The following is a 127146-nucleotide window of genomic DNA, read 5'->3' on the forward strand; positions in this document are numbered from 1 at the left end:
GAAGCCACAACACGTACAACCTTGAGGCGGATGGGCTACAACAGCAGAAGACCCCACCGGGTACCACTCATCTCCACTACAAATAGGAAAAAGAGGCTACAATTTGCACAAGCTCACCAAAATTGGACAGTTGAAGACTGGAAAAATGTTGCCTGGTCTGATGAGTCTCGATTTCTGTTGAGACATTCAGATGGTAGAGTCAGAATTTGGCGTAAACAGAATGAGAACATGGATCCATCATGCCTTGTTACCACTGTGCAGGCTGGTGGTGGTGGTGTAATGGTGGGGGGGATGTTTTCTTGGCACACTTTAGGCCCCTTAGTGCCAATTGGGCATCGTTTAAATGCCACGGCCTACCTGAGCATTGTTTCTGACCATGTCCATCCCTTTATGACCACCATGTACCCATCCTCTGATGGCTACTTCCAGCAGGATAATGCACCATGTCACAAAGGTCGAATCATTTCAAATTGGTTTCTTGAACATGACAATGAGTTCACTGTACTAAACTGGCCCCCACAGTCACCAGATCTCAACCCAATAGAGCATCTTTGGGATGTGGTGGAACGGGAGCTTCGTGCCCTGGATGTGCATCCCACAAATCTCCATCAACTGCAAGATGCTATCCTATCAATATGGGCCAACATTTCTAAAGAATGCTTTCAGCACCTTGTTGAATCAATGCCATGTAGAATTAAGGCAGTTCTGAAGGCGAAAGGGGGTCAAACACAGTATTAGTATGGTGTTCCTAATAATCCTTTAGGTGAGTGTGTGTATATATATATATATATATATATATATATAAAACAAAGAATAGCCTTGACAACATGGAGCATCCCTGTCCTCCAAAGCATATTCACTGAACATCCAGCTTGAAAAAAACAGCAGCAAAAACAAAACCATTTGCATAACGCTGCCTCTGTGTGGAGAAATCTGACACCGCAGTTTACCACAAAATCTTTTAAAAATTGCACCTTTTGTGCAACAGTGGTGGAAGCTCAACCGCTGGCGAATAATAACTAATTTATCATTTTTTAATGTCATAAAGAAGCAACCCCAAAAAAAGGCAGAAACTAAAAATCATCAAAACTGTAAAAAGCACAAGATGCTTTTGTAGAGAAGTTGTCCTGGTTGGAAGTGAAGTACAATCCAAGGCTTACTACTAATAATTCATATAATACCAGAGTGGACAACCAGGTACTTTTCTTCATTCATAGATTACCAAGCCACCAATAAAGTCACAGCCACATTTAGGAATCAGTGTGACCAACTGCATAAAAAAGATGATTCCTGCCAAAACCAAGATCTCTCCAAGTTCTTTTATTTTTGATAAACATAAGACCAGACTGTGGCGCATGAGTATGACCTTCACATTCAGTCGTCAACAACTGCTCTAATGAGCAGATGAGAGAAGACCCACTGTACTGTATAAGGTGATGGCAAAAATGAGTTGGGTCACTTTCTTTTTGGGCAGAATTAAAAAGTTACACACTCTTTAAAAGACAGAACAAGTCTACTACTACCCAAGTGTCTGGTTATCTGTCAGTGACACATTGGACGAAGATAGATGTCTGAAACATGGATTGTTAAGAACTAAGGCACCTAGACAAATGCAGGTATTTGGTAGGACAGGAGTTGGCCCTTTAAACGACCAGATTCTAGCTTTTTTTTATTTTTTTACTACAAAAGCAGAACAGGGTTGATCTTCCAATAATAAATAAAAAAAGTCTTACAATCAGACTCAGAATTTCAAGGAACTGGTAACTTGACTCTGCCATTGCCATTCCTCCTCACCTATCCATCCATCCATCAAATGTACTGTTTCAAAAGACTAGAATTTAGATTTCAAGCAATCACTGGTTTATTCCTCTGCACAAATGGCTTTTCTCCACTTTAAATTGGGTCCTTTTTTCTCACAGCAAAGATGAATCTCATCCAGAGAGCCACTTCAGGTGAAGCAATGCACACAAACTTTTTTCATTTTTTTTCATACAGACACCTGAAGTTGATTCACCGGTTTCTAATAGGGATCTACATTTTTAATTATTTAAATCCTGACAGTTTCACCTTGAACCACCAAAGACTGGCATCCCTCTTAACAGATCACTCAACCTCTAGCCCTAATGGGTTGCTTCTTGACAACACACACTTTTTGCTGATGTTAAAAGGTTCTGTAGGACAGGGATGCATCCACTGGAGCGAGCAAATGAATTACCACACAGTGTAGTTATTCTGGGGTGTAAAACGGGACCTTGAAAAACAAACGGGCAAAACCACTCTCCCTCCAACAAGGCTTTCAAGAGTTGAAAAAGCTTCTGATAACACTTCGATCTTCGAGTGTCTTGTGTTTTGCAAATCGGTACCAGGATGCTGGAATATGTCGTTGAGCAGTTTGCTTTGTGACTGTCAGTCACAACAATCCAACAACACCTGAACATCATGTCACATCCCACAGGCTTCACTTTTGGAGGATATGAGGTGATCAGAGGAGAGAAAAGCTTGGGAAAAAAAACATCCTGCACCTGGAAATGCCTTTTAAACCACACCCAACCATTTCCCACTCTTAGCTGTTTAAAAGCTAAGCACAGCTCTGGAGTAACTTGATGTCAAACATATTTTAATATTAAAACCACAAAAACATCTTATGACTGGGGAAAAGGCCTACACTGACCAAGCTACATCAATGTAAAAGTAATGAAGAAGCCAACAAGGGGAAACTTAAACGTGACTTGAAATCCACTAGACTAATTCTGGCCAAAAGTGTGTGTGTCAGTTTATGGCTACTTTATAAAAAAACGTTTCTAGCTAGTGCTCTGTTCTATTACAGCTGCTGGACAGATGAGTTGTTATTCGGAGAAGGTATTTGTTGTCTGGAGCAGCAGTGTTCTCATAGTTAGTCACTAAGGCATCAAGCTGGTTAAGGGATTGGATCAGAACTGGAAATAGACCCTATTCAAAGCTCAGCTGGTTTTCAACGTCATGATTAAGATTGGCACATCGTCAATGGCAGTGAAGGTTCTTCACGTCCGTAAGGCCGAGTCTCGGCTCTGGGGAACGTTTTACACTCAAAGTCATGGCTCATTCTATGACTCCACCCAACAGCCTTGCTACAAGCAGTCCTTAATGGAGTGGAGTGCTTTAAAGAGCGTGCATAATTCAGTCGTGACTTCATTTTGTTGAATTTGCACCAGTGGCGGTTCTGAGGGGGGGCCAGTGCCCCCATGACAGCAAGTTTGGCCCCTTTAACTGGCACCGCGGACATAACACTGTGAGCACCACCCCCCCGCTAGCATCACGTACAAACCTCCCTCAGCAACCCCCCACCCCAACATCGCGGACAAAACACCCCCCCCTCCTGCATGATGGCTCCCCTAATATTACAACTGGCCCCAGCCATGCCCCCCCAGATGAAAGGGGCTAGAACCGCCACTGATTTGCACAGTCTGAAACAAGACTTTTTACAATAAGGGGTGTTCCTTATGGAAAACAGCTAAATAGACAAAGAGACAAAAGATATACCACACAGCCATTATTTAGAAAAAACAAGGAACTCTTCATTTTTTAAACTTCTCTCAATCTGGACACCGTGCAGAGGTGGAGGCACCTCCTTTAGTCAAATTATATATTAAGGATACCCGACTCACTTTGGGCAATTAAGGTCCTGGACTCAACTCTGTTCTACATTTCAATGCAGTGTAAACAAATTCAATCCTGTAGGCAGAGGGGCAAAAAGTAGATAATTCCATTCAATGTCCTAAGAGGCTAGGATCACAGGCTGTGTGTGGTGTAGTGTGCACAGTGGTGCCACCTAGTGTGCAATGAAAATCTTGGTGGCATGTATATCACAAAGCATGGACTTGATAAACATCCAGGACACAGAAAGTTACGTGCGTGTGAAATGGACTGAGACCAACACGCTTTCATTATATTTGAAGCACAGACTGCACAGATATTCCCTTGACATTCAAATATTCATTTGCAGAATTTGGCTTATATAGACACCTTATTTGGTTTTCCAAGACCTCTGACATTTCCTTTAGCATGTTTTTCCAAATGTTTTTTCTTCAGTTAACTTAAAAATTATTATTCCTATACTACATAGGTGCATGCAATATATTATTTCAATATAATTCCTTCTCTTTTGCCTTCTATAAAACCTTTTTCATATTTTTTTTGTATGGGGAATTAATGCTGGTAGACAAAGATGTCTTTTAAACTGGGTCCACAATTCAGTCTGTGTCATTTGGCACATAATATATATCTATTTTATCAATATGTAGCCATGAACCTTTGTTATTTAAATGAACACACAACCTACTTTCATCGCATGCTGAAAAAGCCTTCCGTTTTCCACAGCGTCTATGCAAAGAAGGCACTTGAGCGAGAGAGAGTTTTTTTCCAATATGGGTACAGGGAAAACGTTGTGAAGTGTGCTTCTTAAACATTCATTTACAAGTTATAAGCAGGGCAGCAAGCAGGGCCTTCACTGGTGTATAAGATCACCCTGATTACACACAGATTGTCTCCAACGGACCGTCAGACCAAACTGATTTGAACGTGTTCCCAGTCCTTCTCTTGAAGGGAACAGTAGGGAGGAGGGGCTAGTGTTGTACAGTTAGGGTGCCAGCCAATCAAGACCCATGTTTTTTTTTAAACACTGCAGTGTGACACTACAAGGTCTGCCTGTGTTTCAGAACTGGAATCTGGAACCTCATGAACAAATAAGAACTTTGACTATAGTTCTAGAATGAAAAATATTTCTGGTAGTTTTACTTTTTTCTTCATTCAATCTATTTAATCCCATCCTGCTAAGGAAGAATGCCTTCAGTTTTCCATCATTAAAAAAAAAAACACTATTTTCTACAATAATGACACCATTGGGATCCATCACCCATACTATAATGGAAATTCTGTTTAAAAGTTTCCACGCTTCCCCCTTATAACATGCAGATGAAATTATTTTATTAAGCACCGCTGCTTAAAGAATGACTGAAGTGTGGCTGAAACTTATAAAAACAGAAAACATAGTTTTTTCTTCTTCTTCTAATATATACAGAGTCCAGTAATTAAATCCACAGGTTAGAAAAACAACTCACCAAAAACAGAAACAAAAAATCAGAACCAAATAAGAACATCCATGGCGTTCAGTCGCAGCATTGCACAAAAAACAAAGTCCGACTTCCCCCTTCACAACCTGCTGATCAGCTTTCAGAGTTTTCTGCATTACCGGGTGGCAAAAAAATCCCCAATATTACTCACTGCACTGAAAAATGTTTTTACGGTGCAGGCTACTCGGAAAGCCAAATTTCCTAAACAAAACCCTGCAGAAGAATTTGTAAGTAAAAAAAAAATCCGGCGTTGATTTACTTTACTTTAAACAACCACCAATACCCCCCTAAAATAAACATTGACCTGATGTGTGTAGCACAACCATTTAATCACACACTTCTTTCTAAAATTGCGCCCAAAAATTACTCGATTCACAGAAGGCCTTGCTCCAAATCCACAAAAAAATGCAGGTTGTGCCAGTCTGTCACGTTTGGGGGGCAATCATGAACGGAATACATTTGCCACATTTACACAGCCCTCCCCCCCTTCAGCTCTCCGGTGTGCTGCTGCAAACGGGCCAGTTTTGTCTGCTTTCCATAGGAATAAAGCAGTTCAATAAAGCCTGCTGGATTGTTCCAAAAGTCAATATAAAATGACTCACCGTAGATGTTTCTGGTAACAGGGACATATTAAGACAAAAGTACTTTTTGAAAGTGGATGAGTGAGGTTTACGGTTCACTACTCATGGCAACGAAAAGAAATACAATTGTCTCACACTGATCCGTTTCCTCGCTACTGGTTGATCTCTCCGCCAGTTCACTCTCAGTCTGTGTCCTCTCCGGTCTTCAAGGAGGATTGTCTCTCTCTCTCTCTCTCTCTCTCTCTCTCCCATCTCCAAGGAGATGTTTCGGTATCACTACTGACCAAACTCGTATGCCAGGATGCCGCTATGTTACAATGATGAACACCTGCTGAAACATCGGGGAATTGAAAGGACTTAGAAGGTCACCAAAGCAATCACTTTGAAACAACGGAGGCGACTATAAACAAAAGAGGGTTACACATCTTGGTCCTCACATGGTCTGTCTCGTGCTTGTGCTTTGCTCTTGTCCTCTTTTTTTCTTTTTTTTCTTTTCCTAGACTGGACAACCCCCTCCCCTCCCCCCCCCCCCCACACACACACACACACACACATACACACATCCACACCCTTCCAGAAGGATTTAGAGCGACACCATTTAAGAAAACGGGATCAGGGCTGTGGCAAGGGATATGACCTCCCCTCACCTATGGAACAGGAGAACTCTGGGACAGGAGGGCCCATGCTCTACTTCACATTGAAGACCATCAAGGGGCGCTCTTCTCGTTTCTGCCAGGGGCTCTTCTTGTTGTCCCCTTGGTCATCTCCCCCTTCCGACTGGTCGTTCATCTCATCTTCGGGACTCGTCATGGAGTCTCGCCGAATCTCGCTGTTGCTGCTCCTGGAGCTGTTTCCCCGGCTGCGTCCCTTTCTGGGGATGGTGGCTCCCCTGTTCTCCAGGCTCTCGTCCAGGAGTGGAGTCAGAGAGTTTTCCTCAGGAGAGCACATGGCTGTCCTGCTTTCGCTGCTGCTCTGCTCTGTGTCATCCATGTAGGCCAGTTTGGAGTAGGCCATGGACCCGTGGCCCAATCTCTCCCGCTCCTCCTTGATCCTCTTGTGGGGCTTGGCCTCGTTGACGTCCACTCCCGAATCCAAGCTGGCGTCGTTGCTCCGGCTCCTCTCGTTGCCCTGCAGGTCGATGTAGGAGTGCCGCACGTGGGAGTTGGAGCGCCCGTCCAGGGAGACGAACCAGGCCCGGGGGTGTGGCTTGACCCCCAGCTCCAGTAGCTTCTTCTCCGTTAAGGCCTGAAGTTCTCCATTCATTTGCGACATGGTGGAGTCATTGAACAGGACAGGGATCCGGACGGGGCCCGTTGATGGATGGGGTCCCCACCCTCGGCCCTCAGGGTCCTCGTTCTGCTGGTTGGCTTGTTGTTGCAGCTGCTGCTGTTGCTGAGGTGTCAGCTGGTGTGGCATGGACAGACTGACCTGGATGCCTTCCATCTCCTGCTGCTGCTGCTGCTGCTCCATGGTCATCCCCACCGCCTGTTCCATGCCAGAGAAGTCAGAGGATAGTCTCATGTAGTGAGCCGGGATGACCAAAGTGGGCATCACATTTCTGTACATATTGTCCTTCATCTGGTCAATGGATCCACAGAAGATGAGCTGGCCTGGCTGGGACAGGGAGGTGGGCCTGGCCAGGTGGTCCACCGACTGGGACATTATGAAGTCGGGAGGCTTATTATCTGGCTTGTGGCCGGGGTAGTGGTCAAAGGGTGGTGGCAGGGGAGGGGGAGAGGGTGGGTCTTGGCTGTAGCCTTTGTTGTCGTTGACGTGGCGACGGTGGCCATCGCCACTCTTGTCCTCCATAGTTTGCTGGGACGCCATGGAGCTGTAGCTTCTTCTGTAGTCATCCAGCAAAGGCGGGTCCAGGTTGTTGGAGACGTCGGTAGAGCGGGCCACCTTCATTTGGAAGCTCTCCATGGGTCCTCCCCGGCGTGTGATGGTGTCCGTGTTGATCTTGGAGTGCCTCAGTTTCTGGGAGGGGATCTGTTTGAAGAACTCCTCCCGGGAGCTCTGAAAGTCCCGCGAGGAGGAGAAGGTAGACTTCATGACAGGGGTGTTGGTGTCCATGTCCCCGTTGGACGAGGCTGTCTCGATGTGGCTGCTGCTGATCAGGTTGATGTGAGACGTCGATGTGCCCTGGTCTTTCTTGGCACTGTCCAGCGTGGAGGAGATGTGCATTTTGCGGTGCTGCTGCCGGGGTTTCAAACACCTCCTCCTGGGAAAAAAAACCACAACACAAATGACGTAGCCCTGAGACTTGGTGTGGTATCTAGAAACGCCAGCCAATGAAAGCGTGGTCCAGTAATGCTACAGCACTACCTACTTTCATAGGACTAGTGTGGACGTGGGTAAAATTTACCCCCCCAAAAAAACATATCAAGCTTTTATCATCTGCTTAGAGGAGTATAATACAATGTCATTTAGTTGTCCTCTCTGGGCAATGCTTGACAACCTCTGTTCCTGGGCAGATTGCTTTCATTGTTTACCTGCAGTAATACAGCAACAGACAGAGTAGAATAAGGACCAGCAGAGCCATGGAGCCCAGGATCGTGAGCAGGAAGATGGTGTGGTAGGTGGTGATATCCCGCAGGCCAGAGGAGTTCAAAGGCATGCCTGCAATCAAGGGAGTTTGTCAGTCATCAGTCTGCACACCCCAGGATCAATCAAGCCATTGATCAAAACCGACGAGTAACGAGAACCGGAAAACAAGATCTCAACTGCAACAAACACAGCTGTAGTACTCCAAGAGACAGAGAGCTGCTGCTTAGACTAAGAAAAGGGGAATGGGAATGGGGAGCAGGCATAAGAAATCACCCTCTCTCACACATTTCTTTCCTTAATTAAGGACATTTTTAGGCAGAGCATCTGTTTGATGTATCTGACTGGGGGTGTTGCTTTTAAAAACTCCCCCATCTCCCCTCCCCACCACCTGTAGCTGTAAAAGATGACTTAAAAGGGTTAATCTCCCACTCCCATCTCTTACCTCCTGTGGTGGAAGGAAAGGCTGCAACCCAATAACCAAGCTGGGGTGCCACGAAGCTCCAGGTAAGCAGAGTCCCTTCCTTCCTTATATATCCTGTTCCATTCCTGATCCAGATCCCTGCAATGCACAAAGTCATCGGACAACACCTTAATGAGGGCTGCAGCTTGTGACAAACGATGCTCAGAACTTGCGCTGTGGACTTCAGGGACCGAGTTCCCACTCTCAGTTTGCATACAATACTTCTTTCGGCCTGTCAAAGCCTGCCAAGGGATGACACTTCCTCCCGAGACAAGAGACGCGGTTTGTGCACAACGAAGCCTATTCACACAGATTCTGGCAAGGTGTATTTTTACCACTGGTTTGTCCCTTCACTGCAGTTTGCAGTTTGCAGGTCCAAGTAAATGACTAGTCCCCTAGATCTTTATTACCATAAACTACTAACAAACCATACCTCCCAATCCATATATTAATCAAATGACAATGCAAAACTAGTAAGATGAGCATTAAAGTCCCTCAAAAAACATTATTTAGTAAGTTTCCGACACACCTACCAAGAGGAGAATGAACCAGGCCCCAGCACTAGATAACAAGGGGTGGGTTTTCTGATTTAAATAAAAAAAATAAAAAACAGTAATCACACTTGAATGTGGCTTCTCAAGAGACAGGACTGAAAGATGCATCTGAACAGAGACTGTTAATAAAACTCGTCACGACGGCGCTCTGGGGTGCAGCGATTCTCTGCGAGACAGACCCTGTGCTGTTTTCCATCCAGTCCTCCAGTGAAAAACAAAATATCACATGGCTGAGGCTGCGCCGCCTCTGTCAGCTGCACATGGCGTTTCAAACGCGATCGTTAAAGCCAGTTTCATCCCTGCAGTGCTGCTCGGCATCACCTACTGACAGCATGCATCTCCTTCCCGACTTCAGACGAGGCCAGACACACACACAATCCTGCCAGTAATACAGGAGGGAAGCAAGAGAAGGACAAGTGTGCATTAAAACTAGGTCTTGACCTGTATTTTTGTTGTTGTTTTAAACTGATGATGTCAGTTCTGTGTAATTTGCCAACACTAAGCCATATCCAAGCAACACTTTTCACAACTTCTGACAACTGTGAATATAACATTTTGTTTGAATTGCCATTAGCCATACCTAGGTAAAGGTGGAAAAAGGCAGGGCCCAGAAAATGCTATTTAAAATGTAACTTAAGCATTTACTGCAGTTTCCATAAAGAAATGGTATCAAAGTAATATAAAATCCCGTATTTACAGATTCCTGGTTATCAGAATGTGGTGATACCAGAGCAATAAGGAAACATGAATGCCTTGGACTCGGGTGTAATCGACACTTCACTGCTGCGACATACACAAGAGTGGTGTCGATCCGCGGGATGTCTTATTGTGGACAAGGCCAAGGAATGGCCTCCCGAGACCGCAGGGGAAATGAGCGCATCCTGCCATCAGTTTCTATTGTTCAGTGAAAACATGAAAAACCATTTAATTGGCAACGATGAGTGCTGCGTCATTAATAAAACGTAGAGAGAGGATAGAAAAAAATTGTGGCCCCAGGCGAGCTGAATGAGTCAGGAAGCTGATCTGGGCTTATATAATTCATTGCGGTTAATTGCTCGGAGTCACAAACCCCTGCTTATCAAAGGGAAAGACAGACCAGCACTTCTTTTCGCCAGTTGCAGAGCTCTTGGAAAAGGTCACCTGATGTACATTGGAGCTTGTTGACTTTTTGACAATGGATGGGAGGGAAAACAAACACAGGAAGTGAAAACTGTATAATGCAACAAACGATATATTCATTTAACTATATTTAAATACATTTAAATCTATAATTGTGGCGATAGGAATATAAACTGCATTTATATTATCTGAAGATAAACTTTACAGAAACATACAGTGGTGCAGTAAGTTACACAGAAATCCTGCCACACTCATTGCCAAGGAGGTGCCAGCTGTTCACTCTCTTTGTAGACGATTACCCACTGCACATTGCACAGTTTTACAGAAGTCTGATTTAGGTAAGAAGCAGAGAATAGGAGTACCCCCCTCCCCCCTTCCTCTTAAAGAACAGAGGAATATAGCCTCCAGTCAAATTATTTGCCTTCTATGTCACCTCTCACTTCGCACGGGGGACTTGGCCGCTTATTTATTCATGAGCGAAATAAACTGACGCCATGACAATGACTCTCCTGGGCCTTTCTCACAGCTGAGGCAGCACTCTCTGTGTCTGGGGCCTCCTGTCGGACACCTTAAACTTAATGGTGACAAAACGATGTAGGAAGAGGGACTGGGTCTCCCCCTGCAGACAACAGTTCTTCAGACGAAACGTATTCTGTGATCCAATTTTGCTAAAGAACTAAGAAGGGTCCTATTTGGTAGCAGGGAGTAGTGGTTTGTACATGACAGTTACCACCTTGGTGGCCAGTTCGCCATACTTGGTGGCTGGCTGCTAAATCCAGTTTAACCAATTCAGGACTGGAATCCTGGAGCGTGCAGGAAGCCACTGTTTTTGCAGTACAAATCCAAAGGCTGGCATTTTAACTGTAATGCTGAACTCACGTTTTTACACCAGGCAATGCTACTCATGTAAACTTTCAACAATTTTAAATCTATCTGCCAATTGCCATCTGACGCAAGATTTTCATTCAGCGCCCGTCATTCATTAAACTGACAGCACCTAAAGTGTCTGTCCATCTTAAACAATATTGGGGTGCAGGGTGCCTTGCCTGGAAGGTCAATATTATTACATGAGATAAAATTCACTCTCACAATTGTCATAAATCACATCTTCCGCCTGGGCTCATGAAATGAAATGTCCCAGGGGGCAATCCGCAAATCAAGTGGGGTCTGCCCACTGCCCAAAACCACGTCAGTCAGCTCTTTAGAAAAAATAGAAAAATATAGACACTTCAGTGATGCAAGGGTTGAAGTCAAGTTCAGTGTAATCTCCGGTCTACTAGCAGAGTAGTAGATGAAATAAAAACCTTCGCAAGCACCCTAACAGTACTGAATTTAAGTGTGTGGGCAGCCAGTCAATGAAATAAATAAATCCACCAATCACAGGCACGATATGCCATGTGGAGATCTCAGTGTTTTTTCATCAATGGGGTGGTTATTGGTTATTTGCAGTCAGCTTTGCCCGACTCCCCTATTTTGTAGTGCACACAAACACGATGTAATCACAGTCTGTTCTCTCCCCGCATGCATCACCGGAGTCTGCAATTAGCGACAACTCCCAAATCTCAGGGCACGATAAGAGATGGAGCCGGATCAACAGGAGGCAGAGACCGGATGCACAAGTGATAAGGCAGCTAATATACGATGTACTCTGTCGTATTAGCAGTCTCTGAACCCCCAATTCTAGGCCCCATTAGAGCAGCTAGATTTGTCATCCCTGACAGTTTAGCTCCCCACTGTATTATAGCCATTACAGTCACTCACCTGTCAGGGGAACTTGGTACAATGTTGCAGCAGCTCTCTGCAAACTAGCTAACAGGGCTGTTGTTTCTCTGACATCCTTTGCTTCTGAAAAAACACCTCATGTTTTGGATTCCAATAAAAAAAATGTTTATTGATTTTGTGGCATGCCTGTCAGGAAGCTGTTGCCGTTCTACAAACCCACCACAGGAGGGAGCTGTGCACCTGCTGAGCACAAGGCCTATTCCCATTGAAAGCCTGGGATTTTCCTACAGTATGGGCCTTATCCAGATGAGTTGTAGCACAGGCTTCAGTTTTAGAGCTCATCTATCTCTTACCTTTTGTATACAATCTGGGCGTGCCAAGAGAAGCCACGCAGATGATTGCAAAGAGAAGCGATCTTAGAAGACTTATTTTGTCAGGTCCTTCAGAGCAAGGGGACTAACTTCACTGAATTTCACTGTCTGGGAAGTGGAACAAAGCAATACACCGTGACCAGTCTCACAAACACAAGCGTCTCTATAGAGATTTCCATCAAACGCCCTCCAGAAGGAATGCAAGCTGAACTTTTCAACTTCTCACTCTCTCTCTACACAAACACCTCCTATCCCTTCACCAAGTCACAGACGCTCCCATCAGTTCACCACTTTGTCTCTCCGGCTAAGTGGCAGAACCATTTTTGTGTTAATTACAGTTTGGACCACCCACGTGGAGTATATTAATTTCCATTTCAAAAAGCTTGTGGCTCTCTGGTGGTACTGCACGATCCCACCCTCACTGGCAACAGGCTGCCTTGCAAACTGCAGAATAAAATGAACTGCGCTATTGAAGGTCGCAAAGTAATAGTTACAAGCGTCAGAAAACACATAAATGGGAGTTTGGGGAGAGAGAAAAAGCAAGGATCCCCTCAAGATGCTCTGAAAGGGAAAATAAAAATCCATTTGAGCTTTTTGAAGCCTACACCGTTATTCTCTCTCCCTTGGGTTGTACTTAACAAATCCTAGCTGCACACAGCCTGCCTGCATATCATTATATGCTTAAATTTCTCCTGTTTCCCCCCCCCCCACACAGTTAACATGGTGATGTTGGAAGCCACAGCAAGCAAACTGTTATACTGCGTTACATGCAGTTATGAAGAAAATGTAGTTTAAGTAGCTCAGGCCTCATTGAGTAGAGAAGAAGCAAGGGGCCCCTAGAGGAATGCATTGGAATGGGAAGACACCCCCAGCCCTTCTCTCCGATTGGAAAATGTAGGTGAATGGCATGTAAAAAGGGACAGCCAGGGGCAGCCACATGCCCCTCCCCGAGATGGACAGCGTCCCAGCCTGCCTGTCATCGTGCTCTTGCCTGCCTATCGTGGCTCCTCTCCGAGTCACAATAATTAGCGCTGCTTGCTGCTGCTGAGGCTGCGGTGGCAGAGCAGATGTCAAATGGCCTCAAAACTGCTCATCCTGTTTTTGAGAATCAGCACGACTGGCACAGCTCACAGACACGCAAGGAAAAAAACAAAAAAACCAACAGGCTGCCAACCCCCTGCCTCCTCAATTCATCACAGCCCCTCTCCCTCTTGCAGAGCACGTTACCATGGCAACAGAGGCCTAGCCAAAGAGCCAGTGCTGTGACAAGGTAGGGAAAAAACCTTTGAACCTAATTAATCACAAAACCAAAGATGGGGCTTCCCTTATCAACATAAACACACTCTAAAACCTGCAATTTCATCATTATAGTCCGAGATGCCTCCTGCTCTAAAACAGGTAGGGATACTTGGAAAAACATAGAAATTGAACTTTCCTTTTTCAATGATTTTTGTAATATACACAAACATATATATACATATATACACACACACACATTATATCTATATAACAGCACCACTGAAAAGAATACTACATAGTATAAGGCCTCTTTGAGTCTCAGTCTTATTTTTTTTACAGTTTGTAAAATCTAATTACACAACATTCCTTTATCCTGTTGCTCAGCAGTATTCGCTGTAAAATGTCTGGTATCTTAGCAGATTATTGTGGATGCTTTTATTTATTTTAACAACAGGATACTGTAATATTGTAAACAACACACAGAACAGAACACCCCCTACAAAGGACAGTGCACCGTGTCTCAGGGGAATCTCAACCTGCTGTGATTCCTGAAGACAGGATTTCTGGAAACAGATGCACACAGATGGGAGTGTGAGAGCCATACCAATGTTCCGTACAAATTGTCTTTCAGTGCAGTCTAATTTAAAGCATAAGCGCCGTTGCATAACGTGGCTTTCAACCTTATAAACACTGCGGGCTCCCTTGAGTTAACCCGTCAGAGCATGGATCAGACGAGAGCAGGAGCCCCTAGCACAGCCGTCTCGTGTATAAGCTCCTATTTTCAAATTTTTTCCATATTTTCCATTGTGATTTACCGCTTGCGCTTTGCTCAGCGCTTTTTAATTTCTTCAATTTTTATTTCCATGTTTTTAATGATCTTCCACATGTCCCTTCAGAAATGCCGTGCAGCACCAAGACACAAGGTTCCCAGCTGTTTCGCCGGGCTTCAAAATTAGAACGCAACACAAAACAAAAACAGCTGCATAAGCGACTGACTGCATTGAAGTGGATCCTCCCTGCACAGGAACAATAAGACTAAATGGTTTGTTTGTTTTATGCTACAAATTAACTAAGACAAGCACATACATTTAAAACCACAGGCCTTCTGAGGATGATCACGTTATCAAGATAAAATAAGTTAATAATAATCAAAAGAAACCAATCAACTTGAATTTGAAAAACAATGACAGTTGATCAAATACCCACTAACGTACCACGATGTACAATAACAATAAAAGTAAAATGCCGTCCACAGCACACATGCGTCTCTGATCACTCGCGTTTTTGAGTGGAAATCATTAAGGTTTGTGGGATGCTCAATGCACGTTTATTTAAACAAGACAGGGAGCTATGCAATCTTTTCCTGCATTTCCCCACCCCCCAAGTGTGATATCACACAATAAGTAAAAGCTGTAATGGGAATAGACCTTCGAGCCTTGACATTAGCTTTTTTCGGCACCCACCTGTCTTGGCATCAAACCTCCACACGGGGATGCTGGTCGCAGCTCTGACCGGGCTGTCTCCGGGAAGGGGGATGGAGATGTGGACGGGGTCAGACACCTGGATGACCGTCCCGTTGTGGGTGAAGAGGTGAGTGCTGACCGCTGCTACGGCCGTCAGCTCGAGCCAGCTGCTGTTCCCCCCTGGACACACAGAAGAGAAGCACACCCCCACCACCCATCTCTGATCAGCGAGGGGCCTTATCAATGAGGCTCAGTGTGGTCATCTCACACTTCTAGCATTATGATCTTCATCTAAAATTGGCAAGAGCCCGAAAACATGATCTGGACCTACAAGACACGTTTCCTCCATCCCCTCAAGGCACATGTTTCAGACTGAGGGGGCTAGAGCCCGCGACATATGTGGTGTGTTCTCTGTGAGTCACTTCATTAAAATGCCCTGAAACGCAGGCGTCTGCATTTTTCAAATTGGTCTAGTGGGGTGGCAGCATGTGGAATGCTCTGAAGGGACGGTGCATGCACACTTGAGGGCGCCACACCATTGGGAGGCCAATTGGAGGCAAGGCAATTGGCATGGGTCTACACACACACACACAAAAAGGTCTTGTGCACATATGCGTAGCACAGTTCAGCCAAGCATTGTTACTTTAATTAAACCAGGCTTAATTAGGACCATATTCTTATTTTATGGATTGCTCTGTTTAAAAACTACAGAGTTGAGCGCCACAGTTAAAAAAAAAAAAAATCTACCCTGGATTTCAGCTTCTGTACGCCTTGGGTCTAGTCCTCCTGGCACCATGCCAGAGACCCTTACCTGAGCTGCTGTTCTCCAGGCCCAGCAGGTAGGGGAAGCCCCCAATCTCATACTGGCTCTTAGCGGAGGTCAGCACTGCGGACAGCTCCGTGTAGGTGGAGTTGAGCGGCAGGCGAACGGCTTTCCTCTGGAACTGCACCCATGGCTGGTGCCTGGCCCCTGTGAGGAGAAAGGGACCTAAATGAAAAGATTGTTCCTTTGTTTCTTTAGTCATTATCAGGCAAAACCAGCAAGGGAGCCTCCTTTCCAGCACTGTTGTGAAGATCCCTTTACAAAAATGAGAACCCCACCCCGCCACACACGCACATAAAAGTTGCTTGGTATTATAGCGTACAGTGGATTGCATAAGTATTCACTCCCCAAGGACTTTTTCACATCTTATGTAATGTTACAATATGGAATGAGAATGGATTTAATTGGTATTCTCTCCCTTTGAGATAACACTACATGCACAACACCTTGAAGGTGCAAAATATATGTTTTAAACAAAATTCATCAAAATTATGTAATACTTGTAGATCAGTGACAGAAATGCCCAAATAAATCCATTTTATTTCCAGATTGTAACACTACAAAATGTTCAAAAGTCATTGAGGGGTGAATATTTATGCAATCCACTGTATATCATTACAAGGTTTCCCATTTGTGTATGGAAGGGTTCTGTACAACACATACATCCTAATACTGTATACATATGTTATTAGAAAGAAAAAGCAAAACTATTGAGATAGATATACAAAACCTTGCATGCAGTTTTATAGAATGCTGTAATCCTATTCCCTTCCACTTGGTATCACCTGGCGAGAGAGATGAGACTAAAAATACATCTATCCCAGCTCACTCCAGTTTGTCCTGACGAATTATCATTTAGTGAACTTGCTTTTGATTTAGAGAGACAGTGCAGCTTCGTGTGCAAGCCAAGTGCAAACTGCAGGAAAGCAATACACAATAGCATTTCTCTCTCTCTCCCTCTCTCTCTCTCTCTCTCTCGCAATACAACATGAGAACAATTCCAGAGCTGCTTGGCATTTGCTATGGAATGCTGCAGCCTCTGTCACTTTATGTCACCACCAGTCCCACCCCCTGACTGTGCCCAGCTGTGTGTGGCCACTGGAATAATTTCTTAAGGATCTTTGGGAGGAGGTGGTGGTGAGGGGGAGAATAAAAAAAGAGCTTAGTCCTGGCCCAAAATATCCCAATCCTTTGAGATTTGGGGAGGATTAAACCACATCTGGGTTGATCTTTGATAAACCTGATACCATAGAAGTGATTACACCATAAAATCACTTGATTAACTCTGGAACGCCATGCATTTGGCAACACCTGGCGGCATCCTCCGTCTGCACTGCTCAAAGGGCATCAAATATCCCAGCTCCCAGCCTGGGCACTGCCCTACCCTGCCCTGCATACCTCCCAGTCTGTGGAATAACACACATTCCTTGACTTTCGGACACTTCCCACTGGGCCTGGGATTCCAACAGTAAAAATGTACAGGGGGGGATATTTAGCTGCTCGATTCCAAACACAACTGAATTCTCCTCACACGGAAGCACGGTGAATCTAAACAGTGATTGTTAGTTTCCTTGTCTATCCATTTCAAACAATCTTTCCAACTGCATTTATTTTACCATCGCACCACTATGTTCAAGGTTGTTCACAATCAGTGATTTACTGAACTTTTAGTGTGGGAGCAACTGCAGACATTCCCTGACATCGTGGCACTGACCCTTGAAGGGGCTCTTCATTTAATCTGTACCGGAAGGCCCGTCTTCTTCAAACTGAAAGCTTCCAACTCATTCACAAGACCCTGGAGGACATGTGGAAAGCAGGTGCTGTTAGTGGCAGTTAGCACTTATGTCTTTTTGGGTAGAGAAAAAACAAATACCCACAGCCACGAAGTGCTTATTAGTATTCCAATCAAGTCTCTTCCAGCTCTCGTTCAATTTCCAAATCCATTTTGTCTACCTCAGGAACAATAATGACGAGCCACTTCATTTTTTTTTTTTTAAACATTTTTAACGAGCCACCCTGGAAATGGTACCCAGCTACAAATGTAATCTCGGTCAGCTGTTGGCCTCTCGCCCTGCGCGGCGAAGCGACCCATGAGGTCCTGCTTTTTGGGCTGCTCTCCATGAGTGCCCCTGAACAAGACCACTTCTGTCCACTGCTGCCGCGGACTGGAGCCCGGCCCAGCGCTGCTCTGTAGAGAGCTGGCACGCCATGTGAAGAAAGGCTGTGGGTAAAAGCAGCAGACAATCGCCGAGGCCTCCATAAACCCATTCACTTCACTGATGGCTCTTTGAAACAGCCAGTAAGCTGAAGGGGCCTGCCTGAAAAGCACAGCACAGTACAATGACGGTGACAGCGCCCAGTACAGTGTGATCCAAGAGACGGAACTCTGAACGCCACGCAATAGCATGCATCACCATGTGGCACCAAAACGGCCTATTGTGCACCACTTGAGGATTATGAATCTCATGGCAACGACAAAAAAAACACATGCAAGGTTTTCAATTTCAAGGTCTAACAATCTTTATAATTTGACAACTGTCACACATTCAAAAACACAACAGCACTAACATACAAGGTGCTATAAAACTATACACTTAAATAAACACATGGTTTGACAAAAAAACTATAATCCCACATTATACGTATTATATGTATTATAGAATACATTCTACTGCTGCCAAAAGCATTCTTTATTCCTTGTTTTTTTTCTTAACCATAATACATTAAAAGCTTAAAACGTGTGAATTTATTCAAGCTTATCATTTGAGGAGGAGTTATTACAGCAACCAAAGAAAGAACTAAGAAAAGAAAAAACCCTCATTGCCCCACAGGCTGCCAACATTGAAATAAACAGAAACAGACGTGCAGAGCCTTGTGCTTCGAACGTGGATTTGAGAAGTTCAGGACACACATTCTCTGTCCCCGCTCATTCAGTCAGCCTCGCACCTTTGTTAAGATATTTAGCAACTCCAGCTCTCGGGCCACAGGTCAAATGTCAAGGCGCTACATCAATCAATGGCACAGTCTGCCTTGAATACTCAAAACCCACCCCAGACCACTCATCCCTATTAATATGCTGAAGGCACAGCTCAGGCTGCCCCCCCCCTCAATGATAGCGATTTATACTTCTCGGTAGGTTCCCTCCCCTCCTCTGGCTCCCTCTCCCTTATCTCTCTTTCTGAAAAGCAGACATCTGCCACCAATCCCCAATGTACCAATCCCCATATTCTCTATAAGTGTGTTATCGTCGCGCTGCATCGGCAAACAGGATAAGCAACACACTCGCCCTCTTCCGCTTTTTAATGGGAATGCGCAAACGTCCACATGACGGAAGAGATCTCGTCTTCTCGTTCCCATCTTCATGCTTATTAATTAAGAGAGGCCCCAGGGTCAGGACTGGAGGAAGGGGGAGGGCCGTTAGGTGTAAACGTGTGGCTCGGATTGGAAAGTCGTTTAATGAGAACGCATGCAATATTAAAACCCTGCAGTACAAACAGTCGGGCCGATGTAATTTGGCTTCTTTTATAAAAAGGTATGAAAAATGCTGAATCTGAGCAAGGGATGCTGATTCACGGTTAGTGATGAAGCACCTTACTAGGAGCCCACAATGAAAATGCTCTGCTGGTACCCTATCAGCAAACGCATGTTACAGTAATGGAAGCATTGTGTTTTCCCAGCAGGAGTCTCTTTGCAGATTGGGTGGAAGTATTTCCACAAGTACTTCCACTTGTTCGATGGTCTTTGCAATAAAAAGGGTCCGGGAAAGGTGAGGGTATTTATGTTAATGAAATTGTATACCTCATGTTAGACTTTCCTCACTTGCATGGAAGTCTAAATTCTCGTCATAAAAAAGTAACAATGGTAACACTGAAATTGAGAGGTGGAACGAGGCATCAACAGCTGCTGCCGGACCATCATTTAAAACATGGCCTCTATTTTACATCTATTCTGAAGGAGTGCTCACAAATATATGTGAAATAGGTACAACTAAATCTAGTAGGCTTTGGTATTAATTTCTATAGTTCTGAGCAGAAGACAAATAAGAGGATTAGAAAAACACCAAGAAAAATCACCCAGAACTGTCAGCTATATGAAAGAAAAGTAAAAATGCTATGAAAGGGTCAGACCTCTGCTTCACACAGCACAGTAATGAACCTCAATGGACTTACGTGCTGCTGAGATTCCTCCACTAGGTGAGAGAAATTGATGGAGCTGTCATAATCCCCACCCCCCATAGGAATCACTTCTCTGTTTAAAATAACATGTCAGCCCCACTGTTTTTAAATCAACGTACTGGAGATATTCATTATTAATTCTCGCTTTTGTTTTAGCAAAGCAATCGGGTCACATGAGACAGAGACTGAAGAGATCGGGCATCATAAATGTCATAGTTCATGTTGGTAGGTTGTAAAATGAGTTTGGTAGGTAATATAATTTTTTGTATTTGTTATAACACATTCAACAGGATGAGCAAGATTTGCTTAAGGACTTTGGGAGCAATAGATTTAAACTTTAATTATGCTGTGTAGCAAGCAGGATTACATATTATTATTATTTGTTAAATCCCCAAGCAATTAATACTGGCACAGACACATGTTCAGAAGGATGTAGCATCATTATTATTACCATGGATTTATCTGAACCAATTCAGAGAATCCACTAGAAGGCTGATATACACCCTCCTCCACACTTTCTCCATTTCCTGACAGTCACCATGGCAACTGCTGCAGCACAGTACATTTCCGAATCAATTTCCATCAATCGCTTTTGTGCCTGCCTTTAGACTTTTACCAGCGCAGACATCGCACCTCTTCGGGGAACGTCAAGGCGAGGGTGACAGGTGCTGAGAAACTGATCTTACCCCTAGAAAAAGTACTAGGTTTAATTTGTGGCCTTGTGCCACTTCAAGGCAAACAAACAGCTTCCCCGAGATCATTGTGCTTCCTGTATCCAAGCGTGGACATTATGATGATGAACGTATTATGGTGCAAAAATTAATCTCTCTTCGATCGGTTAAGGCTCAACGTGACATTTGTAGATGTCACACTTTGACAGGCAGATCTCACATTTTAAGAATGTAGACAATAGGAGGATAAGTGAATCAATGTCAGGGGAGTCTTTAAACAAATTCAGAACATGTAGCTGCAATAATAATGGTAGTGATAGCAGTGAAAATATTATTATTAATAATAATAATAAATAATAATATTATTATTATTATTATTATTATTATTATTATTATTAATAATGGTCTGGCCTTTCTACACTCACCTGAGATGTTTTGACATTAGAAAAACAAACACATCCAATGATAGAGAGAGAGAGAGAGAGGGGGGGGGGATAAATGGAAGAGGCAGAGAGGGATCTGAATTCCTTTTGTATGAAATTGAGAGAAAATGTGTATGCCGAGGTTTGTCATCAAAAGCGATCTGCAGTTTTAGAAATGATACGAATGCCTGGAAGCTCACCCTGGCATCCACCTGTGCCTTGGGAATATCATTCAAAATAAATAAATAAATACAAATATAAATAAATAAAAAAGACTGCTGTGCAATAAAGCAAGTCAGAGGCTTAAAATAAAACTGAATATTAAGTGTTCAACACTAGGCGGGCTGAGATTTTTAATTGAACGTGCACAGACATGGTGTATAATACCAGATCATACCCTTCACTCCCACGTGTGACCGGTGCACTGCCCGAGGCAGAGGGTTAGGGATCATGGTCTGGGCTCGGGGTCAGGGTTGTTATTAAGGCTTGTAAGGGTTGGGTTTATATTTATTCATTCATTAAACGAAAAAAGGGAAGACAACAGTTTTTCTAGTGGAGTATGAATCTTGATAATTGTCTTCGAATGCAGAATGCAGAGGTAAATCTGGGAGTACATTACTGGCCTGAATTATTCACTGGCTGTGCAGGACGGGGGGCACCGCAATCCTCACTCTGCATGTACACCGGTCACCCGTACCGATAAGAAAAGGTTATTGGGATGTATTTCAGCAATTCTGCACACAGCCACATGCTTAAGGTTTACAGCCCCCTCGAGCTGTAGCCATACAAGGCTACACATCCATGGCCATTTAACAAATCAGTACTATTGCACTTTATATTACACTGCTGGACTAGAGAGCTGACTATTATATTTTCAGTCTTCAGTGTTGGTCCTGGCTACTGTTAAGACTTCTAACAGGGTAGGCATCTCTGGTAGGCAGCAGTTCAGAATTAAGATACAGAACACTGTTCAGGCATTAGGAGAAGTTATTAGTATCCCTGTATTAACTGCAAATTTACAGTTAAGAATTGTTTTCCACAGAAAAAGACATTTAAAAGCTGCGACCCATTACTAAAGCTCTCTAGAAAAGAGTTGAGTATTTAAACTGAGGAAAGATTTTTTTTTTAAAAAAGAGCAGAAATAAATAGTATTGTGCAATTACAATACAGCGCAAACACACTAGTCGACAGATAAGACCTTTAAGGTGTTGAGGAGCAGAGCAACATCTGTCTCTCCTGATGCAACTGTTGCCCCTCTCCAGCTGGCAGTTTAAGATGAAATGAACACGTCTCTCCTCATTCCTGGACTGTGGTGGCAGCACGCAGACACAGTCAACATTTAAACCCTGTCTAGACTTGGCCAAGGCCCGATGGCACAGTTATGATCTGTCAAGGACAAATAAATCTGCATCGACTGATCATCTGAAATGCTTCTGCAAGGGCTGCCACAAAAGAGGTCAAATTGACAGAGAACCATAGAAAACTTGAACAACTGAAATTACTACTACATTAATTGATTTGTATCTTGATTTGTCACTTTTTTAGTGTATTTCTCACAAATATGAAATATCAGTCTTCCCTCCTTTTCCAGAATATTTCCCCCATTCTTCTTTTTTCTCCCTTGTTGCTTTAGTGGCAAATTAAAAGTGAAGCAGGAAATGGTTCGTTCTTTCTGATTCTGGATCACCAATTCCTACCTTGCACTAATGCGTTTTGGTTTCTCAGAAAAGGAATCCTCATTTAGAAATGCAATCGCAATCCAGCTTTACAGGCACGCTCAGTTCAGTGTCTCATTGCTGCTGTACCTACCTGGAGATCCTAGCAGAACCTGGACCACGTCGTCATACAGGATGAGTGTGGCTGGTCTCTGGGGCAGTAGGTAGAGGCTGACCGAGGCATACACTGTAACAAAGCACAAAGAAAGACACTGTCAGTATCTGTACTAACCCCAAAACCCCGTTTGTTAACAGAGTCGCTCCAGCCTTTCACTTGTGTGAACAGGAAGACAGTTGCAGTGGCTGTGGAAGTTTAGCTGCTGGACGCCTGAGTGTCAAGGGCCAAGGACATTACATGCACATATCAGCGATCAGGAGCGTATTCAATGGACAACACTCAATGACAACAATCAACTGTGAGGTGTAAATTGACAGGCCTCCTATGGTGAACCACAGGACAGGGATTTGGATCTGTTCATTTAGACAGCAGCTGGCCTTGGAGTACGGCTGGTTGTGGTACCTGCCAGCAAGCAGCTTTGGGAGTACGGTCAGTAACAAAGTAGTGCTGTATGTGAAAACTCCCTCCAAACAGTCTTTCGTCTTCCAGCCTTTACAGCTCAATTTATAAATAAATCCTTTTATTTATTGATTTTGGGTGTCCCTGCTCCCTCAATGCTTTGCAGAAAAACTCAGAGGAAATGCCTGTTCTTTTCCACCCCTGAAGCAAATGAAAGACAAGGGCGCATCTTTTTTTACACAGGTCCCTGTCACTGCAATGCAGCGCCTTCTATTAGCAGCCCGGAAATAATAGATGAGGGACAGCTCAATTAGAGTGTCCTGTGTCCAGTAAACACTCACAGTCTGAGGACAACAACCCAGCACTGTCTGTTCCTTTAATACATACAATCAAACAAAAAACCCATCAGCAGTGTGTGCGGGAGGCTCTACAATCTTGACTCTGGTCTCCAGGTCCCGTGTGCTCCGAATTCCCTTGCCCCAGTGGGTGCTCCTTGAGTGAGGAAGCCTCTATCTGGCTCCAATCCAGGGCCTACATTAGTACACACTGTGCCATTAGTCTCACAGCCCAATTCCATCTGCTCTGAAAATCTGGGTGCAATACCTCCAGGCCCTGGACGCCCGTGTGTTAGCGTGGGAATAGCCAGTCTAAATTCGCCATCTTTGGAGATGAGCGCAGGACTCTGTCATTCATATTGTGCATTATTTGTCATTCCCACACACCACAGGGAGTGATCATTTGGAACAGGCCAGAATGATGCATCTTCTCCACGGTGTTTACCGAAGGCTCCATAAGTGGTGAAAATTACACCATGTGGTAAAAACAGAAACCACAGAAAAGACAAACCAGCAATGCATTTCTGTGATTCATAACAATCACTAGAGAAGCAAGCAAGAAAGCAATCCTAAAGAGTTTTGTGAACCATAACATGCAGGCTAAAATGACAGCTTATCATTCTGTGCTTTAGTTATGATGTGGATACATATACGTTCAGTTCCAGTCCTGTATGGTTCAGATAATGTGCTAGAACCAGCCCACCAAAGACTGAGTCTCCTGGCTAACTTCAAGAGGAAGGTGTCAGGTCCCGAGTCTTTCAAGGGAGCTCATTTCTTCCGTCTCTCATCATCTTTCTCATTAAAAAACTAGCATGTGCTCTCACTATCTGCCTGCGTCTCTCAGGCGATGTGAACAACTGCAGGTTACCACCAGGCGTCCCTTCCTCTGTCATATTCCTCTCAGCGGGGAGAGTGTTTCATACAACGAAAGGTACAACGTTGTGTGCCCAAAGGATGAGAGTGGATTACTTTTTCACAGCACAATAGAAATAAAATAGAAATAGTATAAATTTGACATATGTATTTATAAAAACAAACACTCAAAGCAATCCTTGCATTCTTGTCGAACCCCTCAGGGAGAGTGATTGGGAGTTTAAATAACATCGATCAGTCAGCTCATGTGATTGGTCAGATTCACATTATTCCCCAAAGTGAACAAAAAAAAACCTTCCAAATAGACCAAGGGTTTTGAAAGGATATAATTCCAGGCTTTTTACAAATTTGAATTATTAAAGTTATTGATGTACCACAAGCAACCAAGAATGTAGAGAACTGAAAATCTAAATGCAATATGCTGCTCGGATTCCTGTGCGTTCTGAATATGTAGGTCAAGGTGCCACATTTGATCTTAATTTTCCTTGAAATGTGGAGGTTTCTGATAAGATGCATTTTTTATGTGCATCCATAACATGAAAGTCCTTCAGGATCTGTTGAAGAACAGCATGTGTGAAAACCTCTCTGATTCTTGATGTTTTTGTGGACAGCTGGAGTTTTTCGTAAGGACTTATTTGTTTTGGTCTTCTAAATACTTCATGTCAGGGCCTTGGAAATTATGGCTGAGCATGAATACAAAGCAGGCCATATTTATTTCATTGCAACTATATTTAAATTAAACACAAATGACAGCCTTTTGTGATGCAGTGGAAATAACAGAGGTCGGATTGTCAGGCTTTGCAAGTGAATATTTAATCTACAAAAAATAAAAATAATTGTGTAATAAATAAAATGAAAAACAGCAACTCCATTTTTCAAGATGAACAAGTAATTATCTCTTTCAGTTACATAACAGCAATGTAAATTAGCTTAATGAAGAAACTGGGACATCTTTTCAAAACACCACACAATAGCCCAGGGTTACACTGACTACGGGAGCAGAATAACAAAACAGTCTAGAGAATAGCTCAAATTAAACTAAACTCAGTCATCTCAGAAGCCTAGAGAAAAAATAAAAAAGATAACAAAACAAAAACAAAACACCTATTTTAGGATCTCTAACAAATGGTCAAAGTGAAAAAGAGTTAGTCATCTAGAGATAGTGTCAGCCTCCTGTGCAGGCCTGCAGCTGTGTAAACTTCCTGTCTACGTGTTTGTCTTGTCAGGGATGTTCCTCACTGTTAGGAGACTCCCCTCTAGCAGCAGTTTCTTGCATGAATGTGAACTTTGGGATCTGGGGTTTATGCTCAGAGAGAGGGGGGAAATAAGAGGTAAGAAAGCAAGTCTAACAAATCTCTGGAGACATAAAACACCACTAAACAACAGACCGACCGTCAGGCTGCAATCTTATCATTACAAATTCTAAATTCCTCGTATCTCTGGCTGAAATTGTAGGTTATGGGACTACACATTACCAGACCAGTGGGGTTTGTTAAAGCATGGTATCTTGAGGGAAATAACTTGCCTATGAGGAGATTCCAGTCTCAGTGCCTTCCTTTTGGGATGGTGCAGAAACTCAACTGATCTGTTCTCTGTTATTGACTGGATTCTGAAAGTCTGTGGGGGTCAGAGACCCCATTTTGAGCTTAAAGTCAATCTTTCCCCATCTGTTTCTTCTAATAAATAAAAACAAAAACACCCAAGGGGGCGATTCAAAGGCGAGTTTATTACTTCACACAGGACACAGCTTTTGTGTTGAATTTCTCTCTCAGGAATACGTTTGAAATGGAGATAGCTAGCTTCAAACTCAACTGCATCTTTGTTCATTTTCCCTTTTAAATCATTGCCGTTAAACCCTTTTAGTTTTACATTACTTTTGGTTTGTGTACTGTTTGTGCTCTGCAATATGATTGAATTTAAAACAACTACCAATGTAATCCATCTACCAACTGCCTAAAATACTACAGTAACAGTGCCTGTTCATTTGACCCTTGTCCAAGTCAATTCTAATCCTCCATGTCTGTCTGAACCCTTTAACCTTTGACTGTGGGTAATTTCAAAATATAGCCTAATGTACATAAGATAATGAGAGTGAAATGTGTCAAACTGTGTCCACAGACCCTGTTATCCAGGCAGAGAAGAATTCTTAATGGCCTGGAGTGACCACAGCCAATTTTGAGCAGGAGAGATAAACGGATGAGGGTGGTTTAGATAGAGGTTCATGGAGACAATAAAGCCTAATGAGAACTAGAAAGGCAGCAAGCCGTCATTTGCGAGGGTGCCGCGTCCTAAAAGGTGGCCGCTAAAAGCTCTGCAAATGCAGGTCTCCGAGAAGCTATGAAAATTAAATGTGTGTCGAATCAATTTAGTAGCAAAAGACAAGGCCTGCATTCAGAATTTCATCGACTCAGATGTAGCTGCGTAATTTATGGTGGTCACATGGGACCTGTACAATCCACCAAAGCTACTCCATCCCAAAATGTGAAAGGGAAGCCATAATCATTTTAAGAGGCCTATTTGTCTTTAACTCTTGCTCGGTGCATACTGATGGAGCAACTGGGACACTGCGGGGGGCCCAGCGGTGATGAAATCAAAATGATGGTTCTGTGTTATGAGGGTAGATCTTAAGATAACAGATCTCAGCAGTTTGTACTTTTTTTTTTTCCCCCTCCAGATGTTCATCCAAGACTAGGATCACTGGTTCTAAGTATCACCGAGTATATACTCTGAGTATACTCTGTTCTCATGTCATTTATTCTACAAAATCTGTAAAAACAGGAAGAACATTTATTTTTCTTCTTTTTTGGCAGCCACTGCTTTTTGCCGACAATAGACATCATTCACTATTTGATAAGCACCTATTCATCATATCTCTGATTCACTGCAGAATGACGCAAATGCAAATAAGAAAAAAAGCTAGTGATGTCACTAGAAACTTGCTACATTTAACAGGAGATCAATTGCTGTCCCCTGATACCAAGAAGGAAATGCTGGATTTCTGATAAATATTTTGTATTATATAATCCACCATATATTGCTATACCCATGCAGGTAAGTGTTTTTAAACTTTAAAGTTCTGAGTCTGATGCAACCACACTCAAACGGTCAGCTGGCAGGGAAGTGTCCCTGGGGCTGCTTCCTGTCTGACTTCATTCGCTGCTGCTAAAGATGCCCCTTTCTAAACCACTTCTCCCCTTAGCTGGCAATTCTCAAGCAGATGCAAGAGACTTCAGACAGACAGCAGCCTGGGGGACCCCCCCCTCCCCCAACAAATGTAAGCTGACATCTCTGAAGCGACTGCACTGAGCACACAATTTCAAAGTCACAAAAGAGATCAGTGGGCCAACACTGAAAAGAAAAAATGACTAGGACTTGTAAACGGGTGAAGCGAAGCGTGATGACATAGAACACACTTTTTCTCACCATTTGTTCTTTAAAGCTTATTAGACTGATGACTTCCAAAATTACGTTCTGACTCTTTATTTCTTTATTAATTATTCTGTGAAGGTAAGTCTATCTAGTGTCACTGCTTTTTTTGGTTTAGAATGGATTGGAGAACAGAGATTTTGAGGTTCAACATTGACATCACCCATTCAAAATCGCACCCCAGCTCGCCGTCTCGTTCTCACACTGACAAAAGGGCTGTCACTCGGGGAAAGTACAGCACTCTACATGTAAGTGGCTTCCAGCTGTTACGGGCACAGCTCTTCACGTTCTTGGGCCCAACTAAATTAGTAACATCCGCCACGGATTGCAAGCTTTAGAGCCAGAATAAAAATAAACCAGCAACTGTGGGGATTTGAAATCAGGGGTCTGTGCAATAACAAGAGACGCTGTCAAGCAGATGGATTCTCTGCATGCTGTGGGTGAGGTAGCCAGCACTCCTTCACTCTTGGGGAAAAGAAAGAGCCAGGGCCAATGGCACGCCCGCTCCTTGATTAAACCAACAACAGCAACTGGCAATTCTAAGCACCCCCCACCACCAAGAATTGTGTGGAATTCGAGTGTACATTCATCCCATGCCTTTTTAAACACCAGTCCCTATGCACGTGAAACTTTATATCCCCAGACCTAATGGGAAAAGCTGCTTTCTGGTGGTATACAAGGGGTTTGTGTTGTTGTGAAAAGTGAACCAACAAGAATTGTCCAGCATGGATGGAGTCCTGTGTAGTGATGGCCCTGTGCATTTACCAAGATTATTACAAAGCTGGAAGTGCATGTGAGCAAAAGGAGCACAGCATTGAGAACCTTTCCAAGCCATGAAGACAAACCAGGCGTTTTACTCACAGGGTATCCGTGTGGCGTGCCAAGGCGCGGAGTTGGTGACGAAGCCCTGTTTGGACGCAGTGACGATGACCCAGGTCCCGGGTCGATACTGGAACGTAACCATGAAGACCCCATCGCTGCCCGCCACTCCGGATATCAAAGTGGAATGGTTCCCATAAACCTCCACGGCAGCGTTGGCCAAAGGTGAAAGGTCACTGTTGTCAAAAACCTGAACTCTAATCAACACCTCTGTGGGAAGAAGAAAAAAATAAAGCAACGATTAAGACTTGCTTGTCTGTTGGGAAGGTTCACTAAGTTCAAATTAAGTCACATGGGGTTAGAACTGCAGCATTTGGTTTCATTTCAGCCAATCACTCAATGACTTAAGGGTACATATTCAAGATTGACATGACCTTTACTAACCCATAGACTGAAGGTGAAAGATTGAAGCTCTCCAGCAGAAAGGGAAGTTGCCCACTACCTTGAAAGGTTCCAACACAGGACAACTAAAAACCTGAATATACACCGACCTAAAGAAAGTTCTGAAAAATCTGGTAGGCACGTTGTCTGTTTGTAGCCTGTTTATTGCTTTTAAGCGACTAATTGAGAGCAATATTTCTTGCTCTAGAGAGACTTGAATGAAGCTGGGATGATCTTGGCACAAGAAAGCGTACATCTTAGGTCTCTCTTTAGCTCTGTTTATCTTTGTCTGTGCAGATCAGATGATTCATAACTCGGCGGTAGATTGATTGTTTACAATGAGATTAAAATGCATTTAGCACAGTTTAGTATTACCCAGCCGTGAAAAGATCAGGGTGGAAGCCAGCCGCTTGCTTCCACGGATTTTGTGGGTCCGGCCAAAAAAGCCCCGGAGTCAATGACCTGATTCGGCCATTTTGACTAACTGCCGGTTTCCTTGGCAATGACCTTGCTCATCCCTACAGAGGTCTGCAGAGAGAGGGGGTGCTGTGAAACTGTAAATAAAATGTCTGTGAGCTAGCTTTTAATTCAGCTAGCTTCCAATAGACTCAATCAACCACACTGAACATCTTAATTACATTTAAAGAGTGGGCTAAGAATAAGACCAAATTTCACCTGCATTGGGACAAGTTCTGTGCATTTCCCAAGCCTCACAAATAAAATACAGTTGTGCCTAAATTATGAAAGTCCTTACACATGTATCCTTACAAACTGGAGTACCCCATTACCATAAATGGAGCAATTCATGTTTGCTAATAAATTGACATACTAGATTGTCCTTCAAAGCCTCTTGTTTTTATTTTAAATGGGTCAATGCAGGTTTCCTTGGATACCAGGGGTATATTCTAACTGGGGGAAGGACTTGCTGTTATTTTTTTGGTTGAAATACATATAGCCAGCTCTCTGAATTTGTGGAAAACTTGGTTATAACCATGATTTCAAATTATAACTGAGAATAAGCAGTTCAGTAAGCATTCATTTAACAGGTCTGATCAGAAGCGGTTATCAACTGCAACTGAGCTGCAGACCTCACTGCTGGTCTTAAGAAGTTTTTCTCCATTTTTAGTCACTGAAAATCTCAGAGATCTGTGGCTGCCTGATACAATTCAATAAAGATTTAATGCAATTTTACCTGGTGACCTTAGAGGAGCAGAAAAAGAAAGTAGAAGCAAAAATGCAGAACAAGCCCAAAAGGGGATGAAAGAGCAGTAGCAAAAGGCAGAATATTAAGAATATGAAAGATTGTAATATCACGGTCTCATCTCACAATGGTCTCATTCCTGGCCAGCGAATGCCAGTAGGGGGACTTTTGTGTGGAATTCCCACACACTTAGGTCTGCTTAGTCTGATCTTGTAGACTAAATACGCTTTATATTTAGTGGGAGTGGGAGAGTGCGAGAATGAAACCGCAATACCCTACACAAAACCAGACTGGCTGCAGTATGAAAATAAAAGGGATATCTATCGACAGGGAGGTAGATAAGGCTGGCAGTGGACGCTTAATTGCCATATCTGTCAGCGGTAAGACCAACGGCAAGGCCATTGCCAGTCTGCGGTGGCACACAGGGGAGAAAGGGGAACAAATGCGCAGCTGTGAGAGGGAGAACTATAGGCCTAACCCTTCCACTATAAGGACCTCTCTTGGTTCTTTATCCTTCATCAACCTTTACAAAGGTCAAAGAAAAAAATTGAAAATAAATCAATATTCCCATCTGATCTCATACAATCATATTAAGACTGGATATGAAGCTAGCCATGCATTTAGTACATGCTCAGGAATTGATATTTGTTGTGTAAATCGAGGCACTTGACATGCTGGATACGGGCAAATCCCTTCTCTCAGAGTGCACGGCTGCCGGCCTAGACCTCTGTAAGGCTGCTCAACTCAAACATCAAAGCCAATGGGGGTCGATCCCCTGCTGATGATCTTGGTGACCTTGTTTTAGCCAAAGCTTAGGCAGAAGCTACAGAATTAGAAAAATAAAACATGAATCACAGTTTCTCAGTTTGTATTGTGTTAAGGGGGGAGTGAGGACTGATTTGAAGCGATATCTAGGTCATAACTGTAGTGACCTTGTATACATTATTAATTTGATCTTGAGACCCATCAGAGTTCTATCTTCCACAAGTCTTCACAGGATATGCTTTCTTATCTATCCATCGAACATCATAAAGAGAGATTTTGCTCTACAGTGTGCCATCCATACCGAATAAAGTAAGCAACAATCTTTAGACCCTTTCCCTCACCATGTAATTGAAATTCCGTGCAATAAAAGGTCTTTAACTGGATTACAGTGATGTATATCAGAGTGCAAAACCAATTTGGAGTCCTGTCTGTATCCATCCAGGCTGCAGCTAAAAAGAATGGTGGCCAGTGGATAAAATAAAACATGCATAAGGTTCAGAAGGGAGGGAGGAGGCAAGCTTAGCCGACTCTGGCGTTTGAGCTGATAAGATTAAACAATGTGTTGTAGACAGTGGGGTGGGGGTGAGGGGGAGGGGTTGCTGTCCTATACCAACCCATGGCCTAATCTAAAACACTGCCTGAGAGAGACGCAGAGAGTGTTTGTGAATACAATGCCATGACAGAGGGCAACAGAGTGTTTTAGCTCGAGAGGAAATGTCATTATTGATTCGAAAAGATTTCAGGCGCCTCCACCCCTCCAAAACGTAAAGCCTTACGGTAACTTGGCACCACAATTTGTGTCCATGAATGCCGATATTCTCTGCTGTGAAGGAGAATCTCATGTTTAACCTGCTAAGTGACGGTGCGGTAAATCCCCAGGAGAATGTGGAATTTCTCTGAGCATATCTTCATAGGATAGGAATGCAACCTCTCAGCTCCCCTCACTGGAACAGCCTTGTTGGCTGTAGATGTTTGAGGGAAGGTCACATACCGAACTCAGAAACACCAAGGTACAGTAACGACAGGCCTTCTGGTCACGAAGGTTAACTGTAGCCCAAGAGCTGTCACCACTAGACGAGGCACCCTAATCCATTATCCACCGAGTCCTTGGCTTCATCCCTCTGTTGACTCAGCAGCTGAACTCAGAACTGAAGACTTCAATAATTCAGTCCAGGAGTCAATGTCTTTCTTTTATGGCTTGGCCAGTAAACCTCCCCTCTTGTTTAAAGGTGGCATAGATTGTAAAGTAATGGCTGTTACAAGAGATTTTAATTAAGCAGTACTTAAGACAGAAGAGCTATACTTTTTTTTTTTTTTTTTTTTTTACTCTTCGTCTTTTATGATCACAGGAGCACAGCTGCGGTCCAGGAACTCAGGGGGGTTTGTGCGCAGCCAGATCTCAGTGTTCTGTGCTCAGACCTTCTTCTGCTATTACAGGAAATATCACTTGTAATGGCACAGTCTCCGTCTGCTGAGTGGCTTGAGCCCTTTCACTTTTTTTGGTTTTTAATTTGTCATCGTTGTTGGCTTTACCATAAATTGCACAGATGAAGCAGGAAGGCATACTGTGCCCTCGAAATAAGGTAACAAGCATAAAGCGGTGCTGGCTCATACACAAGAGCCTGAAGCTCATAAAATCTGAAATGACCCTGCCAATGAAAAGAAGCTTTTATAGTGATGGATCAGAGTACAAATCCAGTTAGAGAACCCCAGTACCTAATAACACAATTAGTCCTTTGCAAACTGCTGTTGTGGTGTCAGTGGGTGCCCCGTGTTGACTAAGCGGGCCCACTCCGAGTGGCTCCAGAACCCAGAGCCAATGGAAACACAGCTTCACTACATTAATCTCAATTCTGCTCTGGCTGGAATGTCATCAACCAGGAGCGAAGGCAGATAAGTCAACCACACTGAACGTGCCCTTGTCTACACATACGCATATACTCCGACTGGAAAAATGTAAGCAGGAGTTACTCCTCATCTGAATAAAGCCAGTATCAGAGGTGGTTTGACAAGGACATCTTGGCACCTAACAAATAACATCAGAGGAAGAGAGAAGCCTTGAGAAACGTGGCCTCTGTTGTTTAGCAGACAGAAAAAGAAAGCGAAACATCTGCACTTAAGTAAAACCATAAAAAAGCCAGAGGGCCAGCCCACGCATGGCTCCAAAGACCTGACACTGCAAGCCTGTGGAGTAGAAAATCGATAGAAAACTGCAGATCCAAAGAAATCCTAGGAATTTATGCAGGTTCAAAATTTTGTTTTAATATATATATCACAATACACTAAATGCATAGCAGGCATGTTACATAAAACTCCAACAATGTAGACTACCTGACTGATATAGCACTGAAAATTAAAAAGTCTAGCATGAGCATTTTCTTCACAAAATAATACATTAAAGGTAAAAGGATAGCAATGTACAGTATTATATTCCTGAATCTTTAATAAAGTGAATTTGAACAAGAAAAAGTGATTAACTTCAAAAACAGGAGGAAGCTGACAAAGATCAACCTTCATTCGGTTCTGGAGAACAGACTCCTGCCTTATACACAGAAATACAAAAAGACAATTTGTCATCGGCAGGGTTCATAAAGTCACGAAACACAGCTGTGTTTTACCATCTTTTGGAATCCAGCTTCATTTGCTATATTGATTACAGTTAAATAACCTCTGATAAAGCATTTTAGCTTGCTGGGGCATTTTTACGTGATTGTAAAAACTCCAGAATATCTCCAGAAAGCAAACCTGGCCCGCGACAGAGTCTTACCTGAAAGACTCGAAGGAAGGATTATGTGTGTGTGCCCACAGTAAATGACTCCGATTGTTATTGTCAATAACTGTTTTTCTTTGCGGTCACCAACACCCTTTCACGTTATCCCCTTCTCAATGGGAACTAACTGCCTCCCACGATAAGACGTGCATCTGCAGGTTTTACAGTACAGCAGGTTTGGGAAAACACATGATGTATTCCCTGCACATTGATGATCCATGACATGTGGACAAAGCAGACGCAGAGGCAGAGCGATGTGGATTGGGCAAGACTGGACGAGTAGCGGTTAACAGTCAAGAGAAGTACGGCGGTTAAACCAAACACAGCGGAGCAGCCTTCCTCACCGAGACTGCCTGAGAGTCAAAACAGAATTTGATTTTGTTTTCATACCCTCAAGGAACAACATGTGACCGCCTGGTAAAATACAGGTGGGGAAAAAATGCAAAACCAGTTCACCCAGCTTTCCTTTTCCTACAAATGGACAACAAAAGAAAACCCCAGCAGCCTATTAAAGGTGCCCAAAAAGTAAAACAAAATCCAAATATTTTACAGCATAACAGAAAATGTAAATTTCACATCCAATACTGAGTCACCCCCCTTGTAACCCAATCATACAAAAAAATAAGCAATATATGAAAGTGTTTATTTTTGCTAAGGCTCTTTGTTTCTCCTTGCCATTTCACAGGAAGCATTCACAGTCTTTCTCATTGCTCCCTGATGGCCACATGCAGAGGATTTTAATGTTAAAATGACTTGCCAGGACATCAGCTGTTTTCCAGTGAAACTGCAGACTGACTTGGCTGTGTCCTATTGATGACAAAGGCTTTCCCCCCTCACTGTAACGGTCAGGTTGCCTTCAGCAAGAAGAGTCAGGAAATACTTGGTTGGAAGTTAAGCCAAGATAAAGGAAAGTAATCCAGAACGAAGATTTAAAACACCCTTTCCAAATGATTCCAGCGTGGCAGTGGGGAGATAATGTTAATTAGATCAATGCCACATGTTAATGATATCAATGCCAAATGGTTAGAAGCTGCAGTGTATGCGGCACGATTAAACTTTACCAGCCCTTGTAGCTGTGAGTGAGGCAGGTCCGATGTGTTACAACCCTTACAGTTATGATCAAGGTCAAAATTAGGGATATACCATTACGGCTTTAGAACGAGTTACACTTCAGTTGGTCTGCACAATACCGCAAAAGCCAAGCAAAAAGACCAATATTAGTCTCAGTTAAAGACTGCCTTGAAGGTTAACTGTTAATATTTTGGGGGGGGTTAGCAAATCTACTTCAGTCCCAGTAATTAACTGCCAGCTATTGAGAAACAAGCCTATACAAAGTGGCAACTGAAATTGCTACACTAGCTGACTAATTCAATATCATCTCATTACCACAAACACTGCAGGATGGAAAAATGTCTACTCAGATTTCATACACTTTGATTGCAAGGAATTTTAACTATATGTGAAGGCAGTTAGTGGATGGATACCCTGTGATCAGTTTGACTCAGTGGGTCAACCCCAAAACATGATGGGAGAGAGGAAGACAACATACAATCTTGCCTGTATTTTTTTTTTTTTTTTTTTTTTTTACACACTATTTTCTAAAAACAAGATACAAAAAGTAGAAGCACCGGTAGGACTGGATTCTAAATCAGGAGACTGCACACTGATCCAGGAGAGAGCTGGCTGCTTTGCATGCCGTGTAAACACTGTGCTCTGAGCCATGTGGGTCAGAACCCCACAGGGCGAGGATTCATTTACAAGTAACAGGCATGTAATCTGCTGCCCAAATGTGAAGCCATTAACGTGAGGGACCAGTGTGCACTGATCTGTGGAGAGCCCAGATGTCAACGTCGTCAGCCTAGTCCAGATGTGGCGAGAGCGATTTTTCATAATGGGCCACTCTCTCGCCGCCGATTGACACGCCGAGGTGTCTAGTGCAAATGAGGGTTTATTGCCCCTAAGTGGCCTCTGGTAACTTCCACGCTGAAGGATTTAGAAGCAGTGGGTCACGCATTAACATTACGACTTCTATAAATCAAGATACAGATTATTCTTGCCTCACACCATGACGACCCATTACTAAAACCCTGGCACCCTTCCCTGACTTCATACCGAAACTGTTCATGCAACCACACCAATTTGTCTACAACTCTCTTTACCTATAGGTCTGTAAGCAATAAATAGTTTTTACTGCCCACTAAAAAGATTTATTTAGGAAATTAAAAAAATCTTGTTAAAAAATAACCTTTCGATTTTCTAAAAACAATGAGAAAACCATTAATATTAATTTCTGTTCCCTGTAGGTGTGCTGGATGCTCTTTAAGTAGGCCAACCAACACCATTTTGGACAAAGGCTTTCTGGTATTTGGAGCATCTTAGCACTGACTGTGACTAAAGCCAATTAAACATGATCTGCCCCAGGCAGGTGGATACCAGTTTCTGATTTTCTTTACTCAATTACTCACTGCAGCACAAATCCCTGAAAACCCAAGTGCTCAGCCCAGCGAAAAGCACCCTCCGTCAGCTGGCCCTGAAGCCCTAAACAGAGACTAGCCTACACCCTGGCAGATTATCTCTTTACTGCCAGAGATACAAAGATTCAGACCAAGTATAGGCTTAGTGGCCACAGCCTGGCGATAGAAACAGGCCGACACAGGCAGACCCGGCTGCCCAGAGAGTGGCCGGTGCTGTGGTCACTGTGACACAAGAGGTGGACAGAGATGCACTCTCTCCTGCACCCCACAAAACTCTCCCTAACAAAATAAACAAACTTTGATCAAATTAGCAGGTCACCCCCGTACCTCAAATGACTGAGCCAGACAAACTGTCCATCTTACTGGGGGAGGGACACACAGCCCTCCTACTGGCCCAGTATATAGCTGCCTGCCACAGACTGAGGGAGGTGCCAGTGAGCTCCTTCCATAGGGGCAAAACTGGAGAGAGGACAGCTCCAACAATATCATTGTAAAATTCTATTTTTATTTGTAAATGTTTCACATTTGTTCTGTTTCCGTTGAGAATGTTATGAGATTACTGTAATTTCAAGGATGTATTATAGGCCTACATACATACTTTATATTTCTGCACTTACATGAAATGTCTTCGAAACAAGGGCATTGATTCACAAAATATGCAGGATGATTCTTGGAGAACAACATGTGCAATGTGAAAAATGAATGACATCATCAAACAGCTGTCAGGATGCCCCCCCCTTTTTTTTGTATTGTATTTGTGGTAGCCCACAGTTTCCTGAATAATGGCTTAAGTGTAAATGTTTAAGAAGTGCTGATGTAAGTGTCAGCAATCAGACAGAAACCTGACAATTTACATATTTGTGTTAAATTCATACCTCGGATGGCACTGTATCCACTTATTGAAGCCCATATAGCATATCTAACATTTTTGGTCTGGCATTTTTCACACATTCTATCAAAAAATCTAATCAATCCATTTAATTTCTGAAACATGTATTATAACAAGTGTTAATGGTGCATTCAAAACACTACGGAAAAGCACAAAGAACAGGACACCTCATCAGCAGACTGCTTCTGCCTGATTGAAAGCTAGTTGGAGAAAGAGTCATTTTAAAATTGCCCGCAGGGTGAAACCGAGGCAGGGAGTTCGTTGTGGATTGTGGGCAGGAGACACTAGACTGATGGACAAGGAGCTAACAGCAATTAAATGACTGCAGATTGCACATTCCTGAATGCACGTCTGTGTGCTGGCCCTGTTCAAACTGCTGACCTTTATCCCTCTGAAACAGTCTGCTGTCAGCAGGGATATGAAGCACCTGTTCAAATTCAACTCATGGGCAAAAGGACAACACTACCACCCGGCCAGAATCTGAATTCTAGTGGTCGGGGAGAAATAATCAGGCCCAACTTGCAACCATCCAACAATTAACCTGCATTTGAACCCTCTCGCAAGGGTTGCTCATAATAAGTTCTCAATGTTGTCATTGCACATCGCTGGATTTAAATAAAATCCCCAATTGTAATGATAATAAGAGAGAGAGAGAGAGAGAGAGAGAGAGACAATATAGCCAACAAGAACCCTGTAGGTCTTGACTGTAACACCCTGGGAGCAGGTGTTCGTTCTTGCTGCCTTGAAATGGATATAATGGTCAAGACAACTCACAACCACAGACCACACCAGAATTGAGTTGTTCAACCACAGTGGCAGATGGGAAGGAGACAAGACAGACTGCAGGGTCACTGAGCAGGGCAATAACAATAAACTGCACCATCACACTGTGAAAGTAATACAAATGAAAGACATGCTTATTAGAGATGCGAAACAATGGGTCCCCCCCCCCCTTTCTATCACTTTAGTGCTCTCAATTTTAACATTAACATACATCTCCATGGCTCCCTTTAACCCCCCTTCAAACACTATAGAGATTAATACTGTTTTTGAAAGCATTTCCCAGCTGACCAGCTCCTAGGTCAAAAGTCTAATGCAGTGTCTAAAAGCACTCCTATACAGAGGCCCTTCTGAAGTATACTCAAGTACATCACAGAGCTGCACAATATGACTTATGAATTGTCCATACTTGGCAGCAGTGTACTAGAGCTGTAGGTGTGTTTGGCAGCCCGTTCGTTTGTGTAAACTGTAAGTCGTCCTGGATAAGGGCGTCTGGCAATAAATAAACAATAACAATTCATTTCTTGGGTATGCTATGAAATATAAAGAAAAGGATTGCTGATTCAAGAACACTCAGGGCCAGAAAATCAGGTCACAAGATCACAATTCGAATCCTCGGATTTGCAGGTTTCCAAGAGGTGATTTTGTTTTTGCACAGGGAATCTCACCTCCAAGGAAAAGTGATAGTAACGTTAAAATAATAAGACAAACAAACAAACCACAAAATACAAAAAGACAGGAAGAACTAAGAGCAGCTGCAAAAATTCTTAAAAGCTCTTCGGTTTGCCACTTTCTGCACAGACTGTGAAATTTTGCAAATGCATTTCTGAGCGGTGAACCTAAATATCTGAAGGTAGGCACTGTATGACAACTTTACTCGGCTCACTGGGTACAGATGCCCTGCAGTGGCTGAGAAAGCACATCTCCTGGCAGGCAGAGAATTATTCTCACTAGCTCAGCACTGTTATCAGGAAAGGTCATTACTGAACATGCCATCATAGGGACTTAAAAGCCTAACAAAAAAAAAACAAAAAAATTACATTTAATTTTAAAGCAATTCTGACACCTCTACAAGCTTTTACAGCCATTAAAAAAATAAATATGGCTTCATCGTCTTTACTTAGATATTGTTTTGCATATCATTAAAAATTAGCTTTGAGGCCTATACTCCCTGTAAATTACAGTTAATAAACTTCATTATTAAATAAACTTCACCTACGACAGAAATTCCTACAATTGTTACAAGTGATTTTTCTATTATTTTTTATAGATTCAAAACATTCCTAATCCTCACTTCTAGAAGGACCAACGTATTTCAATAGCAAACCATTAATATTTAAGGTTTTATTGCTAATAGGGTAGAATGCAATTCTATATGTGCAATTGTTCTCATGGGAGGTGAGATAAGAATGCTAAATCTGAGTCTCGCTCTCTCGCTAGGCCTCCCCTGTAAGTTTATTTAAACAATGCATTCTCTCTCTGTTTGTAAATGATTCTCTTGTCATACATGCAACTGCTTAAGGGTAGCAGAATACATACTTTACCCACCTTGTTCTGAAGGCCAAAAAGGAAATAAGAACATAAAAAAAGTTTACAAACGAGAGGAGGCCATTCAACCCATCGTGCTCGTTTAGTGTCCATTAATAACTAAGTGAGTAAGGATCTTAATTAAATGCAGAGTTTGTAATGAAACAAGTTTTTAAAACTCCAACAAATGCACTGAAATTTGTTGCAGAAGGAAGCATTTTAATTCTCCGAAATCAAGTCCAGTATAGAAAATATGGGAGAGAGAAATTTGGAATTTTTAAGTCTATTTATGAAAGCAGATAGAACAGTCCGTCTAATGTCTTGTGAATGATGCCTCTGTCTAAACTGAACAGAAATGAACAACGACACAATACAGGAATTTTGCCGTAGCTATTCGTTTCGGGAGGAAAATTAAAAACATCTCAACGTCTGTTCTTCAAAAACAACAACAGAACAGAAGGAAGTCTAAGCTTTTCCTGCCAACCAGTTCCTCTCTCTTCTCTGGCTCCAAAGGATCTCCCCACATTTTCCCTACTTACGAGGTATTGCACCAGAGAAAGTGTCTCTCTTTAAAATATCTACCTCACACTTCAAAGCTTCCCTCTGCACTTGTGGACATCAATTTCAGGTCAAGGGCTGCAGACAGAGCAGGTAAACCTCCCCACAAGGCTCAGCTGAGAGAGAGGGAAGCTCAAGACTTCAATTAACCAGAAAGCAATTGATCTAAAGCAAATCTGGGCTTTGCATCTTTATATCCCAAAGGAGGGGAAGGGGGTTTGTTTAGTTAGCAAATTAATATAGAACAGGAAAACGGTTACCTATGCTAAAACGTGGGTCAACTTTAGGTCATTAAAGGTGATCACGTTTTTAGTAGAAGTAGCGGTTTTGCATTTTTAAACATTTCACTCGTTAACGTACAAATCCTACAGAGAAACTGAGTAGTAATTAAACTAGGATATGCCTGCAATACACGCACAAATATACTGAGTCTGGGGGGGAGGAGTCTGAGATCTCTCTTTCTCAAGTGACAGGCTGAAAAGGTTTTGAAAAATTAACCACATGCTTAAGAGACAGTAGCCAGTGGTCTAGACTGGGAGGTTGTCGGACCACAGAAATAGACTCTGATCATTAGAGATTCCCCCAAGACTCATCGTGAACTGACAGAGCAAAGCCATGTCCCACAGCAGAGGACAACTGGTGAAACCCAAGCAGCTCATTTCATACACGAAACTAGAGACATAATCTTCGGGAATAATCTTGGATCAGACTGGATATTCTAATGTACTGAATGTTGTTGTTGTTTTTTTTAATCTGGGAAAAATCACTCCTGCTTTGGTTTGGTAAGGAGATAGAATAATAAAACATCTACAAAGCCTTCCAAGCAGATCATAATCCAGTGGCGATGTATTGTGCAGAGGGATGTAAACACCAGCACTGCAGGAACCGAGGCCGGAGCGTGCAGCTCATGGACGCCTCGCCTGTGCTGCCAAGACTTATCGAACAACAGCCGTGTGAAGCAAGTACATCAACCTTACGGATGTTGGAGAAAGTGTTCAAGTGGTGACGTGAGCATTGGCACACTGATATCTGTGGGACCCATGAGCCCACTATCTGGGATGAAAGTGTTAAGTCAGCACCCGCATTTCATTACAGGCTGGAGAAGAGTCTGCCTGGCACTTTAAGATGAGTGAGGGGAAGCCAAATGTGATGTAAGGCAGATAAAGACCTTAAGATAGGCACAGACTTATTTCTTTAGCCAACAAAGCACTCACCCTACAGGATTTCCCTTTATTCCCATTCTCTGGCTTCAATCTTGTGTTGCAGCCCGAAAACCTCTGAATGAGACTGCAGCCAGTCAGCTGAACTTATTGTCAATACAGGAACATCATGTAAATTTCAACCAAACAAGGTGGCCATCAGAGCAGCATTTCCACCAATCTAGCACATTGCATGTAAATCTCCGCAAATCTAAAGGGCAGCCTAATTAGTATTCCTAACTACTAGTGTGCCTCCCTGTGACACAATGCAAATCATATCGAGAAAGTCAAGAGAGACCAGATCGGGGCAGAGAAGTTTGCCAAGCATCAAAACGTGCAAATGTCGCACAAAATGCGTCTTTCGGGAAACCCTAATGTCATGTACTGTACTGTAGTGGAAGTGGAAGCAGAAAGGGAAACTTCCCATCAGAAGCAGGCTGAACCTTGCCAAATTATAATTGCCTGTCAAGTGTTGATGATAGAAACAATTAATGATGGTATGCAAATGAGTGAGGCTACCTCAGCCCCATCCTGCCCGACACGGACGGTGATGATTTCTATATTAAGGGAACTCCTTGCTCTATATGCGCTGTGCGTTCAAAATGATCTAATCGTTCCTGCGAATGAAAATATGATATAGTTGGGAACACATGTCCAAAAAAAATCAATTAATTAATTAATTGAAAAAGAGGCGCACACTTCATTAACGCTCATGCCGGAATGCACGGATTGGTATTCATTTTTATTAACACTTTCCTGAAATCCCCTGCAAATAGCCTTCAATATATCCCATGCATTGTGTAGTAGGTCTATATATACATTATAAAAAAGAAATACACTTTTCTCACTTTCCCACAAAAGCCAAATATGAGATTTACAGCGTACAAAACCTCGTCCCGCTCTGCAGATACATTTTCCTTCCTCCCTTTCTTTCCCCCATCACCGATGCAGAAGCGCCCCTGTGCCGCTTTCTCAGCCCCAAGCATGGTTTCCTCTCCTCTCCCCTCCCCATGTCCAGCTCCCACACGTCCACTGGGGCTTTCCCGTCCACAGATCCTTTGTTTCCACACGGTACAGTGGAACAAATCACACGAACACAGCAAGCCTGCGAACAACCCAGCATCTCGCCTCCATTCGTGAGGGGCAATACGAAAATGCGGCTGTTACATAAGAGGGACCCATCCGCTGAATCCTGTAACACTGGGCACCGGTGGCTCAATTGTGGTACCACTGGCCCGAGCATTTGGATGCGCTGTGCCCACTCCCCCGGCTGCAGCCGAGCCCCACTCACCCAGCGCGCTGAGCTCCGGAATGGATTTGGCCACAGCCCTGCCGACGCCGCCGAGCAAGAGGACGAGCAGCAGCAAACGAGAGATGCGCAAAGGTGGCATTGTTACAGCTACATCACTGTTCCCAGCTAGGGAGCCATTCATCCATGTTGTTTTTTAGGGTGGTATAGAGGGGGCTACTCGGTGAACGCCTCTCGCTTGCCAACTCCCCTACACGCTCTCCCTTCGCATTACGCATCCATTGTCTTCCGAAGGGGAGGAGATGGTGGCAGATTTGGTCTCCGACTGCACCCTCTATCGGGGACAGACGCAATTGCCTTTGCTTTGCGTTTATTTTATTTTTTTTCGAGAGAATTAAATTCTAATTGCAACCCCTTTGCCACGGAGGCTCCAGACTGTTTTGAGTATGAGGCATAATAAACTGAGTTTAAGAGAGAGAGAGAAAAGAAAAGAAACACAACTTTGATCTTGCGCGGGTTGGATTGTGTCTGTGAACCATTAAGTTTAATAAAACAACTGTTTGTAATATAGGTTACCCCCCCCCCCCCCCCCCCACACACACACACACACACACACACACACACACACACACACACACACACACACACTTTTTTTAATCAAGTAGGGACATTTAAAACTCATTTTAAGACCGGAGCTAGTTATATACAGAGTGCATTGTTTTATTGCAAGGCATTTTGGTAACCCCCACCCCCCCACAAAAAAAATTCCTTTTCCTCTCAGACAAAAAAACTTCAGAACTTCAGAATATATGTCATTCATCATTACAGTGTAAACAAACCAGCATCACAAATGCCCACCTCTTTAAATAAATACATCTATCTGTCTTCCACCTTTTCTGTGGCACAGGGATGTCCCCTGCTTGACCCAAGCCATCCAGTTCCACAGCGTTGTGTTGTTTAATAAGAAGTGGCACAGAAGAAAGGGGGCTTTGACTCATGGAAACGCCGGTCCTGAGTGCAAGGCTGCGCCGAAGGCCATTACCTTAAATCTCCCCCTGCTGCTTTTCTCCCCATAACAGGATGTAGGCTGAGTGTAGATTGGGGTTTGGGACAATGGCCCTGCAGGGGAAACGGGCCCTGACTGATGCCACTAAGCAAACAGAAATTTCCTTTCAATGCACAATAATATGAGCCCCTTTCCTTCAACAAACTATTGTTATTGTGAGCAGCGTGAGTTTGAAAATCATGTTGTAATTTCATTAGCTAATTATTATTATTGTTGTTTTTACTTGCATTTAACGACATAATCAAATTATGGAATTTATATTAGTGGCATGAGTTCACATATCAATAAACTGACATTGATAGTTTGCATGTCAATACACCAACACTGAAACAGGAAAAAATATGGGAATTGTGACCTTTTCATCCAGAGACTGGCAGCCCAGGCTGTATATTTCCACATGAAAGTGTGTAAAAGAGTTGCTTGAGAAAGTACCCATTTGAAGTTGAATAAGCCTGTAGGCAGAGCAGAGGGATGTTTACAATAACCAACATATTCAATTTGAACCCTTACTAGAACCTCTGTGAGGATGGTCTCCAGGGATCTGTGATTTTTACACAGATTTATGTAGGAATGTATTATGTATGTATGTATGTATGTATGTATGTATGTATGTTTACTGAACAAAAATATAAACACTGCATGTAAAGTGTTGGTCCCATGTTTCATGAGCTGAAATGAAAGTTTCCAGAAATTGTCCATATGAACAAAAAGCTTATTTCTCTCAAATTTTGTGTATAAATGTGGTCACATCCCTGTTAGTGAGTATTACTCCTTTGCCAAGATAATCCATCCATCCATCCGTAAACAGCATGATCATTACACAAGTGCACCTTGTGCTGGGGACAATAAAAGGCCACTCAATGTGCGGTTTTCTCACACAACACAATGCCACAGATTTTCAAAACAATTCTAAGGTTTTGAGGGAGTGTACAATTGGCCTGCTGACTGCAGGATTGTCCACCAGAGCTGCTGCCACAGAATTGAATCTTCATTTCTCTACCATAAGCCGCCTCCAGAATTTGCCGGGATGTCCTACCGCCCTCACAACTGCACGTGTAACCACACCTGCCCAAGACTTCCACGTCCAGCTTCTTCACCTGCAGGATCGTCTGAGACCAGCCACCCGGACAGCTGATGACACTGTGGGTTTGCACAACTGAAGAATTTCTGCACAAACTGTCAGAAAGCGTCTCAGGAAAGCTCAGGGTCTTGACCTGGCTGCAGCTCCTGCAGTCAACAGGCCAATTGCACGCTCTCTCAAAACTGAAGACTTGAAATCCATAGATTAGGGCCTAACGAATCCATTTCAATTGACTGATTTCCTTATATGAACTGTAATTCTGTAAAATTTTGTTGTATTTATTCTTTTATTCAGTATTTGTATGTATGTATGGACCAGATTAAATAAAACCTTTGACGTGCTGTAAACAGAACAAAGAAGCATCTTTGTGACCAATACTGAATACAGGTTTGCAGTTTTCTGTTAGCATCTGAAAGAAATATTTAATCCCAGCCCATGTATATTTGTGTGATTGTAAATATGTATCTATGACTGTATATATGTATGTCTGCAAGCATTTTCTGAGGCTTGGAGGTTCTCAGAATTTTTTAAATTTTTTCTGTGGTAATAAAAGAAATCAAATAAAGCAGCGGAAGGGCCAAAACCCTCGTCGCTCTTTACTTGCTTGATTAGGAAGCGTTCAACATCACAAAAAACAGCAAACAAACAATTTAGGACTCAAAATCTTTGTCTTTGTCTTTCCTGGCCTTCAAGATTTGCACTCAAAAAGATCATTCCAGGGCTGTTTTTTCACCCCTTCCTTTCCATTTCTGTCAACACAGGATCTTGCAGCTGCTCTCAAGACCACCCCCCTTAGCTAGAGGAACATACACCCCCTATTTCTATTCATCAGAAAGATTAGAAGAGCCCAGTTTAAAGTGTGTTTTTGTTTAGGATCTTTCACTGGTTTTGTTTTATTTTGTTCAGTTTTACATGCCTGGCTGGAGTACATCACTGCGGCTCTGACCTTGGTTGGCGCTGCATACATACTCATCCGCTAGATCAAAACAGACAGCTTCTGTACTTCATTATCTCACCATGAAGCAGGCTCAAGGCACTTCTGAATTCCTTACAAGACAAGCATATAAAAGTCCCCACTACAACTGGGAATGCTCCGTTATGACTTTTTTCTCTCCTTTTAATTGTTTTTCTCTTTAAACTGTGGTCTTTTTGAATGACCCACAGATTATATTAGCATGTGTCCATGGAAAAAAAAAAGATTAGTTTTCGATTCTAAATAGTAAGCTTTTGTCTGACCTGTCTGTGCAGGACTGTGTTGTCTTGGGCGTCTGAAAGCCCTCCACACACCAATCCTTCACTTCCCAGCAGCAAAAGCAGCGTGCAGGTGGCTGAGTGTTCCCATGCCCACTGAAGCAAAAGGCAAGCATGTCATTAAAGAGCATTTTAAGCGTTGAGTTGTGCTGCATAAGCCACAACAAGTGAAAGACCCATTGCTTGTCTCGCGTATTCCTCTAATCTAATCTGAAACAATCACTGATGTTCTTGTGTGGATAGTAAAGGACTCCAGGAATCTCACTGTCCCTCAGAGTTTTTCACTGAACCATAAAATAATGATTAAAAAGCACCCCAAATTAGCTCTGAAATATCAAAGTCAATGTTGAAATACATTACACACATTACACTAGAATGATCTCCATGTTGAAGTAACATAGTAAGAAAAATACATGCACAGGGTTTGAAGTTTGAGCTGGAAGGCAGACACACAGCGAGAGTGGCCCTATTCCGCAGCAGCCTGCATCTCGGCGTACTCGTTCTGCTCCACTGTGCCATCTTGGGAATCGTCCATCGGGGGTCGGGTTCTCTTAAAAAACCCAATCTGAAAACAAAGTGAATTGGATTACAGCACCAGCTCCCCGTGAAAGGAAGAGTGGAGAGAAGAAATCAAAGCCCAGCTAAAACCTGGCTGTTAAACAGACCAGAGTCGGGAGGCAAACAAACTTGTAGCCAAGTGTGAGTTGAAAGGAGTGGTCTGTCTCCAGCAGTGTAACGTTCATTTCTGAAGCAGGGGGGACATTCATTGTGAGTTGTTGAGGGGTTTGCTATAGAGTTGTGGTGGTAAGACTCTTCAAAAGTCATAAGCTCCAACCATACAATAGAGAGTCAATCTCATCTGCTCATCTTTCTACAAACTCAGAGACATACCTTCCAGCATATGAAGTTGAGCAGAGCAAGAAGAATAAGTCCAGCAATGACAGCCACGATAATCCACCACACCGGCACTTCCTTCTCCCCGTCAGGGCTCCTCCACACCACCGCGGTCTGAGTCTGCAGCAAGACAGGCACATCAGCTTAAATGTGTAACTCCCTGTGAACTGCTGCAGTGTACCAGTGGACTGCATCTGATCTTACCTCTGTGTAGCCTCCAGAATACACCCGCGGTGGGATCTTATACGGCATGCTGCGGACCTTGTAACTTGCGGTGGAGTGCAAAACAAAGTCTTCGTAGGGTTTCTAGTGGAGACATCATGTACAACAGCATCACTGTATGACCACTACAACAACACCACCACATGTGAGCCAAGAGTAAACCCAATGGGGAATGTGGCCAGAATGAATTGAATGACTGCAGGCTACGCCAGATTTGTTAAAAGAATATTTTGAGGAGTGAAATAAGTAAAGTAAGTATGTAGAAACAAAATACAAAAACAAAATAAAATACTACTAACAGCCAGGTAGTTTGGGTACATTGTTATCTTGTACATTTTTGTACAAATAACTACTGGTTTAAATACTATTGAACGTCTCCCAAATAAGGACACAGTAAGATGAGAAAAATACACAAATACACCAGTCTGAATAAGCAGACCAATGGCCCAAGCACTGATGCTTCTCACCTTCAGAAAACTATTGACCCACAATCTGGACACCACCCTGACCACAGCAGACTGGCCCCTCTCCAGTCCCACGGCCTCACACCTGAAGGTCACGCATACAGTGTTGCTGCAGTTCTGTCAAGAGGAACGAAAACACAGTGAAAACTAGACTAGATTCATTTTATATAGTCCTTCAAATGAGAGATACACAGTGGTCTGAACTGGACAAACTAGATCAGGTTTAGACCGCACAACCTTTTATTCCGAACTGAGAACAGCGGAGGAGGTGAATTGGTAAATTCAGTTAAATCTTTTGCTAGACAAAAACATCTGAATATCCTTCAGCGCTCCAGAATCAATACAAATCCATGGATAGGGTATATGGATAACTGACTGGATTAGCACTGTCCAGTACCAGGGTTGGGCACTACTGCACTACATTATTAGGAGGCTGTCTCCCTCCAGTGGCACAACTAACATTACAGCATGTGAACACTGCTGTGTTACACCTCCATTTGCACTGTGATAGCTACTGTAGGCTGTATGTTAAGGCCTCCTGAAGCAAATCCTCCCCGAGAGGACAACTCTAGCCTAGGCCTGTGTCTAACTGAATGAAAAGCACACATTGTGGTGCTTAGTGACAAGGAAGACAAGACAAATGGGAGTTCACGACAGTGCAGTACCACGTGGACCGTCTCTTTGCGAAGCGTCTCGGGCGGCTCAGCCTGGCGTTTGTTCACATGGTGGGGGCTATTGGCCCCCCGGGACCGGTTTGCTGATCTGGGAGTCTTCACCAGCTGTGACAAAACCAGAAACACAGAGGTGGAAATGACTGCAAGTCTCACACACAGCCTTAACTGGAGCAAATGATTCTGCCACAGTGACATTGAATCAGCATTTTTTAATTCATTCAAGTTAATTCATAACTGTATTTATTACAAGTCACTGCAACTTAAGCTACAGTGTTGATAGGTAAATTGCCATAAATATATTCCTAGCTTTCCACGTAGTGCCCCCTGCAGCACACTGTCAGACAAAGCTTCTTACTTTGAAAAGATCGATGTCAGGAGAGTCAGTGGAACAGGTCATGGCCTCCTCTGATGCATTGGCAAAAATGTACAAGAGAAACTCTCCCTGGTAGCGACTGGGAAAATCCAGCTCCACCCATGCGTTGACCGTGCCCGGGCCGAGGTTCCGCAACTGGAAGCGGGAAGATGAAAAGGAATAGAAATAAAATGCTACAGTGATGGGGCAGAAATGAGGCTCAAGGGTTTGGGGATTCAAACAAGACAGAAGGAGCAGGTACATGTGGTGACAGACATTATTACAATGTAAACTCAGATCAGCTATGTTTCCCAGCTTGGGCTCACACATCCAGACTGGAATATTAGTCCTGATCTGACAGTTGTGTTAGGGGCGTAAGGTGGAGTTTAGAGGCCTGTTTTGGACAAGTATTTTCCACCGCAATGTCATGGTTTTGTTTTGATGCTTCAGAAGACGTACCGTATAGACATGCTCCACCAGAGGACCGACTTCTTCGATGCTCCGAGGACTGTCCCTGACCTCCCACTGGGGTATGGGTAGGATGCACTCCACAGGAGAAGACCCCCTTGGAAACAAAGCACAAAAAGGAGCAATTTTCTCTCTCTTTCTCTCTCTCTCTCTCTCTCTTGCTCGCATTATCCTAAATGACAGTGTCTCTATACAGTACATGCTTGTTAAATCATGTTATGGGTTGTTATGGGTGTAATAATGTGCATCATATTCCTCTACTCATTAGGGGCCACTCTCTTCAGGGTCTTTTTATAAACCGGGCAGCTTTGCTGTTTCACATGGAAAAAAACTGTCAAGCTGCTGTGACTGGATCACTGACCGTCTCTAGGCTGAGCTGTAACACATAGTTCCTGCTTGACAGGTTAACCGAGATGAATAAATGTTTTTCTGTACATTTCCAATAACTCTTCCCAACTAGACGAGTAGAGACATGTAGCCTAGGCCTCATTTGATTGGCTTCTGCTTCACAGTAAGACACTCCCACCATTTTCAGGTAATCTGCAGCTTTAACAAGCTTACAGATATATACATATACACATTACTATTAGGTGTAAGAGTTGATCTGAAAATAAATGCTCACCCCAGCAGTTCCAGGGTGGCCACTGCGGTGACGGGGATGGTCAGAGGAACCTTGTTGCTGTTGGGATTGTTGCTGTTCTTGCTGTAGAGTCCAATGAGAATGAGATTTAAATTGGTTTTGCTATATATTTGAACTGCTCTACTTTCCACCTGTGCCTTACATGTGAGAGTAAAGTGAAATTCTGCTACTGAAAAGTTTTGAAGGCTAAAACAAAAAAAAATGTGTGTGGTACATCATGGTACAACAGCGACTCAGACATGTTTTGTTGTTAGATGGCCAGATCAGGTTCATTCTCACAACAGTGAAACAACCCTGGCTACAATGACGGAAACAACACAAAAAACCTGCAACGAAGAGAGAAAGATGGTCCAAACAATGCAAAAATGAAAAATGAAAAAAAAAAAACAGAACCAACACAAAGACTGCATTTTAAAAGCTTCTCCTCTAAACACTAACAACGCCTGCTGCAATAATTTATAACACCATGCACGCAACCGACACCTCTCTGATTTAACAAAGAGCGGGCGTTGTGTCGAACGCAGCATGTTGTACACTCTTACTGTTGTGGGGGGCACTTGCCTTTTCATTTGCAATTCGAACAACACGCTGCTCCCGGCCTCCTCCAGCTTGCTCACACTGAAGTATAGACCTGCGAGGATCTGCAGAGTAAAACACACAATTACAACACGGGCCGTTGCGTTTTCTCGCACCAGGCTTTATTCTTTCACTGAGATGTGTGTGTGTGTGTGAGTGTGTGTGTGTGTGCCTCCATATAGAGCAGGGGGAGAGGGTCCTGTTGACTCACCCGGGTCCCCCGTTTCATAGGATTGCCGAGGTCACAGACCACACTCACAGTGTCATTCTCCTTCTTCTGAGTGCATATCAGCCGAGAGAAACCCTGTTAAGACACGGCAAACATTGAACCTCACAGCAAGCAATGTGATGTAATACAGGGGTTATAATGAAAAGTGTCTCTTTTCTGCACTGCAATGCAGCATAAGTTGTATTTAATATATGTAGTATTCAGTTTTATTAAATAATTATTCATTAGGCTAATTAATTGCCATATTTATTAAGTATACTGAGATCTTTCACAAATTTTACAAAGGAAAAAATATTTGACCAAGCTTAGTGTTAATTCAGGATACAGATTAGGTAGGAATGGTCTAATGCAGACATTGTGGTTATTTCGAGAGCATTTTTGTGAGTAATGTACCTAAACAATGCAGTTTAATAAAGTTATTTGTTAAAAGGGATTTAAAATGACAGGTGAAGGGGGGGCAGCAACAGGCACCTGTCTGTGGGTCACTATGCCCTGGAAGTGTGCGTGAGGTGGAGGTCGGACGTGCAATTCTGTCTCGTAAGCTCCCTCCCCGGCGTTCTCCGCCACCATAAGCAGCAGCACTGGGTTATCGTCCCCAATCAGGAGCTGCTCCGCCTCCCTGAAAGGAAGCCAGTGCCAAACAGGAACAGTCAACCCTGTCAGTCGTATCAGGAAAAGTGAAGGAGGTGAAGCAGTCTTTTTATCATATTTCAGGGTTACCTCTTCCAAAACTGATTAATATCATTACTTAGATCTCAGTTTCCTTGATTATGTGTTCTATTTTACTAAGGCACTTTGCTTGGGAGGAATGCTCTGAATGATCTAGAACTGAAATACTGAATTGGATGGGGTCTTCTAATGTCCATGGGTGGTAACTGGTCTGTAGTTATAATCATATTATAACTCGAGGAGATCATACGCACATGTTGGCAGATAGCCTTAGCTCTGGGATGCAGATGTTGTCGCTGCCACAGTCCAGTATGATCCGAGTCTGAAACACACACACACACACACACACACACACAAACAGCAACCTTAGTTTGGTGGTGACTGGGGATTTGTACAGATTTGCAAGCCTTGTTGCTATTGCCCACTTTGTCGCTGGGAGGATCAAAGTGTCTTCTTTAACAGCTGCCCTCTTGTAACACACAGTTCACCTGTATTGTTGCCGCCGTCTGTCCATGTAGAACAGCAACTGGGGAGCTGGACTCATTCGCTGCTGCTGCTTTCAGACTGTAATTCAGACTGATTACAATAGGGCTCAGCTTGTCTTTAATTTCTGATTCATCCTGGAGACAAGGGGACAAAAAACAAACACTAATACAAGTACCATGTTTTACCAATATATAGTCTTTCACATTACAATTAAAGGTGGGGATCTAAGGCATCATAGGTTTGTTTTGAGTGAGCATGAAAATTTAGGACAGCTATAGCTGATGCTGCTGAGATCCTGAATTAGAATATGCCAACTAGCTACCAGCTCAGCCCCAGAAATGATGCACTTGATACTCAAGCCACCACATTCTGACATCAGTGATTATGAACTAGCACTTCAAGCTCAGATGATTCAAGCTGTTCAATCAACGCTTGTTTTGCTGCAGAATGGGGATGGGCTACTCCAGTCGTTGAGGGCTGTAGTGTCCTCTGATATTTGTTCCACCCCCAGATGTTAATTTCTTATTTGAACTAATTGTTAAATCCCCCATGTCCAGGTATTGACCAGCTGCTGAAGGAAAGGTACATTGACAAGCTGCAGGAATCCGGCCCACAAGGACAAGAGTTGTAGAATCCCTCTTGTTGATCTGGGACACATATGTGCCTGTAGGGATTATATCTCGTCTATCAGATGTAATAAAACTATGAAGCAAGAGTATTGCTCATATCTTACCCTGAGATACGCGGTGAAGTTCTTGCATTGCAAGCCAATGCTTCCTTTGACGGTAAGAGGGAACCGGTCCTGTGGCTGGTTGGAGTCAAGGAACAGAGTCCTTCTCATCAGTCTGGGCTTGTTTCGGTCCAGAAACATCTCTGTGTCCAAGACTGTTGGGCCCAGATACAGAAAAGAACAAAAAAAGTGTTTGAATCTGAAGAACTCTGCTGTTCATACACTAATATGGATTTAAATAAACTGTTGCAGTGGAATTCATGTTTAAATTCTGCCAGCTCTGCGGTACTATTTTTTTAAGTCTTAATTCAAGGGAAAATATACAAATTCTGTTTCATTTTGCAAACACTCAGTATTACAGCTACAGTAGGATTAGAAACAAACAAACAAAAAAGGATTCAAATATAAAATGACCTATGAGTTGAGGAATGTTGCGCCCCGACACACTGACACACATCCTGATGGTAAAACTGAAATGAAAGACCAAAAAGAGAAAAGTATTATTGCAGATTTAGGTGATACCATCATTGCACTACATCACAAGAAAGCACAGCCCATTTTGCAATGATTTAAAAAATCACAAAGTTGTTTTCTTCTGTGTATACATTTTAATAATAACAGTCTATTGAGAAAAAATAATATGTGGCAGTGAGAAGGTTAATGAGGCTTCTTACCACAAAACATGGGTCTTGGTCTTGGGCAGGTGGCAATTTCTCAAGTCTGGATTGAGAACATCAGGGTATAGAGAGAGCTGGGCCTTTGCTCGGATAACAGCCAATGATCTGTGCAAACAGCAAAATTCATTTTCAGCACAGGTTTCGATATTTAAGATATTTAACACAAATCCACTTTACAAAGCAGCAGCCACTGTACCAAGCAGGCTAAGACTCGAAAGAGCGTGACATATAGCAGACAAGCCCCCATGGAAAGGAAGACAAAGCCCAGGTTTGTGATGGTGTTCCCTACCTATAAACAGCAACTTTGCTTTCGCCCCACGCTCCAACGATGAGATCTATACCAAGAAAAATAAATATATTTTAAACTAGCACGATCTGTATGCTTGAAAATATCCACCCATACTTTACCTGTTGGCAATGGATCTGTCTATCCCGTATTCTATAAGGTGATTATATTGGTAGAGGACTTTTTTCAGGGGTTAGAAATTGGTACCGCCATTACCAGCAGAGGGCAGCTAGGCCATTCACTTTTCATGATAAAGTTTTATGTCCTAAAACTCGCTGTCACCATCCCAACTCTTCACCTTGAAAGGACAAGCTGAGATAACTGCCCACCAGGGAGAAATCTTTAAAACACCACCTTATCAAGCAAAGAGAAGTCAGATAAAGGCACATAAATCCCACACGTTTTCTGCGATTTATTTATTTTACACTCAGACTCCTCAGTGTGACTTGTCAGTTAACGGGGCATTCTCACAGATGGACACAGAGGAATATTTTGACTTTATTTCAACCTAGACCTGCTGATGTAAATCCCAGGGTCTCTTCTGAAAGTAATACATACCAGAAAAAGGAAACAAGCCACTCATTCCCAGAGTCTGATCGGGTGGTGGCTGATGTATTCTTTTGGACTCCCCGACTACGCTAGCTAGTCTGTTGATTACCAACATCGGATGCTGGCATACACATTTACACTTTCAATTTATACTGGACTAATTTTGCTCGGATCACACAGATCATTATCTCAATATACTTTCTCAATAATGACACCTGGAGAAATGAGGGTGAGTCCCTTACTGTTGCTTTTGAGTGTCCAAGCATGAAGAATAACTAGGTAACCATTTTCCTCACCTGGATAACCATTGGCATCTATGTCTGTGCCCCCTCTCAAGGCGAACCCAAAGGCTGCTGGGGTACCCAGGCCACGGAAGGGGCTCTCTAGGAGCTGTGCATATTGGGCCATCACTCCATCGCTTTGCCCCATGAAGATAAACACACGGCCCTGTCCTCCAGAAAAGGGGGCCCCCACAGCGATATCTAACACACAGCAAGGGAACGGAAAAACAGGAACGTTAGCGATGCCCGTGCAGACAGGGGGACCAAAATATCACTCCTTGAGGGTCTGTGGCCCAGCAGGTTTTAAAACATTGCACATTTTAGAAGCATGTAAATGAGATGCTCAGTTAGAATGGAAATCAGAATGCACTTTGGCCTTTCAGGAATTTAGTTGGCCACCCGTGTTGTATAGTAGTGTACAAGAGCAGGACCCAGGGGCAAGTGGGGTGCATACATAGGCTACTGATCAGCAATGTAAGTATATAATCAGAGGTGTGTAACTTGTTATGTTCTTATGAAATGGAAATTAATGTGTATCGAAATGTTTTGAATGAGTCCAAAACCCACTGTAGTGGAGCTCCCCAGGACCAGGGAAGGAGAGCCCTTGTGTGGGCACTGTAAATAAAAAGCAGGGATACCATTGAACCCATCCTGATTGATGTCTCCCATGGTGGCGATGGCACTCCCGAATCGTCCGTACATGTCTCTGCCCATCAGCGTCTGGTCAGGCTTCCTGGCGAAGGTGGGGGACTCCCTCTGCAGGTACAGGAATACCTGGCCCACCTCATGCAGCTTGTTCTCCAGGCGGCGATCCATGAAGAGAGGGGCCCCTATGAGAATATCGTCTCTCCTGCAAGGGCGAAGGGGAAGGGAAGACAAACATCCCTCACCCTGATTCTCCAGCAGCACAGAACAGGCTGAAGCAGCCAATGAGAAAGGTCATTCACATTGCCTTGAAAGTCGACTCTACACCTATATGTATGTTTCTTTAAGTTAAATTATAATTATTTTCCCATTGTGTTTGGTTTCTGTCTCAGGCTGGTCTATAACCTCTCGGAGGGCAGACTAATCTTTAGTGTATTAAAACAAACAGCGCTGCGAGCCTCACCCATCGTTGTTCACATCGGTTACAGCCACTGTGTGACCAAAACAGGATGCAACCTAAACGCAGAGGAAATATTTCTTATTGTCCTTCCATTGGTACTACAGCACAGTCATAACAAGTCAAGTGTAGTAAAAACATGGTGAGAAACTCCAGGAATTCACATTTCATTTTTTTTTTCTTTACACCTGGGTAACATCACAAAGTAAAAGACATTCACAATTTTCTGTTAAAGGAGATGTTCACAGAATCTTTATGGTGTACAGAAAATTGATTGGTTCTGTATCGTTTCACAACCAAAGAGTACAAATTTCGAAAACATAACGACAGAAATATTTTTTTACAACCAATGGAATGTTAACAAATACTGACAAACTGTTACCTGGGGACCATAGAACGTGTGCATCACATATGCATAGCCTGGTGAATATTCTTTGTAGATTTTGACCTGTAAGGCATCAATACAGTTTCAAGATTGAATGTTCAAAATACTGTAATAACTGGTAAGCATATGCAATACCTTTATGGAGTATAGACTATAGATTCAGTAACGCGTAGTAGAAAGGTGGTAAAACCTTTGAAAAGATGGTAAAATCAAAGGATAAAATGCAGAGGACACGGGGTAAATGTACCATACTGAACTTATATACAGCAGGAACAGATTAAAAGATGCATTTTATTATGAAGCACTTACTGAACCAGATGTGTTCCTGTCATTGGGAGCGCCAACCACATACTCTGCAATCGAATAACCATTTATTCAGTATATTCACAATTAATTCTTAGTATCAACACAGCCCTCTGGCATGTCTAAGTGATCGGTAAATCGTCAGGAAATGACAGTCAAGAAACAGAAAGCAGGAAAAAATTTAGGTCTCACTCAAAAAGATGTGTAACATACTAGAGCTCTCATCTCTCCAGTTTTGCTAGCCTAGAGTCCAGGGGATTTTAATTGCCTTCTGTATCCCTTTACTGCAGACTTTTTGCATAACCTGATCTTCAGCTCAACTGGCCATTTTACACTCTGGCAAACACTTACTCTTCCTTGAATGAGATCTCATGCAGCACTCATGTCAGATACATAAACACTATACAACAGCGCTCTGTAAAAACCCTTCACAGTGACACAGAGAGAACAGGAAATCCTACCAACCCCTTTGCCCTCAATAGATCTTATCCCATTTGAATTACAACACTCCCACAGTTTAATATTACCCTATTGTAAATCTGCACAGCAGTCACTGTAGCTGCTTTATGTGGAGCTTAACACAGTACACAGTAAGTACTTTCTATTTTACTTTACATTTTTGTTAGACCACCCTCCACTAGGCTGCTTTTCACATTTTCTTTGCAAGGTAATCCTGCAATTGTGGGTTTAGGAAGAGGAGTCCTCTTGGTTATATTGAAATTCAAATTCAAATCAAACATATGAATTCTGGCATTAAAAGGTTACCCGGTGTAGAGTCTCCAGTGAATTCTCCTGTTGCCACTGAGTAACCTGCAAGAGAAACGCGACATATTCAAGAACCGCTGTTACTTACTGGGGCCCTGCAGTTTTGTGTCAGATTAAAATGCATGACACAGCAAAATGTGAAAAATGTTCATGGGGGTGTAGACTTTCTATAGCCACTGTATATACTGTTTATACATCAGTATATGCATATGCATCACTGAAATGTAACTGAAATAGTCACAAATAAAGCTTACCATGATATTCATCTTCATTGGATCCTTTAATAATAGTCTCCTCGGGCACATAGTGTATCGGAGTCTGAATGTTATAGGTTTTAAAGATGTTGGATATGCTGGCAGTGATGATCTGGCCTGCGTACCCCACAGAGAGAGAAGGACAGATTAGATGAATATATGATTAATTTATGAATAGTTGAAGACATAGTAGCAAGATTTCTGAAATGCACTAACAGTACCAAGTAGGTGTATGTGTGCATGTGTGTTGGGGTGGTCAAAGCTCTGCAATGACACTCACCGTGGAAATAATAACAGCCAGGGGCTCCCAGCAAGACATTTCCATTCTTTAAAGACAAAGAAGAATGAAAGAAACAGAATAGTAAATCATAATAGGTACACCTGGATTATGAGAGAATACATAATTATTAACAAATAATACAAAACCTTCAGTTTAAGAGAACTGAAGTTGATTAATATTACACTTACAGTGATAACAGATTTTATGTCCTCTTAGACTGTACTTAATTCTGTGCTTCATAAAAGTTTTCAGTACCTTAGTCATATCGCTGCTGAACCCCACTTCACAGAGGCGACCGTCGCTTACTGGAAATATACATTTGATTAATACACTTAGTCTGTAGAAATGATTCGTTAAATGTTAGTTAATTTTAGAGTACATTGCCCTAAATTGCACAGATCAAATAGTTATTAGTGATCAGCAGTTCACTACACCTGACTGGTGGCAGGGCTTCGCAGTTGCAGGAGCTCTGCAAATTCCTTACCCCTGCCCCCTTCACCCACACACACAGGGTCCAGGGAATTACCATTCCAGTTTCCCCAACTAGTTTTTATAAGAAAGGGGTTGGCCGAGAAGTGAAGACTGAACACTTCATGCAGCGCAGATCTTTGCGATTACAGGGGAGTAGCTACAGACCTCTGAGGCGCTGGCGCTGTAGGTGGGCCCAGCGAATCCCGGGAGTTGCAGTCACTTACAGTAAGAATTCCAATTATAGAAAGTCTCGGTTCGGTTGCTCCGGCAGGGGGAGTAGTCGACCACAGAGCCTGACTTCATATCCATTATCTTGCAGTTTCCTACTGGTGTTTTTCCAGACTCGTCCCTGTGATCAATAACGTTCCAGGTGTAGAGAGGCGCACAAGCCTGCCAGAACAGGTTGACAAGACTAACAGTGAACGCCAGAGTTGCTGTAAATCCGATTCAAAATCTTCCTATCCTTCACAGCAGCCATGGCACACACTACCTCTGGAAAAGGTCTGATTTCTTGTGTGTGGTCAAAATAAGGTTGCCAAATTGACAGCCTACAGCCTGCTTTGGGTTGTATACATTAGGCCCTGGTTGATGGATTGTTTGTTTGGTACATAATTCAGTTCATAAGAAAGTTTACAAACGAGAGGAGGCCATCTGACCCACTGTGCTCGTTTGGTGTCCATTAATAACTAAGTGATCCAAGGATACTATCCAGTCTATTTTTAAATGTTTCCAAATTTTCAGCTTCAACCTCATCGCTGGGGAGTTTGTTCCAGATTGTGACAACTCTCTGTGTGAAATGAGAATTGTGGGAACACTTTCAAACTATTAACATACCAGTAAAAATGTAATTTAAAACTTAAAGATTGTCACTTTTTTAATAGATCAACATAATTGTACCTTTGCGAAAAAACAGAGACCAATACTGATAAATAGATAATTCTCTAAACTCATATTAGGACACAACACTTACCAAGATATGATTACCTTCAGATCGTACGGTTGCTCCAAACCATTGGTGAGATTTATATGATCTTAAGACCAGATGACTTAGTGTATAACTTAGATCACCTGCAAAATAATTTTATCAACTTTAGCCAATTCACCACAGGCAATGTGCTTAGTTATACATTTCTCAGCAGTGTATTGTGGGATTCAGTTAATTTGCACACACTGACATTTTCTATTTGGTATACAAATAATAAGCATTCCATGTTCCATCCTGTTTATTAGGCTGCGGTTCCCTGAAAGACTGAAAAACAGCTCTTCGTGGTGCATGCTGGGAGTTACACTTGATACCATCACACAACAGGTGTGAACTTAAACAAGGTGGTCAGTGTATGAAACTTGGAAGTGAGCGTCTGTTCTCAAGAACATCGTTGTCTATTTCTTGGTATGGTGTTAATGTATTATATCTGGCTCACCTGTAGAGTCAAAGTGCATGGCTTGACACGAGCCCTCTCCGCGTGACCAGGGGCAGAGGAACACAGATCCCCCTTCGATCACATCAGATTGGCTGGTGTTGGCCTTGGGGGCTCCGACAACCACATAGACACTATGATTAAAGACAGTTCAGTGGGAAAGAGCAAGGGTTTGTAGTTTCCCTTCCTCTGCTCCTCTGTTCATCTAGAGCACAGCTGTTGGTTCTCCACAGCACGGAGACTTGGACAGTGTTCAAATCCTATACCATCCCATCATGTATAATGCACACTGTAAACCTTTCATCCCTGCATCCAGTTGAGTACTACTACTCACAAACTTCTACTTACTTGAAATATTAAGCCATGTATTAAGACAATTTGAACATAAAATGACCTTAACTGGTTTCAATTAATTGAGAAAAGCTGTAAGGATTTACAATTTAAACTAATCACTGAAACAAAGTGACAAATGTAGAGATGGAGCGACAACGAGAACAACTTTATAGTAAATAACACCTCCTTGAAAGTATTGACCTCTTAATATGTTCTGATGGTATTGGATGATTAAGAAGATGATACTCACACTCCATTATTATTTTGATGAAAGTCAACAGAGAAGCCAAAATAGCTGCCCTGTGGCCCAGGGTAGAGGGTGGGGTTTTGCAGGTCTAGGTTTATGGCACACGTTCGATTGAGAAGACCAAATGTAAATCCAAATACGTTGAAGAGACGAGCGCACAATTGCAGGTGGCCATTCATTCTCCCCATCTTCGACTCTGTGCTGTTCTGCTGTGTTGGTCCTCAATGCACTCCTTTTCCAAGCACATTCAGAACCCTCCACCCCATGGAAGTAGTCTATTTCTGCGACTTGTGGGTTGGCTTATCAGGTATGATTTCCGCCAGGAGTTGAAGAGAATGACAACCTCCACTGGCAAACACGCTGAAGAAATGACACTGTTACACTGCTGGCATGACAAGCCTGGGTGACCACATTCAGCTTGTGGTTACAGTGTTTGAATATACCGTGTGATTAAATACAAATGTTTCCTAATTCTCTTACCAAATAAGGATGTAAACCTCTTTGGGTTACGTCCTGTAAGAAACACAGGAAGAAACACATGTGTGCTAAAGCTGTATGATTATACACTTTGGGAAGATGAAATATTTTCCCTTGTTAAAAACTACAGGATCAGGCGATCTATTTTATTCCATGGTGAATATTTTGGCCATACAAAGCTAAGGGGCAAAGAGACAGTGTTTAGTGCACCAACAACTTACTAAATTTAGAAGCATTTGGCCACTACAGTGTCAGGTTTGCAGAATGATTGCCTTCCTGGATGGACTCATCCAAGAAAATTTCATTTGTGAAAGTTGTCGGCACTAAGAAGAGTTAGACTGTAGCACACTGGATACAGATTTAGTCGAAAATGGATGGTTATATTTTAAGAATATACTACTTGAGGCTCAGGAGAAATTTGTACCACAACTTAGCAAATTGAGGACCAAAAAACATTGACCAAAATGGTTTAATAGAAGTATGTACAAAATATCAAGAGAAAGAAAATGTTGTATAGCGCATACAAAAGGGATGGAGACAAAACAAAATACAAAGAATATGTTGAGCTGTAAAGAGATCTTAAGAAAGTGATCAGGAAAGCAAAGAGGGAAATAGAAAGAAACATAGCTCTTGGAGCTAAAACCAATGCCAAGAGCTTTTTTCAATATTACAACAGCAAGCGGTCAATAAAGGAGGAAGTGAAACAGATAAAGTGCAAAAATGAAAGTATCTTGGTAAACAAACAAGATGTGACAAATGTTCTAAATGAGTGTTTCACTGAGGTTTTAAAAAAAGAAAAAACAGATAACATGCCACACGTTAACAACCAGTCCAGTCAAACCCTAAATGATAAATGAGGAGGAGGTACTAAAGGGACTAGCAGAATTAAAATCAAACAAATCACCTGGGCCAGATGTTATATTTCCAACAGTACTTAAAGAAATGAGGGAAATTATTTTTGGCCGCTAACTCAAATATTCCAAATGACACTTAGAACAGGGGATGTGCCAACTGACTGGAAGACAGCAAATGTCATCCAATCCACAAGAAAGAGGACAAAACTGAGCCAGGAAATTACAGACCAATCAGTCTCACCTGCATCACTTGTAAAATGTTGGAAAAAAATAGACAGAAAATAGAGGAGCATCTTGGAGATAGTCAACATGGGTTTAGACGAGGCAGATTATGTCTTATTAATTTATTCAAATTCTTTGAACATGCAACTGCAGCTGTAGATCACATGAAAGCATATGATATGATATACTTAGATTTTCAAAAAGTTTTTGATAAGGTTCCACACCAACGACTGATCCTCAAATTGGAAGCTGTAGACATTCAGGGTAATGGAAGTAGATGGATTATGAACTGGTTGATGTCTAGGAAACAGAGGGTGTCGATTAGAGGAGTTGCTTCTAACTGGAGTGAGTGGGGGGGCGGGGGACACAGCCCAATCAGGCATCCTTAAATAGCACTTAGGGCTCGTGAGAATGTGATTAAGTGAAGAAAAAGCAAACAAATAGTGAAAATTAACAGAAGTAATAAAACTAACAAGTGTAAATATAAATCCACAACAAAATACTCCATAGTAAAAGAAAAAAACATAATAATAATAATAATAATAATAATAATAATAATAATAATAATAATAATAATAATAATAATAATAATAAACCAATTATTAGGCAACACAATCAATCCTCCTAGCACCTCTTGTAACACAAACTCCCCAGTGATGTTGAAAGTTTGGGAACATTTAAAATCAGACTGGATAGGATCCTTGGATCACTTAGTTATTAATGGACACCAAACGAGCACGATGGGGCGAATGGCCTCCTCTCGTTTATACATTTTCGTATGTTCTTATGAGTGTTCTCCTCCCATGTGGTTAAAAAATGAAGTTGTGATGTGAAGTCTAGATACGCAACATTTAAGCGTTTTGCAGGTTGGACTCTTTTCTTTCAGATAATTTTTTAAGCTCCCATTCAATGTTGATAGACAGCTACCTGAGCCCTGAACTCAAGGAACTCTCAAAGTCTGCCTGCTTCTTCCTTGTCTGTATTTTCTATAATAAATACCCAGTGGCAGTTCAATTAAAATCCAGATGGACGTATAACCATACTGGGCTGTACACAGTATAATGCACTACTGTTTTACTCATACTTGAGTGAATAGGACTAGTACCAGGACGGTCAGTGCAATGATCTGCAGAACCTCACAGTCCTGTTCCACAGCCTGTATGGCCGACAGTTAGAGTTAAGTTCTTCAGATAGATGAAATTAAGTTTTGCTTGGAGCCCCCAATCCTTCATCCAATCATATCTGCCAAAATGCATCTGAGATTAGTATTAAACCCCTCCAAAACAGTGACTATGTAACAAAAAAACTTGACTAAAACTTGGCAGCAATATTAGGCAAATTGTAAAAATTGTAAATCAGCAGAAAGAACAAACAGGGTAATATTGATTTGTTTAATGAGTTCAGAATCTCTGTACTATTGTTTGATGAAAAGGAAACGAAAACACAGCAAAATTAAATATTTCTTTTGCTGGAGGCTTGGAAACCGACACCTGAGCACAGAAGTAATTTGTCTGCGTGAGAAGAGATGCTTTACCTCCTACGTTTTCTGTAGCACGCAACAGCTGTGTTAATTAACAGTTGCTGGAAGCGCCCTGATACAGACAACAGTGTAATATACAGTACTGGATGCTCTTGATAAATAGGAAACAAAACCAGCTATTCTGAGAATGGTTTGATAAGGCTCCCTGAAGTTATGGGCTGCATTAAAAATAGACTAACAGGAAGTGAATCATCTCTTCTCATCAAGTCTTCGTCTTGCTTTAGTATTGCCCTGTGAATTCTGAACGGAGAACTATACATTAACATTTAATTATGTCATTTTATTAATAAAAACAATCAAGCAAAACAAACACAAATATACATTTGAAACTAAAAGCTCATGAACCTCATACATTTCTGAAATGTTTGTTTAAATATTATCCCACATACCTACGTAATGTCGCACATTAAAATATGGTTATAGAAAAGCCAAATTAACATAAATGAAACATTCTGGTTCAAAATGTAAAATAACAGAGATGATTTTACAAGGGGGGTAAGACAAAACAAAAAAGTAATCTGCTAAACTTTGTTAGAATGTAGTTTTCAAAAATGTGGTACCCGTATTGTGAAATGCCTGTGGCACACTGTAGCAGTTAACAAAAAAAGGATGCCCAGTCTTGGCTACTCAACCAGTTCTGACTGAATTTCCTTCCTGTCTCTTGGGTCTATTCTATGTCCCTGCTGCTGGGCTGTGAATGCAAGTCTTTGAAGACCACCTGTCTCACGTCCTTCAGCCATGCACTCCTGTCGCTCCACCGTGGGAACAGTATCAGGTCGTGTAGCAGAGCGGCGAGGACTGCGCCCGCCATCGGCCCGGCCCAGAACACCTGCAACACCAACATCGGATCTTCATATGGCTACCGAACCAGTGCCCTGTGTGGCTGTTCACAAGGTTTAATTTGTATGAAAATAGAATGTGGTTTTTCGAAAAGAAGTACAGATGTGCAAACGCTATGAAACAGCTGAAATAAGGGAGTAGTGATCCACCGCATGACTTGCTCTTTAAACATAACCAAGGTTTATTTATCTTTTTTTTCTGCTAATTAAGTAAAATCTGTTTTTATAACACCAGTAAGTAATACAGTATTGCACACCCTTCTATGTAGAAACATAGAAATTACTATAACTTTACTGTTCACTTTTTCATATTCACTACAGTACAGCATCTCTATGTCCTCTACGTCTATGACCAATATGTAGCATTGTATACTACCATTGTTACCACTTAACTGCTGGCAAGGGGCTGACTTTCCTTGCTGGCAGCAAAGACCCATTTGAGGTACCGACGCTTGCAGACACAGAACTATTATGAAACAAAGGGCTCACCCAGTGACTGCTGAAGTTGACGGACACCACGGCAGGACCGAAAGACCGAGCAGGATTCATACTGCAGCCCGTGAAACCGATCTAAAAAAGTCAGACAGAAGCAAAGAAGTGGAATGAATACCAGTGAGAGAGTCTATACCTGTGATTGCTCAGTCCTGGCCCTGGAGATCCACTGCCCATCAAGTCTTACAGGGCAATTTAACATCCTCAACAGTCCTCAAAGACCAGGAAGGAGTGAGAAAGTGTCACAAGAAAATCAGTCATGAGCTGAATCTGATTTCAAAGGCTCAGCAATAGAATCAGTTGGAGCCCGTGTCTGTCCAGGACCAGGAATGAACATCACAGCTCTATATCAAGTGAGAGTAAATCAAATAGATTTCAGGATGTATTTCCCATGTTTAGGCAATCGATAGATTAAAAAAGATGGGCTTACGGCAACAAGATGTCCTAGAGTGACAGAGAGTCCTATCACAAATGGGGCCAGCTTCGTGAGGGCCAATTTGGCATCTGAAGAAACAAGCACACAGAGGACTAGCTGAAAGGTGATAAACATCTCGACACACAAGGCTTGATACTCGGAGACTCCTGAGCTGGGCTGCAAAGGAAGAAAAACAAGTGATAGTGTCTTATTCCTCAGCAAGAACAATGAGGTTAATTAAGTTCACAAATTCACTACATTCAATTAATCAAAATACATCTAGCATTTCCAGGAGATTACAAACATACAGCCAACTGTTCAACAGCATTGATGAATCAATAAATAAATAGGTAGATGAATACATAAATTGATGCTAAACCAAATAATTCACACAACAAACTGAAATTACATCACTCACAGCATTCAATCCAAGTTCTCCTCGGTCTGCTGCTGGGGTGACCACCAGGAGGAGCGCACACGAAGCCATGGAGCCGAGGAGCTGGGCTATGATATAGAGAAATGCTCGCAGGGGACTGACCCTCACTCCAGCCAAGAAAGCCACTGTCACCGCGGGATTCAAATGGACCCCTCCAGCCGACCCCAGACACAGGGACACGAGAGCAACTGAGATCCCAAAGGTGACAGACAAATGGAGAGGGTCTGGGGAGGCCCTGTGTGGAACCTCTGGAGGAAGCTGTGTAGGGTCAGCAGAAGCCATCAGGAAAGGTCCATATGGTGCCCCCTGAGCCGGTCGCTGGATGGTGGATGCCAAGCTGGCAAACAGAAAGAATGCGGTGCCAGCAAACTCAAAGAAAGCATCCCTCAAGAACGCAAGAGTCCATACCTCCTTCAACATCAACGCAATCCGCGACTCCCCGAGCATCTTACCGTTGCAGCGTTTTTCCGTTAACAACGCCAAGCTGATTTACAGAAGACCCAATGCCACATCTCTCTATTTATATGTTAGCTCGCAAGTGACGTAGTTGTCCAGGTGATTTTTTTTTCCTCCACATCTTACTTTTTTGTTTAATTTAAGACTTCAATAAGGGATCACATTGTCATCTCAAGAAAAATAAAAAAATAAAAATGTGCCGCGTATGTTTTAACATCCCCCTTCTGCAGTCTCAGGTTTCACCTGATAAATGTCACGCGGTGTCTGGTTCCCCGCACTCTGGTTTATCTGGTGTTACTGAAGTGCGTCCAAATGTCTCTCATCAACCCGCCTTCCTGTTTTCACATTTGTAGGCTCCACTGCTCCAGCTTCACTCGGGTCCCTTTTCTGCCATTCATGTGCAGGATAGAGGGCTCTTTCTTTAACTGGGCAACACCTGAGCTGTGTCAAGAGCAACTTTGACCGGATTAACAATGTCTGATGTCTTAAGTCCATTTCCTTTGGGGGCACATTCCCCCTTTTTTCTTCAAGTGTCGCTCTAAAAAACAGAAAAGAAATGAAGGATACATTATTATTTTTCCCATTCAGTGTACCTCTGTTCTTTGTTATTGCAAACGCAGACGACTATTCAACAAAACAAGAAAGAATGTGTCCCTTTACACGATGCAGCAAGGCTTACAGAGCTGTCATTCTGTGTGTGTGCAAAATGCTTTGAAGGTAAAGAAGCTGCAAAACATGAAACAAAAACATGATCAGTCCAAATAATATATTAATAAAACAAGAGGCAGAACAACAATAACAGAACATGTGAATGTTGGGCCTTCAAAATGAGGTGCACACAGCATACAATTGATTGATCTGTGTGCATATATGATGAATGCAACCATTGCATACAGATGAAATTGTATGAAGTATAACATTTACATAACTATTTAGACACAACTGATTAACTGCAATAATTAGCATAAGAAAGAAACACAACCCATTCAAATATCATACAAAAAATCTGATTGTCTATTAAAAATGTATTATTTTGAATTGCTATGTTTTAGCTAAGTTGAATTTGTAATGATTGATGCCTTGTACTTCTCTGTATTTTTGCACTTATGTTGTAAGTCGCCCTGGATAAGGGCGTCTGCCAAGAAAGAAAAATAATAATAAAAATAATAATAAACCTCACATTAACACATTCACTGCAAGAGAACCTTTCAAAGTCCCAAACTAAGTATTATGCCTAGTTTTCTAGTGCTGCACATGCACCAAGTGATACAAGATGTTTCAATTATATACTAGTGCTTGTCTGTCCATCAAGTACAAGTTACCTATAAGGGGTGTTTACAGACCTGTTTTGTTGAGGGCAAAGTATACAGAAAAGTATGATAAAGATTCTTTCAACACCAAATGTGAAGATGAATGTTCAGTTTTCCCTGACTAACCCTGGAGAGAACACTGAACCATTCAGATGAAGCACAAGACAAATTAACCACAACAATAAGACCACAGTTGTGCAGAGAAGATAAATCCACGATAGCCGTGAAGGTCAAGGAAACTCACCAGCTGTTGAAAGTGTAAAATATTTTATTTAAAATGATTAAGTTTCAACTAGCTGACAAGCTGTGTCTGACACCAAATGGCAGAAAGTCAAAGTGAGGGCTTATGAAGGGGAAAACAAATCATTGTCACATAAGACTAACAGGAAATGTACAGTGAATTAAAGCTACGATGGGCTTTAATGAGACAGTTCATAAACAAGACAGACATTTCCTCAACACCAAATCTTGATGATAAACTGCAATCAAAAATGCCACGGTATGTTGTGGGGAAAATGCCAGCTGTGATTAAAAGTGCAATTTTATTTCAAAATTTTAAAATGTAATTGAATAGATGGCATAGGAATATAAAACAAACCATGAGGAATATAAAAAAAACATCACAGGTTGTAAGAAAATGTCATTTGAATCAGTTTTAAATCAACTTCTGTGCCATTATGATTAGTAATGCCCATATTATGATTACCAAATAAGGAATAAATCAGTACAAATCTGGAAAAATCCTACAATGTTAAAAAGCTGGTGTCTTGTCATTTATTTGCCTCCTTCCCAATACAAGTCAGTAATAGAATGATTTTGCTGGAAAGGGCTGTGCAATTCACTATTTTGAAATCATAAAAAGACAGCAAATCACTGTGAAGCCGTCAAGCTGCATAACAGTACACTTGCAGCTACTTGTGATTCTTCTGCTCCTGGTGAACAATGCAGGCCATTAACTCACCTGCCCTCCTGACTGGAGCCCCCCACACGTGAGATTGCAAACACTGCGCTATATCTTTACAGTAGGCCCCCCACGATATGCCTCAGCTGCCCCCAAAACAGATGGAATCACTTCTAAAAACCCAGGACAAAGTAGTCTCTCGCCAGAATTCCCAGGCAGGGTTTACACCTACCCTCCCTCTGATCTCCTTTACACATTTTTGTCCTTGTTTTATTGCCACTACGTTTAATCCCCCCCCCTTGAAATCACGCAGAGAAAAAGTCTTTATTCCCCTTGAGTGAGCTTGTTTTGGAATGTCACTGAGCAGACACTGCTAATGGATTGGAGGGAAATGCACACATACTCACATCTGGGTCAGATTTAGCGGCTGCAGTATTTTAGGATCAGAAGTGCTGCAAGCTCAGTCTTTTTCAGAAAGGTCAGAGCACTTATTTCATCCAAGATAAATCCCCTTTCCCGACGCACTGTGTTGGCACCCATTGCCTCAACTCTGGCACATCTCCTTCTCCTTTGGCTTGCTAAACTTCAGTTTGTGACCTACTTCTGGGATTCAAAACATTGTGCAACCTAATCTATCTTGAAACACATGACAGCGTTGTTCCCAACAGGTTTCTCTTTTTTTAATAGATGGGAAGTGGCATACTAGTTTTGTTTTTGAGAGACAAAAATGTAATACAGTCGATTAATTCACAACCTTTGATCATTGACTGCCCCTGTGGTTTATTCTTACTGTTATGAATCTGTGAATAGTTTTTTTGAGAATAGCACAGTATTCTGATTCTGATTCTGATTTGCTACCTGGCATAAACTGACCACAAACAATATTAGAATCCCACACCGGTTATCTTTCTCTCATTCACATGTTGGCTCTGTTTCATCTCTCACTCTAGCTCTTCTCCTCTGCTATGCTTGGAGTATGAAGGAGGGGCATGCCATCAGACGTGCCCCTTTGACCCTTCTTCTCAGTACCCAGACTGGATAAGAACATGTCATAGTCAGTGACAGCAACGGGACAAACACCCTCCGCCCAAATCACATGGGCTATTGACAGCTCAAAGCTAGCAAGCATGGCATTATTATCTAATGCACTTAAACATTTGACATTACCAGGATCTCACCCCTAACCTTGCAGGTAATGTCCATACAATAACACCTACTGTGTAAAAAACCCACGCCCCCCCAGCAATAAAATCCAAACCCAAGTAACAGCATCAGTCCTATGTTGATGATACTTTAGTTAACTGAAAACAATTGCAACATTTGACCAGAAGATGGTGCCCCGAGAGCCAATTTTCTCATATCAACAGTGGGAAAGCAAGACGAAGTTCTTACCTTAAAGGAAATTGTCTTTCAGAAGCATCTCACAGTTTTCAGTCATACATAACTTGAACCCTTACTGGGAAAATTTAACAAGATTGTAGCTGGCATTCTTGGAGATGCTATCTGTCATGGCCTTGGGTTCCTACAAGTTTTTTCTTCTCCACTAATGATCAGTTGTTAGTGTGTTCTGACTTTCTTCTCCGTAGAGCTAATGGATTGGATAAGCGTCAAAGTAAATGAACACGGTTTCTGGACTCTCTGAGGTCCTTAGTCAATTGTGTTCTCCTCAGGATAGCTCTACTCTGCCATCTCTGTGAAGTTGGATTAAGTTTTGGTCTCGGTATCGAATGAGATTTATTACACAAACAGGTAATTAACTGATGCCGACAGCACATCGTTTGACGGCCAATTTGTGTCTGGCTAGATGTAGCCTGTGCTGTTGCCTAGGAAACGTGTTAAAAGTACAGTTGTTGCAGGAATGTCTCCTCGGGGGAAATGTTTTAAAGATTGTTTGTCAAACACATCAGCAGCCATTTAGAGAAAACAATGAAGCGCAAGGAAACTTTCACTCGGCAGAGTAAATCTCGAACAAACTAAATTTTGTAAAAGGCTGCCACTTGACACTGTGAGTGTAATTCCTAATTTATTACTTTTTTCCACTTCCCCTTCTTTCCATTTTGTTGTTAAAGCATGGATGACTGGCCAAGGCCACCCCAATGTCTAGATATTAGACCACAGCTAACTGCAAAAACAATAAGAAAACAACCCCTCCCTGCAAAAAAAACTGTTGTGTTAGAATAAAAAGTAATAATAATTGAACTATTCTTTACTATTGATATTGATATTTTTGTAGATAGGTGATGAACCGGCACTGCTGAAAATTGTTCCTGTGTTCTTAACTCCGGGTTGACATCATCTGAGATTCTCTTAACAATAGTTTGCACCTGGGAAAAAAACTAATTGAGTCTAATATTCCAAAAAAGGAACACTAAATCATTCCATTAAGGCAAGTGATCAATTCTACTTAATTGTATTAGTAGACAATTATCATTATTTGTTCTACTTTAGCTCTCTTTAATTAGGTATTTGTTTGTAACCCAAGGTAAAAGGTTAATCAGCCAGATATGAAACACAAATGTACTGTAAGTTTTGTTGACCACAATCACTAATGAAAATGTTAACAGACAAAAGCAGAGACCTGAGAACTACAGATGCTATAGCTACAGAAGCGAGCCTACAGCAACCTGCTCTTTATAACTTCGATAACAATAATAGATCTCAGCACAAACTGTGATCCGGGAATGTGTCAGATGCTCCAGAACACATTGATTTTGCGGATTCGAAGCGGCAGGGTGGTCAGGGAACAGAGCTGGGGGGTGGCTCAAGCCAAGAAGTGATTCTGAATCACTTTAATTTGCTCGGCAGTGTGAAACAAATGCTGTACAATGTGAGCAGATGCTGAATCGATTGCTAATACCGCATGACCCACACCTATTTACCAGAGACCCAGTGACAAAATAACAGCAAACACGTACAATTGCAAATGGCAAAATTAAGAGCTGAGGGCAAATAGTGTTCATCATAAAGGCCGGCTTACAGCAAGAGCTGTAATTTGAAATGATATTTCTACACTCTTTATGAATAGCATTTAAAATTGGTGTTTTAAATTCTGTTACTACAAGAGAGGGAATTTATCGAATTTATAAGCACTGTGACCAAGTTTTCCACATACCTGCCCCCCACTGTTTTTTGCATTGACATTTTTAGCTTTGTGCAAATGATTGCATTTTAAAATTCCTCCAGTGCTGTCTACCTCATTAACTTAATTTAATGTCATTGATTTCATTTTTTTAACTGATGATGACTTGATTGTGCATTCAATTCTGCTCATCTGCCTTAGCTGTTAGTGAGACACTTTTCTCTGCAAATCACTGGGAAATGCTACTCACTGTGAAAAGGCACTTAATTAACATGGATTTAATTAATTAATATGGTTGTTAAACGAGATTTTAGATTAATGACAATTTTGTTTCAGAGAAGTACTTCCTGGAGTGATTCCTTGAATAACACAACACAGCACAGCACACAAAAAAGCAAATGAATCGCACACTCAAAACACCCTTTAACTAGAAAATGAAGTACTGTGATACTCTGCAAGCGTCTGTAAGGATTTTGTCCTATAGTATTTCAGTGTGTGTATGTCGGGATTTTCTTTTAATAGAAATCATGCTGGTAGGCCATGTGCCACAGATTTTGATAGTCCTCCTGTGGTATTTAAATAATTCAGCAGCATCTATGTAAGCCTGTCAGCTTGGCTTTCATGCGCATCTTGTTGAAAACTGATGAAGACAGAACAGCTTGTCAGCTCAACAAAGGTCAAATCCTGTTTAACACAATTTTGAGGAAATTCAGAAAATCCTAATTGAAACTGGCACCAATTTTTTTCTTTCCTTGTCCAATTCCATTACATCTCTTATTAGTGTAAGAACTGGCGATGGGTCTAATATAAAACGATAAGACTTCAGTTTACTGGAAAGAAATACTTGTTATGCAGTTCTGTGATGTTTAGAAACAAAAGGGCAAGGCTGTTGTGGTGTAGTGTTAGTGGAGTTGATAAAACTCAATTGAACTGGTCCGGGTAACAAGACAATACTTATTACTTCTACGCTGAAACAGTTTTATTTTTGGACATACAAACCTAAGGGTGTTATTATAGAAGACCTTCAATGGTTTCAGTTGTCAGACACCCAACCTAACTTGGGTGCTGTGACTCTTAATGGTCTCCCAGCAATTTTTAATCATGTTGAAATTAATTTACTTCATATTGATCAGTCAGATGTAGTTTAGTTTCTTTTATTTATATATTATTATTGTGAGCATTTGTGTATGAAAGGCTTTAGACATTCATGTCGATGCAGATATTTCTTATGTTTATGTTATGTTGTTTTGGTTTGTTTTTTAAGATACTGTTTTTGGGTAATCTTGTAGTTTAAAAAACAAAACGAATCCTCTCTTTGCCTTTTTGTTAGGATTTCTAGATTAAACACTAGATGGCAACATTGATCCTCTCATCACGACAGCGGACCAGATATAATACAATTTTGAAAACTCAACTCAACATTTTAATCGCTGTAATTGTGAAAACAACACAATGTCCGCTCACTGGTGTCCAGTCTTGAGTTCAGGAAAGGGAAAGCGATACACGTGTCAGCTGATGAGAAGTTTGTAGCTGAAATCCAGGGCAGTTGTGGTTTCTGTGTCTGTGTCCACTTTATTACAGCTCTCGCCCTGGGATACGGAAGAATACTTTCTGAACCACAACATCATAAAATAAGGAAACCATATCCAGTGACACTGATATGAAGCTGGTGTTTTGAAATGGAAAGGGGGGCGAACATCTGGAGCTCGGTCAGAGCCTGATAGATGTATTGCGGGTCAGAGGAGCCTAATGCAGGAATCTCCATGACCGAGGGGTACCTGGTGCTTTATCATTCCTAGTCAAAGTACAGCAGCACAGGCACTATCACCAAATAGAAGACAAAACTGAGTCGTCACCCCCCCCCCCGCCCCCACCCACTGAGAAGAAAAAAAGACACACTAACTGACTGAGTAAAGACATCCTGCAGACATGGTGAGATCATCCTCAACTTCCTTGAGTGTCCATTGAAGGACAGTGCCACAGCTGTCTTTAACTGTGGCAGCCACCCGTAACATCTGTAGCAACATGTGAGGAATACAATGCAAAACTGGTCCTTCAATAAAAAATATATGGTAGCAGATACAAAACATATATATGCTGATAAGCCTTTTAATTCTGTGCACATAAGGCCGTCTGTGCATTCACTACATCTAGGCACAGTCTAAGGGGACTTTTCTTTTCATCTTGGTTAATCACACAGTCTAACTCTGCAGGTAATTTATGCATTAATATAGCTATAATTATGACCTGGCTCTAGGCTGTTGCTGTGCAAGCAGTCAATGATATTTTCTGCGGATCTCAGTTGACCACACCTTTTTTGAACTCTAATGCTATCATATTCTACAGACACCTCTTAACTTTAAATGTGGCATTAATGTCACAGATTAAAGAAACTATAGAGCAGAACCTCCACGGCAGTTTTCTCCAAATACTTCCAGTAAAACGTGCATGGCCAGGGAGACAGACTGAGATTAGAAAGCTTAACACGTGGTTGAAATCTTGGTGAATGGAAGATGGTTTCTTCTGGGATAGATGGGACCTGTACAAACCAAACGGTCTACATCAATACAGAAGGGGGGCTAATGCATTGGGAGAGCATATGTGCAGAGTAATTGATAATCTTTTAAACTAGGGACCGGGGGGCAGGGAGCTCTGACAATGGGAGATGTTCCACTAAGGAAAGAAAACCAAGGGAAACTGCTAGTAGGAAAGTCCTGAAATGTTTGTACCTCAATGCCAGGAGTATAAGGAACAAGATGTTAGACCTAGAAGCCACAGTGCTGTCGGGTGACTATGATGTTGTAGGAGTGACAGAAACATCGCTTACAGATAATGATGGGGATGAATACAAGTTGGAAGGATACACATGGTTTAGGAGGGACAGGCAAAATCAAAGAGGTGGTGGGGTAGCATTATATGTCAGAAATGACATTGAGGCAGAAGAACTCAAATTAGATCCCAGTAATGAAACAGAATCTTTGTGGCTTAAGCTTTAAAATAAAAGATCTGGAGGATTAGTGGTAGGAGTGTGTTACAGACCACCCAACTCAGATATTCAGAAAGATGTTGCACTGTACAGTGTAATCAGGATTGCATGTAGCAAGGATGTGGCTGTTATAATGGGGGATTTCAATTTCCCAAACATAGACTGGGAAAGCCCAATCAGGAATACAGAAGCAGAAATAGAAATGGTTGAGATGGTAAATGATTGCTTTCTAACTCAATCTGTCAGGGAACCAACCAGAGAGAGTGCATGCATTGACTTGATCTTTTCAAATGACCAAGATCGAGTGACACTAGTTAGAGAACCAATGGCAAATAGTGATCACAATATGGTTAGCTTTGAGTCATTCTTTAAAAAACAAGGGCCAAGTCTAAAGCAATGGTATACAATTTTAGAAAAGCAAACCTTGAAGGTATGAGGCGGCATTTAGAAGAGGTAGACTGGAGCACACTGGATACAGATTCAGTCGAAAATGGATGGATATATTTTAAAAATATACTACTTGAGGCTCAGGAGAACTTTGTACCAAAACTTAGCAAATTGAGGACTAAAAAACATTGGCCAAAATGGTTTAATAGAAGTATGCAAAAAAAATATCAAGAGAAAGAAAATGTTTTATAGTGCATACAAAAGGGATAGAAATGACACAAAATACAAAGAATGTTTTGAACTCCAAAGAGATCTTAAGAAAGGGATCAGGAAAGCAAAGAGGGAAATAAAAAGAAACATAGCTCTTGGAGCTAAAACTAATGCAAAGAGTTTTTTCCAAAACTACAACAGCAAAAGGTCAATAAAGGAGGAAGTGAAACAGATAAAGGGCAAAAACGGAAGTATCTTGGAAAATGATCAAGATGTGGCAAATGCACGAAACGAGTATTTCACAGAGGTTTTTACAAAAGAAAAGACAGATAACATGCCACAGGTTAACAATCAGTCCAGTCAAACCCTTAGAGAGATCAGGATAAATGAGGAGGAAGTACTAAAGGGACTAGCAGAATTAAAATCAAACAAATCACCTGGGCCAGATGGTATATTTCCAACAGTACTTAAAGAAATGAGGGAAATTATTTATAGGCCGCTAAGTCAAATATTCCAAATGACACTTAGAACAGGGGATGTGCCAACTGACTGGAAGACAGCAAATGTCATCCAATCCACAAGAAAGAGGACAAAACTGAGCCAGGAAATTACAGACCAATCAGTCTCACCTGCATCACTTGTAAAATGTTGGAAAAAATGATTAGACAGAAAATAGAGGAGCATCTTAATGAAAACCATATTCTTGGAGATAGTCAACATGGGTTTAGACGAGGCAGATCATGTCTAACTAATCTATTAGAGTTCTTTGAACATGTAACTGCAGCTGTAGATCACGTGAAAGCATATGATGTGATATACTTAGATTTTCAAAAAGCTTTTGATAAGGTTCAACACCAAAGACTGATCCTCAAATTGGAAGCTGTAGGCATTCAGGGTAATGTAAGTAGATGGATTATGAACTGGTTGATGTATAGGAAACAGAGGGTGTTGATTAGAGGAGTTGCTATGGGAGTCCACTATGGGAGGTACAGATCTAGATGAAGTAACGCATGAGAAAGACCTAGGAGTCTATGTGAACTCCTCACTTTCTCCATCCAAACAATGTGGGGAAGCAATAAAAAAGGCAACCAGAATGTTAGGGTAAATTGTCAAAAGTGTAGAATTGAGAACAAGGGCAGTGATGTTCAGACTGTACAATGCACTAGTTAGAGCTCATCTGGATACTGTGGACAGTTCTGGGCTCCACACTTCAAGAAAGATATCGCTGCTCTAGAGGCAGTTCAGAGGAGAGCAACCAGACTTATTCCAGGTCTGAAGGGAATGTCCTACTGAGAGACTGAGGAACTGAACCTTTTCACCCTGGAACAGAGGAGACTACGTGGGGACTTGATTCAAGTCTTCAAATTCAAAAGGCATGGACCACATCAAACCAGAGGAGTTGTTCCAGATCAGCAGGGACACACGCACCCGGGGACACAAATGGAAATTGGGCTTCAAGGCATTCGAGACAGAAAACCAGGAGACACTTCTTCACACAGAGATTCGTCACAATCTGTAGCAAACTCCCCAGCGATGTGGTAGAAGCTGAAAGTTTGGGAACATTTAAAAATAGAGTGGATAGTATCCTTGGATCCTTAATGGACACCAATCGAGCACGATGGGTTGAATGGCCTCCTCTTGTTGGTAAACTTTCTTATGTTCTTCTTATGTTCTAGATTAATGTGTCAGCGAGTGGCTTCCTGACTAGGAAAGAAGTAGGAGTCAAACGTAACATGATGGTGCATGTTTCATGAATATGACTCCCCCAGACAGCTGCTCCGCACCACCCCATGCAGCTCATCACTGGCCCAGTGCCAGAGAGACCCATGAGACTGATATGTAATGTTAAAGAAGTGTCGTGCTGTGGAATCATGTCTCCCAGGAGACACCAAATTTTGACTGCTACCAAGTTACGTCAATATCACTTACGAAACAGAACAAAACAAGCCCCCCCCAAAAAAACAACAACAAAATAACTCTGTTCCACATTTTAATAAAGGCAAAACAAACCAGGACAGGAGAAGAATAGCTTCATCAGCTGTTAAAAGTGAGTTACTCCACTCACTTGTATTCTTAGAGGGTCACTTTAATCCAGTGTGAACAAAGATCACTCTGTCTCCTCTATAGACTGTTACTGCCCAGCATGTAGACTTCTACTGTACTACAAATGATACAATGCAAATGTAGAAAGCTTGTTTTCATGGGAATACAGGCCTGAGAATAAAGCGATCAATTGAGATTTTATACATCAGGGAGTTTGTCATAGCTTTTTGGTCTATTTGGCAGAGAAGACGCCTTGGGAATAAAGCAGCAGTGGAGTGAGGCTGAAACAGGCCATCATGTATCAGTGGCTATTTGTTATTTTCTCATGGCAAACAGTAAACGGCTTTCACTTCACAGAAACCCCAGGAGGTTTCAAGATTCAGTCATTACCCGACAAAAGTGGCGACTGTGGGTTTTGAACTCCCTTCATGATTTGTTCCCTCAAAAACTCTCCAGGAACAGTAATGAGAAACTCACACTTTAAACAAAACATGACGAAAAACATGACGAAAAACGGGGCAGTTTACATTGTCCATATAATTGTGTTAAAAGGCGATTTGCTCTTTTTCAAAATTTAGTTGCTGTTTTTCTAAAACAAACAGAATTCAGGCAAAAAAACCTAGACGTTTTAAATTGAATTTTTATGAATATGATTATTCGAGACTGTCAGATGGCTCTGTTAAATAGAACTCCTTTGATCTCTATCAGCCGGTTAAGTTAGAATGAGAAATAAGCAAGAAACTGCATATTACATATCGTTAAGCAATTTTTTTTTCAAATACAGAATAAAATAAGATAAAATAAAGCATTGTAAGCATCATAGAGTTGTCACTGTCAAAGGCAGAAACGTAACATTTGTTTATTCCGAAACATTTGCAAACAGGTATCCTCCATTTGCAAGGGTATGTAATTATCATCGTGTTGCACACAAGAGTGCCACTACAGCAGCTTCTTCAGGGCGGCTTTAATATGCTTAACCGTCATAACATTTCCGGAGTAATTGGTTTTAGAGTTACACAACTCCCTCTTCAGTTTGGCTGTAGCGCTGTTGACCTTTGGCGACCTGTTTCAATTTTAAACCACTGGAATATTAATGCAATTACAGGAATGGGTGTCGAAGCCAGCCACGACCTTCCGCTTTCAATTACTAGTCATCTGTCAATCACTTCCGAGTGACTGCAGGCATAGTATTTTATTATGCTGTCTGTACTTAGAGGTCACAGCTGCAGGGCCTGAACGTGACCAACACTAAATACATGTATGACGTCTCACTTGAAATATTAACTTCTCACTACCTACCCCCCCCCGTATAATCGATTTAGACATAAGAAAGCAACCATAGGAAGAAGATCATTAAGGGAAAGAAAAGTAATTGCCTGCAAGGTATAGACCTCCTTGATTTCATTAAGCATAAAGCAAGTGCTGCATCCTGTTATGAATTTCACCCATGGGTTCCTTTCTGTATTAAGACATTTTGTAGGTCAAAAGTACGATCAACACTCCCCCTTAATTGGCTGCTCATTTACTTCAATGTGGACTCTACTGCTCTGAGTTCGACGTGCATGGTCCTTTAAATTGACAGGACTAGATTTTTACCATCCCCTTTGTCACATATCCAGACTTCTTGTTCTGTCAGAGCTCTAAAGACAGTTCTCCAGGCACAATTGTCTTATTAGTTTAACACCTAAACCTCTCAGGAGTCTCTGCCCATCCTTCAAAGGACTACCTGTTTGAGGGTACCAGGGTACAATCAAAATGTGTTATTTTCACACTGTGTTTCTGGAAAGCAAAACGGACGCATCCGTGTTCTCCACTTGCTTTCACGTGGTCAGCTATTGATGTCTTTGGCCTTATTGTTTTATAATTAAACCAATGGCTTCTGCGCAGAAGTCATTTACATAGATGAATGCACCTGCAAACTCTCTTCTTTGGAGAAATCATGGGAATCCCTTTCTCAAGCCACTATGTTCCACAATCATTATAGCAGGTATTCTGAAATACAGCTCCCAGCTCTCTGTGTTATTATTCACAGGTACTTGCATAGTCACTTCTGGGAGCCACCTTCAAACAAAGCTACTCTTAATGGTATTCTTCGATCTCTGAGCCCCCCAAATTGTGAAACTGAATTCTAAAGTAAATAAAATAATTAAAAGCTACCAAACCCATTTTTTTTCTTCATAAAGTCCCACTTTAGCAAAATACCCCCTGCAAATCCCTGCAACACAATAAGCCCTTCTGTTAACTATACCTTCTGCAAGCTTCTGTGATGGTATAAGTGAAGTGCCCAGGAACTCGTATCCGAAACATTTGGCTGCAGCAACAATGTGATTATTGTTCGGCTGAAGACTGCTGGCTGAGAGGGTTCACTCCATGCATCTTTAAGACAAGCTGATTCAGAGACAGGTTGCAATAACATAGACACATACGGCACCTTCATTAATCTGCTGGCTGTCAGAGCTGCACTCTCCCAGGCAGTTCACTGCCAGACTGACCGCTACAGCACACAGAATCCTAACAATCATACTGAAAGCAAAACAAACAAACAAATATCCGGCAAGAGGTTTCAGTGCCTGAAAAACAGCAATGCCAGTCTGAAACATTACATTAATGAGGGCAATTTCGTGTCCGAGATTCCAATTTTGTTTTACTGAATTGTTGTATTTGTCTGGCAGATGCCTATTGCAAGGCGACTCACCTCCTAAGAGGGGTCTGCAGAATAGTATGTAATGAAATTCCAAGTCAAGCAGTTAATAAAAGGTGTTCCCAGCATACACTGCACAGGTGCTTGTCATCTGATCTGATTGGGTGCACTGTGTCGGGTAGTGCAGTGCTGCTGATACCAGTGTAATGGTTTTAAGCAAGGGAGATGGATGGCAGGATCTGCCTCGTAAGATATAAAACTGCCCCATCAATGTGACAAATTAAGGAAAAAAAAAATTGTTGCCTGTCAACAAGGACAGAAACTAAATTGCCTTTTCTAGGAATGCAGCCAGAAAAGTGAGAAATGGATGTGAATTAGCCATATTTATTCTTTAATATACTGTTGTTTTCTCTCTTTACAAGCAGCACTCGAAACACTTCCCCCAAACCCCTTCAAAAAAACAAACACAAAAACACAAGTACTATAGTGCTTAGCAAAGTGCATCTTAAAAGCTGTTTGCTCTAGTTCTAATAGGCATAATTTAATAATTATGTACTGCAGTACCTAGATGGCAGTGTAATTGGTAAAATTAAATTGTGCGCTGTGTTGGGGTGCTTGGCCCAGTAAACTCAAATCCCTCTCTTCTGTAACTACTTCTGTAAGTGCTATGTTGTGTTCACTCCAAAAACACTTTAGTATAATTCTGTGAATCTATCAAAATGGTACTTTCAAATTCAAATATATGTTTCTCTCACTGGGGAACTTTTAGAAGGCTCTGATTGCCAGGCAACAACTCAGCTGAAACAAAAACAGAATGGAAAGAGTCATTAAGTTTTACCCGTCTGAAAGAAGGGTTCTGCCATTTGAAAATGTCAAGGAAATAAGTAAGTGTTTTTCTTAAGCTCTGTTTACAAAACTCCCAAGATGGTAACATTATATATAAGCATGGAAAGATGTACGCTTGGTATAACAAGAAGAGATAGAAAAATAAATGAATAGATCTGAGAACAAACCAAAATATGTGACATCACTGAAAGAGCGAGAATGTTAAGATGGGCCGGACACATTGCAAGAAGAACAGATCAAAGATGGACAAAGAAAGCTGTTGAATGGATACCAAGAGATGGAAAAATACCTAGAAGACGACCACATACAAGATGGGAAGATGGAATCATACACTTTGCAGGCGTGACATGGCAAAGGGTAGCTATAGATCAAAGCAAGTGGAAACATCTTGGGGAGGCCTTCATCCAGCAGTGGATCAATATATACATATGTTTTTCCAGGATCTATCTTTATAAATATACAACCAAGTTTTAAGACTCTTGGTAATTTCATTACGCTGATTTAATAAAAGCATTTCTGTAAAGGGACCCATTCATATAAAACTAGTGTTCATTCATAATGTAATGTGGCATCCCGATGGACTTACAAAGCCTACTGCATGCATATTCTCTTTCTTTCATAAATTATCATTATAATCATAAGCGACAAAAATAGTCAATGATTTCATGTTTATTTCTTTCTGATACCCACCCAAATCTTTAGCCAAAACTGGGTCTTGTTAACATAGTGAGACTCACAGGGACACATAAAATGTGAATGAGAAGCACAGCCTAGAAGTTGGATTAGAGCTACAACCAAATGTCAGTGACACTCCAGTCGGCTGTGTGTTTGGAAGGATTCGTGAAATCCTACCCACAGACATTGTAGTCAGGGGAAATGAGAGCCATGGTCCTCAATTTCAGACCAAATGTGCAATTTAAGAGTATGATCGAAGGGAAACAGAATATCCAAACTTGAACAAACATGGTATCCATACATACGACAGCTAATTTGTGCTAAAACAGCAATCAGTGATCACAGGAAATTGTTAAGACACCTGAAGGAGAAAAACAAATATACTCTATGTATTTTAAAGGGGGGGAGTGTATTAACATTACTCAAGTTTGTTCTACTCATTTAAATTAATATATACGTATATATTTTTTTCACTCCTCTATGACTGAGCAAATCAAGTGAACAGCACAGGCAACTTTGTATACTTGTCAAACAGAAATATATTGCAGGGTGATTGTTAATAAATGCAGTCTAACCCCCCTGTGATACAAGACTCTTACACATGGTCTCTCTGGAGACCTTGACCTCAGCATTGTCAGACATCTTTCACTGTGCACACACAGGACGATGATTAAAGAAGTGATCCCGTCCATGCTTAATATAGAGATGAGAAGAATAGGTTGTAAATGCTGTGGATCCATGTCTCTTCATAGCGAGCGTATCAATTCACGAACCTTAGATGTTCAGGACAAGTACATCGCTCAATGGGAGGGTCTGCAGTACGATTTATCACGGGGATGCATGAATTATTTACTGTATGTAAATGTGGGAATTTGCAGAAGTTAGCTTTTCTGGGGAAAATCTATAATCCTTATTTCACTGAATGGAGTTATGTTGTAGTACATAGTCAAGCAGCCGGCTGAGGCCTGCTTCTGTGATGGAAAGTGCTGGCGGCCCTGGGAACACGCCGGGGAGCTTGTGTGTCCAGTCTTGCTGATCATGGCGCTTGTTGCTTAATGACATGAGCCCCTCATCGTGCTGATTGTCGAGGGAGTGAAATGAAGTGGCTTGCACGGATGTGTGGGGTGTGTAATTTCTCCTGTGCACCTACAGCTCCTTCCGTCACTAGAGTACAGGCTACGCAAATGGTAATCAATGAAAGTAATGGACCCAAACAAATATCGCTGAATTATTCAATGTCTAAGGGTTTATATATATATATATATATATATATATATATACACTCACCTAAAGGATTATTAGGAACACCATACTAATACTGTGTTTGACCCCCTTTCGCCTTCAGAACTGCCTTAATTCTACGTGGCATTGATTCAACAAGGTGCTGAAAGTATTCTTTAGAAATGTTGGCCCATATTGATAGGATAGCATCTTGCAGTTGATGGAGATTTGTGGGATGCACATCCAGGGCACGAAGCTCCCGTTCCACCACATCCCAAAGATGCTCTATTGGGTTGAGATCTGGTGACTGTGGGGGCCAGTTTAGTACAGTGAACTCATTGTCATGTTCAAGAAACCAATTTGAAATGATTGGACCTTTGTGACATGGTGCATTATCCTGCTGGAAGTAGCCATCAGAGGATGGGTACATGGTGGTCATAAAGGGATGGACATGGTCAGAAACAATGCTCAGGTAGGCCGTGGCATTTAAACGATGCCCAATTGGCACTAAGGGGCCTAAAGTGTGCCAAGAAAACATCCCCCCCACCATTACACCACCACCACCAGCCTGCACAGTGGTAACAAGGCATGATGGATCCATGTTCTCATTCTGTTTACGCCAAATTCTGACTCTACCATCTGAATGTCTCAACAGAAATCGAGACTCATCAGACCAGGCAAAATTTTTCCAGTCTTCAACTGTCCAGTTTTGGTGAGCTTGTGCAAATTGTAGCCTCTTTTTCCTATTTGTAGTGGAGATGAGTGGTACCCGGTGGGGTCTTCTGCTGTTGTAGCCCATCCGCCTCAAGGTTGTACGTGTTGTATGCAGCAAAGCATTTGTGAAGCCACCTCGGTTGTAACGAGTGGTTATTTCAGTCAAAGTTGCTCTTCTATCAGCTTGAATCAGTCGGCCCATTCTCCTCTGACCTCTAGCATCAACAAGGCATTTTCGCCCACAGGACTGCCGCATATTGGATGTTTTTTCCTTTTCACACCATTCTTTGTAAACCCTAGAAATGGTTGTGCGTGAAAATCCCAGTAACTGAGCAGATTTGGAAATACTCAGACCGGCCCGTCTGGCACCAACAACCATGCCACGCTCAAAATTGCTTAAATCACCTTTCTTTCCCATTCAGACATTCAGTTTGGAGTTCAGGAGATTGTCTTGACCAGGACCACACCCCTAAATGCATTGAAGCAACTGCCATGTGATTGGTTGGTTAGCTAATTGCATTAATGAGAAATTGAACAGGTGTTCCTAATAATCCTTTACGTGAGTGTATACGTATATATAAGTACGATGAGGTTATAATTGTACAGTGATCTCTCTTGACTGGAATACACACGCACACACACACACATGCACACGCACACACTCTTTCTCTCTCTCTCTCCTTGGACTTTTTCATGTTTATCACTTCTCCTCTGCATTGATGAGTCACTGAATCTACCACTTTTTTCAAGTTCTTCTTTAAAAATATACTCATTACATATTTTTAAATAATAGCTTAAATCTAATGTAGCATGAGGTGTAAAAGGTTTCTGCTGGCAGGTCCCATTTCAGCAGCGTCAGCCTTTAATTAAAACAACCAGGTTTCTTCTGACCTTCACACCTGCAGGTTGGGTGCTGAGCCAAGTGATTTGAAGCACCGTGTCCAGTAAATATGGAGACGGGTGATTGCAGGACAAGTGCCATTCAATTTCCCAGGTGACAGAGCAGCTTGTGCTTTTAAAACATCTTAGTGTGGCAAGGGGGAGGTCCACATGTCCTCAAACACATCAGAGTGTGACGGAGAGACTCACACATCTCCACCAGTGTTCATTTATCTTTATATTGATAACCATTAGCTCATTTGCATTCTATGTTTCTATCAATCACAAAGATGATCTGAGCCCTGAAAAGGCTATTTTGGATGTCTGCGGAATGCGTGTACAAGCCAGCTCATCCCAGAAAGGACACTAGAATTAAAAATGTTGTTTTTCCTAGATATGTTTTAGTTCGAATTCTCTGATTCTTTTACAAGATGTAGCAATAGAATATTTTAATAATAAAAGCTTTGTATCTATTAAACACGTTCATGCCAGCACCAGCAATATTCCCTTTGCTATTTATTTATTTATTTCAATACATTCAAAGCAATAAAACCGCAATGTAAATCTATACCAGTCGAAAGATAAACAAATTATACTTTCAGTAAGAAAACGATTTTCACGATCCCTTAGGATCGGTTATTTTTTACAAAACGCTGGACAGAGCATTGGCACTGTGAGCAGGAGCGATACTGTACTCCTGCACATTAAGAAGCTCTTGGGGAAGAATCTTTGAAAACATTTCTGAATATTTATGAAATTGAAAGAACTACTCCTATGCAGGTGTGCTATTTGCTTATATTTCTATCTTTCTCTCTCTCTCTCTCAATGGAGACAGAGCAAATTACATATAAGAAATTAAGGGATCAAAGTTTAATCATATTTGTTTTTACCAGAATAAGGTGGCTGGAACAATCAATGCAACTTGGAGAGAGTTGTGGTGACAATATTCAACCTGAAAGCCATAGTTAGTTCAAGTGCGTGGCAATAACCATTTAAATTAAGCTTTTCAAATGAACATAGTTAAGCTTTAGGCTCATTAATACCCTATGCATTTTTTTCCCCAAAAGCTTTCCCCCCTTGTCATTTACAGAATAATAAACCATAAGGTTTCTCCTCCGTGGAAGCAGGCCACTAGTGAATGTGAATTCTCTAGTTTTATGCTATTATATATTATCCTGTTCCTACAGTCTGTTGCATTTAGACAAGAGCTGTTTATCAGCTGTCTTTGATTGTAATGTTCTTGATGACTGACAGCTGTCTCTGAGTATCTAGATTGGTCTTCACAAGATTTATATTTCCTGATGAAAAATAAAACCGCTAGTGAAAGAAAATGTTGAGAGCAATCCCTCAGAAACACTTCTATATTTGATCAAAAGCACGGTTGAATCCTTGGTTAGTATTATTTTGCCCTAAAAACTAAAGACATGATTTAATAGTAGGTTAAATGCAAGGCTGGTGGACCAGTAAAAGGACTGTGCAGATTCATATGAAAGGATTTTTTTACTTGAAAGCCTATTTACTAATTATTGACTGTTTTAACAAGGAAAGCTTAACAACAATATTGATAAGATCTTAGATACATAAATTGCCAGTATGAAATTTCCATCAGTCTTGTCCACCCACACACAGTGATATCACAAATTGGACAGAAACTGTTTTGAATTTGTTCCAGAAAATGATATTGCAAATTTAGTAATTTGCTATTTCTGTGTGAGAGAGATGAGGAGAGGAGGAGGAGGAGAAGGAGGGAGAGAGAGGCAGTCGACACTTCGGATATTCATTTTTCAGAAATTTGGTTGTGAAGCTATGCAGAGATACATTATAATTTAATGTCAAAGGCAATCAAATTTTATCCAGGTAGTTTCTTTTCTGAACATCTTGTTCCCTTTCTAAAACATATCGAGGATTTTACAGTTACAGCAAAAAATTATCAACCGGTTTGTTCCTGATGTAGTTCCTGAAAAATGACATTGCCAATCTAGTATTATTATTATTACTGTGGATACAGTTGACGACAGGCCTTTTATGAAGGTATGGGAGAAACAGTTGCAAACAATATCAAAACAATATTTTGTTTAGGAGAAGCTAATGAGGCAGGAGACAGAAAGTGCATGTTAAAATTCAGATCCTTATGGGGCTCACAAGTGATTTTTCTTTTTATTATTTAAATGGGAACAATTATTTGATTTAGGTAGCAGAATGTATTTGCAATCTATGGTTTATTTGAGGAGAGAAGGCTGTCAGCACATGGGCCATCACTCCAGTTTTCGAATGACAAACACATTGACAGACGGCGCTCAGCCCAGTGCCATGCCATCTTCTGGTTGGCATCATTCAGGGATATTTTGTGGCTCCCCGTCTCCACAAGGCAACGATCCATTTCATTTTCGACCTCCACTGTGATAAACAACACCATTTGTCAGTCACCTAGAAGTGACGGACATAGGACTAGACTGAATACATTTTTATTAGGATTGTGACCCTCTGCACATCGGGGATAAGTCACCTTTCAATTCCAACAAAGAAATGGGGGGCAGGATTTGTTTTATATCTGTATTAACCTAGAGAGAAATTTCATTAAGGTATCTGCACTCATCATTGAACCACAGAACATGCAAGTGTCATTTGTGCAAAAGTAGGTGAAGGAGCTTGTACACTGCTCTCCCCTGCTTTGCACCGTTGTTTGTAAAAAAGCTGAACTTAAACAAATGCCAATTAAAAGGGTAACCTTCATTGCATGAACTGCTTTGTAGTATGATAAACACCCAGAACCTTCTTGAGATTTGCCGATATGCTGGAGATGGATTAGTACAAGACATAAGGCTTTTGATTGACCAGGAGCTGGGAGAGGTTTGCACTTCAGAGCTAGAGGGGCTGATCCTGCAGATGCAATTAAATTAAAACTGCAAGATATGTGAAGTATAAAATGCACTGAAGTGTAAGAATAGGGACTCTGCAGGGCCATCATCTCGTAGTACAGGATTTATTAATTTGTTTTGGACTATCACTTCAATCTAAAGGGCTTCAAAAAGAGTCTCAACTAGATGCATTTCAGATCCCAACCTTTCTGACTAGGTAAGAGAGATGAATTCCATATCGACGGGGCCACATCAGAGTAAAGTCAGATGCCTCACCCCTAGCCATGAAAGCTGCTTCGTCCATTAATGAAAACATCCCTGGCTCATGGAAAGCTCAAAGCAACTCTGACAGATGATTCTATAGAGGGTTAGGAAACTAGTAAAAAGAAACACAAACAGACAACACTTCCCCTAATGTTTTGGAGCATCTTTTCCATTATCCTGACCTGAGCTCCTTGGCTGAACTTAATAAAACTGTACCCTTAAATGGCAGAGAAATGCGAGAAGAAATAGAAGAAGAAGAAAACTCCTGGGCAGAGTCCTAATAGGACTGATACACTTGCTTTATGCTCCAAGATTGATAATGTATTGCACAGTATGTGCCTTTTAATATGGCCTATTTCATGTTTGGGTGTGTGCAGCTCTATACAAAGCTGGTTCTGACTCACTCTTCGTGCAGCTGTAAAAATGTAATCTAGACTGTGGCGATGTAATTGGCATTTGGGTACAATGGATAAATCAGCTTGAAGGCTGAACGAAGTGAACTTTCTTCCTGCTGGGGAAAATCTCACTCGGTGTGTGCGTGCGCTTTTCGTTTCCAGCGGTAATTCACTTGTGACCAAGTCAAATCCAAACAATTGTATCCAGTATTGTAACTGTACTAAAACACATAAGAGTTGGTAAGGACAAAAATTGATAATAATAATTTAAAAAAAAGATCACCACGGCTTTCCAAGAACAGATGTTTTGAAGATTGTCAAGGGTAAAGGAGTTGAAAACATAGGCATACTTATTTCGCTTTTTGCTTGAACAAAGCTCAAAACAATGTAAAAGCAAATGAAAGGCTTTTCCCCCATGTACAAGACAGGCTTAAAGTGAAACCAGATAATAAAGCAAATAAGTAGCTTATACACCAATTTTCTATGCCTGTTTTAATAGGCACTGAAATTCAGATTTTGTTTTTGTTTAAAACATAATTTCAGCAATAATGGTGCCTGCTGCTACATGTAGGAGCTCTTTCTGTTTTATTTTTGAAGTAATAGGGAAAGTAACCTTTACATAGACAACATGCTTGTGTTTGTAATGTGTCAGTTTATGCTTTCTGCCCAGTTCCTCCTCCCCCCAGACCACACTTCGCCAGCACTAACCCTACCCCACCAAGACCCCACTTCACCAACAGGACCCCACACGACTCCAGGGTCATTTCTTGGTCCCAGTCTGCCCCTGCTACAAATTATATGACCCCTGTGATTTTCCACAATAAAGAAATGATTAATTTTCAGAGTAATATTAGTAATAACAGTCTCACCTCTATTACTTGTAAAATATTGGAAACAATATGCAAGAAAATAGAGGAGCATAAAAACCATATTCTTGGAGATAGTCAACATGGGTTTAGACGAGGCAGATCATGTCTAACTAATTTATCAGAATTTTTATAACATGCAACTGCAGCTGTAGATCCCGTGAAATCATATGATATGATTTTCAAAAGGCTTTTGATAAGGTTCAACACCAACGACTGATCCTCAAATTGGAAGCTGTAGGCATTCAGGGTAATGTAAGTAGATGGATTATGAACTGGTTGATGTATAGGAAACAGAGGGTGTCGATTAGAGGAGTTGCTATGGGAGTCCACTATGGGAGGTACAGAACTAGATGAAGTTACGCATGAGAAAGACCTAGGAGTCTATGTGGACTCCTCACTTTCTCCATCCAAACAATGTGGGGAAGCAATAAAAAAGGCAACCAGAATGTTAGGGTATATTGTCAAAAGTGTAGTATTTAGAACAAGGGCAGTGATGTTCAGACTGTACAATGCACTAGTTAGAGCTCATCTGGATACTGTGGACAGTTCTGGGCTCCACACTTCAAGAAAGATATCGCTGCTCTAGAGGCAGTTCAGAGGAGAGGAACCAGACTTATTCCAGGTCTGAGGGGAATGTCCTACTGAGAGACTGAGGGAACTGAACCTTTTCACCCTGGAACAGAGGAGACTACATGGGGACTTGATTCAAGTCTTCAAAATCTTGAAAAGCATCTACCACATCAAACCAGAAGAGCTTTTCCAGATCAGCAGGGACACACGGACCTGGGAACACAAAAGGAAATTGGGCTTCAAGGCATTTAAGATGGAAAACAGGAGACATTTCTTCACACAGAGAGTTGTGACAATCTGGAACAAACTCCCCAGCGATGTGGTAGAAGCTGAAAATTTGGAACATTTAAAATCAGACTGGATAGGATCCTTGGATCCTTGGATTATTAATGGACACCAAACGAGCACAATGGGTCGAATGGCCTCCTCTCATTTGTAAACTTTCTTATGTTCTTATGTTCTAATAGTCCTCAAAATAAAGAAACAAATACATACAATAAAATATAGATATATCAGTTAATGTTGCGCCTTATACACCGATCAGCCATAACATTATGACCACTGACAGGTGAAGTGAATAACACTGATAATCTCATTATCATGGCACCTGTCAGTGTGTGGGATATATTAGGCAGCAAGTGATCATTTTGTCCTCAAAGTTGATGTGTTAGAAGCAGGAAAAATGGGCAGCGTAAGGATCTGAGCGACTTTGACGTAGCCACAGACCAGTCAGGGTGCCCATGGTGACCCCTGTCCACTGCCGAAAGCGCCTACAACGGACACGTGAGCCTCAGAACTGGACCACGGAGCAATGGAAGAAGGTGGCCTGGTCTGATGAATCACGAGTTCAAGGTGTTGACTTGGCCTCCAAATTCCCCAGATCTCAATCTAATCGAGCATCTGTGGGATGTGCTGGACAAACAAGTCCGATCCATGGAGGCCCCACCTCGCAACTTACAGGATCTGCTCCTAACGTCTTGGTGCCAGATACCACAGCACACCTTCAGAGTTCTAGTGGAGTCCATGCCTCGACAGGTCAGGGCTGTTTTGGTGATAAAAGGGGGACCTACACAATATTAGGCAGGTGGTCATAATGTTATGGCTGATCAGTGTATATATAGTATATAGTTATAAAGAATTTGACTAGAGACTCTAAGCATGAATGCTGAAATGTTACCTTGCGTGTTGTTATATGTTAAACTGGTGCAGCGATGCAAAGCGGGGCTTCAGTCTGCATTTCTCAATGATCCTACCCTGCCAAACCTTAGCAGAGGCAAAAACACGCATGTATGAGGACACATCAATGATGTTATGGAAGATGACCAGGGGCCAGCAGGCAGTCATCCTCCTGCAGCTGTATCTTCCAATCACCTTGTCCAGGTTGTCTACACCTCCTTTGTTTTGGTTGTAGTCCAGGATGATGGCTGGCCTCATCATGGATGTCCTCACGATCGCTGATCTCAGCCGTTTTGTGCAGTGTGCTCAGGAGGACCACATTCTAGTTCCTCTTTGGGAGGTGAGAAACTAGAGTGGTGGTGGGGGTGAAGGCAAACTTTGATGAGAAGGCCTCTCTCCCCCTTGTTGCAAGGAGTGCAGGGGGGAGCTCAGATTTGTTCTTTCTAACTGTGCCATGGTGATCTTCCTCTTCAGGAGCTGCTGGCTGAGTTCATAAGAGGTGAAGAAATTGTCACACGTGACATTGTGCCCCCTCAGTCCATCTGTCACATCAAGCACAACCCGCATCCCCTGGTTCTTCTCCGGGCCTCCACTGGTCGGCTTCCCTGTGTAGACTCGTATCTTCCAAGCGTAGCTGGATTGTGTGTCACAAGCCACCCATATCTTGATGCCATACTTTGCAGGCTTGATGGGCATACTATCAGTATATGTGTGTGTGTGTGTGTGTGTGTTTGCATGTGTGTGCGTGTGTGTGGGTGTGTGTGTGTGTGTTTTTGTGGTTTTTGTGGTGTGTAAATGATTTTATAACTGTCTAAAATGACCGTAAGACAATCTTTGTGCCCTGGTGGTGTACAGCTTTCAAGGAAACATGAACAAAGGTGATGTTTCACTTTTTCTAATGTTGGGGTCACTCTAGGAAAAGTCATCACATTTCAAGATGAAAAAATATAATTTAGGGGGTTTTCTCTGCTGTTAAGTATAGCAGATTTTGACCCTTAAGACAACACAAGGGTTAATCACCAACACTGCTCTGAATGCGTGGGATTGGTGGTAGTGGTGTTGAGGGTGTGAGGGGGCCATTTGCAACAGTAACTACAGTTTGCTCAAGTCTGGCATTCATTAATTATTGAACACAGCAATTCTTATCTGGACGAATGCATTTTGCAGCTCCTGCCTTCTATGCCCTCAGCAGATGTTCATGCGGGAGGGATAATTCAGCATAATTCAGCGGGGGGGGGGGGTTGACAGAGTTAAGCACATCATTACCCCACCCCCCACACACACACACATACACACACCTTGGGCATTACAAATCCTTGGAGACACATTATGACAGTGCCGCTAAAATGAACCACAAGGCAAGCACCTACTGAAATAAAGTTTCCAGCCTTTTCGACAAACAATCCCACTAATGAAAACAAGACCCAGGCGGACAACCATTGAGTGCCACACCCGCTGTGGTAGACGCCGGCATATTCAAGGTTTTAACACACTGTGGTGTGACATTAAGCCTCTAATGGCTCCCCCTGACACAACCAACGCAGGCACTACCTCGGCTCTGCATTATGCTGAAACCAGAGTACCTAAGAGCCCCGGGGTGCGTCTTGGCACAGAGAGGGGCTGTCAACACTTATTTCTGCATCTCAAGATGCAATCAAAACAAAAAACAGGCCTGCTCTCCCAACATGAGAGTGGCAACATCTAAAAGGCTCCAGTCTGTTATGATATTCCTAACGATATACTCAGAGAAGGGTGGTGTTTTTTTTTCCCCTTCATGCCTACATGTTTAGATGCTGTGTACAAGTATGTATATCAAGATGCACTTTGTTTCTTTCTGTTTGAGTGTGATGAGGAACACTGTGCCCTTTAAATAATAAATAAATAAATACAAATTATAAATATTATTATTGTTATCATGAAATAACAAGAGACAGAGAGAATAGAGAAGTGAAAATGGCAACCAGATGCCTCGAACACTGATCATTGGATGAGGGAATACTGGACTGGAGATTAAAATAAATAAACAAGAACTGTGTAGAAGGGGGCAGATGAAATGAAATGGTTTTTTGCAGCCATTTATTACAATGCTTGTGATATGTGCAATTAGTCTCTAATGTAGTGGTTGAAAATATGACACAAATACAGTGATGTTCACACATTCAGAGAAAAGGAGCACACAGCCACACACCATATATTATGTAGCATATTAAGTCTCAATTGACTTTCTTCAAGATAAAAAAGACAGTAAGAAAAAGACTATCACATTAATATTACCGACGATATATCTTTCCTGGTTGACGAATTAGTGAAGACCCAAGGTTGTGATTTCTACCCTGGTCTCTCCTTGAATTGCTGATCCAGCATTTCTTCATTGGATCTGCGCCCATAAATCACCTTCTCAACCCTGAAGCTATTACCCAAGGGATCTCCATTATCTCCCATGGGAGCCGTAGAAAAGCCGTGATAGAAGCACAACAAACTCGTTCCAGAAAAATGACCCTGAATCAGCAATATTTCCTCAGTCATGATGTTTCTCTGGACTTTAACTCTCAATTTATTTATTTGCACATATCCATGGTTATTGATTTCTATGCTCATCCCTTGTTTTCTTTCATCTTTACCTCTGGGTAACATTATATGCTACTGTGTATTTGCTGTGTGAGGTATTATAGCATCAGAGAATATAGATGAGGTTGGCCCAGGCATTTGGCCAGTGAAGAAACCCTCTTAAATTTACGAAAACGGCAGCGCAGGAGTTGTGTTGCAAATGGAAAAGAAGTATTTTATTCAGGCCGGCCCAGAAGAAGAACAGAGCAAACTTGTGTTCAAACTGCTTTTTTACAGATCTCTTCTGGGTTTTACATTTTATACAGTAGTAAACAATAGGTGAATAATGTCCAATCAGCAGAGGGCAGTGTCCCGGATGTGCACGTGGATTGGCTCAGCCCTCGCTTCTCTACTTCCTCTTCCTCCTTTGGAGTCTAGGGATACCAAACACTGGGGGTGACATCACAGTTTCCTCCGCAAAGCATTCTGGGATGTGCAAAGGACTGTGGGGAAGAAAGTGGTTCGACGTGTTTTGCACGTGGAACCAGACAAAGAGAAAAGTGGCTGTGCAGGGGGAGAGAGACAGACAGACAGAACTATACAACAACATTTTACATATTCCATTCAAAGAAATATATATACATATTCATATACATTTGAATATTTATGCAGAGCTGATATGTAATTTATTGTATTTTTCAGCCAGGTCCAGTTATTTAGTTTTTCTTATTTAAAGAACATACATAAAAGTCAATCTCTAAGGCTCACATTACTCTGACCCCCACACAGGGGGGGGTGAGCTCTGCGATTTTGCATGGACATAGTGGATTCTTTTCAGTTTCCTGAGAAATTAACATGGGACTCAAAACGTTAGAGGATCATCAATCATCCTACATCAGTGCCAAACAAAACTCCATCTTCACTCAGGCACAGGCACAGATAGCACCCTGGTCCCAGGCATTTCTGCTATTAGTCATTACACAGCCTTGACAAGATGTAAACTGTGTACTTTCAAACACAATCTAGGTGGAACACACAATGTAATGGTGCCCACAGCCTATACCTTCCATAAGATATAATGTGCAGTTTTTCAATGACACTGACATCATTTTGTTAATGACTAACATCAAGGCACTTCAGGAAACAAGTTGGACCAACGGCATGCAGGAAAATCAGGCCTGAGGCAGAAGGATACGCTTGTGTATGGGAATTCATTATGTTTATGTTTAAAAGCCATCTAATTAGAGCTAAGTAAAAAACTTGCATATTAGAAAATTCTCTGCCCAAGAGCCCAAAATGTTATTCTTCCAAAATAACCAAATGGATATTAAAAGTGTACAATTTGTGTGTGTGTGTGTGTGCGCGCTTTATATTTAATTGGTTTTATTTTAGCGTGAGAGTCCAGACCATGTTGCGAACCTGCACTCCCAAAATGGGCATCTTGTTTGACTTACAAATAAAAAGGTGAATGAACAATATACAACTAGCAGAGGTGTCAAAGTTAAAAATATATAATTTAGCAAATATATTCTCCTACTGTTTAGAACAACACAGACACAGCAGTGTTTGAGATTTAGCAGGGAGAAAATGTATATAAACATCTTTGATATGCCTTTGAGAGCCTTCAGGGTTGAAATGTACAAAATTAAGCTCTAGATTAAATTAATTTCTGATTGAACTAAAAAAAAGTCAGTTTAGTAATTAAGTATAATGAAATCCTATTAAAACTGTTTATTTCGTTATCTTAGCTGCCTTTATGAAATTAAATAATCCCATATTACTATTATATTCAGTGAATGCATATATTTATCACAAAACAGATAGCAATGACACAAGCGTAATCCATTGAAAATGTTTTTCAAAGCTGAGCTGGCCCAGAGTCAAATGCTAATAAGAGTGCAAATTCTGCTTTATAAATGCAAATTACAAAGTCAAGGGAAAAAAACAAAAACACAGCTATAGTTTCTCTGCCAGATTTCCATTGGCACTGGTATTATGACAGGTAGAGGAGCTCTGACAAATTCCTGTTTCCTATACATCTGGATGATTGCATATGCTGAGGGATCGAGGTTGTGTCTGGCCTTGCATATTTTCTGAGTGGGAGTCACTTCACACAGCTCGGTGTAAAGAGAAAGAAATTCATGACTGTCACCAGTCTCAGGTTGTCCCAGAGGGCTTCCTGCTGGGAACATCAGTACCCAATGCAGGATCTGCTGCCTTGACGGTCCCGGTCTTTTCTTAAGTCTTGCATTATTATTATTATTTATTTATTGTAATTAATTATCCTTATCCAGGGCGACTTATAACACATAAGTGCAATACAAAGTGCAAAAATACAGTTCAGTACAAGGCATCAAACATTACAAATTCAGATTTACATAATAGAAAGCAATTCAAAGCATAATACATTTTACAAATTCCAATTTACACAAGTGAATACAATAAATTAGGTCTTACATCCTGGATAGTAAAAGCTAAGTGCGGACAAGATGTTAGATCACAGTCAAGGGCTACGGGAAAGGGAGCAAGGGGAAATCAAAATAATACAAGTAACGCAAGAAGCGTGTTAAAACTTTGTAAAGTGCTATCCTACAGGAGAGTAAAGGACTAAAATTACAAGTACTGTCTGAAAAGATGCGTCTTGAGTAAGCGCCGGAAGGAGGTCAGGGACTCTGCTGTTTTGACTTCGGTGGGCAGGTCGTTCCACCACTTAGGGGCCAGGGATGAGAAGGAGTGGCTCTGGAGGAAGGAGAGTGGAGAGGAGGCAGGGTTAGTTTTCTGGCACTGGAGGAGCGCAGTGGTCTGGAGGGGATGTATGGGGAGACGAGTGTCTGAAGGTAACTCGGTACAGTGTGGTCGCGACAGCGGTAGGTGAGGGTCAGTGTCTTGAACTGAATGCGTGCCGGTATCGGGAGCCAGTGAAGGGAGCAGAGCAGTGGAGTAGCGTGTGTGAATCGGGGCAGAGAGAATACCAGACGAGCCGCAGAGTTCTGGATGAGCTGGAGCGGCGGGTAGTAGTTGCAGGCAGGCCGGCCAGGAGGGACTTGCAGTAGTCCAGGCAGGAGAGGACCAGTGACTGGACTATGCTATATTTTACTTGATACATTTACATTTCTAACATAATCTAATGCATGAGGTTCACTGGGAAATGGTCTATGTACATTTAAAAATGGCAGTCCAACGCCGTCACCTTGAACACCCCAGTATGAAGTGGAAGAGTCTGTTTATGCCTGAAACATCGCCTGGCTGAGACACAGGTCACAGTGCCATCTTAAGTGTGGGAGTGTAGTCCATTTCTAAAGGCATATACAGTGGAGGAAAAAAGTATTTGATCCCCTGCTGATTTTGTACGTTTGCCCACTGACAAATAAATGATCAGTCTATAATTTTAATGGTAAGTGTATTTTAACCATGAGAGACAGAATAACAACAAAAAAATCCAGAAAAATGCATTTCAAAAAGTTATGAATTGATTTGCATGTTAATGAGGGAAATAAGTATTTGACCCCTTCGACTTAGTACTTGGTGGCAAAACCCTTGCTGGCAATCAAAGAGGTCAGACGTTTCTTGTAGTTGGCCACCAGGTTTGCACACATCTCAGGAGGGATTTTGTCCCACTCCTCTTTGCAGATCCTCTCCAAGTCATTAAGGTTTCGAGGCTGACGTTTGGCAACTCGAACCTTCAGCTCCCTCCACAGATTTTCTATGGGATTAAGGTCTGGAGACTGGCTAGGCCACTGCAGGACCTTAATGTGCTTCTTCTTAAGCCACTCCTTTGTTGCCTTGGCTGTGTGTTTTGGGTCATTGTCATGCTGGAATACCCATCCACGACCCATTTTCAATGCCCTGGCTGAGGGAAGGAGGTTCTCACCCAAGATTTGACAGTACATGGCCCCGTCCATCATCCCTTTGATGAGGTGCAGTTGTCCTGTCCCCTTAGTAGAAAAACACCCCCAAAGCATAATGTTTCCACCTCCATGTTTGACAGTGGGGATGGTGTTCTTGCGGTCATTCCTCCTCCTCCAAACACGGCGACTTGAGTTGATGCCAAAGAGCTTGATTTTGGTCTCATCTGACCACAACACTTTTACCCAGTTCTCCTCTGAATCATTCAGATGTTGGCAAACTTCAGACGGGCCTGTACATGTGCTTTCTTGAGCAGGGGGACCTTGCGGGCGCTGCAGCATTTCAGTCCTTCACGGCGTAGTGTGTTACCAATTGTGTTCTTGGTGACTATGGACCCAGCTGCCTTGAGATCATTAACAAGATCCTCCCGTGTAGTTCTGGGCTGATTCCTCACCGTTCTCATGATCATTGAAACTCCACGAGGTGAGATCTTGCCTGGAGCCCCAGACTGAGGGAGACTGACAGTTATTTTGTGTTTCTTCCATTTGCGAATAATCGCACCAACTGTTGTCACCTTCTCACCAAGCTGCTTGGCGATGGTCTTGTAAACCCATTCCAGCCTTGTGTAGGTCTACAATCTTGTCCCTGACATCCTTGGACAGCTCTTTGGTCTTGGCCATGGTGGAGAGTTTGGAATCTGATTGATTGATTGCTTCTGTGGACAGGTGTCTTTTATACAGGTAACGAGCTGAGATTAGGAGCACTTCCTTTAAGAGAGTGCTCCTAATCTCAGCTCGTTACCTGTATAAAAGACACCTGGGAGCCAGAAATCTTGCTGATTGATAGGGGATCAAATACTTATTTCCCTCATTAACATGCAAATCAATTTATAACTTTTTTGAAATGCGTTTTTCTGGATTTTTTTGTTGTTATTCTGTCTCTCACTGTTAAAATACACCTACCATTAAAATTATAGACTGATCATTTCTTTGTCAGTGGGCAAATGTACAAAATCAGCAGGGGATCAAATACTTTTTTCCCCCACTGTACCTGTAAATAGCAGAAGTTATTTTGTCCATTTTATGAGAACATCACTACACCCGTTAGTGTGCTTGTTTGCCAGATCCAAGGGTTTTTAGTTCATACAAATATACATTTTTCATGGATTTCAGTGTCTATGTGAATCCTTTAGTTGCAGACAGTGGGAAAATGATCCAATTAAAACACCACTACTGCAAAGCATTCTGCATGATCAGAGAGCAGATGATTGATAACCAGTCAATTATTGCATTAACCAGGTCCACATCAGACAATTCATTACAATGTATTCTGTTAAAGCTGTACTTGAAATCCTCAAATAACAACCAAAGGTCATTAATGTGCTTATTAGTTCATCCAAGAGATATACATAGCATTATAATGTGCAAACAAGGTAGGCACCACCTGCAGCTAGAATGCCTTAAATTCTAGAACTAATAAGCTTTGTCAGAGTTCTTACCAAACCATTATAATGCCAGCATCTGGAACATCATGTGCATTAATGGAATGACATAACGGACAGGTCAAATACCACCATTAATGTACAGTATGTACATACTGAAATACAGTCTGCTAATTAATTTATTTAATTTTTTGTAAGATTGCCCCTGGCTTGCCTTCCCCATCCTCAGCTGATTACAGCATAGAAAGGTAAACCCTGCGATTACTGTTAACATGGTATGTATGGAGCTGATTGTGTTTAATTCGATGATGTTGCTTGTTTGGTGCCACAGTGGCCGTACAGATCTCTCTCTAATGTAGGTTGAGTCGGCCTGGTTTACAGCAGGTAGCCTACTATTTCAATCACCCAAATGGGGCAGTCTTTTCAATGACTTAATCTGCACTTGAGCAGAGTTTCTCAACCCTGGTCCTTCGAGACACACTTCAAAGTCGATACAGGAAATGATGCAGACTCTACATAACGTGTGTTTAAGATGCAAACTATGCAAATAAAAAACATCAGGTTTCTTTAACAGCTGTAACAACACGTGGTGATGTGTAATATGGTATTTTTCCTACACCTAACTTGTTTGTTAAAACCCCACCATGAAGAAGCATTGGTCTTCGGCAGATTTACAAGACCATTTTAACAGCCGTACTTTTGCTGCTTTATAATAATAACAATAATGGTGAGAGTATTAGTAAGTGTATTTTCTGAATCATGGTTTGGTAGAGCAAGTTTTTATTGTGTACCTACAAAGGCATTAAAAAAAATAAGACACTCATGAACAACAAATCTGGTTGTGTAACACTGTCGGGTAACCACAGAAAGTAACTTGAATACGGCGAATACATTTACCTACAAAGGAATTACACTCAAGTCAAGGAAAGGACTGTTTATTTCACAAAGGCATGGCATGAAGTATGAACCATTTGGAGATAGCTTTTGAAGAATTCTGACCTGTACTTCACCCCAAGTGTTGACTGTTCAAGTCTAGTAACAACAACATTGGGTCATTACAAACCATAGTAAATACACTGGAAAAAGAATTCTAACTGTTTAACTGTATGCTCACATTTCCGAAATGTGGAAGACATTTTTGGAAAATAGCTGCTATGGTCTCCCAGATTACTGGTCACACTTGGGATGTCAACCCTGTTACAACAATAAGAGGACCGATTGGCGGAGACGAGGGTGAAGTACAGTGAATGGTAGCCAGGTGACTACATAACCAAACACATTGTGTGGTGCCCCCCCCCCACAGCTCCTAAATCAATCCAACAGCTGACAGAATGTAAAGTTTATCACTGGGATTGCCTGAGGCTTAAAAAAACAGGTAGTTAAATACCATCCATTTAATTACAGGGCTGTACATTTTTATTTTATTTCAAAAATGGTAAAAAAAACACTGTGTTACAATATTGCAAGCCCTGGGCTGAGAGACTAAAAGCTCTTATAGAGATCAAGTACAAGTACGAGTCTTCTGCCGTTTGTCACTTGGGCGTCTTTTTTGACTCTGAAAGACAGACACAAGTTTTCCAGTACTTTTTAGAGCCTCAGTTAGATCTCTTTAAACAGAGTCAACACCGGACTTACGTCTTTTTCCTGCCTAGGGGTTAAATAGAGCTTTATTCTGAGGTTTGGGAAGAAGACAACCCCCAATCTCACACCTGACCTCCGGCCTCCCAAGCATAAGTGTCCGACAACACACGCACTTTCCCAGCATTCACTGCTTTGCCCCCCTCCTACGTCCCCCACACCACCCCGCAGCAGCTCCTGCACTCATTCGATCTAGTGGGGGGCGGGGGCCATGTCATCGTCCTCATGGCCAGGTCCTCATTCCCTTAGCTAAGTGAGTCTCGGCCAATATAAACTATTTACCTTCTACTACATACATCTATTGTCCTGAAAAGCATATAGGAGTGTAAAAATGTAGATTCCTTAAATTTAAAAACAAAAACCTCAAGAAAAGCCTCTATTACATGGATGCTCAGATTTTGTTCCTTAGACACATAGGCTGAAAATGGCTACAACATAGGTGATGCTGGATTATTAACCAAAGAATCCTGGGAAAACATTCATTGATGATTCTTGTAATGCAATCTGCAAACACTAGACAGATAGCTCTGATATTCCTGTACTGCCACTCACTGCTCTTTCAAACACAAGTATTTCAAACGGAGAATAATTGCATTTATCAGGCACTGCAGGGTAAGGGTGGGGGAGCACAGACACCCAGGGACTGACAATACATATTTCCTTAATAGCTGAATTCAAGAAGAAAAAGGCAAACCAAACAAGACTTGTGTACAAATCAAGGTTAAGAACATAAGAACATAAGAAAGTTTACAAACGAGAGGGGGCCATTCGACCCATCGTGCTCGTTTGGTGTTCATTAATATCTAAGTGATCCAAGGAAAAGTGGACCCTGCCAACAGCTGGCTAAAGAAAAGATACAGGGATATTTCAGTGTAACCTGGTGTACATAAACAAACACAGGACAAAAAGTTTGAATTGCTCTTGAGAGCAAACAGTGGAAAATATAAAAATAAATAAGATAAAAGAATGATACAACCCCCCATCAGATCTCAGAGATTGGAATTCAGACATTTGTGAAATTGTGGTACTACATAATAAATAGTGAGACACACAACAAATAAAAAGACAATACAAACAAATTAGCTTTCCTAACAATATAAAGAGCCCAGGATGTAATTTTCCCCGTTTTGGAGGTGTGAATATTACTGAAAGGCAAACAACAGCATAAGAGCCAAACACATCATTTCCTCTCCAGTCGCCAGTCTTTCAATTAGACCCCAACTGTTATAAGCCGCACTGCCGAAAACCGTCAGTGTCATCACTTTATCTGGGGAAGTGCAGCACAGCTAATGGCAAATTGGCAGCATTGTGCCAACTTTTCACCTGTGCTGGAAAACATCATCAGGGCAAGTATATAGATCGCTTCAGCTAACAGGTAAAGTGACAGGCGTTTGAGACCGGACTGCTGACATGTGCAATAGGCAGTTCTTTATTCTTTTCCTTTTTCCCTTTTAATGATTGTCATTACATTTCTTGACAATCCATGCTGCCCAAAGATAGCATTATTCTCAGGGTAAAGTGCCCAGAAGGAAAAATCTACAAATGGAATAATATAACAATGAATGTCTAGAGGCCTATAGGTAAAGCCATTTTCCCAGGCAGTTTGGTTTAAAGTACCAAGTTTCCCAGGCGTGTTTCATGGATTTTGGTGGAATTCAAATTATCTTCTTCATTTTTTAAATATAAATATTTCACAAACACACACACACACACACACACACACACACACACACACACACACACACACAAATAAAATAGAAAGTAAGAAAGAGGCATCCTACATTGAGGTCCAAGCTCAGCAGAATTTAGGTCTCAAAGTGCACAAGGTCCTGACCTGTTCAATGTGACTTGCATTGAATAATGGGAGGCCAGTGATGACATGAAATAAAAATAATAATAATAATAATGACCTTCAGTGTTTCCTGTTACCTTTTTCCCTTATTATTTCTCACTACATGTCCTTACAAGCAATGGTTTCATTAGAGACAGCCGCATGTGACTTCGTGGCCCAAAGGTACAATACAGTGCATTGGAGTAACTCAGCAGAATGGGCAATAGTAATGGGCTATCTCCATCTTATGCTTATTGTAAATATGGACATATGTACCGTAAATCCTAAGCACAGTAGACAGAAAGTCTACACCCCCTTGCTTTTTTCAGTGCCTCAAACACTCAAGAGTTTCAAGCATTTAAATGATGATGTTTTTCCGCTTATCTACACACCAAACACCACACGGTTAAGGGGAAAAATCATTATATATTAAAAGTAAAAAGTAATTGGATAAGTCTGAAGACCCCTTCTTTTCATAGAAGAAGCTAATTTAGCTCATTAGCTGAGCTAATTTAGGATTGATATTACAAGGGGGGTGGAAATAACCAAGTTATTACAGTTTTTATTCTTAATTAATTAACTTTCTTCAAGGTTTTCCTCAATTGGCAGTTGTGGGGTAGGATGTGTAGATACATTCTTTTATTTTTTACTTACTTGACTGCATTTAAATTTCAGGCTGTAAGGCAACAATAGCTGAACATTTTGAAAGGGGGTGTAGACATTGTATATGTACAATCATAGCTATTGAATTGTATTTTAATAATGGTGAGCACAAAGGGAGCTAAATAAACGAAGTAATTAAATGTAAATTGGCTACATAGGCTCCCACCCAAAGAGGCTTGATGACTCTGACCTTGTCCCCAGTAGCAGCAAGGAAAGCAGTCTCTTGTACTGCTCAGTGTGGAAACACTGTTTCAGCACATACAATGAATGGGATCTTTAACAAACCAGAAAACAGTGCTCGTTCAAGGGATTGTGCCTGAATAGGTGTTTTAGGAAAGTTGGCTAACACTGCCTGCACTTAAAATAATGCAGAATAAAATGTTTATTACAGACTGCAAATCATTAATCTTCAATTGCTCTCTGCCAGGATGTATAGTGAACACACTCCCTCATATGATGGCCTTTGCTGTTATTTGTTTGCTAAATATCACATTAACAAAAGCATTGCCCAGCCATTAGCACAGTTCCACAGTTCCATGGCAACAGCTTAAAATATTCATCCGTCAGCTGGTTTCTGAGCACTTGTTTGTTTTTGTTCAGTAAAATTATGTACATTAAAAGGTTCCAGAAAATTACTGCAGTAAAACGGTTCTTGATGTCACATTTCAAAAACAACATATTTCTGTTGAGGCCCATATAATTTAGAGAACCTTGTAAGACACTTCTGCTCTGCTCTCCCCCAGTCCAGCAGGTTCACAGTCCGTATTTCTCTGCACCGCACTGAGAGAGGCTCAAGCTGCAGTGACGCATCTCCGTTTTGAAAGTTTGATCTTGTGATATTGTCTTGTAGCATCCATGCTTACTTTTTATCTTTGTTTTTGTTGGGTGAACTGTAAAAATTAAAGAATCCGTCATAAATTTCTCTTGCAAATGAGCTAAAAGGTTTAACCTCATTTCAGAAGATGGAACTTTTAAATAGATCAAAGTAAAATAAAAAAAGTCTCAAAAATACAAGATCACACCATTTAAGAGCATGCAGTGCCAGAGAAGTGGCAATAAAATGCCATGCACTGCTGCTGCTGTGTGTCGACCTCATTTTTCTTTTCAGTGTTCGCATCTTTGTAATGTCAACAGCAGCTCACTTTCAATGTGTCTGCTCCAAAGTCAGATCTCCCATCTCTTCCCAGAGTTGTATCCCATGGGCTTCCTGGCCCCTGCCAGAGAAATGGCACATCCACTGCATCTAGGTTTGGAGTGAAGACCCACCACAGAATGCGAGCTGCCTGAAGGTGGACATCCAACTCAGGAAGGTAAAAACTCTTCAAGACGAGAATGACAGGCATACTACTAAATCCGACGTTGGGATGTATGACTTCCCCAAACTGTATTTGCTCTTTAATAATGTGGAATCACTCCAGAGGTCATCTCCCCCTCTTGAGGAACACCAGAGGGGAGTCTGCCAGGCTAATGCCTCTCATAGAATCTCATAGAGCAAATCTGCTGAAGTGGTCTTGGGTGTCCTCTCCAAGCTGCGTCTATAAATCAGAATCTTAGGCAGCTCTCAACAGTCTGTTGAAAGCCAAGGAGTGCAGGTGTCTGAACACCAGGACCAGATGTCTCTCAAACTGCAGGGTTTAACTTAGCGCTCCCTCAGTCTGGGTATCATTTACTCATCATTTTGACATGGCTTCTGTTAATCGGATAACTTGTCATACTAAATTTGACAGCACTTACTTTAGCAAGTGGGCAGCAGGAAACTCATTTCAGGAGTGGAGGGGGGGGGGGGGCTGAGAAAGGTCAGTGATATAAAAATCTGAAAGTACAACCTGTACATTTTCTCTGTACCACACAAGTGAATAAGTGGGTAAATCCCTTTTTGTTACCTGTGGAGATCCATAGTGCACTACTTGAATCACAGGAGTCTCATAAGGTTACAATTTCACTTTAGGCAAAATAAAAACTGAATGACTAATCTGGTAACGTTTGTCAGAAGATTGAAGAGTTTTAGTGTTGTTTCTCTGCATCTGTTCAGACCCAAAGAGCCCCCAAATGTACTATCCCTCTTTTTTCAGTGTTGTTCTAAGCTTTCTGTCCACGCACATCTAGATGCATCTGGACAAGGACAAGGTTGGGGAAATACAACTGACAGCTGAGAAAAACATAATAATGATAAGCTGAGGGCAATTAATAAATGTACGTATGCACCACTCCGTAGGGGGGATGTAATAATTTGAGCAAGCTGTGAGGGTCCTGCGGATGTGTGAATGGTAGTGATGCTGTTAAATACAATATGGTATGTCAACAACATGTTTCCTGATCATGCTGACACTTTATCAACCATTACTCTCCAAAAAAGAAATAAACAAAAAGGAGCAAATAGGATCAACTTTTGCTTTACATTGTTTTCTGTCATTCTTCCTTTAGATCAGGGGACGGTAACCCAAATACGTCAAAGATCAAAAAATTCTGTTCTGGTCAACAATACTGCATCGAAGTAGCCATAAAGCCCATTTGAAGGGCAGAATAATTATTAAAAAAACAAACAACAACAACAGACAGACGTACGCATGGATCATGGCAACAAGCAACAATTTACTGATGGTTAAAGGGACATTCTTTTCATTACATCAATATCTTTCTAATTACCATCTAACATTTCTAACATTGGGTCATGATATTGAATTGTAATTGAAGGGCGTTAGCTACAATTTAACTTTTTTGTTTGAATTGCACCATTTCTACTTTTTTGCTATTTAATACTAGAAGTGCCAAGCTGGTCAATTTGACATTTTGGGTGTTAACATTTTAATTACTGTGCATTTCTGAACGCAATTTGCATGCCCATTGGTGCTTTTTCCTGAATGTAAGTATTAGATATCCTAACAGCGTTTGAGCTGCATAACTGTAAAAATGACATTATAAGCAGGTTCACCTAGAATCGCCAATATATTTATATATTTATCTGATATAACCTATTTGACCACAGGCCAGATTCTAGATGTGATACGTGCTTTGAACATAATGAATACAAATCAAACGTAATCAAAAGTAAAAAGTGACATCTGAGCAGTGAATAGGGTGACATTATACTTCCAGGTGCAGTTGCGTATCTTTCCCTCTGCCTTTCATCAGACAAATACCTGTCAGTTCAGCAGAAACTTTGCAAGGGAAGACGGTTCATTCCAGCAAAAACATTGACTCAAGTAGATTACATTGATTTCAGTAACAAAACTTTACTGGATAATATTTATGACCAAATGTTGTTCTTATATTAAGTAGAACATACCGGTTTTGGTGCTTGTACTAGCTAGCCTAATTTGAAATGTTTGCTCTACTAGTGTTAAACCCATCCATGAACCACTTTTAGACATCTGATTACGGTTCTAAAACAAAAACAAAACGACTACTAACTAAATGTATGCTGGTAAAAAATGCGATCGCTGTCGGGAGCCACATGTTAGGTCTTCAAGAGCTGCAGGTTGCCGTCCCCTTCTTTAGATGTGTGATTCCTTCCATGTTAGAGAAGAAACAACAGCTCTTAATGTTGAGTCCTAAACACTGAATGTATCATTCTTTACAAAATCCGTCATTACAAGACACCGCTTTTAAAAATGCTAAGCACTCGCATCTAAAAATAATCACAAGAATGGGACCAAGCAGCGATGTGCACAGCCTTGGGGGGATGTACTGAAACAAACGAAAGGGCAGTTCAGTCTGGCTGATGAAGTGCGGTCCGGGGGGGAGCTGACAAAGTGTGTTCTGGGGGAAGTAAGTGCGGTCCAACTTCCTGGTTACAGAGAGCGGCATGGATCAGGAGCAGGGGCAATTGGGACACTTCACAATCAATGGGGCACTTCAGAAGAAAAAGGCTCGCGCCACCACTGCCCCCCCTCTGCACGTCCCTGGGACCAAGGGCGAGCAGCCGGCCAGCCAATGATAGGTTTACTGACTGCTGTGTCCAGATACCATAAAATCTCATTGTCTACCTCTCCCTCTCCCACCTCACTCATCCCTCACTACTTCTTGCAGAGTTAACATTTAAATTAAGCATATACAATTAATCAAATCTCAGGAGACAGCCCTTACAGAGTTCAGGAGGTAATCTCCCTCACAGAATACACATCTATCTAACTTTATTGCAATCCTTAAAGGTTTCAAAGGGCTTTTCTTTCTTTGTTTTATTTGGTTAAATTCCATATTAATTCCCCTGTCTAGACAGAGAACAAACTGTAACTCTTATTGTATGCCTCGACTACCCAGCAGGGCTAGGTCTAATTTTACCTGACACATTTTCACAGGTGATTTCTATGCTCTCCCAGAAGAGACAGTCGGCTTTGGTTCCCATGTTCTGTACAGAGAACATTAAATTCACTGCACTGCACAGAACATTACATTCATACTACATCTGGGCATTTAGTTGAAAATAAACTGGATTAATCCAAGTGAGATAAGAACACAGTGTTGCAGCAGACAGACTTTAAACAGCTTATATATCCTCAGTTGGGGGTCTATGCTGGTGTTTCTCCTTCACAAACTTGAATGTAATAGTCCTTCACTAAACACAGTTATAATCTCACCATCACTGTCACAGCCCTGATAATATGGGAACTAATGTAATGTAAAAGCCACATCTTATGCCACAGGGCTTATGCCACCCAAAGGTAGAGCCCCTTTGGACTTTTAGAAGTGTTGGTTATAAATCATGTCGCTCTGCACTACAGGGGTGAATCCGTCCCCCATCTGGGCATAAGCTCTGCCGTTTGCATGTGCATTGTGGAGGTGCAGGTAGCCAGGAGGTGCATATTGCACAGGATTCGTACATGTTGTGTTCAACTGTATTTCTGGACAGGCTTTAACAAACAGAGAAGGAGTCAGTCGGAGGCCTGAGGCTGGCATTAAGGGCATTCCCATCCCTTTTTATGCAACAGTCATAATACATAAAATAAAAAGAAGTGAAAAACCCTGGTCAGATAACACTGTCAGAATTTAAAGGCATGCCAACTCTCTTTCCACCTGCCAGCAAAAACACACGGCGTTCCTGCACTCAGGAAAGGGTTAACATGACACTTTCAAGACCATTGAAAGTATCTGAGTGTTATTGGGTGTATTAGGTTTTTCACTATTTGTTACATCACTGTAATTGTAAGAATTGCCTTGTTATCGATCCCAAGGTGAAAAGGCTCGTTTCAGTTGAGGAGCGAGCTCTGCAGACTTCTTTCTTAAGCATCTCACTGGTGACTCATCCTGGCAGTGCTGTATGCTGTGACTGGATCCGAAGCATGACCCCAGAGCTCAGTACAGGAGGTACAGCAGAGATATCAAAGAATGGATTAATTGCAGAGTGCTATAAATACAGGCACCCCAAGCTCTAACCTTTAAGAAAGAAAAAAAAACGAAACATCACTGAATACAAAGATATAGCTTTTTGACATCTGCTTAACAAGCTGCTTTGCTAATTGAAGGTAACCATGGCAACTTGCTTTGAACAGCTCCAAGGCAGGCTGAACTTGCGGGTGAGTGTCTGCAACGTCTGCCATGTTGCTCCTCGGTAAGCAAAGCCAGCCTGGGCCTGCTTATTCCCCCGCGGACCCCAACTAACAAATTAAATGTAACTCCCAGATAATAAACCATTTGTTTGGGTGGCTGACAAGGAGATGATCTTTACTGAATTGTATAACATTACTGCCGTCTTTTCTTCTCCTCACCTTCTAGCCAAACTCATTGTGGCTTCAATAAGGATTGCAGCTCGGCTTCTGACCTTTCTGAGGAAACCATACAAACATCACCCTTTTAATGGGTTCAGCTACAAAGGCAGAATCATAAGTAAAACGTCATCCACTATAGCGCACAAGAAAATATATCATATAAGCATATACACACAATACCAATTTGTTTGTGAGAGCCACGGGCTCAGTGTTGCCAAAATAGCTCCCAACACTGCTCTCCAACTCTCATGTGGAAGCACGTGAAACCGAAGGCTATAGGTGTTGACTACTGAAAAGTATGATGAGCTCGGCATAGTTTTAATTACACTGAAGAACTGATTTGCCCTGCAGCCCAGTGTGAGATTATTCACTACAGGGAAACAAAATTAAGTCTACATCAGTGACTTGCTAATTTGTAGCTGGAAATAGAAAGTCAGAATAAGGTTGCTCATATTTCCTATTTAAAAACTGCAGGAGTAACCTGCAACATGTAAAAGCCATCTGTGATTCACGGTGTAATAATTAGGATTAGTAGACAATTTAGGGTTATGGGAGGGTGGATTAGCCTTACATTTCAACACAAATACAAGAATTGAATTAAAAGTTCTTAATTGGGTAGTAAGGCCTCTGTCAACCAATAATCTGGTCTAATCAACCTTTGTCTTCTTCTCTTTTGTATAAAACAGTATCAACAAGGTATATAGGTACAAGGTAAAGGCTAGTCTTTTGTGGATTACAGGTTCTGTTGAATATCAGTATCTTCATTCCCTTTTAAGGAAAGACAAGGAAACAATAACAGGAAAGCACATAACAGCCTGCCGTGGTCAATGGCCAATGGCCGCTGAGACAGATGAGTTATTAAAACGATCAAAAGATAAGAAGCCTGTATCAGATCCAAGCTTGTCAAAGTCAATCTGACTGCCCTTTTTGTGGAAAGACCAAATCAACTGAATTCTTACTTGATGTTCATCTTACAAGCTTGGTTGTATTGGCAAGAGAACAAATTGGTTCTGTCGCAGAAAGAGAGTTGAACCAACTAGGAGTAAAGAACAGAAAAAAGCAGAATGCACATCAGAAGAGCAAGATTACACTTGGTTATTTTTAATGCTGCCTTTCACGATTCACACTTGAAGTCCCAGATTAAAAAGCAGACGATTTCTGCCTGTCAGGTTGACAATTTTTTTTTTCCTGAGTCAGAGGGAAAAGAAAAGATAAGAGTTATAGAAATACAACAACTGTTTCCTGTTCAAGTACCTCTTCCTTGTCCTGTATCAAGAATGCATTCATCTGCTGCTTCACTAACGCAGACTCTGTCCTACTGGGTGGTGATTTCATCCTTCTGTCCTGATGTTTGGAAATGCACTCAAGTTCAAGTCTGAGTATGCTAGTTCTCCAACAAAAATGACTTAATTCAACCAGAAAATAAAAAACAATGTATGCCAGGTGACCAGCAGTCAGTCAGTCTCTATTTTCCCCTACTGATGGTTTCCTTTCTGAAAGCACTTGAGCTGTACAATGACACTATCACACACTCCAGTACATTCCCAACAGTGGTCATTGAAACAGTTTTATTAAATGAAGGGACTTCTGAAACCCAGCTCTTGGTACGGGGTTGTTTTGCTCAGCAGTAACCCTGCCCCTCTTTTAAAGAGCTGTGGTAAAAGTGAAAAAGCTTTAATACAGCAGAGACCCCATATCAAAGGATTCAATTAGCTCATACTAATTAGGCTGGAAATAAGTAGGCAGTGGGGTTGGATTGAAAACCAACAGGCACACAACACCCTGAGGACCAGAACTGAGAAAACCTAGATTATCTGCACTGACCTCAAACAGCTTAAAGTAATAAAACAGAGCATAAGTTACAGATTTTGAGCAGAGATTACAGGTATCATCTGTCAAACTATTAGGCTAAACAAAGGACCACTAACCTCGCTATGGCACTGAGAGAAACAAATGGTTTAATCTAGTCCACAATTAATTATTATCATTATAATCATTTGTTTTAATTAACAATAATAATAGCGTATCAATTATTATTAGTAATAGCTTTATCGGCAACAAGAAGCACATATTTGAAATGTTTACACAGGCCTTAATGAATGCATTCACACACCCACACCCACCAAAGCTTTCCATTGACTTGTGGTGACATATGCCAATGAACCACAAGGGCGCACATTTTACCCCTTATATATATTGTTGTCTTTAACTCCTTTAATCACCATTGCCTTTAAAAAAAAAGCAGCATTTGAATCTATGCTTACCCAACAAACACGCCTCAGGTAAGTGAAATGATAGGGAAAATCTAATCAAATTTGCCCATTATGAGAAAAACATATGTACAGCAAGGAGCAAGAGGGGACATGAATACCTAATTAGGACCAACTGTGTCAGCAGGCAACCGACAGTCCAAATCACCTGATTAAGAAAGGAAAAAAAAGAAGAAACTGACACATAGAGGTATTGCACACACAGATAGAGCCGTCAGCAGGAACAAAGAAGACAGAGATGACACCATATGTTGATGACATTTGGGACACCGTGGCACTGGGAAATCTCATTACCTACCTGCACGCCATTTAAAAATGAACATCTTGCTCCCTTTTCCCTCCCTGCCCCCACCTATTAATTGCGAGGAAATAGCATTACAGAGCATTACATTACTCCCCAGATGCACAGTGCCTGACTCTTAAGCTCACCCCCGTCCCACCACCTCCCACTCAGCCCCCATTTTTTTGGTTCCATCTGGGAAGATTAATTAAAATCTATGTGTGGCTGTCACCCACGGCAAGGAATTCCACTGTGGGCTTTTACAAACAAGGTGTACATATTCTTTTACCTTGCAGAGAAGGCGAACAGAGCTGTTGGCCTTTAGAAGCCAAGTATGAAAACACATTTAAGCATAACCCATATAATCAATTCAAATTAAAACACTGCACAATATAGCATAAGTAAGACCACACAGGAAGTGATGAGTGCGTGTGATTAATTGTGACCCAGTTGTGGAATGTGTCTGAAATAGATTGAATTTCCTTTATTCACTGCGCCCTTCAATAGCCAATCTTACCCCAGCTGAAGCATGCTTGCACTTTAATCATGTCTCCTAATGAAGTGGGCTACCAACAATAAATAATCGTCCTTCTGTAGACATGCTCAGATAATGTGTCAAGATCAATATTCAGGGAAGACAGCAACACAGAAACCACCCCCACCACCCCGCTAAAACAACATTCCCTTAACGAGCCATGAAAAATATATGATTGTCTCCAATTCCACTGATCCTTATAAATGCAGTCGACGCATCTGTGTAAACACTAAACATCATGAATTGTAGAGTCTGCGGATTTCCAATGATGCTTGAAAGAGACATGATATGCTTTCGGTTATTTAGAAAAATAAAAAAATAAGTAAAGACAACGACAATTGAATGCACATTTTACTCTTACGTAATTTTGAAAAAAAGAAAAGAAAAATAGCCTAATAATAATAATAGCTCAGAGGGATTTTGTGTCCTTATCAACAAATTGAATCCCAAATTTAAAGATTCACTTTCAACCTGGTCTACATTTAACACTTTGGCCTTTTGATCTAAGACTCATTCTCAGTGTTGTTGTTTTTTTAATAATTAGTTTGATGGTACTCTCTTTTCACTCCGAAGCCAGGCAGGGCAACTACAGAGCTTTTTGTAAAACAGTTGCTTAAAAGAAAGCAAACAGTTTTCAGGGTCTGATGTTGGGAGACTGTGTTACTGTTGGAATACTGACACTGACACTCTTGGAAGCTGGGTAACCGGCTGGAAACACTGGCTGGCTGTCTGCATTTCACTGCATGTTATAAAAACGTGTTGTATTTTCTCAGGCTGCAATTTTGCAAGGCTCCAATGGCTCAGATATTTCAGATGCATTCTGCTCTCTTGTGCAAGACAAAGACAAAAACTCTCCAAACCAGTCTTGAATTCCAGGAGATTATAAGGCTGCAATGCAAATTAAAACCCCACAGCACCAAGCCAGACCAAGCAAGCATATTTCAAAGCAGGAAAGGCCTAAAAGGTTAGTGAAGTACATAAACAAATTCTGCTTAAAAATGATGGTTCTTATTCCAATGACATTTATCAGCTGCTTTCAATTCAAACATGTTGTAGCACTCATGGAAAACGTGGAAGATAAGAAAATATTTTTAGATTACTTTAAACAGAACATCGTGATCCTGCAATGCCTTGGATGTGAACCCAGGAACTATGGGAATTGAATTCTAGCTCCTAAAGACATACCACAGGGTTATGAATAAAAAAACTTCTGAAGCTCACTGCAGATTGCTTGGTAAACATTTCGGGACAGAGGACTACATGTAAAGACCTCCAAGAAATCTCAGCAATGCTAATGAATTGTAATCATGTTTCTGCAAAAGCAATTCAACAATTATGCCAAAACATGAAACATGGGGGTCTGTGAAAGCTACCACTCTAAGTACAAGCACAAAATAGAATTGACAAGACAAAAACAAATGCCCATCCCTACCCCATTTTTTCCGCGACTCCACTTAAGGTGTCGAAAGCTTTAGACACCAAAAGTAAATGCAACTGACGTTAATTGGAGGTGTTGAAGTTATTAGGAAGAAGTGTTCAGTCACCATGCTCTCCAGCAACTGCAGTATCACCCCTGGGTTTACCTCTAATTATCAGGTTAACTTAAAGTTTGTGTGTTGAACTGAGAGAGACCATTTGTGCTTAGAGACCGGGGTCAAAAATATAAAGTAAATAATGTATTACAGAAAAGTAAATCTAAACGTTTGCTGCATATAATTCACATGCACAAAGTAGCAGTTACGTGCATGTCTTCCTGTACAGACTATGGTGTGGCCTTCTGTACGTGATTATACTCAAGATTGGAAAAGATATTAATTGCTACACCAAGAGACTGCTGATGTGTGTTTCTCTTACAAAGGTAAAGGAGATTAATCTGAACATGAAAATTATAGCCTATGAATGGTGATTTATATGTAGGTGTGTGGGTAATTGAATCTTCTCACTTTGATTCAAAAAAAGAAAAGAACCAAATGGCATTCATTTTTGGATTAAATACGAAAAACTCTGCATTATCTTTTCCGTATGGATCATGTTTAAGATCATTTGGCTCTGAAAGATTATCTCACTGTGTGCCAGCACTACAGATGAGAAACTGATTTGTTTGTCAAGTGCACGGGTGTAATCAGGATCCAGGGCCCATTTGAGTGACCACAGGTTATGCATGAGAACAATTAAAGGACAGAGTCTGCTGCCACTACATGCTAATGTAGAACTATTGATTGACAAGATCGAAGTCGATCCCTTTTTCCTTATAGCTCCAAATACAGTTCATCCTGTCCAACTGCCCTATCAATGCTTATTGTGCCATTTGCTTTTTGGAATCGCAAAGTTACTAAAAGTAATTTATAAACTGTGACCGACAGCGGTTTGATGCAAACAAGACTTATTAAGTGCATGAATACTTATCCTGTGACATTTATGAGCTCCACAAACTATGTGTGATGGGAAGAGCTATGAGAATACCTGCCTTCTGTGTAAGACTATTCTCCCTATCTATCCCACAATTAAAATAAATCACCCAAATGTTAAATGAAGGATTTGGAAGTCTCAGTGTTGGGCTCAGTCTCGTGTGTTTTTGTCACTCAGCTTGGCAGCAGTGGATGTGTTGCACTCAGCAGGCCAAGCTTCACTTCCTGACAAGTTTTTTATTGGCTGTCAGCTGTCAGCCATGCACCAGGGAGCAGACACATTTCTCCACAGGCTTCATAACATCCTGTCTCCTCCTCCTCCTCCTCCTCTTCTTCATCATCACTTTCAAAGAGAGATCAGGCGGACTCCTTCTATGATGATACGAATGCAGTATGAAGTTTGACGAACAGATCCAAGTTTCTCATTACTGATTGTTGTAAGCCTAAAAACTTGATACAGTTTTGTGGGAAATTGGATTTATTATTATTATTTGCCGCAGTATTAATAGGACATGTATTAGTAATTCTCTATCTTTTTTGGCTTAATTTACCATCTATTTTGAGGTTTAACAGCCACTTCATAACTCTACTGCAACGTAGATATCACATATGAAACTTTAACAGTATAAAATACGTCATTGAAAAAAAAGACAGGATAGGAAATGACGAATGGATGGCTGCACATCCAAACGGCACATGGACACATGCCTGACTATCGCTGTAGATGAAACTAGTAAACCACGCTGGGGGCAGATCTGCATTGCTGCTGTGTGTACAACATGTTTTCCTTTTTTCCAGGTCATTGCTATCTGTAATAAAATGAAGAATTCCATCAACTTTCACAAGAGAACTATATATATGTGTGTGTGTAAAAAAAAATTGGAAACACACACATTAAGAGCTACAGTCTAGTCCAAGTTCTTTTTACTGCATTTACAATATAAATGCTTTAAATGGCAGGCAAGTACTGCATATAAAAAAGTATATTTTTGACCAGACAAGCCATCTTTACACATTTATTTGTCTTTCTTATCCCATAAAAGCACTTGAAACCAGAATAATAATTTGTCACTTTGTCCTAAAGCTATGATCATTGCCAATTTGAATCCCATTAAGCCATTAAAGGTACTCTGGCACCAGGTTTTCAAGGTAATTTGTATGAATTCTAAATCATCCCAATTAGAGATCTAGTACAGCAGCAAGCAACTAGCACACTTATCAGTGTAAATTGGAGCAGAAAAAAGACACTCAGCATATATATTGAAAGATATTCAACACTATTTAGCCACTAATGAATGCGAAGCAATTTGCTCACTTGGAATAATTAGGATTAAGTTAAGGATGTGAGGTAACCAGGCCAACCCACACATCACTAATACAATCTGGTCGATATGTTATATTACGAATATGGGGACTGCAACATTTCAAAGAGGCATCCATTCTCAAGTGAATTGATATGCACCAATGTGTATATTTGTGCATGCATGACAGTATCTTGCTTCCCATCTCATTCCCACGTCTTCTTTAAAATCTAAATTGATAGAAAAGGTGCTGGGCTCACCAGAACAAAAATGATGATGCATTTGCAATACCAATTTAAAAGCATTCCAATGGAACACTATGTAGCTTATTGCATTGGAACAGTTGATGTGACACTCTGACTGATATTTAAATTAACTGCATTCTCCCCCAATATTAATACTTAAACAACAACAAAACTAAAACTAAAACATGATTCCTTTCCTTGGTGAGAAAATAAATGGTACACACTACAACTTTGTGGACTAATAATTGATCAGCTGAATTCAGTCACTTTTCAAAATGTCAGCTTCCACTGGTACAGAGCGTGTGTCCACAAGACTGCTGTCTATGAGTTGTCACACTCAGTTGCTAAGGAAATGTCTGCACTAGAGCCCCTTTCCATCCACTCCTATGCTATATTGCCGTCTGACTGATTTCCAGTCAGGGTCTCCAAATCAGTGAGGCAGTTCGGTGCTATCTACCCTCACCTTGGCTGCCTGTCTCCAGCTAGCACACTGTTGATCAAGAATAACTGCTCCTCTCCATTGCTTGAATGGAGTCTGAGACAGATTGCAAAGATAGATTTAGCCAGCAAAGTTTAATATGAAGGCTAATGCCCTGAATTTAATGTTGCTGTTCCAGAAGGTCTTTTTTAATTAAAAACACTGATTAGTGTTTTATTTTTGCTTCTTATTAATCACTGGAAACAAATAATAAATTTCCCAGGAAAGGGTAAGAACTCCCAGATGCCTATTATTTTAATGCTTTGAATTCGTAATGTTTTTTGGTGTGACAGTTATGTAGTATAATAAGTTCTTTATTTAATTGTTCATTAGGCTGTTAAATTGTATTAGTATGCATGAAACTGCTACAATAAATGATCTTTCCTCAATGAAGCATATGATTTAGATCAGGCATGGGCTGGCATCCTGCTCTCCAGGAAACTGTGACATAGGTGGTTTGTTCTTTCCTAAATGAATGACAATCCATCTGTGGATTTAATTTGATTGTTTCTGGTTCACAATTTCAGTAGAGCTCACCTGGAATCAGGAGCAAAGTATTACATTTATCTTACACCAGCACAACTCTTGTAACTCATGATTTATATCCTACTTTCCTTCTTGTTAGTTCTAGTTTACTGATCTTTAATGTGCATCACTCCAAACACCAAAACACTCAACAGTTGCCTAACAGGAGCGACACAGCTTTTTCCTCTGGGGAAATAACTCAATTTAAATAGTTTCTGGGAAAAGTTTTCGAATAAGTCACTCGATACCTCATGTAAAAGAGACCCATGTGGCGTGACAGTATTCCCTCATGCTAATTTATCGTCCTTCATCTGTGTTCTGTGAACTCACAGCCCATGGAAAGCACAAGCCCATTTTGTGCAGCAAGCGGTACTGACATTCACATGTAGCTTATCACATGCATGAGGAATGCCATGCTGTTTCACTGGAGCTGACACACAAGGGCAGTCGAACACACACAAGTGTGCACAAAATGTGAAAGTTTTTAATTACTGACAACTTCATCCATTGCTTAATTATGTATGTTATATATGTGTGTGTGTGTGTGTGTGTGTGAGTGCGTGTGCGTGTTTCTCAAGACAGGAAATAGAAAGCACCCTGCACAGTTCTGACTCATTAAACCGTCTAATTGGGTTCTCAGACAGTGTTAGACAGAACAGTTTTTATTTTTTCTCTAGCAGTTGGTCTTCACAATTTGCAAATGTGGCTTGTTAAAATTGTTTGCTACTGTGATGACAGCATAGCTGCCACGATGACAGACATACAACCACTCTAGGACTCAATAAAGCTATTAAGTTAAATCTGATACATTGCCACTGCCAACACAACCCAGTTCATTTAGCTTCTGCAAGAACTTTCCTGAGAAAAAATATATTTGTTTGTTTATATACATTTATTTCAGTCTTTGAAAACTACCTTTTCAACACATTATTCTTGCCCTGAACTTATTGATCAGATGTCAGTCTTTTTTATATTTTTGCATGTATTTTTGCATACAATGAAAAGGAAAAAATGCTAATCACAGATTTCAGGGGAAGGCTTCTCTTTATTAGAGCTACTGGGAGATGTTTTTCTTTTAAAACTAGTAATCAAACCAAATCTCTTCTCTCCAATGAATTCCTTTCACTGGTTGTAAGCTGATCTAAGGTCAGAGCCAGGGCTTCAATCTATCTGTATCTTAAGTACTGCAAAAGCGCTATGGCATAATTGGTTGTTTCAAAGATTCTTCTGTTCTGTATGTTGATGGGGAATAAATCACCTGCAAGACGGAGTTCATTTCATTAGTGTGATTCTCCTCCCACCAAAATCCCTATTTACAGCATGGTTCATCTCAGGTCAGCCTCCTGAACACACTACACAATCACCATCAATTTTGACCATCCACTTATTTAGCAGTCAAAAGCAGGAATCTTGGTTGCTGGGCAGAATTAAAGTTCGAAAGTAAGAGGAAAACCCAAAACAGTACTGGTAGTGCAGCCTTGCAGTAAAGATATTATGAGTCATCCTTGGCTTGCGAGAAGAATCACAAGCTGCTCTTTCTTACTGTATTCCTGCAGGCATTTGAATGCCTTGCAAATTCTCCCCTGTGGGAAAAAAAAAGCTGTGATTGATGAGCTGTAGTGAGTGACTTTGTAACTGCGCCTCCTAGTAAACACTGACACGATATCCAAGACCAGTTGCATTCCCCTCTGTAATTAGTGGGACAGATTTATGGAGGAGCGTGCGGCTGCATAATCCTGCTCCGCCATTCTTCGGGTTTCGTATTGCTGCCCCCGTCCTGCAGTGAAAGGTTGAACGGATGACACTGAACTGAAAAAACGAGCTCAACACAGGCCGCATGTTGTCGGCTTAGCTCCTCGCTTTCCTGCAGTTGTAGCAATAAATCCGTTAAGTAAAAATGTCGTGTAGAAAAGCTTGGTGCCCAGCAAGGTGTGAAGCAGTAATCTGACTTGCATCTGCAGCGCAATAAACAATAATCTATGAAGTGCACTTGACGACAAAAAAAATAATAATCCTCACAGATGGAAGACCACTGAAAACATCTGGAAAGGAAAATGCAGTGAACACTTGAAAGCTCTACATCAATAATTTAACTTTAATATTATTTCCTACATTGGGTGAGTGAAGTCACTGTCTAAATCAGGGTATCTGTGTTTATTAACATCTATAAATTCACCCCTATGCTCATCGTACCAGGGCCACAACGGATGTATGGCTAGCCAGGGGTTTCTTTGGCACAAACTCTGTCAAGTGAGTTAGACCTAACACCTAACCAAACACTTTGCATCAAAAGAGTGACAATCCAGAATTGGTTGCCAGACTGCTCTATAAATACTATTTAAAATGGTCCCAGTGATAAGTTAAGTACCCACACTTATTTTACAGCACGCTCTTGTGAACTGTCACATGTGACAGAAAATTGCCTTCAGTCTTTTATCCACACCTGCAGCCATTCACAAAGGATTTCTGTCACCAGTACCACAGGCCACAACAATTATTTTATCCCATCTCAAAAAAAATGTGTCTCTCAGGAGAAGTGATTGGGGTTATGACTCCTATGTTCAAGGTAAGGTGAAATGCAACTTTTCCTCCTTACTACTCCACTTGCTGTGAGATGAGGGGGGTGGGGGAAAACAGCAACAACAAAACAACAATAACTAATAAAAGATTCTATGTTCCATTTTGTGAAAGCATCAAAAGTCACAGTAGAGTTTTCTCTTCCCCCCAGATTTTTTATAATAGGAATTTATTTCTTAGCAGACGCCCTTATCCATTATATAAATAAATTCCATCAGGTATGTAGGCTCAGTGTGCTTGGCATCCTCATTGATTATGTGTCAGCTAAGATGCACGACAGCTAGAAACCAGTACTTCACTGATCACAGTCACCAACAAGACTGTCGTTAGCTTCCGCTCCTCTCCTCTGAAGGAGGAAATTAAAGGGAGAGATTGAAGGAGATTGGAAGATGTGGGAGACATGAAAGCATCAGGGAAAGAAAATGAAACCACCAACTAAACAGGCTTGCTCTACCTCGAGATGATGAAGAAATTCACTGCCACATACAGGAGGATTTCCGAAAGAGCATAGTGGCTCCAAAGTAAGGTCATGTGATTAGCATGCATGGAGGGGGAAGTAGTATGCGTAATTGGAGAGCAAATTAAATACATTTCTTGTTGTTTTTAGTCATTTCACGGCACAACCTCAGATGCTGTCGCTTCGTTAACTGCCTCCTGTACATCATTGTACTGTACAACTAGAGCAACTGATTTTTCAAAGCTTATTAACCTAGTTCATAAGTGGCCTAAGATACCAGTTACAGAAGCGTACATTATCTTTTGGCTACACATTTGCCTGTCAGCCCTTTAAGACCATGGGGTTGAAACGCCAGAATCGAAGTGTACACTGTACTCCTAAGGGAAAACTAGTCTTTGAAGTGGAAAATGTGTGCCAGCCTTTCACAGCTCTGAATGTGACTCTGCATGTTTCTTCATGCTTAGCCTCTCCTCTCCAAAGTGCAAATAAAATGAAAGCTTTCCACTTACCTGCATAACAACAGCATCTACCTACATGCCTCATCTATTAATAGATTCTGACTACATTTATATAATCCCCCCCCACAACCTAATTGCCACAATGTTGAAATCAAGTTTTTCTTCATATAAATATCTGTAAGGTATGACATAAATTACCTCACATACTCCCAGATATCTTGGAAGTGAATTGAACAATGCAGTCAAGTATTCTCCATTGAATTGTTCACCTTAAGACACATTTCACTAAATTAAAACTGATGGCACAAGCAAAGAAATATAATTTATGATAATTGTATTTAGTCCAGAGCTTAAAATTTAAATTGCAAATTAGCACATTAACTTAATGTTACTATAGTGGTGAAATACATATACTGGTCCATACTATAAATAAAACCATATACCATACTAATTTAGACTGTTGTAGAAGAATCATATACATATATTTAGAAATATTCCAAACATTTTTCAAAATAATTAAATACCTTGGCAGCTTGCAAGAGAAAATACCAGTGTGTGTCATGAAGTCACTGACAATGATTATTACTCTAATAAATCATTAATATTGCCTTCAGCATTAGTTGATCTGGGGTTCCTCATCTTGTTTGAATGGACTGCAAGACTTTCCTAATGGGAAAATCTGGTTGTAATGTTTAAAACTTCCCTCTTAAGTCTATAAAAAGTTAAGACTTATGTGTCATACAACATGTGATCAAACAAATTGCCTCGGTCTCAAACTGCAGCAAAATCATTTATTTTCAATGAATGGGGAATGACAGTGATGAATGGAGTGGAGATCCTTTATTTTTGTGTGTTCATTTTAACTGGACAAATGAACAAACAAAAATGGGTCTACTCATTCTTTCCCCCCCCTCATCCAAATTCAGCTTTTTTAGAAGTCCACCCACACTACCCCACTTCAACTGACACCTAACTAGCTGGTGGGGAGGAGCTCAACGCAACTGAAAATGTAAAGGTCGTAAATGACAGACTGTAAGCTTTTTAAAAATGTTCTGCAAATGCACAGAAGGAGATTAAAATATAATCCTGAATATTTAATTCAACAACAATTCATTTCAAAACATAACTCATCAGTCTCTGATTTGGCCTGACAGAAACCGTCTATTTCTGGGCATTTCTGGGTACGATTTCTGAAAAATGGCCTAGGATATGATGGCAAAAAAAAAAAATCACCAGTCTCAAGTATCTACTATGCTGCCTTATTATTGAATTATTGAATAAATAGACCATCAAAAACAGAAGAACTTTGTGGATGTGATTCTTTGTCAGCTCTCAGCTGGGTGTAACAAAGAATAGCACCTCAGATGTATAAGAGAATATGAATGGATATTAAATTTGCAAACGTCTGCAGCTGAAAATTGACTAAATGACAGAAGAATCTAATTGTCACATACTCAAATTACCGAAACAACTGTGAAAGTTTCTTGCCAATGGCATTACATTATCTCAAAGTTCTTTGACTATATGAATTGCTATTATTACTGAAAGCCTTTAACACAAAAGAAAGGAAATTAATTCTATACTACTAGAATCACATAATGATTTTCAATTATATAACATATATTACATTTCCTTTTGAACATTTATGGCTGAGGTTTCAAGACGCTCCATATTTTTACATTTTTATTTAAGACCCACCACAAGTATATGCAAATCAAACAACTATTTACTCAGAAAGAAGGTGACTCTGACAATAAAGTAAGTCACGATTGGAGTAACTCATGTGTTTGTATATCACAGATGTGTTTAACTTTTGATTTGGTCTGTCAAGAAAATAAAATGTTATTACAGTGAGTGTCAAAAACAAGTTAATCTTGTGTGTTATTTTAAATTGATCAAAACTGAGCAAAGCTTAAGATGCAATGAATGAAACACATGTGTATGTCTTCTTTTCGGAAACAGTGTCCCGACTAGAAGGACTTGGCAAGGCATTGGTGGTAAAGATAGAATAGCTGTGTGCTACTTCTGGACTAGTTTTACTTGTTATGGAAATAGCTCAGTCATCCAGAAAGGAAAAAGAAAGCCACCATAAATGATCCAATAAGAGGCAGGAAGAGGCCATGACTGCAGCGCCAAGAAATCAATTTGTGCATCAGTGAGGTAAATCCTGCCAGAGCCAGATAAAGTATTAAGGATGCTTGGTTCAACAGTATGATGCATTAACTCGAGTAAATATCTACTGATGTGTCTTGCCTAACACAGCTTGTGTATTTGGCAAGAAAAGGAAGCCAGGAACTACAAAGTACACTCTTGCTTTCAACAGACCTAGTGACACTGTTGCAGAGTGCACACTTATAAACGTAGAACAAAGTGTCCAAAGTACCATTGCATGAATTTACAGCAGGTGCCAGGAGTCACAAACAATTGAAAAAAAAAAAAAAGTGAAGAAAAAAAGCTAAATGTTTGATAATATATAAGGAAATAAAATAAACTGAATAAGTCTTATTTTACAACAATAGGACAATGTACTAGGCCTATACTGTAGAATTTAAAAACAAAATAATTAAATCTCACATTCAGAACCTAATATCGAAACTTTAACACTTTTTTATGTACTTATTTATTCTTGCACCAGGGTTAGATAATCCTACAAGACAAACTGACACAATAGAAACTAGTCCCTCTTAATTCCTAACTGCTTATTCAGCCTGTCAGAAACCGAGCCAGTTCCTGGATTTCTAATGATGGCAATCAGGGACTGACTATAAAAATTACCATGTTCAAAACACAAACTTGACAGGTGACTAATATGCCTTTGACATTTACAACAGCACTTTTCCAATGCCTGCGGGAGTTGAACTGTTACTTTATTTCCTTCTCTTGCTTGTGATTTTGTAGCTGTGGTTCATTTTGATACAGATGACGGTGCTTTTAGGATTTCAGATAAAACCTCCTCCTCTAATTTGAAGATATAAAAACAACATAAAAAAAAACTAAAAACAGCTGAGGGCTGGATTAAATCAAAACGTCAACCTCACCTGTTCACAGTGACCACAAACCTGTGCTTGACAGCGGTTAGATGTACAAGTACAAGAAAGAAGCATTCAAGAATAAATAAATCATCCAATGGGAACAGCGTTGTAGTTTTCTATTAGCAGGTGGGTCAAAGTTTTCATTTAATTCCAGCCAAATTCATTTCAATGCAAATCTTGCCCTACTTCACTTGCATCTCATTTTATTTTATATGGCTCTTCCGCTTTGCTCTTTGAAAATGCTTTTCATGGCCCGAAAAACTTTCTGCACCATTTGCAAGCGATCCATGCTTCCGCAGGAGAGACCGTTAAACCCATAACGACCGAAAAGAATGAAGGCGTGAACAGTAATCACAATTCGTTATTAAACTCCATCTTCTTCATTACCAATTGTATTCTGAAGGCTAACAGACAGAAAATGGCAATCGAATCTCAAGTTAAGCTCTGTGCTGAAGAGGATATTGTGCACATCTTCGGCTTCACGGGTAACAATACTATTAGGCTCAAATCAGATGATTTCAGGCTGAAGCAAAATGAGACCATGTTTTCATTTGGGACTCTGAGAACAATACCCATGATTTGCTCAGTACTGCTTTTGGAAGTGTCTTGGTTACCTGCTAAGTGCAATTATCCAGAAAGATGATGCAGGTCTGTTGTTGAAAATGTTCCCTGCCAACTCCATTTCAGGTTTCTTTTAATCCATGGCGTCTCATTCAACTACACAGGGGAGAGAAGTTTTGTAATTTATTTTTGGAGTCAATAGATGTTCGAAGGCAAGTCTAAATGGGCATTACAGGCAAGAGAAAGGAGGCCCCCTGTCTTAATAAAAACTGATTAAAAAAGGAAAGTAGAAATAAAATGATAGAAAATGCCACCTTGGTTGACTTGTTAAAGCACAATGCAGACAGATAATGTCAAAAAGGAGCTTAAGGCCCAAACAGTCATGAAATATTAAACAGCTACTGTCCATTTCCTTAACACAAAGGTGTTTCATATTGAATTTTGCACAGACCTGGGGAGGGTGGTCTTTTTTATTGTCTTTCAGGTCAAGTTCCCGGTCACCAAGTAAAAAGTACAAAATTCACTTCTCCCAGAATTTCCACACTTCTCTTTCAATAGCTCCTCCAAAGGCTGAAGGAGTAAATCCTGTCTGGTGGATTGGATTAAAACAAGCTGCTTTTAAAAAGGACGCCTAACTTATTAGTGCAGTTAAAACAAACAACATCAGACTAATGGGCTGTTGTGAAACATCAAGAGGTATACAAAGTCACACAGGAAAAATGACAAATGTATCATCTTGTTCATTTTCCACATATTTCTTAAGAACTCCAGCAAAGGTTACATTGTCTATACGCTGTGATCAGGAGAATTCAGACCCAACCTGCAACCTGCCTTTTGTCACATGAGCATCTGTGGAGACAATATTGTTATGCAGGAGGGCCCTGGACACAGAATTCAGATTCCCCTCTCCCCAGCCGCACTTTCTGTCACGGCCCCAAAAGGTTTGAGTCCAATTTTACTAAACAAACAGTGAAATTCTGCCTTGAAGCTTCCCCTTAATCTTTCCTGGACTTTCAGGGTGATATAAACATTACTTTGAATCAATATGCTACTTACATGAAAAGCTATAATAGTCATAGATTTTACACCCAAATTACTCAAAACTGTAAGTTTAGGCAGTTAATGCAACTTGATCATTTTTGCTCTGGGGCTCTCGAGCACTGGGTTTGGGCCTCTGAATTGGAGGATTCCTGCTCGGTTTCTCTTACAGTTAGCTTGGAATAAAAAAACGAAAGCTGGCCATTCTGTGTCATGGTCAGTATATCAGTAAACAATAGCAGACATTTTTGTTGCATGCTGAGAAACCATGGGAGGCGGTGAACTCTAAAAGGCTTACATGTTTTATGATATGATCCACCCAGTATAAATGGCTCCTGACAAGAGCCATCTTGTTTGCTGGATAATGTCAGGATGGTGAGGATGACACAGTTGTCTGCCGTGGTGTGAATCGAATTTGCAGGTGGCAGCTTAAGCAATCACAATCGCAAGGGCCGGCAGTGCACAGGTCAGTAGAGTAAGTTATAGATCCAGTGCAATCATGCTCAAGATGTGATGTCACGGATTCCTTTCAGTGCTGTAAATTGGGAAGGGGTTGGGAGGTGGGGGGGGCTTAGCAGCTAACCTAAAACAGCTGTGGCAAAGAATGTTAAAGGATGTTTCAACTGAGAAGACTGCATACACGCTCACGCTTCGCCCACGCTCATTCACAAGCTTTGCAAATTAACTTTCTTTCCGACTACTTATTCACTGGCTACTCGACTGAGCTGTAGATCTGCGCCGATTAGAATCCCTGAACATGCCAGCCTCCAGTTCACTTCAGCCATCTTTCACTGCATTTCTATGACATTATCTCCCTCCTTTGCAGGGAGAAGCAGGGAGAAGGAAGCAGCCACAAAGGGCAGCTGTTGAAAACGACAGATATCAGCTCCCTGGCCTTTACATGAATTGGCCACAGGAGATAATGAATCAAAGCGTCTCGCTACGAAGGCGAAGAGTGAAAGCTTGCGACTATATTTGTGGAGATCAAAAGCATTACCTATTGTTTGTCACGTTGAGAAGGAAAAAGAGCAGATCCAGCCTCAAAAAGAGTCAGTGCCTCAGTTCAACGTTAGAATTAAAAACTTTTTGCTGTAGGGAAAGTCTACCGTTTTTGTATTTGTTTGCACACATCTGTCAGTCTAGCATATCAATACTCCTCTTCGTCCCTGTTTGTTTGTTATTGGGAGTAGAAAGCAAGCAGGGAAACACCAAAAACACAGACAGAGTTAGGGCGCCACATCCACTGCAATACATTCTTGAAGCAGTCAAAGTGTCAGGCTGTAATTGGCCAGACGGCAGGTCTTAATGAGAAACCCTAGCTGGTTTTACATATGCCTCCTTGATTCATAAGCCTTGCATGCAAGCGCAGCTGGGAAAATGAAACTCCCCGTCAGTGTTTATCCAGCTCTTAAAAAGCTGTTCCCATTCTCCTCTCTCTCCCTCTCTTTGTCACACACACAGTAGCCCAAACCACTCTGTAAGGCTCCACACATTCAAAGCTTGTGCAGATTTGTGTCAGAGTTTAGCTTTAGCTTTCAACATTCCTCATGAACACCTGGAACAACGGAAAAATGCAATTTATTCTAAATATATTTTAGACTGTCATCCATGCATTTATTTTGTGTGTCAAAAATATATTGAACAAATTACCTCACCATGTATTTCTAACCTATAAAATTATCTAAAATTAAACATACTAAAATATATATAAAACACTGTATAAAAGCTGTATAAAAGGAGCCAGTTTGGAATTTTGGCTTTAAAAAGACCATACATCTTTACCTAGAAGGCTTAGGCCTATATATTTGTTCTATGTTAAACAAAATGTTCACATGAAAGTGTCCATAAATGTTTCATTAATATAGCAAACTATGTACAACTCAAGGGAAAAAAATGAATCTTCGTCTGACAGACTGGTTGTGAATATATAACAGAACCAACAGAACACAGCATTAATGTATTTGACTCCAGCTAGACAACATCTGTTATACATTCAGAAACAAGGGTTTTGTTAAATTCTTGTGGAGAATTTGTGTGATAAAATTGTTACTTAATCTACATTTGTAGACAGAGCAAGTACATGGTAAATTACAGAAGCTGGTTTCAAGTATATCAGTTTCATTGCTAAGTCATAGGCCAGTGTGAGAATTACTGTATTTTACGATTGAACAAACATAGCATCTGTCACAAGTGTGATTTGCTTGGAAACAATTGTCTTTTTGCTGGCCACATCTTGCACTATCACACGCCAAGAAAGCATCATCAAACACAGGTCAGCATCATATTTAGTGAACTGAAGGCAGGCTGGGTGATGGTGGCGCTGGTTTGAGCAGCTTGTGTGTTGTACATTTTCTTAAACCTTAATTGGTAACATTTACACTGCATTCCAAAGGCACACATCTTCACCCGCCTCTTTAGGATTTAAATGGACATTCAGATCTCCCTCTGTGACCTGATGTTGCTTCAGATATATTGAACATTTGATTTCCCTGGAGGTTTCTAAACAACTTAACAATTACAGTGGCTGGCTCAAATAGGATTTTTGGAAAATTAAAAAACTTTTTTTGTATATATAATAATAGTAATACTTATTATTATTTATTCTTCATTTGTCAGACTGGGAAGCTATGTGTTTATGAATCATAAAGAAAATGTTCCTGCAAGTCTCTGTTTGAATAATGAGCTCACGAGTGCTGACAAGGAAGAGAGTATCAGCTGTTTCTACACCAGGTTCAATGTTTTCTAGCTCGTGAAAATAATAAAATAGTATACTTTTCAGTATGCTCAAACCCAGTGCTAAGTTGAACCTTTTCAGCTTACTGGGAAATCTCTAGAGCAGTTTGAATGAAGGAAGAGCCCATCTTTGCAGCCCACACTGAAATGTTTTTATTAATATTTGATTGAACTAAATGACATGAGTGGAAAGAGCATCTCCATTCCCAGAGCTTTAAAAGGTCTGCTTGAATAATGAAGTGTTCTGATGTATTTTTTAATATACTCTCTAACTCACTGCACAATGAACCTATTCACTGCATTTCAGATGGGTTTGCACATTGTACAATAACGGCTGTGCATCATGCAAGGTTGCCAGTGTTATGAAACAGAAAACACAATTAATAAGAACACTGGCCGTGCTAATCGTCACCGTCGTATGTGGGTAAGTACAACGATGTTTTAGTTGAAACATACCGCACAATGCCATTCGCTTCCAGTTCGACTAATGCCCAATTAGGGGTTCGAAGCTCAGATGCTGACGCAGGGGACCAAGACTGGAAGATACTCCATTAATAAATGAAGTCCAGCCTCTCTCTGGAGACATTAACAAACCATCTTAGATCAAACTGTGAAATCAATGGAGTGACTCACAGACTATCAGTATGCTCACTCAGAACACACTGGGAATGCGGGGTGTTTCAATCCTGCATGGGTTACTGACAAAAGCCTCCAAGCATTGGTATACACTCATATATGATGGCGTGTCATGACCTCTCCCATGCATATTCAACTGTTGACCTCCACTAGCTTTTCTTTGTTGAATTGAATCTTCTGATTCCTGGAGTGCAAATTGATTGTGGCCGACTGTTCATTCGACCATGTGGCAAACTATAA

At 41.3% G+C, this 127146-nt stretch overlaps 3 protein-coding genes across 3 annotated transcripts; all 3 read right to left on the minus strand.

The window, feature by feature from the left end:
* Nucleotides 1-4740: 4740 nt before the first annotated feature.
* fam171a2a (family with sequence similarity 171 member A2a) lies at nucleotides 4741-43090 on the minus strand. Its single transcript, XM_066698719.1, has 9 exons — nucleotides 42836-43090; nucleotides 28983-29210; nucleotides 23065-23157; nucleotides 15976-16134; nucleotides 15165-15344; nucleotides 8679-8795; nucleotides 8182-8308; nucleotides 6337-7910; nucleotides 4741-6017 (listed from the first exon to the last, which is right to left on the minus strand). The coding sequence occupies exons 1-8, from the start codon at nucleotides 42975-42977 to the stop codon at nucleotides 6377-6379; spliced, it is 2580 nt and encodes an 859-aa protein (XP_066554816.1). The 5' UTR covers nucleotides 42978-43090; the 3' UTR covers nucleotides 4741-6017; nucleotides 6337-6376.
* A 399-nt stretch (nucleotides 43091-43489) lies between these two features.
* Nucleotides 43490-60297, minus strand: itga2b (integrin, alpha 2b). The gene is made up of 30 exons (XM_066698720.1): nucleotides 59950-60297; nucleotides 59370-59500; nucleotides 58919-59016; nucleotides 58173-58338; nucleotides 57733-57782; nucleotides 57478-57523; nucleotides 57198-57314; nucleotides 56944-56988; nucleotides 56185-56228; nucleotides 55873-55938; nucleotides 55497-55549; nucleotides 55027-55238; nucleotides 54404-54589; nucleotides 53562-53607; nucleotides 53270-53377; nucleotides 53010-53065; nucleotides 52599-52750; nucleotides 51868-51999; nucleotides 51634-51701; nucleotides 51182-51329; nucleotides 50693-50785; nucleotides 50467-50546; nucleotides 49888-49968; nucleotides 49257-49362; nucleotides 48801-48953; nucleotides 48437-48550; nucleotides 47775-47888; nucleotides 47290-47391; nucleotides 47083-47205; nucleotides 43490-46756 (listed from the first exon to the last, which is right to left on the minus strand). The coding sequence occupies exons 1-30, from the start codon at nucleotides 60132-60134 to the stop codon at nucleotides 46658-46660; spliced, it is 3174 nt and encodes a 1057-aa protein (XP_066554817.1). The 5' UTR covers nucleotides 60135-60297; the 3' UTR covers nucleotides 43490-46657.
* Nucleotides 60298-62825: 2528 nt separating this feature from the next.
* LOC136747287 (aquaporin-5) lies at nucleotides 62826-66146 on the minus strand. Its single transcript, XM_066700223.1, has 4 exons — nucleotides 65204-66146; nucleotides 64801-64962; nucleotides 64368-64448; nucleotides 62826-63868 (listed from the first exon to the last, which is right to left on the minus strand). The coding sequence occupies exons 1-4, from the start codon at nucleotides 65666-65668 to the stop codon at nucleotides 63707-63709; spliced, it is 870 nt and encodes a 289-aa protein (XP_066556320.1). The 5' UTR covers nucleotides 65669-66146; the 3' UTR covers nucleotides 62826-63706.
* Nucleotides 66147-127146: the final 61000 nt, after the last annotated feature.

The sequence above is a fragment of the Amia ocellicauda genome, chromosome 3 (assembly GCF_036373705.1).
Source record: "Amia ocellicauda isolate fAmiCal2 chromosome 3, fAmiCal2.hap1, whole genome shotgun sequence".
Classification (NCBI taxonomy): Eukaryota; Metazoa; Chordata; class Actinopteri; order Amiiformes; family Amiidae; genus Amia; species Amia ocellicauda.

Coding starts and splice junctions, on each gene's coding strand:
- fam171a2a (XM_066698719.1), bottom strand. CDS start 42,977: ATGAATGGCTCCCTAGCTGGGAACAGTGATGTAGCTGTAACAATGCCA. Junction 8,796..15,164: donor GAGGTTTGATGCCAAGACAG/GTGGGTGCCGAA, acceptor TGTGCATTGCAG/GGATCTGGATCAGGAATGGA. Junction 8,309..8,678: donor CTTTCCTTCCACCACAGGAG/GTAAGAGATGGG, acceptor CCTTGATTGCAG/GCATGCCTTTGAACTCCTCT.
- itga2b (XM_066698720.1), bottom strand. CDS start 60,134: ATGGGGAGAATGAATGGCCACCTGCAATTGTGCGCTCGTCTCTTCAAC. Junction 53,378..53,561: donor AGCAAAGTTGCTGTTTATAG/GTAGGGAACACC, acceptor CTGTTTGCACAG/ATCATTGGCTGTTATCCGAG. Junction 49,969..50,466: donor TTCGAATTGCAAATGAAAAG/GCAAGTGCCCCC, acceptor TGGACTCTACAG/CAAGAACAGCAACAATCCCA.
- LOC136747287 (XM_066700223.1), bottom strand. CDS start 65,668: ATGCTCGGGGAGTCGCGGATTGCGTTGATGTTGAAGGAGGTATGGACT. Junction 64,963..65,203: donor GAGAACTTGGATTGAATGCT/GTGAGTGATGTA, acceptor CTTCCTTTGCAG/CCCAGCTCAGGAGTCTCCGA. Junction 63,869..64,367: donor TCAACTTCAGCAGTCACTGG/GTGAGCCCTTTG, acceptor TTGGTGTTGCAG/GTGTTCTGGGCCGGGCCGAT.